This window comes from Ciconia boyciana, chromosome 23, assembly GCF_034638445.1.
Source record: "Ciconia boyciana chromosome 23, ASM3463844v1, whole genome shotgun sequence".
Lineage (NCBI taxonomy): Eukaryota > Metazoa > Chordata > Aves > Ciconiiformes > Ciconiidae > Ciconia > Ciconia boyciana.
The window spans coordinates 7656640-7795547 of record NC_132956.1 but is presented as its reverse complement, the minus strand read 5'-3'; the positions used below and the strand labels follow the sequence as shown (position 1 = coordinate 7795547).

General features: G+C 55.3%; 4 protein-coding genes and 1 pseudogene across 6 annotated transcripts in view; all 5 read left to right on the top strand.

The window, feature by feature from the left end:
- Positions 1 to 19734: 19734 nt before the first annotated feature.
- LOC140643383 (olfactory receptor 9G4-like) lies at positions 19735 to 20699 on the top strand (annotated as a pseudogene).
- Positions 20700 to 31395: 10696 nt separating this feature from the next.
- On the top strand, positions 31396 to 32824 carry LOC140643346 (lysozyme C-like). The gene is given in 6 exon segments (XM_072844991.1): positions 31396 to 31549; positions 31893 to 31921; positions 31923 to 31997; positions 31999 to 32059; positions 32300 to 32366; positions 32764 to 32824. Coding segments are annotated over 6 exon segments (447 nt in total).
- Positions 32825 to 37782: 4958 nt separating this feature from the next.
- CACNA1S (calcium voltage-gated channel subunit alpha1 S) lies at positions 37783 to 86760 on the top strand. Of its 3 annotated transcripts, none has more exons than XM_072844543.1 (44): positions 37783 to 37943; positions 42992 to 43097; positions 52416 to 52555; positions 53131 to 53264; positions 53861 to 54013; positions 54299 to 54504; positions 55106 to 55209; positions 56954 to 57102; positions 58114 to 58195; positions 58727 to 58887; positions 59633 to 59858; positions 60426 to 60633; positions 60963 to 61083; positions 61574 to 61688; positions 61814 to 61907; positions 62687 to 62756; positions 62990 to 63122; positions 63417 to 63546; positions 64321 to 64380; positions 65245 to 65351; positions 65772 to 65859; positions 66124 to 66231; positions 67091 to 67143; positions 67415 to 67561; positions 67851 to 68052; positions 69478 to 69636; positions 69977 to 70087; positions 70603 to 70686; positions 74217 to 74273; positions 75665 to 75793; positions 76434 to 76499; positions 77018 to 77109; positions 77612 to 77771; positions 78313 to 78440; positions 78892 to 78988; positions 80408 to 80510; positions 81636 to 81737; positions 81859 to 81983; positions 83047 to 83175; positions 83917 to 84116; positions 84895 to 84959; positions 85463 to 85572; positions 86161 to 86265; positions 86500 to 86760. In XM_072844543.1, the coding sequence occupies exons 1-44, from the start codon at positions 37783 to 37785 to the stop codon at positions 86758 to 86760; spliced, it is 5541 nt and encodes a 1846-aa protein (XP_072700644.1). The 3 variants fall into 3 exon arrangements, with proteins under 3 accessions (XP_072700644.1, XP_072700643.1, XP_072700645.1); XM_072844542.1 differs by having other exon boundaries at positions 86149 to 86265; XM_072844544.1 differs by lacking the exon at positions 74217 to 74273.
- Positions 86761 to 91481: 4721 nt separating this feature from the next.
- Positions 91482 to 129109, top strand: KIF21B (kinesin family member 21B). Its single transcript, XM_072845049.1, has 35 exons — positions 91482 to 91519; positions 105281 to 105503; positions 105871 to 106053; positions 109166 to 109315; positions 109553 to 109687; positions 110064 to 110231; positions 110743 to 110858; positions 111474 to 111669; positions 112071 to 112260; positions 112375 to 112438; positions 112931 to 113155; positions 113460 to 113541; positions 114034 to 114151; positions 114461 to 114652; positions 115322 to 115521; positions 115697 to 115804; positions 116254 to 116322; positions 116711 to 116940; positions 117342 to 117489; positions 117587 to 117781; positions 118528 to 118629; positions 118768 to 118933; positions 119234 to 119294; positions 119606 to 119663; positions 120183 to 120388; positions 120879 to 120953; positions 121124 to 121237; positions 121924 to 121962; positions 123801 to 123937; positions 124240 to 124420; positions 125300 to 125464; positions 126012 to 126129; positions 126865 to 127035; positions 127532 to 127731; positions 129010 to 129109. The coding sequence occupies exons 1-35, from the start codon at positions 91482 to 91484 to the stop codon at positions 129062 to 129064; spliced, it is 4878 nt and encodes a 1625-aa protein (XP_072701150.1). The 3' UTR covers positions 129065 to 129109.
- A 9138-nt stretch (positions 129110 to 138247) lies between these two features.
- Positions 138248 to 138908, top strand: part of ELF3 (E74 like ETS transcription factor 3) — a 4185-nt gene continuing 3524 nt past the window's right edge. The window contains exon 1 of the mRNA XM_072844745.1: positions 138248 to 138308. The gene's annotated coding sequence lies outside the window, so the exon portion shown is untranslated. The remainder of the gene's footprint in view (positions 138309 to 138908) is intronic.

Below are 138908 nucleotides of genomic sequence, written 5' to 3'. Positions count from 1 at the left end.
ATGGAGAATAGCTCTGGGGCACCGAGCACACCTGAAGCTCACGGCTGCGCGGTCCCCTCAAGCCTGGGGTGACGGCTCCTGGTCAGAGGCGCGTCCCCTCTCCACACCCCACGTTCCCCACCTCCTCAGCTAACCTGCTGCCCCTCCCGCAAGGCAACAGGGAGTAGACAGCGTGACTGCAGGGAGTTATTTGAGTAGCAACCCTACTCCAATAACTGTCTCTTGCTGACGTGAATTGCAGCTGGCGTTTACTGCGGGACCTCACTGCCAGTGTGGACAATGCGGGCAAAGGGACTGATACAGGTCGGCGACTCTTGTGGCACAGGCACCTCCTGCAAGGGAGCGTTGCCGACAGTGGCTGCATAAATCACGGGCTTTTCTGCTGCCACGCAGGGTGACCCAAAGAAGCAGCAGCTTTTGCCGTGTCTTCCTAGGGAAGCCTCTCCTGGGAAGCCCCGGCGGCTCTGGCACTGCATGCTCTAACAGAGCATTTTTCCCTTTCAGGAGCTGACATGCGTGTCTGCAGCAGACCTGAAGACCCTGAGGTAAGAGACTTTTCCTGAGCTGGAATTGGGTCCGTGCAGAAGCATCAGGCGACCTCGTGCTACCTGCACTCATTTTCCCAACAGCCAGGGCTCCCGTCCTTCCCTCCTGCCTTTGCCTTCTGCTCAACCTGGTGCGGAAGGCAAGCACTCACAAAGCAGGGAAAGCACATGTGTCTCTGCTCCTTGCCGAGCTTAGACGCTCCCCAGAGGGGATGGGCCGCTCTCTGACAAGATCTACTTTCCGGTCGTGCAGGAACTTGCCCGTTTTGTTGGCCGAGCAAACCCAAAAGATGCAGCTTCCGCTGGACGAGGTGGCTCAACTGAGGGCGGAGATCAGCAGCGCGAAGAAGGTGACCCTGCATTTTGGGGAAGGAGGCTTGGCTGGGCAGAACCCCTGAGAAAGCACCCCTTGGGGTTGTTGGTGGGGTCGGACTGCTGACTGCAGCAATCCAGCCTTTGCCCCAGGGGCTTGCTGGGCGAGCTTCTGCGCTGCACAGGCCCTTCTCTGGGCCCGGTTTAACCGGGCCGCTGCAGGCAGCGGAAGACTCCCGACAGCCTTCCCTTGGCACGCCAGCACCTCTGGCTGCTCTGGCCGGGCCCCTGCGGCAGTGGTGAGACCCAGGCACGCTCACGGGGCCAGCCATCGTTTGCAGGGCCTGAGCCCGTCTCCCAGATGACCTGGAGAGCGTGGAGGGTGGGGACGAGGGTGTGGGGACCCTCGTCAACCCACCTCGGGGCCACGGCCGTGGTCATGGACACAGATACTGTTCCTCGGTCCTCGCGGCTCATGTCAGCAGCAGAGAGTCTTGCAGCTCCGTGGACAAGGCTTGCCTTGTGTTTCTGACACTGACCCTTTGCCTCTCTGGGCGCTAGTAGCCACACTGAACTGCCCGCTGATGTGGACCTTTTCTGTGTTCGTTTATGGTGTTCCAAGGAAGCGAACCAGGCAGCGTGGGAGACGGCTTCGGAAGTCTACGTTGAGATGTCTGACTGGGCCCTGAAAAGCTCTGGTATGGACACAAGCAGCCCAGTCTCCTTGCCATGCGCTTGTCTGTAGCACTCCCCAAAGGAGCCTGTGCTCCAGGCGCTGCTCTCCAAAAGTCAAGGCTGGGGCAGAGTGGCTCTCCCAGACTCCCTCCCAGTCCCGCCCTCGGCCTCTGCACGGGTGCCTCTGGCGCTGCCCCCGCACACGCTCCTGTGCCGATGGAGGGGCTCTCTTCCCCTCCACTGCGTTTGAAAAGGGGATGGCTGGGACGTCCTTTGCTGCCCACAGGCAGCAAGCCCTCAGCTTTGCCCTGCTGTTGCTCACATGGGCGCCTGCTGTCTCCCAGAACCCTCAGACCTTCTCCTCGTGGCGCTGTGAGAGAAGCAGTCACCAGGCACATGGCTGCCGTCATTGCCCTGCGCCGCTGGGCACCCCCACCAGCGTGGGGATGAGGACAGGACTGACAGACGTGGAGCTGGCCGGCGGCGTCAGAAAGAGTGTCTGAGCACCAAGGCCTCCTAGTCTGTGGCCCCTTGCAGTCATCTGCTCTCCCTTCCTTACAGGTGCCACCATCGACACACGGAGAACTTCCAAGACCTACGACTGCAAAGAGAATTGGGGCTGCAGGATTTTATGGCTCTTTTGCACTGCCAAGCCTCCTGATACCATTTTGCAGGTATCGTAGCAGAAATCATCGGTGCTGGTTTCCTTCCTTCCTGTGAAGTCAGGAACCGACCTCAGGGGCTCTCCCCTCAGTCCCGTGGTACTGCTCAAGCCCACAGTGTTGCTCAGGTTCCTGAAACCAAAGCACGAACACAGGGCTGAGCTTGCTAGAAATCAGTGGTTCCCTTTGGGAGGGGAAGGGAGCTGAGCTGAGCTGTACGGCTGCATCTTGCCCACAGTCCTCTGCCACAGCTGGGTGAAAGACTTTCTCCTTGGTGACCCCGTTTCCACACTCATCCCTAACGGCGCCTTTTCGGGGCTGGGCAGTGGGAGGTGAGGGGGGCCCCTGCAGAGCCACTGGGCAGAGATGTGTTTCTGCTAGGCCCTGACTAGGATGGTTTCATAACCGGTATTCTCCTCTTTTCCATAATACTGAGAGCCCCCTTTGTCAGGCAGCGAAGGCGGCGTCCTGCTTCTGCCCGTTTCTTCACACGCGCCTCATTTTCGAGCTGAAATAGACCCACAGACACGCCGGCACCTACTCTTCAGGCGACACGGGCAGTTGTGTTGGCCCCAACACTCTCTCACACTTCATTGCTCTTGCTTTCTGGTTGCAGCCAGATGTTTCCCCAGGAAACTGCTGGCCTTTGCAAGGGCATCAGGGCCAGGTGGTCATCAGGTTACCAGCACGAGTCCATCTGACTGCCATCACTGTGCAGCACATCTTCAAAGAAGTCTCTCCATCGGGGACCGTCATCAGCGCCCCCAGAGACATCGCTGTCTTTGTAAGTCTGTGCTGGGCACTTCTGCTGGGGATCTGGCCCCGGGGGAAAGCCATGACAGGGTCTTGCTTGCTTTTGTGCATCCTCTGAGGTTTCTGTCCTGCTCTCTCCTGAGCACTGCAGTGCCCTAGCGGGACACTCCAAGGGCTCGAGAGGTTTCATCCCTCTTAAGGCTTCTTCTGGCCAAGCACCTGAGGGTTCTTGACCAAAACTCAAGGCGGAGACTGAGCTCCACCATAACCAGTGCTAGACTACTGCTAGAGCCCCAGGGGAGGCTGGGTAGATAACAGGGCTGACCCAGCACGTACGTTCCCTCTATGTCGGGACACGAGTCTGAGCTGCTCTCCTTGTGCTTTGCCCCTGAGGGAGTGGATGCGGACGGAGAAGAGGAAACTCTCCTTGGGACGTTCATGTACAACGTGGCAAAAGAGGCCATTCAGACCTTCCCTCTGAAGGTACGGTCCACGCACGGGGGCAAGATGCCAGGGAGCAAAACTGGTTTGCCTGCAAGTCCGTGGCAGGAAGAGCATGAACGCTTTCTCCCTGGGCAGAGGGCCCCGGACCACCGGCGGGAGAGACCTGGCGGGGTTGGGAGGGCTGAGTAGCACGCGGTGGTGCTAGCAAAAGGATAGCAAGGGCAGGGTCAGGCCCGTGGGAGCACGAGTCCCGAGAGATCCCTGGCTGCACCCACTGCCTTCAGCAGAGCCAGCTGCACACGTGGCCACTCCACCCAAGCAACTTCTTTGTGCCGTGGAGGAACAGGGATGCCGGGTGGTGAAAGCTGTCGGGCAGCACCATCGTGCCATCCTGTGGCCTGCTGGCAGGCTGGACAGTGTCCTCTCCTCCCGGCATAGCATGCCCCGTCTCTTCCGGTGCTCTCCTGCCTGCCAGGAGGAAAGCAGGCAGAGCAGACAGCGGGAGCTCGGTGGGGTTGCACACCAGCTGCCCCACGCATAGGAGCACCTCCCCGGCCTCTCTGTCAGCCCAGAGCAAGCGGCAGAGGGACGGGGCAGAGGGAAGGGAGACTGAGCCCCAGCCAGGCCGGCATGCAGAGGGTGCCGGGTGCCTTCCCCTTCCCGCGTCCCCAGCCTCCCCAGCAGCCCCGGTACCAGCAGGGAGCCTCAGATTTCCACAGCCGCTCCCACCCAATTTCAGGAGCTTGTTCCTGAGCAGGAGCAGGGCTGGCAGGGGGAGATACGTCGACTGCATTGTCGCTCTTAACACTCCCGTTTCCTTTTCCATCTTTTCTTCACAGAACGTGCCGCTCCCCAGAGCCTTTTCCTATATCAAACTTCTTGTGAAGAGCAACTGGGGAAACCCAGCGTACACCTGCATTTATCGAGTGCAGGTTCACGGGAAGATGGCAAAACCAGAAAGCCTCAGCTGAAACCAGAGAAAAAAAAAAAGGCGGCCAAACTTAAAAAGGAAGCTAAAGGGGGGGAAGACAAATGTGGCAACTCATGTCAGTGTAGAAGATTTGTGTCCAAAGTGGGGTGCGCAAGAAGGTCCATTGGGCGGAGGGCGGGAGGGTGTGGAAAACGTTAGAATTTCTACTTAATTTTTTCTTAAAAATGAGGGCCATATTAAGCATTCCTAGGATTTAATCGAGACAGGAGAGGCCCAGCCCGGCACGGCTCTTTCTCCCGCCGCCCCGGGAGGCTCCACGAGTGGCTCCGGCCTAGGGCACGCAGGAAGGCCCTGCTTCAGGTCACAGCAGGGAGACTGCCACCCGCCCCAGGGCAGGCTCTGCAAGAGCTCTGCCAGGAGCCCGCCCACCCTCTTCCTGGCTTCTCAGCCAATGGCGCCTGCCAGGCGGTGACAGGCAGGGCCCCCTGCCAGCCACTGCAGCGCCCTTCTCTGGCCCCGCCCCACCCCGGCCCCGCTGCCATGGCAACGGGGCAGACTGCAGGCAGGGGTTGTGGGGTGACCCACAGGCCTTGGGACAGCTCTTTGGGGCCCCCGGGGGCGGGGGCTGGCAGCTCCTCCCTTACTTTCATGCTAGTGGGGCCGGAAGAGCAGATGGAACAATCTGGCCGAGCACCTTCCCAGCACCCAGGCTGTCAGTTTGTCGATTTGCCCAGAGTTTCTGTAAAACGGGTGTGGGGAGCCCGTCTGACTGGCCTGTCGGAAGCCCCGTGCCTCAGCCCATGAACGCCCCCGTTCTAGATCTCGCTACTCTCTGTCGGGGGTCCTTCTGTGTCACCTGGATTAGCGTCGACGGGGAATTTTTGAGCATTTTGCCCCTTGTTATTCTGACCTCCTCGTGGCATTTGGACGACCCTGACCCGTCTTTCCTTTTTATGGACCACTGTCTCTGGGGTTCCCAGAAGGGCTGTGCAGTTGTACAGCCCTTGGGGTGTTCCCATCATGGGCTCCACCATCTAACACTAAGGCTAGGCTCTTTGGTCCCCCAGGCGCTGCATTTTGCAACACTTTGCTTTTCCCTCCTGCTGTTGCTGTCATGGACATCATGTCCGGGGGCACAGCGCCTTCTCCACTGAGGACATCCCAGGCAGCCAGTCTCGCTGTCCACTTGGAAAGCTCATCCAAAGGATTCCAGGGATGGGCAGGGTTAGAGCCCCGTGTTCCTGGCAGCTGTCTAACAGCACGTAGTATTGGGAGGGGGTCAGGGTAGCCGGAGCATTCCCTGGGGGTTGTTGGAGGATCCCAAGGGGTTCCTGAGAGATGGGGCTGGTGAGTGGGTGTCCCAGGATGCTCCCACAGGCCACACTGTGGGAGAGGGAGCCCCCCCCGCCATGTCGATGTGGAGCCTGAGGGGCCCAGCCCCAGGCAGGATGCTGCTGTCGCTGCCCACTCCCACAGGAACCCCTTTCCAGACTTGCACAAGGGAAGCCCGTTCCTACCCAAGAGGATCACGCCCAAATACCGCCCTGCCCCACCAGTGCGAGAGCCGCCCAGCCTGCCGCAAGCCCCCCAGGCGCCCTTTGCTGCCAGGGCCTCCCTGCTGTCAACGGCACTGGCAGCTCTGCGGCCTGGCCGGCCCACTGCACTGGGAGGGGCCCAGGGGTCCGGGCAGATGGGGGCTGCCCATGGGGAAACAGGCACCTTGTGCTCCCCTGCAAAAGCGGGTGGCCTGGCTGGGTAGCTGGAGGCCTGCACCGCCCCAGCACAGCTTGGCCCTGCACCGGCGTGGGGCTCCCACCGGCCAGTGAGGTGGGACATGTGGGGGCTGTGCTTCATACTCCCTGTGTCCCCGTGCTGCCATGCTGGGACCCTGGTACGGGCCATGCTGCCCAGTGCCCTCAGCGCAGCCTGTGCCCCTGTACAGCGACCCTCCTTGGCCCTGCAGGCCACTGCAAGAGAAGGAAGGAGCACACTTGTATTTCAAACTAGGGAAGTCAAGGCAGAATCAGCAAGGGCGAGGAAAAAAACGCTCCTTGTTAACCAGACGTACCGCTAGGCCCCTGAGAGCACATCTGGGCTGCTGGGTTCTTCTTCTTGGCATACAAAAGGGTTCCGAGAGGAGAAACCCTGCCGGAAGCAGCTGTCCCGTAAGGCGAGAACGAAGCAAAATTCGTGGAGACTACCCTTTCAAATCCGAATCTGCCAGCAGGGGAATCGGAGTTTCAGAGTGTTCCCGAAATAAAACGCAATAGCAACGGAGTTACTATTAAGCAGGCATCCTTTATTACAGCGCTGGGCAGCACTGGGGGTCGCTCCACCATAAGTGCTCCGACAAACAAGCAAGGTCGCAGAGATTATATGTTGCAAAATCATACATATTCATGAGATTAATTTATATAAACATGAGATTTCTTGGAACTCATTAGTATACGTAAATGTCTCTGACGCATGTGTACTTAAGTCCTTAGGTGGTCGTTAGGGGTCCTCCGGTGGTCGCTGGAGGAAGTCGGTAGTCTTCATCACTCCGACCGCTAACTGAACTTTGTCTTTACGCATGCTCGGTCCATCTTTGTCTTGCTCATACCTTCCCTGCCTACCCAAAACCAGGTGGTTGTTGTGTAGCTTCTCCTTATCAGCCCTTTCCAGGGACACAGGGCCTGAAGAATTCCTTTTTATCTATCTACATTGCAACTATCTCAGCTAACCAAGGATTTAACGCAGGCAAAGCATCCTTACTCTAATGCTTATTCCTTCAAATACAGAATGCTCGTTAGCAATTCTACTCTCTAAGCTTCCTTACTTAAGGCCAACAATACTGACAGGCTAGGCTAAATTATCTGCGAAAGGGAAACTAAAAGGAAACATACATTAGAGTCAGTACAACATTTCTTTTTGTCTTTGGGGATTTTAGCTCTTTTCAAGAGCAAAGGCCCCTTTCCAGCACCCTTTTTGTTCTGCCAGGGATGCCCAGGAGAGCTGGAATCCTGCCTGGCAGGACAGGCCAGGCAGCCGCCTGGCACAGGAGCGTGGCAGGGTTTGGGGGGCCCACAAGTCATGGGCTCCCACTGCCTGAGAGGGCAGCAGCTGTGTTGCCCCAGGGGAGCCCACAGGGTCTCCCCGCCCTGCTCAGCCCTGGGGAGCCCCAGTGTGACGTCAGAGCCGCCATTGTGAGGTCAGAGATGGCCACCCACATAGCCCTGTGGCGCGCAGGGAAGGAGCCCATAGCTCGTGTGGCTGTTGCCCTGGGCAGGTGCGCTCCTGTTGTGGCACGGCGTGGGACTACTGCCAGAGCTGGTTTTGCCTGGGCAGGACACACTGCTGGGGCTGAGGAGGAAAAGCTGAGCAGGGAGCCTGCCTTTCCCCAGAGATGGCAAGGAGAAAGGCCCCCCAGAGAAGATGCCAAGGGGCCTCCAAAGGCTCCCTGGGGAATGAGGCCCACCAACCACCGGCAGGGGAGGCAGCGGGGCCGAGCCGCTGCCAGACGAGTAGGTAAGAAGCGGGCTGCTCCTGCCCGGGGCGTCAGGTTGGGGTGGTGGCAGGGACACGGCCTAAGACGGTCAGTGGGGTGCGGAGCAGCACGGGGAAGCCGACAGAGGCTTTCTGAAGAAGAGCCCCGTGGCTTGCGAAGCCTCCCTTCTGTGGGGATGGGTCTCGGCTGAAAGCCTGGCTCGCTCTCCCGGCCACAAGCCAGCGTGCAGCTTGGGCTTTTGGGGAGGTGGTAGCCACGTGCTGCAGGGGTCGGAGCCCAGCCCTGCTGCACGGGGAGATTTTGCTGCACGAGGAGGCCAAGCCCCTGGGGCCTGAGACCGGCCCCCTTGGGATGTTGAGGCACGGTCCTGCCTGGCTCAGGGGGGCAGCTGTGCGGGGAGGAGAGGGGTTGGGAGACCGCCAGCGCCCAGGGAAGAGGCGGGAGGGCCACGGTAGGGGACAGCTGTGCGGGGAGGAGAGGGGTTGGGAGACCGCCAGCGCCCAGGGAAGAGGCGGGAGGGCCACGGTAGGGGACAGCAGCCTGTGCCCCCTCCCCAAACGGCCAGTGAGATGTACCTGCCGAGGGGTAGGTTGGTGCCAGGGGCCAGGGAGCAGGGAGAGACGGGGTGAGAATCGGGCTGTGCTGCCGGGTGGGCTTCCCAAGGTGGGGGACTGCTGCTGCCAGCTTGCTTCCTCTTCTGCCGCTGCAGGCCTGTAAAGGAAAGGATGGGGAAAGGAGAGGGGGGTAATCCCGGAAGCGGCGCAGCTGTGCTGCCCTCTCTCGCTGCTGCTGGGACGGCCCACCCTCTGGCAAGGACCTCCGCTCAGGCTACTCCTGCCTGCCTCGGCTCCTGCGACGTGGGGACAGTGGGCAACCGGCATTTGTCTTTTTCCTCCCAAAGGAACCTCCGCGTGGAGGTGGAGCTGGTGAAACTCTCTTCCACGTCAACTCCCGGCTCAGCCACTCAAGGGCCTGACAGGTGGCGCAAGAAGGCCACAGAAATTGCAATTAAGCTCAGCACTGCTGCTTGCTGTTGAAGTCCTCTGGGGTGAACTCGGAGAGCTGCGCTGTGCCAGAGCTCTGGCCAAACGTCCCAAGTGGCAGGAGAAGTGCAGGCTGCCCTGCTCTTTGCCCCAGGGAGGGAGTGTGTAGGGCTCGGTGCCCGCCTGCCCACAGGGACCTGAAACACGCGTGGCTGGGCATCCTAGAGAAGAGACCTCGAGAGACAGGCCTAACTTTTCTCTGGTTTCTTTGCCCAGGGACGGTCTTCAGCCTTGCTTGCCAGGCAGCAGGTGCCCTTGTCTCCCTGCAGAGACATCTGCTGAGCACGCGCGTCTTTGCCGTGTACGTACTACAGGTTTCTATTGTAGACAGGGGGGACAAAGGGGATGTCTGAGGGCCAGTACAAGCAAAGGGGCAAGCAGCGGTTGTTCCCCAGCCAGCAGCCCAGGGCTCCCACTCGGGTGCCCAAGCTCGGGCGCTGCTCGTGCTGTGGCCATTCTCAGGGAGAGCCAAGAGCAAAGGCCCTCAGCACTCTCGCTCCCACGCATTTGCCGGAGGCCCAAACTTGGGCTGCGGTAGGACAAACTGCCACGTAGCCAGATGCTCGGGTGTAGAGCCAAGCCTCCGCAGGGGAAGGGGTTTCCCCGGCTCTGCAAGAGACTGTGCAGGTCTGTGAGGGCTCTGGGAGGAAAGGCAGACAAGGCTCCTGCGCTTCCCAGCTGTGCGGAAAAACACCCCTAAGAGAGATCTGTGTGCTTACAAGTGAGAACAGGCCTGCTTTCTCAGCCAAAGAGAGAGAGCAAGGTCCACACGAGAGAGAGCAAGGTCCACACCAGAAAGACTGCTGAAAAGCAGTCTTCATTTGCTCGACCTCTTTACTTCCGGGGATTATTTTCGTTCCCTTTGGGAAGGTGCTCCTGGAGCTCTTCCTTTGGGGAAGATCTGCTGGCAGTGTTGAACGGTGCGGACAGAAGTGGTGTTCCTCCTGGGCGCTGCTCTGTCAGCTCTCTGTCAACAGCAGGCTTCCGAAATGGTGGCTTTTTGGCCTGAAAAGGGAAATCCACCTGTGAAGGGGTTTGCCCAAGACTTGGATCATCGACAGCCATAGTGGAAGAGGGAGCCCCCCCGCCATGTCGATGTGGAGCCTGAGGGGCCCAGCCCCATGCAGGATGCTGCTGTCGCTCCCCACTGCTACGAGAATGGGGGTAGAACTCAATTTTTCCATACCTTTTGAACCCCGGCATTGAGAGCCAGTGCTTGAGCAGGCTCTGGCAGGACCTGTGACTCCATGGAGAGGAGCCCACACTGGAGCAGGTTTGCTGGCAGGACTTGTCACCCCGTTGGACACGCACACTGGAGCAGTCTGTTCTTGAAGGATTGCATCCCATGGAAAGGACACATGGAAAGGACCCATGCTGGAGCGGTTCATGAAGAACTGCAGCCCATGGGAGGGACCCATGCTGGAGATGTTCATGGAGGACTGTCTCCCATGGGAGGGATCCCACGCTGGAGTAGGGGATGAGTGTGAGGAGGAAGGAGTGGCAGAGACAATGTGTGAGGAACTGACCGCAAGCCTTATTCCCCATCCCTCTGCGCCGCTTGGTGGGGAGGAGGTATAGAAATCAGCAGTGACAGTGAGCCCAGCAAGAAAGGGCGGGGGGGGGAGGTGTTTTAAGATTTGGTTTTATTTGTCATTATCTTACTCTGATTTCGATTGGCAATAAATTAAATTAATTTCCCCAAGTTCAGTCTGTTTTGCCCATGGTGGTAATTGGTGAATGATCTCCCTTTCCTCATCTTGACCATGAGACTCATAATATTTTTTCTCCCCCTGTCCAGTTGAGGAGGGGGAGTGATAGAGCAGCTTGGTGGGCACCTGGTGTCCAGCCAAGGTAAAATTCACCACATAAGGTTAAAAAGAATGTATAGAAGCCCTGATTTTTAATTTGATTTTAGAAAAAAAGACATTGTCAGAGGGTCTCACAGATGCCATTTGTTACATGAGATGCAGCGCAGAGTCTTTGTTAAGTGTGGAGAAGATCCCAGAAATAACTTAGAGGACTTTACCCTTATATCTGAAATATAAAGAATTATGAAAGAAAAATGATTGTTGTTCAGGCTCAGGTTTAAACCCAGCGGCTACATCTGTAATAGGCCTGGGACCATACCAAGCGCTATTAGTTGGAGAGCGTGAGGCCTGACAAAGTCCAGGGATGCTACTATAAGACAAAATCAAAATTACTGTGACTGTGTCACACTGAGGACACAGTCCTGGAACAGCATTAAGGGAGGAGACCAAAGACCTGCTCAGGCCAGAGCAGCTGCCACTGAGCTGCCCATGTGAAACCACCCCGGTATGCCTCTTCAGATATATAACTTCTGCAGTCCTCATATCTCATGCCTGCATCCTCTCTTATATCCTGAGGATTCTATCAGCTCACCGAGGACACACAGTCCCTTCCACCTGGTGGCTGTCACCATGTGGTACACAACAGCCAGTTAAATTTATGCCCTTCTGATGTTGAAATACTCCCTGAAATACAGTGAAATGGTGTCAGTACTTAGTGCTCTGGTTTAGACATGCACACTCAAAAATACACACACCTCTTCCTTCTGGGGTGTGGTAAAGCTTTGCAAGGCTCAAATGAATAAGTGTGTGGAGAGCTCAGAGTCCAGCAATAGTCACCCCCTGAATGTGTTTTGAACAGCACACCTTGTTTCTTCAAGAAAATTTTTTTTTAATATCGACACTAGCCCCTCCATTGGTTCAATATTGCCAATGACAAATACTCTTGCCACCAAGACAACAACAGCTGGGTCTACCTGAATGCTTCCCACAGCATCAGAATCAGTAGAAGACCTGGGTAGCTCTGCAGTTGTTTTTCTCCTGAGTAGCTTAAGATGCCAGCTCCAGACATTCACAACCTTCCCCCTCTCTCAGTCCATTTACTATGGTCCAGGAAATCGGTTTGAAGGATTGCAGGTAGATCAGCACCAGAAACAACCAACAGAGCGTACCAGTCCTGTCTCTTTCAGGAATATCCCAAGGGGTAGGAAGAAGATGTGAGAAGTTTGCTGAATCTTTATTACTACTTCTGGCTAAGCTGCTGACCCTATGGAGATCCTCAGGCCTCCTCCCCCCCCTCCTAATACAAGTACACTTCTTGATCAACAGGACATGCCATCAAGTTACTTGGTGATACAGAGGGGTATTAATTTGGTAGCATGCCCAACCGTCAGAGCATTCAAGCCATGGCATCAGTAACCATGACCTTTTGGAGATCCCTCCCCCATTGCTTATAAACACAGTCCAGCAGCCCGAGCAACTGTAGATGATTGACCCCCCTTGTCCCAGTCCCTCCAGGAGTGTATATCTCATTCACTAGGTTGCAGGATCAGGTCATTGCTCCACACACCGCTCTATGAAGCACTTCCCAAAGTCCACTCCTGTCAAGCAGGGCAGCATTTATGAAGTACCTGGCCCCAGAGAGCACTGCCCTCCAAAGCCACCAGTCATATACTGCCTGCTCTGCTTTCCTAGCACCACCATAGCCACTGCAATTGGGTTTTCTGAGGGCAGAGGCTGTAAGTTTTCCACAAATTCTTAATTTCATCCTCTGTCAATTACTGTGAGTAGTCACATGCTGGGGAATGATGCTCACATTCCCACAAATCTGCTTAACTGTGATGGGAGAGTCTTCCTGACTGTTTTTTCATTTTCCTTCATCACCACAGTTCCAAATAGCACCAATCCCAGGTTTCAGGATCCCAGTGTGAAGCAGCCCAAATATTTTGTCTTTGCTGACTGCTCCCAGAGCAGCCCAGGTGGCGATCCAAGCCCCAAGCCACAGGATCGCAATACCATCCCATCTTGTCCTGGTCATCTTCCCACCCAGGTCCAATATTCTCAGGTTCTTTCGGTCCCTTCCTTTTCCACCACCATGCCGTACTGCTCACACAGTGTTCACATTCACTCCCAAGCACACAGGCAGTGGCGGCCCACCACTCTTGGCAGTCCTGGCTCACTAGCAGATCCACAGGGTACACTTAACACTGGCAGATACATAAAGACAAAGCACCCACGCAAAGAACTAAAAAACAAAAATTCTAAAACAAGAATCAAAGGCTCTTTCCAGAAATTCACAGCTAAGCCAATTATTCCAATTATAAGCTATGATAAATTAAGGTTGTCCTGCCTTCTCCACCATCTACTGTCATAGACAGAACCATCTGATGCAGGGAATTTAATTTAAAATTAACTTACTGATTAGTTGGTATTGATATATGATCTTTAATTAAGTTATTTATGTAAAAGAGAAAAAGGAATCAATAGAATCACTAACTACTACCTCTCAGCTATCTATTTACATTAAAATCACAACTTTCCTCGTTTCTTCGTGTGGCACACTCACTGCATCCCAGCTAACACATGGCAATTCATTAATTCCTTCTACAGTGGTTTAAACATGTATTGCTCCAACTGGGAGACTACTGTATATCAAGGAGTAAGTGATCCAGGTTAACTCTGAGCTGTGCTCTGCTGTGCTGTGCTACATGCTCAGCATGTCTTTCAGGCTGTGTTGGGCTGCACAAACCCCTTGGCTGCAGGACAACCTCGGCAGGTCATTGTAACAGAGGAGCCTGTGGGCAGCTCCCACTCAGTGCCAGTTGTCATGCCACCTGCACAGCCTTGCCTTTATCTAACAGTGCAGCAAGATGTTCTCATGTGAACATCTTTTAGGAATAGAGTTCTTTTCTTGTAAGTAAATTATAGAATAGCTTGAATGACCAAAAAGGAGGAGCTTCCCTTCATGAATGGGATCTGCACAGCGCTGTGGGAAAATCCATCCAGGATCCCTCTGATGCTGCACAGCGTCAGACATGGGGTATCCAGCATCTGAAGTAAGATTTACTCACTATTGATATTCCTCTTCTTATCCTGTGTTATTAAAAGACCTATTTTATTAAGCCGTTGGTTGTCAGGCATTTCTTATGGAGATCCAGAAGGAAACCTGCACCGTTCCCCTCTCTCGCTCTGATCTGCTCCCACCACAACTTCCCCTTCCCAGCACAGAACACTATGACAGTCTCTTCCTTTGTAACCAATACACAGCCACACTGTCGACAGGAGCAAAGGACTTTTAGCTAGGTATCCCACCACTAACAGTGGCCATGAGCTGATAGAAATATATTGGTTTAATCCTGTGCTTCAGTGGAAGCTCTCACAGTTCCCAAGAGGAAGGCTGCATTGTTTTCATTTGATAACCATTTGTGGGTTCTTCTTCACAAATATCACTGAGCCTTTTTTTTTTTAAAGTAAGTTGTGCAATTTTCTGGAATACACAACACCAGTGAATTCCACAGTTCATTTATATGAAAAGAAAATTACATGAAAAATAACTTCAATTAATATCTTCCAGTTTGGGGTAGTGGAGACTATGGTAAAAGGAAAGTTTAGTCATCAGGTCAACCTCTTATACCTGTGAGAAAGAACAGTAGCTCCTTGCTGCACCTCCCTGCCTTTTCCACTGGCAGCACCAGTGAGAAGGTGAGGAGTGCCATGGAAGGAAGGCGGCCTCCCATCAGCCAAGGCCCTTCTGACTGAGTGACAAAATTTTGCAGCAAGTCCTGACTTCCAGTGGATTGCAGAGAGGGAGCTGCTTACTGTGTACAAAACCCTGACCCAGAATCAGACTCTCTGCAAATGACTTTGCATGAGGTTCCCTGTGAACATGGGGTCTGCAGAAGGGGAAAGACAGCCTGGCTTGGCGTGCACCCTGACCACCCCGATGTGTGCAGCTGTCTGTATCAGGCTCAGTCCCCTCTGGGGTGGGGGAAGGCAAGGAGACCAGTTATCCAATCTAGGCACTGTGATGTTGCAGTATGGTTGGGTTTAGGGGTGATTCTGATTTAAAGGCATTCAGTCTTTGCCCCACTGGTTCCTTGATCAAGCACATACACCAAGGCTCTGAACCCGGATTACTGTTTTGCTGAGCACAATCACCATTGCAACAATACCTCATTGGAAGGGTAAAAAGAACTTGTCTAACCATAGTCTAAATGCAGTTCACATTCCCTGATAGTGGATGAATTACCCAGCACTTGGTAAAGTCTTCTTCAATATGAAAGGAGGGTTACATATGAAAGAGCCACCATCTCTGAATAAAAAAAGCATCGTGCCTAAAACACGTAACCACCTCAGATCAGTTATCCCTGTCGTAACTATTTTGAGACTTTCTGCTTAAAATCTGAAAAGTCAGAAGGATCGTGAGGCCTCACTTTTCACTGTCTGTATTTGCATGGAAAATCAAGATCAAGCAAGTTTTTGCTCTTCTGTTCCACAGTTTTCTGAACTCACCTTAGCATGCTGTTGTTACATAAGAAAAAGCTCCAATGTAAAGATGGCTTTGAAGACATGTGCAATAGAACTTGATCAACAATGACTTCGGCTGTACAAGAGGGTCTGCTGTTAGAAGAAACCAGACCAAACCAACTGAAAGCAGCAAAGTTGCGACAAAATAGTGCAAACTCAGCTAATAAATATGCATTAAGCCTGCTTGCACAGGAGGGTTGTGTGAACAAATACTCGAAAGTGAATGGTAACAAGTGATGTCATGGCCAAAGCCCATAGGTTATATAAATTGTAAAAGCAAATATGTGAGTAGTCTTAAAATTGTATATAAAGAATCAAGAGTGTAACACGGGGTAATTCTCAGGCTCCCAGCCGACAGGCACCTTTATTGCTGGCAATAAAAGCGGTTTTAGTTAGTGTGTACTTCTGCTGTGTTCTTTCCGGTACCCACACACAAACTAGAAGAAAAGAAGAAAAATGCGAGCAAGTCCTTTCAGCTAACAATTTGGTGACTGTGATGGATGTGCTCAACTCCTAATCAAGTTGGCTGTAATTTGGTTCAGGCTGATAAAGGCTGATAGTAACTTAAGCAATAACTTTTGTATCCCATATCAACTTTGTGGAGTAAATAATACAGTATTGACCACCAATGCATCTGTACTTATTAAATACTTCACATACCTGAATTTACTGATTAGCAAAGTACCTTCCACCACTTCTCTGAACAACATATTCCAATGTTTATTTGTTCTTGGAGAACTTTTTCTTATATCCATTGCCTCTTGTCCTACCACCACGCATTTTTTGTGAAGTACTGTAATCTCCTCTAGAGCTAACCTTGCTGGTTTGAAAACTGTAATTAGATTCCCCCTGCACTTTCTTCTCTCTAGACTGAACAAACCTAATTTCTTCATCCTTTTATCACAAGTGCTACAGTGCTCTAATTATCTTAGTGGCCCTTTGCTGGACTTTACTATTGGTGGTTTGTCTTTTGCTTCATTGCTGTTTCTTGGCACAGAGACTTGGGCACTGACCTTACCTTGGTGAAGTCCAAGACAAAGAAGGCTTTGAGTACTTCAGCCTTTTCTATGTGATTTGTAACTAACATCTCAGGTAAATGTTGCTACTCTTGGCAGCTCTAAGATTACAAAGAGCAACCACTAATTAATCGGTCAGTATAATTAGAAGGAAAATTACTACCCTGTGATTGTGAACCCGGTTGTGAAGTATTACCTGGTTGTGAATTATTTTATTAATCTGTCCTAATATTATTAAGTCACCTAATGTGAGCTGCTGAGAATACAAATTTAAATTTTATACCTGGTCTGGAACAGAATCAACAGGTTCAAGGCAGTGCAGGGAGGTATGCAGCATCCAAGTGTATGCCCAGTGTTTATTGTGTGCATGTGGATCACTCACTCTTCCTGCCTACCTGTCAGTCTCTGCCTTGTTGGGGAGATTTGACACATGGAGATTTTGATCTTTCAAAAGTGATCTGACTTTGAAAGTGAGAAGAGAGAAAGAGGGAAAGGCAGATCACACACATTTGGGAGACGCAATGTTGTTAGCAGTTATGCCCAAGGAGACAGGCCATGTGTTCTAGTAATCCTAATACCATCTGCCTTGATGATGTTGATACACAAGTGTCCTCCAGGGAGATGATCAACACATGACATCTGTGGAAATAAATACTTCTGTAAGTCTCCAACTGGAATAGATGGCTGCTGTGAAGAAAGTAGTGGTGGTGTTCTGGCTCTGAGGTGTAAAAGGGTGTTCACTTTTCTTCCCAGTAAATGGCAGTCATTTCTTCTTTTGGGGAGCAGAGACATTATTTACTGCAGACAGAATCCTAATCACGCTGAATATCACTTTGGCATCTTTTCTTTATTTATTTATTGCAGATTAGTGTGTTGATGAAGAAATGCAATTTGATGTCCTCAACATACTGAAACAGTCTACTTAGCCATTGCTGCTTGGGTGAGAACAACATATCAGATATTTTCCAGCTAAGAATATGAAGGCAATTACCTATTTTGGTACAGATTTTTTTTTCCCTCTGGGTGCATGACCATCACCAATGTATCTTGCTCTTGGCAGGCTGCTTTTACAGTCTACTGCTATCCCTAAATTTATTTTCACATCTAAGAAGACAGAAATTAAGAGAAAGACAAACTTTGAAAAAGAAACTGTGTTTAAAAAAAAAAAGGGGGGGAAAGAAAAGAAACAAGATATGTCTGGCTTGCTCCTTTTAAAAGTTACCTCCTCTGGAAAGTGTTTTTCAGGATAATTGGTAGTGTTAGGTTTATGGTTGGACTTGATGATCCTAAAGGTCTTTTCCAACCTATATGGTTCTGTGATTCTGTGACCTTGGTCAGTGAGCATGCTGGTGATGGACCTCAGGGTGGGTAGGCAAAGGAGGGAGAATCCCTCTGATGGACAGTGAAGTCCATTATACAGTCCATTAATGTCCACTATACAGTCCATATAATGGACAGTGAAGTCCATTATACCTTATACAGTCAATGGAATTGAGAGAACTATTATCTGACCAAATGTAAGAGTCCTGGTAAGAATGAGAGTAATCAGACCCTGAGCTCCCTTACAGCCCTGATTAGATGTCTGTTGATCACGATAGGACTTTAAACACTTCAGTACAGGTGCAGACACCCACAAGTAAGTGAAATGAAGCTTACATTCTGCATCTCTTTCAGGTGAGTGTCCTCTTCAGTGGTATAAAAATTATTTACTATTTTTACATATATAGTTTAAACTATTTCTCTGAGGCTCATTCTGTAATAGCAAGAGAGAGAAAGAAAGAGAGAAGCACCTCTGAAAAACTAGTGATTGGCATAAACGTACAGAAGGAAAGGTGTTGTTTAAAATCAGAATGATCAATGGTCCCTTTTGACTGTAATTGTCACAGAGGCTGCACCCTTCTCAGGAACTCCTCAGGTGACTTCCTCTGTGAAGTCTTTCACATGAATAGTGAAGAGATAATTATGAAGCTAGTGCTTTTGGTATTACTGTAAAAATGTAATGGCTATTTAGCCAGCAGGAAAGTACGTGCATGCACATTTGAAAAGTCCAGGAAATGTTTTGACTCCAAATCTCTGTGAATTACATATTTTTGTTGTTCTTTTTGGTTTCAGAAACTAGAGTGGGAAGAGCCCAAACTCTGAAAAAATAGAAGTCCAGGGTTCAAAGAATGTGAATGTAGCTTTCTGAAAAACAGGGATTACTGTGGTAAACAGGCCTTCAAGGATGTGAGTCCAGGAGTGGGTTCATCCCAGCAGACCATCACATCCAAGGCTGAGCTTATTCTCTGAACTGGAGTTGAACTGGAAAATGAAGAGCAATAGTAAAGCCAACAGTGGGGTTCATCTTACCCACTTGAAGCTTTGTACACCTCTTAGGTTAAGGCAGTTGTCTAGGAGCACTTTAAAACCAATCAAAAATAAAAAGTATTGTGGTGTTTTAATTCACACTCACTGTTTTAAAACTTTCTTTAAGATGAAATTACTCATAACCTGTAAGTTATTATTTCTCTTCATTGACTAGTTGTGGATGCCTGTGGAGATGTTGTCAGTGCCTGGAGTGCACCAAGAATTTATCCAGCCTCTTGCCAGCAATGGAAGAAAGTGCTTCCATCTCCCATGGCACATCTGAAGCATTGGCATTCGTGTGGGGTTTGAACAAGACCCTACCAGATGCCTGTTGCCTTCAGAAATGTAACAGGAATTCAAATCTGCTGTCGTTGGAACAGAAAATAAAAAAATCTTAATTAATCTTCCAGTTCTAAGATGGACTTTTGGAGTGTCTTATCTAGAATCTCTAATCGTATTTCATAATCAATGCAGAAATATGTACCTCCACAGAGTAACTCATCATTCTTTGGAAAAGTGCAAGGATTATATTTGGGATGAATTATTATCTGGTGGTATCTCTTTCCCTTTTAACAATAGAGGAAGCCTAGAATACTGATTTAGACAAATCCTGTCCTGGGTAGTTTGAAAACAATCTGGTAAAATGACATACATAAAATTATGAGAAAGATGAACCCTGCCCATAACATTAGTTGTACTAAGGTCAGTAAAAGTATAATCTTAATGATGGAAATAAATTCCTAACTGCTATTTTTTAAATCAGCCTGATTTAGTGATATAGCTGGCTCTGAGCTAATACAGAATTAGGCATTCCTTATCCAAGCATGCAGCAGCATTTTAACTGGTGTACTTGGAAGCTTGAACAAATGTCTGTGTCCTATTTTGTTTTAAGGCACTTAAGGGATAAAGTGCTGCTGAAGTTTTATGGGCTGATGTGATAACACAGAGTCAAGAGCAAAAGAAACAGATGACTAAACACTCTCAAGTATGTATAGATATACTGGAGAAAGCTTCTGATCCACAAGGTCATGAAGGAAGACTGTGGTAATAAAGGTGACCTGGAGTTTAGACTGCCTTCAAGAGGTGGCCAAACTTATACCAAAGTACTGATAGTCACATTTTTTTCTGACTCGTCTTCCAGTGTGACATGATCTTTCTCATCTGGAGAGGAGAGTGCATCTGAGCTCCATGGCAGATGGAAATCAAACCATGATGGCTGAACTTATCCTGTTGGGATTCACAACTAGTCCTAACCTGCAGGCCATCCTCTTTGTGCTGTTTCTGTGGCTCTTCCTGATGACCCTGGTGGGGAACATAGGGATGATCCTGTTAATCCAGACTGACCACCATCTACACACTCCCATGTATTTTTTCATTAGCAACCTGGCCTTTTTAGATGTGATTTACTCAACCATCATCACATCAACAGCACTGATGACTTCAACAGCAGAGACCAAAGCAATCACATTAATTGGCTGTGCCATGCAGTTTTTCTTGTTTTGCATTGCTGTTTCCTGTGAATGTTAGCTGCTGGTAGGGATGGCATATGATAGGTTCATGGCCATCTGCAACCCACTGCTTTACACAAACATCATGTGCATGCAATTCTGTGTGCTCCTGGTGCTTGGCTTATACACTGTGAGCTGCATAAATGCCATCATTCAGACTTAGTTGTATTCTGCCTGTCCTTTTGCTACTCCAACATCATCAATCATTTCTTCTGTGATGCTCCTCCAGTTCTGAAGCTGTCCTGCTCCAGCACCCTTGTCATTGACATTATTCATTTCACCTGCAGTACAGTGGTGGCAATGTCTACCATCTTGATCATTCTCGTGTGCTACACTTGTATTATAATTATAATTCTAATTCTGTATTATATTTCTTCCATCCTAAAGATCCAGTCTTCCAAGGGCAGGCATAAAGCTTTTTCCACCTGTGCCTCCCTCTTGATAGCTGTCATGGTCTTCTATGGAACAGCTTCTTTCATGTATCTGCAGCCTAGTTCAAAATATTCTGTCAATCAGGACAAGATCATCTCTGTGTCCTATGCCTTGGCAAACCCTGTTCTGAATCCCTTGATCTACAGCCTGAGGAACAAGGAGGTGAAAGAGGCCTTCAGGATGACTGTACGAAGGAATTTTTCTTCTCTCTGAATTGAAATGTTGGGTCAGGCTTTTCAGCAGCATACAGGTTTAATTGCATCAAATTTGATGCATTATAATTCTAACATCTTGGAATTAATTATTTGTGTGAATTGTTTCCAGAAAAGGGCCTAAAGAAGCCTCTTCCTTTCCAACAGTTTAATTGTGCTAAACCTAACTTCTAGACAATTCTGGGTTTAAGACCTATCTACCTGTGCCTAGCCCTCTTTAATTGGAGACCTGCACATCTCTCTAAGGGTTTGGTATACTTTACCCTTTCAGATTGAGGGAGGTATCTGAAGGATACAGACAAAACTTAAAGAGTTGTACAGTTCTCTAGGAACTAGTCTTATCCAGCTGATTTATTGTATTGCCCTTCTTCCTGGCACTCCTTTGATCTCTCCCTAAAATCCTTCTCCTTCCTATGGTGGCTCTCATTGCATGACTGCCTCTCCTGCTTTTCTCCAGGATCTTTGTGAGAAACTCCAGTTGGTCAAGTTCATCCAGTTGTGTCCAGCTTCAGGGTGGAGAAATTCTATGGTTGGCACAATTCCCTGCAGTTCTGAAGAACCAGCGGCTTTTCCCCATTCCTAGACTTCCAGTGTTTGCAGTTTAGTTTATGCTCTTGAAAATCTGTTAACAGGACCATCTCCTTACCTTACGTACCTGGCCAAAATCTGGAGTGGTGATTTAAGCTTTCCTTTAGAAAGCTTTTTCCAAGGCAAGTTACCAGGATTCCTCTCAGTCCCACTGTCTTTTCATGTACCCATGCCCAGTCCCAAGGGACAGGAGGGAGTAGAGAGTAGAAAGTTCATCATCTAGTGTGTGACATTGTTGTGTAGTGAGACATATGCAAGTGCAGAAAAGTAAAGTATATGTGGGCAGACTGAGCAATGGTGGCATAAAAGAAATGTTGGAAGTTTCTGGATCACTACTGGAGCTGCATTGAGAGCTCTTCTACACAATGGGTGGAAAGGGACAGTGTCTCAAGAGCAGAGGAGGAACAGTTCATCTGATGAGTTCCCAATTGGGGCAAGAACTGCCAGGAGAACACAGGAGGTGCTTGGGATGCCAGGAAAAATTGAAAAGAGCTGAATATGCCTCTGAATATGGTCAATTATCCAGTCTTTGTAACCAACAGGTAACCAGTGTTACCCAGTGGTGTTCCTTCTCATTCCAACACACAGCAAGATGTTAACAAAAACAACAGGAAGGAAAAGGGAAGGAACACAGAATCTCAAACTATTTTCTGGTTTCTTTGAGGGAGACACTCAAAAGAGTAGGAAATACGAATCACTCATGGCCTTCAGTCTGTTGTGAAGATCAGTGTTGTAGCTGTCAGTGTTTCTGGCAAGAAGATATCTTTATAAATCCTTAAATGCTTCTCCAATTAAATAAGTATTAGGCTGTTCCCTGAGAAAAATATATCTTGTGGTCCATATTGAGCAACATCTTCATAAGCCACCTCTGGCTGATCTCCTCACTTTGAAATACATGCTTTTCTATCCAGTAAAAACAGTTAAAGCAATGTGAAAATGAATGCTCGAAATTTCATATACAAAAAATAACCTAAAGAACTGGCCAGGTCCTTTTTCAGAATTTTGGAGGCTATTCAATGAAGAGGGAACAGCAGAAGTAAACAGCTCATGCTATTGGGTTTAGGTAGAACTCTGCTCTTTTAATCTCCATCAGTGGCTGAAGGCTGAACCTCAGTCTTCAAGTAGAGCAGTAAGGCTGAAAGCACCAAGGGAAGGATTAACTATGTGCCAGACAAATTTTAATTTAATTTAATTTTCTTTAATTTAACCTAATATTGCAGTTAAAATATGGAGGTCTGTCTAAGGGCCCCTATGAGACTGCATCTGGAGCATTGTATCTGGCTTTTGGTCTCCCCAGTATAAGACAGGGACATGCTGGAGCAAGTCCAAAATGATTAGGCTGGGAGTGCATGATGTACTAGGAGAAACTGAGAGAAACGGCTTCATTCAAGCCTAGAGAAGAGTCTAGAGATTTTATTGCTACCTACAGCTGCTCACTAGAAGGGTATAGACAAGATCAAGTCACATTCTTAGAGGTGTATAGTGATAGGACAAGAAGCAACAGGCACAAGCTGGAGGAGGAGAAATTCACATCAGGTATAAGCAAAATGTTTTTAACACAAGGGTGTTCCAACAGTGGAACAGGCCCAGAGTGGTTGTGAAATCTCTATTGCTGGAGCTAGTCAAATCTTGGCTAGACCACAGCTCTGAGCAACCTGGTCTAAATTAATCCTATTTTGGGTGAGAGGTTGAACCAATGACCTCCAGCAGTCTAGTAATTTCTCATGTTCTTTTTAGTCAGCTAAACTTCAAGCCAGGCCCTAGTTATCTGTCTGCATTATCTGAACTGATATCTCTAGTAGGAGAAAACTTCTGGCTGTGTCACCCTCCCTCCACTGACTGACTCCAGTTTGTACATGCAGTCTTTTCCCATCACACAGGGTGGGTGTTTCACAAAACTTGATTGCCCTTTTCCTCTCTTCAAGCTGCACATTTGCTATTAAAAGTGCAAGACAATGTCTGGGATGTTGATTATGAAGTCAATTCATTTGTAGCACCCTGGCCAGGTAGATTTTCGAGGTCATCACGTGTGAATCACAAAGACCCTGTAGCAGAGATGACAGTTCAGGGGGAGGGCAGAGGCACCGGCAAGTAAAGACAGACAAAGCTGAGGTATTGTGATGTCACTCTTGTTGCAGCAACCTGATTGGCCAGCAGAGGGCAGTCACCATGAGATCAACTATGATGGATATGTGTTTCACTCAGTACCGGAGTGTGCAGTTAATTCCTTTATGCTGTCTCTTCTGCAGATAAAACAGTCCCAGCTCTCTCAGCCTTTCCTCACAGGAGAGATGCTCCAGTCCTGCCATCATCTTTGTGGCCCTTCACTGGCTCCTCTCCAGTACATCCATATCTCTCTTGTACTGGAGAGCCCAGAAGTGGGCACAACACTCTAGGTGTGGCCTCACCAGTGCTGAGCAGAGGGGAAGGATCACCTCCCTCAACCTGCTGGCAACAGTCCTCCTTATGCAGCCCAGGATGCCATTAGCCTTCTTTGCAGCCAGGGCACATTGCTGGCTCATGTTCAACTTGGTGTATGCCAGGTCATTTTCTGCAAAAGACACTTTCCAGCCCCCAGCATATACTGGTAGAGGGGGTTGTTCCTGTCCAGGTGCAGGACTTTGCACTTTCCCTTGTTGAACTTCATGAGGTTCCTCTCAGCCCATTTCCCCAGCCTGTCGAGGTCCCTCTGGATGCTAGCACAACCCTCTGGCATATCAGCCATTCCTCACAGTTTTGTGTCATCAGCAAACGTGCTGAGGGTAGAATCATAGAATGGTTTGGGTTGGAAGGGACCTTTAAAGACCATCTAGTCCAACCCCCCCTCCACTGTGGGCAAGGACAGCTTTCACTAGATCAGGTTGCTCCAAGCTCCATCCAACCTGACCTTGAACACTTCCAGGGATGGGGCATCCACAACTTCTCTGGACAACCTGTTCCAGTGTCTCACCACCCTCATCATACAACATTCCTTCCTTATGTCCAATCTAAACCCACCTTCTGTCAGTTTAAAACCCTTGCCCCTTGGCCTGTCACTACAGGCCTTGGTAAAAAGTCTCTCTTCGCCTTTCTTATAAGGTCCCTTTATGTATTGAAAAGCTGCAGTAAGGTGTCCTCAGAGCCTTCTCTTCTCCAGGCTGAACAACCTCAGCTCTCTCAGCCTTTCTTCACAGTAGAGGTGTTCCAGCCCTCGGATAATTTCTGTGGCCTCCTCTGGACCCGCTCTAACAGGCCCATGTCTTTCTTGCATTGGGGACTCTAGAGCTGGATGCAGTGCTCCAGGTGGGGTCTCACCAGAGCAGACTAGAATGGGAGAATCACCTCCCTCGACCTGCTGGCCACGCTTCTTTTGATGCAGCCCTGGTTTTCTGGTTTTCTGGGCTGCAAGCGCACACTGCTGGCTCATGTCCAATTTTTAACTCACCAGTACCCCCAAGTCCTCCTCTGCAGGGCTGCTCTCAATCCATCCATCCCACAGTCTGTTCTGATACTGGGGATTGCCCCAGCCCAGGTCCAGGACCTTGCACTTGGCCTTGTTGAACTTCATGAGCTTTGCACGGGCCCACTCCTCCAGCCTGTCCAGGTCTCTCTGGATGGCATCCCTTCCCTCAAGTGTATGTACTGCACCACTCAGCTTGCTATCATCCACAAACTTGCTGAGGGTGCACTCGATCCCACTATCCATGTCATTGATTAAGATATTTAACAGTATTGGTCCCTGTACGGACCCTTGAGGGACCCTGCGCATTACTGGTTTCCACTTGGACATTGAGCCATTGACTGTAACTCTTTGGATGTGGCCATCCATCCAGTTCTTTATCCATCTAACAGTCCATCCATCAAACCCATTTCTCTCCAATTTAGCGGCAATAATGTAGTGGGGGACTGTAAACACAGGGTACACTATACCCCATTGTCCAGATTATTAATGGAGATGCTGAACAGGACTGGACACAGTATTGACCCCTCGGGTACACCACTAGTTACTGGCCTCCAACTGGGCTTTGTGTCACTGATCACCACCCCCTGGGATTAGCCATTCAGCCAGTTTTCAATGCACCTCAGTGTCTGCTCATCCGGTCCATCATTCATCAGCTTCTCTTTGAGGATCTTTCAGGAGACAATGTTGAAAGCCTTCCTGAAGCCAAGGCAGACAATATCCACTGCTCTTCCATCATCTACCAAGCCAGTCTTTTCATTGTAGAAGGTTATCAAGTTGGTCAAGAATTACTTCCCCTTTGTGAATCCATGCTGACTCTATTGTGTCTTTACATTCCTCCCAGGTTACCTGTCCCTGGTCCCACCTTCTGTATACTCCCTTTTTATGTTTGAGTTTTGCCAGGAGCTCTCTGTTCTTTCATGCAGCCTCCTGGCATTTTTGTCTGACTTTCTACTTGTTGGGATGGACCACTCTTGAGCTTGGAGGAGATGATCCTTGAATATTAACCAGATTTCTTGGGCTCCTCTTCCCTCCAGGGCCTTATCCCATGGGAGTCTTCCAAGCAGATCCCTGAAGAGGTCAAAGACTCCTCTCCCAAGTCCAGGTTTGTGATATTGCTATTTCCCCTGCTCCTCCCTCTGAGGATCCTGACCTCCTTTATCTCATAGTTACTGCAGCCAAGGCTGCATCCCCAAAGAGCCCTTCCTTGTTTGTGAGTATGAGGTCCAGCAGAGCACTTCTCCTCATTGGCATCTCAATCATTTGTGCCAGGAAGTTATTATTGATGCCCTCCAGGAACCTCCTGAATTGCTTATGCCCTGCTGTGTTGTCCCTCCAACAGATACAGGAGTGGTGAAGTCCTCTGTGAGGACAAGGCCCTGCAAATTTGAGGCTGCTCCTATCTGTCATCCACTTGTTCTTCCTGGTCAGGTGGCCTATAGCAGATACCCACTACAATGTTGTCCATACCTGTCCTCTCTTTAATCCTAACCCATAAGCTCTCAGTTGGCTCATCACCCATCCCCAGGCAGAGCTCCATGCACTCCAGCTGCTCCCTCACATCAAGAGCAACTCACCCTCCTTGCCTTTCCATCCTGTCCTTCCTAAAGAGCCTGTAGAGGATCATGAGTTCAGTCCTCCTGGAAGCCACTGCCAGGTACATGAAGGACAAGAAGGGGACTGGAAACAGTCAGCATGGATTGACCAAGGGCAAATTGTGGCTGAGCAACCTGATTGTCCTCTAAGATTAAATCCTCTATGGCTGAAGGGAAAGCAATGCTTATGTACCTTCCCCCTTCATAAGGCTTCCAACACAATATCCTGGATGAGAAATTCAGGTTATAAGGGCTGGATGGGTGAACTGCAAAGTGGGTGAAAACAAGATGAACTCCAGTGTAGTGGTTGGTGATTCTAAGTTTTAGCGATGGTCACTTTAGAGTCATTTTCCTCAGGGGCTGATACTGGAGTTAATACTACTTGCATGTTCATGAGCAGAATGGAGACTGGACAGAGGGCATCTTCAGTTAGTCTGTAAAGAAAAACAAATTGAGGGGTGAATGGTTAAAATACTGGAGGCATGGTGGCCATTTAGAGGGACCCCTACAAGCTGCCAGCTACCTGGCAGAAACTGTCAGAAACCTCATGAAATTCAGCAAAAGCGAATGTAAAGTCCTGCCTTTTCCCTGGTACAGAATAGCCTCATGCAGCAAGGCAGGCTGAGGACTGAGCGCCCAAGGAGCAGCTCTGCAGAAAGGGAGCTGGAGATCCTGATGAACAAGAAGTTGAACATTAATTAGCATGTGCACTTGTAGTAATGAACCTCAGTGTGGGCTTCACTAATAAGAGGGTAGCCAGCTGATTGAGGCAAGTGATGGTTCCGCTCTACCTGCCACCTGTGTTGCTGCATCTGGATACTATAACCCATGCTGAGCTACCCAGGGAAAGCAAGATGCCAACAAACTCTAGAGAGTCCAACAGCATGTGTCCAGAATGGTCAGAGAAATGGAGCCCAAACATTTGTGAAGAGGCTGCAGGAACTGAGCTTATTTAGCGTAGAGATGTTGAAGAGAGAATCCAATAGCAGATTTTGAAATCCTGAAGTGTGGTGGCAGAGAAGATGGAGTCAGACTCTTCTCAGAGGGGCACAGTGAAAGGCCAAGAGAGAACAGGCACAAGCTGCAAATGGAGAAACCACAACAAAACATAATGAAAAAATCCTTCTCTTCAAGAATATTGCAGCCCTGAAACAGGCTCAGGAAGGACATGCAATCTTCATCCTCGGAGATTTTCAAGCCTTCACCAGACAAGTTGCTGAGCTACCTGGTCTCATTTTGAAGGTAGCAATACTTAGAACAGATTAGATGAGAAGATCTTCAGGGGTCCTTTCCAATGGCAATGATTCTGCTAATATTATTTTCAGAAATAATTAAATGTGACAGGAGGTTTCTGTTCCTCATAGCATGAGGGGAATGGAATATATTACAGAAGCAAGTGGGTATTATCACCCCTCGTGAGAGCACTTGAGTTTGCTGGATTAAGCAGTGTATTGGATTTACATGGCAAGGTGTTGGCAGGAGGGGCTGCAGGCAGTTGGCAGGGGCTGCCCCTGTGTTGGGTACAGCTGGTTCTAGCCAGCTCCAAAATGGACCCAAGGTAATGGGCTGGACAAAGCTGAGCCTGTCAGCAAAGCTGGTGGCACCTCTGCAATAACATATTTGAGAAAAGGCAGAAAATGCCACACAGGGAGAGGAGGAGAGAGAAAAAGAAGACTGAGAAAAAACAGAGGAAACACCAAGGTCAGAGAAGAAAGAGGAGGAGGAGGTGCCTCATGGTGGAGCAGATACTCTTGCAGCCCAAGTACAACCCATGCCAGAGCAGAGGAAAGGTGTGAGGAGGAAGGAGCGGCAGAGAGGAACTGCTATGTACCAAGTGTAATCCCTCCATCCCTCCTGTGTTGCTCAGGGGGAGTAGAGGTATTGGCAGTGAAGGAATTAAGTTGAGTCTGGGAAAGGGCAGAAGAAATAAATAAATAAAGCTAATTTTCCCCTAGTTGTCTGTTCTGCCTGCAACTATGACTGGTAAGCGACCTCCCTGTCTGTATCTCAACCCACAAGCTTTCTTGTTCCCACTCTTCCTATTGTCTCCCCCATTCCACTGAGAAGGTCAGTGAGTGAGCAGCTGGGTGAGAGTTTGGCCATTAGCCAAGGCTAACCCACCACAAGCAGGGAGAACTAAACATTGGATTTCCCAGGCCTGGAGCAGAAATGGGATCTTAGAGATTAGACTGACAGGGCGTTGGAAGCAGGACATCTAGGGAAGGTTCATTGCCTACATATTGACATCTAGTGCCATTTGAGACAGCTCAGGATATCTGAAACATCTGTGTGGATCTGTCAGATATGAAACAGTACTTACAGGAAACCTACGTATGTCTGAATCAGTGAGTGGAGGCTACTTTCAGATACCTGGGACATCTCAAAAGACACTTGACACATGCATTTTGCTAACTGAATTCTACCCTGGCTCTCTCCATATCTCCAGCCCAATGGAAAGTTTGCTTTTCAGTGCAAATGGCACGGGGTCCCACAGAAGTTACTGTAATGGAATCTTTGGATCCCTGCCTTGGTGATCAAAAGCTCAGGATGTGAAGACAGTTGGAACTGTACTTTCTCATCACCTTCTCACATGCAGAAATAAACAGAATTGTAACCTGCCAAACTCTCTAATGCATTATCCTTGCTTCTAAGCCTCTGCTGGGGACATAAACACAATCAGCATTTCGCACCTGCTCATATGAAGGAGATGTTCTGTCGCAATTATCCTAATAATCATGTTAATTCTTGTACACTCATTCCCCAGCACAATTGAATTCCCAGTACCTAAATAAATTCTTATCTGACACTGTCTTGGCACCTTCCTGTCTGCAAGGGAGGTGCTCTGGGATGCACAGTCTCATCTTTTGGTAGTTTCCTCCTCTCTGTGCTATCTTTAGACATCTTTAGGTTCAGATGAGCCACGGCCCAGTACAAGTCAGGCACTGACCTGGAAGGCCATCCCCAGTCAGCTAGAAGATTTGTCCTCTTCCCCTCCACATTTACCAGGAACATGTGTAGGACTAGGATTCTCTCCAAAAAGGAAGCAAATAGGCAATGCAATTATGCACAGGAGGAAGCTGCTTTATCATGATGAGAATGTGTTCTGCACCCTGTGACAGCTGCTTTTGACAGATGCATGTCTCTATGTTAAGCTTGGCCAGAGGTATTGGTTCCTTCATGAAGAAACTGAAAGGGGATTGATTTTCAGATCGACACATTTAGCCCTTTTCGGTAAGTAGTGCTGCATAAAAAAGTAGGAAAGAAGACACCTCCAGAATGAGGCATCCACAGTCACTAGCCACTTTGGAAATTGTCTCATGTATCATTTAGTAATAGACACCAGTGGCAGTATGACATTTCAGTAAAAATTACAGTTTCTTTTGAGGCATCTGCAAATAGAGGTGTTCTGGCACTTTGACATTTTGCTATGTCCACGTCTGCCACTGGAGATGCAAATGGTGTGTGAACCAAAGTGCTAATGTCTTAAAGAGCTGTATATGACTAATTGAGTAGGTATCTGAGAGCCAGAACCCCAGGCTGTAAACTGCTACTTCGCACAGTGGGAACAAACATGGGCCAGAATGGCTCCCAGTCCTGCCTTCTAAACTACTCATGTGCCCTTCCCTAAGCTCACTATGCAAACATAAACTCTTTTTTACCAGTCTCAATGCCACTGAGTATACCTTGAAGTGTGGCCCTTGAGAAGCCTCCATCCTAGCTTAGCCTCTAGGAAAACATCACTCCCAGCCCCAGGGTAACAGTAAGCCACTGTGCTGGTTTTGGCTGGGATAGAGTTAAATTTCTTGATAGTATGGAGCTGTGTTTTGGATTTGTGCTGAAAATAATGTTGATAATACAGGGATGGTTTTTTTATTGCTGAGCAGTGCTTACACAGAGTCAAGGCCTTTTCTGCTTCTCACACTGCCCCACCAGCAAGTAGGCTGGGGGTGCACAAGAAGTTGGAAGGGGACACAGCTGGGACAGCTTTGGACTTCTTTAGGTCCGTCCCTTCCTGACCAAAGGGACATTCCATACCATATGACGTCATGCTCAGCAATAAAAGCTGGGGGAAAAAGAAGGAAGGGGGGACATTTGGAGTTATGGCATCTGCCTTCCCAAGTAATCATTACATATGATGAAGCCCTGCTTTCCTGGAGGTAGCTAAATGTCTTCCTGCTGATGGGAAGTAGTGAATGAATTCTTTATTTTGCTTTGCTTGTGAGCACAGATTTTGCTTTACCTATTAAACTGTCTTTACCTCAACCCACAAGTTTTCTCACTTTTACCCTTCCAATTCTCTCCCTCATCCCACCAGGGGGGAGAGATCGAGCGACTTAGCAGCCTACTGGGGTTAAACCACAACACCCACAGAAGGTAACTACAGCCTTTGATCCATGAAGTGTCCATAACCCCAACCACCAAGCTGGTGATTGCCTCAAGATTTGGTAACTACGGTATCCTAAAATTAATGCATGTGTAGCCAAACCCTCATTTAGAGCAACCTGAGGTGACCTCAGTTCTTGCGATTACCCAAAAATGCAACCCTATAGCAACCCTACCCTCAAATCATAGGACAATTCTAAATTGCATCAATAGAATAAACCTAAGGCTAACCCATAGGTAACTATAATTTAATTGTAAACTCAGTCTTTTATGTTACTGTAAATGTGACTCTTGGTGTTTTCCCAGCCTTTACTCGTAGGTAAATCCCAGCTCAACTCCTATGGCAACCACAACCATGATCTCAATGCTATCACTAAATTTCTTTCTTGGAACAACTCTGTCCCTGACTTCTGGCCTTTGGAATATTGAACTGGGAATTGCTGGATTGTCTGTGGCATGCACATGCCCCAGCCTTGCAGGGCTGGTGAAATAGGTACTGGCATCCTCCAGGAATTGTCTTTGGCTTTTGGCCCACTTCCTTATTGGCTTGTTACTGTAAAGGCCTCCCACACTTCCCAGTCATGCTTGGCTAGCCAGTTGGTCCTCCCCCTGGGAGCAGGCTGGCATTGAAGGCAGTCCTGACAGACAGACAGCTCAAGTCGCTTTGGCACTTCCTTGCTGTGGATTGCATTATGAGAGAGTCAATGCTCTTCTTTGGCTTTCTTCTTGTCTACCTTGGCCTGGCTCTGCCCGGCACCCAGGGAAAAGTCATCCCCCAATGTGACTTGGTGAAGATCCTACGTCAGCATGGCTTTGAGGGCTTCATGGGGAAAACTGTAGCTGACTGTGAGTATAATGAGTTCCCATTGCACCTCTCTGCCTATACCACCCTTGTCCCTCTCAGCTTCTTTGTAATCTTCCAGCAGTACTATTCTATCCCTCCATTCCTTTGACTTCATCATCTCTTCCTCATCCCCTTCCTTGCCCCCTTCTATTGCTTACACAACAAATACCCATCCAGAGCTTTATCCTTCCAAGCATTTGTCCATCCATTTCTCAGACTTACGATATCACCAGTTTAATTACTTCTCCAGCTCTTCATTCATCCTTGATCTGTTCATCTCTTTCCTCTTATTTACCCTGAGCATACCTTGATATTCCTCCTCTGGGCTCTCTCTTCCTGCTGCAGGAATCTGCCTGGTGAAACATGACTGCAGTTTACAACACTAAAGTGTTTCATGGCAATGGTGTGAGCAGGGACTATGGGATCTTTCAGATCAACAGCCAGCTGATCTCACTCGTGTGAGGATGGCAAGACCCATGGATCCAAGAATGTCTGCCATATCAGTCGCTCAAGTAAGTGGTGGGACAGAACAAAGAGCCTTTCTTCGTCCACTCTATGAAAGTACCCTGATCTGTCCATGACATCTGCTTAGCAGCTGCTCTGGGCGTTTCTCTCCATGTGTCCTTCTATTCATCCATTTCCTCAGTATCCCACCCACCCTTCCTGATGAACACCTTTCCCTCTGCCCATCTATCCCTGCTCTCCCTCTACCCTTCTTTCCTCCATACTGACTTTTTCTCCCTTCTCTACAGAATTTCAAGATGATAATACTGAGGATGATATTCGGTGTGCCAAGAAGATTGCTTTCTTCAGTCCCTCGTAAGGATATTTGCAGTGGGCACTGGGGAAGAGTGGGCAGAGGAGACAAAAGAAAATCCTGCTATTGACTGGGGAGGGGGAGAAATGGGTGAGAAGCTGTATTTGGTAAAGTTTAGCACAGTCCTTCTCCTAGAGCTGAAGGGAGAACTGAGGAGTCCTGGCTCCCAGCATCTGCTCTAACTCCCTAAGTTTCCCTCCCCTCCCAGAACTCTCCCTTTTGTTTCCTTCCCCTTCCCCCAGCTCCCTAGATTGAGCTCATCAGAGTTTTCATTGATTCATATCTTTCATGCCCAGCTTTCTTCACCCAAGACTCTCAAAGACTAACCAAGGTTTTTTTTTTATAACCAATTCAATCATTATCTAACTTCTCAAATTAAATCATGTGTTTCTTTTCCAGGTATGTCTGGAGAGACAATTGCAAGGGCAAAAACCTGAGTTCCTATGTCAAGGGTTGCTAAATCACTCCATAAGCAGCAGCTATTTTCTCAGGATCACCAATGGTGAAGACTGAGGGTGTATGGAGCAGAGGCTAGGGAAAATGGATGGGTATGGGGAATTAAAAGCAGCATATTATTAAGGCAGAAAGGGTGCTGGCTATTGCTAACACTATGAGGACTTTGTGCTACTGCAATGCAAGTAGAGAACTTAAAGGCTGATGGCTTAGTAGAAACAAAGCTTAGCAGAAGTGCATTACAGGTGGAGTTTCAGCCATTTACTTGCATAATTCTGTCTCTAGATTTTAACTAACAGGGCTTACCAACGTTTATGGTTTCTCTTTTTGTCTCTTTCTCTCTTCCCCTTCATGCCTCCCTTCCTCCCATCCTCCTTCCCTCCCTCCCTTACCTTCTTTCATTCTTTTGTTCTTTCTTATCTGAGCATAGAAAATACAAAAACTAATGAATGCTGTATTAGTTATAAGACCTGCATAACTGCAGTTGCCTTATAACTAGGACACAGTCGCTGACTGAGGTGGATAGTACAGCTGGCTAACAGAGAGAGACGACTGCTGAAACATGACCTTGCTCCTTACATTTATCCAAGCATATGCTCCTGGCTGGTGTGAGAGATAGGGTATGGACATCTGGCCTGGCTGAATATGGCTCTTCTTATCATCCTTTGAGGTATCAGATCAAACACAGTCTAGGAAAGATGCAGGCAGCATCTCTGTGAGGAAATAATGGGCTGGTAAGCCAGTTAGGAAAGGGAAATGTTTTGCCATTTAGGTCATGAGTCCTTTTTCCAAAGGCTGAATCCAGAAACAGTGCACAAATGGAAGGTGACAATACTGAAACCATGTTTGCTTCTTCATATGCTTATATGCTTTGTTCTGCTGCTTGGTGAGCAGTGACTGCTTTTATGTTTATACAATAAAGGGATGCTTTAACTCTTGTCTTATGTGAATGTATAAACCAACTATGAAAGGCATGTTTATTTAGATGGCTGAATAATTAAAAAAAATGCTCTAAGTAGCCTTGCCAGAAGACCCTCTTCCCAGCTATGGGGCAGACGGTGGCTCTTTCCCCTCCCATGACCCAGGAGACTTCATTCTCTCATTAAGTAACTCAAGGCAGAGCTATTTTACTGCTGGCATCCATGAGGTTTTTGAGAAAACTCAAAAAAACTTGAGTCAAAGCCTCATCATTGTCTTCAATGCAGGTACTTTCCATCTATTTGGGGATTTGAACAAACCTTCTTATCTGGGGTTTTGGCTTGTGGGTTCAACCCTGGTAAAGGGATGCTTTCTGCCTGCCTAAAAATCAAGACCATGTGTGCATCTCTAAGGGACATACTCAACAAGAAAAGATGGGGGTTGTGGAAGTAAACTCTCTGCAAATGAAACATGTCCCTGCTAGGGATTGCTGAATCCTGCCGCAGCTCCATAATGCCAGGTCCAACCAGGAGCGAGGCTCAGCATGGGTTCCCAGTAGGCACACACACTCCCACACACAGAGACACCAACACATCTATATACACGTATACACATGTATATGTGTATATATACACACATAAATACACATATATATATGACTGGCCACACAGATTAAGACATACACACTCAGCACTCAGAAAAACACAAACAGTGCCAGTGGCCCCCTCCTGTTCCCTCTCTGACTGATCAGAATATATGTCCCTTAGTCCTTGAGTGGGAAAATATATTTACACACACGTATGTATATATATATGTACACACACACACAGAGGTGTGCAATGCAGCTCCCTCCAAGCAGCTGGGTCAGACCCTCTGGCCGGTAGCTGCCCCCGGATCCCACCCAGTCTCCCCCGTTGCTGGCACCTGGACACACCAGCCCCCGAGGCCGCATCCCACTCTATGCTGGCAGAGACCCTCACTCACACACACTCACACACACACGCGCGCGTGTGCCCGTGCGGGTCTCGGCTGCCCCCACGCCAGCTTGCGAATTCCCGTGGTCCCTCCAGCAGCCACCTGCGCCCGTGGCGTCGGGGGAGCGCTGACAGCCCATCTCAATGGTGGCCCGGAGCGCTGCTCCCGCTCCCGGGGCGGGCCGGGGGCTCCCCAGGGATGCGTCCACCCGGCGCCGTAGCAGCTCCCGCCACGGCCGCCATGCCGAGAGCGATGCCGAGAGCGAGGCCGGGAGCGGGGCGGGAGCGGGGCCGGCCGAGGGGCGGGAGCGGGGCCGGCCGAGCTCGGGACGGCCTCCCCTTCCCGCTGCTGCCCGGCTGCGGGCAGCGCCGCTCGGTTGGGCTGGGCTGGGCTGGGCTGGGCTGGGCTCGGCTCGGCTCGGCTCAGCTCGGCGGGTCCGCTGAGGGGAGAGCCCAGGCCAGGGGCAGCTGCGGTCCGGCCGCCTCGGGGCGAGTGTTTGCTCCGGCTCCTGCCTACCCCCGCAGCCCCGGCCGGCGGCCCCAGGCTGGTTCTCCCTGTCCCGGGCACCGACAGCACGGGAGGAGCCGCTGCCAGGACTCCAGCTGAAGGTTCCTGGCGGTAGTCGCGGCCTTTGGCTGGCCCGTGTGGGAGGGAGAGACTATGGTGGGCCCGGAGCGGGACAGGCTGCCTGCTGCCGTCTGTGTGTCCGGTTCAGGCAGTCCCGAGGGACAGGCAGGGCAAGGTCCTCCGGGAGCTGGGTGGCGAAGCAGGGAGGTGCCTGGGCTAGGGAAAGGGGAAACTTTCAGGAGGTGCATGGAACACACGTCTGTGCGTGCCAGGAGGTGTGAGGTGTTCGTTGGCATGATCACTGCTGGAGAACAGGCAGCACAGGCAGCGTTTCCATCCCTGCTCTTCACAGCAGCAGGAGAAGCCCACCTGGTGTGGCAGGCCTCCAGCAGGGGCTCAGTGCATTTGGGGCCCTTCCTAAGCCCATGTCTTTGTGTGATGATAGAGCAGGAGATGATAAAGGCCCACATAGTGTGTGAGGAAGACGAGGATGGATGTGAAGAGGTTTCACAAGGAAGGATTCTTTCCCTGCTGGGCAGGTAGGAACATCTCCATCGAGCAGAGCGCTGCAGCATGTTTTGTTAAAGCCATGTCAGGTTGGTGGTTGCCAGCACAGCCCTGTGCAAAATACAGAGCACAGCAAGGTGGTGAGCGGTTGCCAGCAGGGGCATAGAGGAGATCAGAGGGGCCTTGAGTGTCCTCTCCACAGGCCCCTGCCTGCACCAGGCTGCGCAGCCCTAGCTCGCACGCCCTGTCCTCTTCCTCTGAGACTTCTCCAGGGTGAGTCAAAGGCCAGATGTTTCTTCTCAGGCTCACCACTAGATGGACCCCACATCCTTGCTGTCCCTGGGACAGGTTCTCCTGCACAGAGGCAGCAGCAGAAATACGGCTCCTGGCTTTCACCACAGTTTAGGGGGAACGAGGACTAAATGAGAAATGGGAACGCGCTTGGGCCTGCCTCACATGGAGACAGGGCTGGAGCCCTCAGCAGGAATGATTTGACTCTGATTTGCACAAAATGCGCCAGAGCGGTGTAGGAGGGGGCAGGTTACTAATTTTTTACAATTACAATTGAGGGCCCCCTCCTCCAAAGTGCATCAAAAGTGGCTGGAGCAGCTGCAGGAGTTGCTCTCACATGCTATCTCCCTGTCTTGGGCAGGGAGTGGTCAGTTCCCTCAGCACTGTGGCCCTCCTGGCCCTTGACACAGCCTGGTACACAGCTGCAGAGGTATTTCCCTCCACAGTGGAATGAGCCTGCAAAGCAAAGGAGTGGAAGCTTTGAGCAAGGCAGTGTGGTGCAGTGAGTAGAGCAGCTCCCTGGGATGCGTGGAGTTGACTGGGGCGCAGCTGGTCAGTCACATTAGACTGTAACATCCCTGTAGGACAGGGGTACCATTTGCCGTGGGACATAACTGTAAGTAATAAGATCGCTACAATTATTTTGCTGACTCAGTCCAGGAAACCCCAGGAGAACCCCAAGATCAACCCTTCCTGGTGCCTCTGTTTTCCTTGCTGTGAAGAGGTGCTGATAACCTCCCCCTCTGCCTGCCTTCCAGCTCAGGAGTTACCAAACTGTTCACACCATTCATCCAGCTGGGCTTTCCCAAGCCCAGCTGGACTAGTAGGACACAATCCAGCCTAGGCTTGTTGGGTTCCTGCATCCCCAGGCATCCTCCATACCCTGCAAGCAGGACTGGGGAGGTGAGGCTGAGCAAGGGGTTGTTTGGGTGACCAGTGCCAGCCAAGGGTTTCCTCTGCCCATCCAGAAAAGCAAGCCAGAGCACTTTTTGGACTTGCCATGATTCCCTGGAGCTCTGAGGTTGGGGTCAAAGTCCCTGTTGTGAGATGGGCCCAGCCCCAGAGGCCCCTACAGCCCCCGGATCACAGGGTCCAGGGCTTTACTGAGCAGTTTGCACAAAATGAAGGTGAAATCCTGCAGAGAGAGGGGACTGATCAGTTTGTGGGGTAATCTTCTTTGGGAACCGGCCAGAGTCGGGTTCTCCATCTCACCCTGAATAATGCGATCCAGCAAATGGGGCTGCATGCATTGCCCCAGGCAGCCCAGCTTGCCAGTTCGGGCAAGGAAGGCTGGGGGAGCTGGGGAAAGAGCTGACCTGGGACAAAGGCGCTTTTCTTTCAGAGGCGGTGTGCCCAGCTCTGGGCAGCCTGTTCCCACCCCCAGCCCGGGTCAGTGGCATGCGAAGCACCCGCCTGCCTCCTGATGCGTCGGGTAAAGAAGCAACAGCTGCAGGGGCCCTTTTGCTGCCTCAGGAGCTGTGACAGGACCCGGGAGCCAGGCCGGGATCTAAATTTAAACTCATGCTTTGTGTGTTTGTACATGCGAGTGCAGGCTCCAGCCCCCACTCCCCCACTGCCTCCCCTGGTGCACCGAGGAGACAGACTCTGCAAGGAGTCTGTCCAGAGGAGAGCCAGCTGGCTGGGACCTGGGGAAGGGAGGCTTGGCCGTGGGGCAGGAGGGGAAGAAACGACTAGGGGAGAAACACCATGGAGCCTGCTTCTCCCCAGGATGACGTGAAGAAGAGGCAACAGAAGGAGAAGTCCAAGAAGCCGGTGCCACCACCAGCCCCCCGGCCAGCCAGGGCTCTGTTCTGCTTAACCCTGCAAAACCCGCTGCGGAAGGCATGCATCAGCATTGTGGAGTGGAAGTATCCTTCTGTCTGCGTGGGCTTGGGAGCACCTGTGTGTGTGCCAGTGAGCAGGGGTGCTGGGGAGGGGTGCTGGGGAGCAGGACCCCATGGGCTGCAGGCAGGAGAGCTGTCAGCCCACTTCAAGCCTGTGCTGGCTGTCTCATCGGGTCTGTAAAAGGCAATGAGGCGCTCGGGGAGCTCTGGTAGGATGAATTGGCAAAGGCAATGGCTATGCAAACTGAATGGGCTTCCCCCATGAATAGGCTTGTGGGGGAAGCTGGGGCTGAGAAGCGGGTCAGGCCATGGGGCATTCAGTAGGGTGGTGCAGGGGCAGGCAGGGACAGCCTGGGTGGCCAGGGACTTGTGGGAGTGAACATGTTTTGTGCTGGCAGGAGCTGTGCTGGGGAGAAACAGGGGACAGCCCGCTGGGAGGGGAGAGAATTTGGCATGTAAGGAGGGGGCACAGTGCCCATCCCGGGGTGGGGATGGGGCCAGGCAGAGGAGGAGGTCCAGGCTGGGGGAGTGGGAGCTGAGGATGGAGCTGGGGACAACAGGCTGCACCAGGGGAGAGGTTTGGGGGTGGGTAGCAAGATCATGGCGAGCTGCTTCGGATGGCTCTTTGTGTGTGTCACCGCTTGCCTGATCCTGCAGCTGCTCCCTGTCCTGGCGGTAGGGGCTGGCCAGTATCCCCCAAATCCTTGCCGACACCATTGTCCTCTCAGCCCCCCTTTCCCATCCCTCTCTGGCACTTTTGTCACAGGTGAAGGCTTTTGTGAGTGATACTGTTCAGAGGGACTCTTCAGTATTTCTCTATGCCTCTGGCTTAATTTATGGGTGGGTTTTGGGCTATTGCTCTTTGATTGGTCATCTTTTCACTGGGGCATTATAGCTTGGAAATACCAAAATGTCATGTTTCTGCCACCCATCCAGGAACTATTTTAGGCCATTAGATATTGCCTTGTTCACCTGTATTTTATGGAAGGGAAGAGGATGGGAGATGAAACATTTCACTTTGGCTTCAGCAAAACATTTGGGCTCAAGCAAAGGCGATGGAATTTGAGGATGTTTCCAGCCAATCCAGTTCTTCCACCCCAACTTTTCTCATTTCAGTGGCTGAACCTATCTGCATGTTCCTGGCCTTGGCAGGATCATCCCAGCCCTGGCCAGGCTTTGTTCCTCTTTGAGGTGGCTTGGTCGCCTAAGGACTGCAGGGCCAGGCCCTGCCCTTAGGAAAGGCTGGTTGTGTTGCTGGACACGTAGTGCTGTGGGGACACCAAAACCATGCCCCCGCACTGCCGGAGATGCCATCTTGTTCAAAGCCCAGGGTGCCTGTTTGCAGGCACTCAGGGCATGCTCACACCTCTGGTGGTGCTGTGCTGGCCATGGATTTTGAGCCCTTCTTCCTTCCCTGCAAAGGGGCTCTCTGTCCTTCGAGGAGAAGGAGCAGAGCCAAAATTGGGGAATTCTTCTTTTCTGCTTCTCTGGCACAAGGACTGGGTTGTTCTACAAGCACATGGAAGGGAACTGGGTCTGTGTCTTAAATAGGCACTGAGGATGGAAGAAACTTGTGCATACACCCTAGTGGCAGGGGAAGAGCTGGAAATAGGACTTACATCTTCCAAAATGCTCAAACACATTCCTCCTCCTGGGCCAATGCATGCCAGAGAGAGTGTGTAGCACAGTGGGAGTCTTTCCCACATTGGTGTCCTGGAAGGGGAGTGTGGAGGGGAGAGGTGGGTGTCCCACTAGGAAGGGTGCAGGTGGTTCTGAGCTGTGTGGGACAAATGATCCAGGGCATCAGGTTTCTCCAGCGCCTCTCTTGCGCCTGGCTGTATTTATACCCAAATGCACCTGGCTGCCCTTGTTCAGGGATCAGGGTTTGCAAGGCATGACAGGGTCATTCCAGTTCCTGCGGGTTGTTATGGGCTTCAGGGCCAGACAAGCTGCCAAAGGGAGATTAGCTGTGACCATTTTCTGTGGGGATACCTGGCATCTGGGTTCAGTATGGCAGTACACATTCCTGTTCCTTGGGCCCATCTCTGTTGTATAGCTTCTGCTGTCGGAGCACAAAGCTGAGCCACAGGAGTGGGACAGGGTCTTTTCCAGGCAGTTGGAGAGTGGGGAGTATCACTGCATTCAGCCTAGGGTAGGTGAAAGTCAGGCTGGCTTGAGGCAGAGGGATTTTTATGCTGAAGTTTTCTCACATCTCAAAAACCACATTTGTTAGCACAAGGAAATCTGGGTACTCTGCAAATTGCTGGGTATTGCATGTTCAACAGCTAGCCCAGCAAGCTGATGGTTGTTGGGACACGTCTAGCTTTGTGGTGCCACCCTGGTATTCCAGGTTCATTTGCAGCCAGGGGGACTTCAAGGCAGATGGGTGAGGAGTCTGGGGACCCAGGAGGACCACAGAGCTGCAAGGCACTAAGGGCCTAATTCCTGCTGCAAGGCAGATGTTGGGATCCTTGGGTGCTGTGTGACAGGAGGCTGCTGGAGAGAAAGAAGTGAGATTGCCGGACAAGGAGATGAGGAGGATGTTGAGGCTCTGGCTCAGTGGCAAGAGGCAGAGACACCATGTCCAGTGACATGACATGCCTCTTTTTTGGTTCAATCTGTTCCACTGCATTTCTACCTAATTACAGTGCCAGACTCACAGACTTGCAAGCAGCAAGCTGATTCCAGCTCCAGTTACAAAATAGGTCACCCTTCAAGGAGGAGGAAATAAGTATGTGGCTGTTCTCCCAGAGCAGGGGGATGGGCAAAGGCTCTTTCCCTTCTGCACGTCAGTGGCTAATGTGGCAGAACCTGAGCCATGATTCCTGTTCCTCTTTCCACAGTGCTCTCCAACTTGCTCCATGATGCCGAATGGTCCCTGCACCCCTCCACCATTGCAGGCACGTGGAGGCTGGGATGAGTGTTGGCAGCGTTCATCTCGCCCTGTCAGAGCAGGCAGGGAAGCCTCTAACCTCAGGGCTCTGCCCCATTACCTGGAACACAGAGCGGAACAGCTTTTCCAGCTGACTTTAGTTTTTAAAGTGTCATCAAGTTGATAGACAGAAGGGTCCAGAAAAGGCAAAATAACCTGTGATGAGAATAGGACACAACTGACAGCAATGGGCTGTCTCAGCAGGCCAATATGGAGAGAATGCTCCCTAGGTGCCCCTTGCCCCATGATGATGGATTGGACAGTGGTATGGCCACCGCAGCCCAAGGCAGGCCTGAGCATAATTATCTGGAAAGCTGAGCTAATCAGTTGATTAACCATGATGTAGGGAAGTGCCAGTATGGCTGCAGGGCCTCTCTGCTGGGGTACTGAGTCTCGAAGGCTGTGCTGGACTCTGTAGTGGCATCAGTCTGCACGGCTGAGCTGTAGGTGTTCCCACAGAGCGTGTTCCTGGGAGCTATTCTCCTTTGGAAGGTCTACCCTAAGTGAGATGGGGATGCTGGGGAATCCTGTCTTGTACTGGAACCTCTGTACCCACTGGATGAGATTTACCAGTTTGCCCGTGATGGCAGGTTGGTACTTAGAGGTGGGGATGGGTATGAGAGCTCTCAAAACAGTTTATGGGGGTAGACGCTGGCTGTGGTCGTAAGTGTGGATGTTGGCTGGTAGGACAATGGAGAGAAGAGGGGGCTGGAGGGGAGTGTAGTGATTTATGTCACTGTTGATTTACACTGTAGGTGGGTCTGGCCCAGTGGGCAGCTGGACCAACATTTTCATTTCCTGCATCCGCTTTTACTTTCAGTGGCTTCCAGGGGTACAGGTAAGGCAAGTGGATCAGGGACAACCGAGATGTACTTGTCAAGAAACATTATCAGACAGGAAACTTTGAGATTAGCATTATGACCAAAAACATTTGTTGTAGGTTTTTGCGTCATGCTGTACCCAGCTGTCTTCTGGCAGCACAAGGCCAGTAGATGAGTAGAAAAGATCCCTTTGCTTTTAGGTATGTGCATAGCTGTATGGTGTGGTGGCTAGGCACAAGCACTTCAGAGCTGCAACAGGGCCTGGATGTGACTAGCATAGGGGCAGCAAAAGATGATGGCTGTCTTCTTCTGACCAGATGTCTACTGCACTCCCAGGGTACCACAGGGTGGCAGGTTTGGACCATGCTGGGAGGAACAGAGAGTGGGGCGAGAGCCTGGCTGTGGGCAAGGTCCTGGAGCCAGAGTTTGGGCTCTTTTGGAGCTTCAGGAACATGATAGCTGAAGCTTGACCATGAGGTTTCAGTGGCCCAGCAGAGCAGTGACAGCAGCAGGAGCCTGGGGGTGATCAAGTGCCTGTCCTGGGGCCTTCAGGGAGAAATAGCAAGTCACCCCATTTGTTCAGAGATGTCATAGGGCCCAAATAGCACAATTCCACCTTCTAGGGAGTGAGACGGAGCTCAGGCTGAGCACTCTGGTTACTCCCAGCCCGTGGCACTCCTGGGGACAGTCACAGGAGCACTGCCTGCACTAAGGCACTGAGGCTGTAGGACACCTGGGGATGTTAGCAGCTGGATATTCTGCTAGAGGAGACCTTGGCTGAGCTGTCTTCCCCCTAGATACCTTCTAGTCAGGGAGACATGGCCCACCTGAGATCTGCTGCTCAGCAGCATCTCCCTCATGAACGCTGAGTACAGAGGGAGCCAGGGCCAGCATACTGCGAAGGGTGATGCTTTGCTTAAGTGCCTACATATGCAAGAGGGTCCTGACCCTTCAGGATGATTCACTAAAGGATAATGAGGGGGAAACTACAAGCTCTCCCATCCTGTCGTTATTCCTCCACTGCAGCCTCTTAATTTGTGCCCCCTCCCCATATGTCCTGTGCCAAAGCTGCCCCTCTCCGGCAGCCATGCCCTGAGTGTCCAGGCCCTGCGTCTCATCCTGGCCCATTCCCTCCCTCCCCGGGGACCCAGGAAATGGGCAGCAACTGAGGGTGTGCAGAGGGTGAAGTCTGACTACTCTCTCTGGTTCTCTGCCCTAGTGGGAGATTGTTTCCTCACACATACCCAGACAGAACAGGACAGGGCAGGGCTGTACCTGCTTTTTCGTTCCTGTCTCCATTCCTTAATGCTTCTTCTCAGACCCTTTGAGATCATCATCCTCCTGACCATCTTTGCCAACTGTGTTGCACTGGCCATCTACCTGCCGATGCCTGAGGATGACACCAATGTTGCCAACTCCAGCCTGGTAAGGAGCAGCCTTTTCTGCTGTCCTGCTGACCCTCCTCGCTGGACAGCCAGGTTCTCGGCTTTGAGGGCTCTGTGGAGCTGGTCCCTCAGTGTGGCATGAGTGCAAGATGGTAATACCTGTAGTGGGGGCATCTGCTGCTGCCCTCTGGGGTGCAGTCAGGCGTCGTTGGTCCAGTGAGAGATGCTGCAAAGTCAGAGGGAGGCAGAGTGGTGCAGAAACTGCTGCAAAATGAGTTTTCAGAGAGGCTGAAACCACGCCTAGGTTGAGATCAAAGGCAGCAGATTGGTGTGTGAAGTACACAGGAAGGAAGAATTGATGCCAAAAAAAGAACAAATTCCCTCAATTTTTTATCATGACACTTTCCAAAGGAAACATCCTGTTCCAGAAGGGCTGAAATGTTTTGTTTCAGCAGTTTTGGAACAAAATTTTCTGACCTTTCATTTCAAAACTGTATTTTAATTTTGGTACTTTTTATTTAAGAGGGGAAAAAAAACTCATCTCTGTTAAGCAGAGAAGTTGCTCCTTTCCAATCAGTCATTCCTTTTTTTTTTTCCCCCAGTCACTCCATTTTGCCTAGAATAAGATGTTTTGATGTGATCCAAATCGATAGTTTGCACTATTTTTAGTTTGCCACCCCTTTCTCCTCTTCAGATCCTCATTATGGTTCAATCCACATTGATTTCCATTGAGAGTCTGAGTTTGGTGACCGAACGAAAGCATCTAAATATGCCCTTTTTTAATGAAATGTTCTCTTCTGCTAATTTCAGGACCCCTCAGTGTTGGGGTAGGGTGTGTTGTGTGCAGGTATAGCTGGCAACTTGTGACTTAAAAAAGCACCTCTCAGGTTTTTGCCTGTTCCTTAGAGACTCTGCAGGGAAAAATATTAAGGCAGTCAAAGAATCTGAGATACAAAATATGGTGGGTTTCTCCCCTGGCCAAGAGGGCATAACAGGATTTGAAAGGTGCAGTTATCTCAGCTGAGCAATTAAAGAGGCAAAGCAAAACTGGAGCAGGTTGAGCATGGAAAGCAGGAGGTGGGGACAGCGGGCATGGGGGCTTCCCACTGGGAGGGGTTTTGGGATTTGGCTGAGACAAGGACGCCCGCAAGGGCAGAACTGGAGAAAGCCCAGCAGCACGTGGCAGTGTGGCATGACGGGGTTGACAACCAGGCAGCAACCCGCCTCACAGGGCTCCTGGGTAGGGACTGATGCTACCCAAGAAGGACCAACAGCCTTTTCCATTAATGGGAGGCAGGCAGGCACATAGTGAGTCATGCAATCTATAAGTGAAATTTTGTCTATTTATATTTGTTGTATATTAGATTACTTATGCTATATCCTATTGGGGGATTTTTCAGCCTGTTGCCATGCCAACAGCCCTCTGCATCAGGATCCTGGCAGCCCCAGGCCTCTGTTCTTTCATCGCTGCTCTGCATGTCCCTTTGTCATCGTGTTCTGGTGGCTTTGTAGGAACAATCCCAGCTAAGAGCTGAGCCAGACCCCATTCACCTCTGGTATTGGGCTGTGCTCTGCACGGGGCCCGCAGGTAGTGCAACAAAGGCTTGTTGGAGGCATTTCTTCCTGCAGCAGAGAGGTGCTGCAATGCATTTAATCTCTCCCTGTCACTTTTTAAATTGTCTCTCCAGAGAGGATTGCGTATATCTAAAGACCTTGAAATTGTTGAAGAGGCAACAATTTCAAGTATGAGGGGAAACTGAGTCAGAGAAGTGAGAACATTGCCCCACATTGTTTGTGGAAGCGGGATTGAGGCTCACTCTCATCAGAGCTCACTCCTAATGAGAGTCCAGCCCGAGCTTCCTTCAGAGAAGCCTCCTGCATCCCAGGCACTTAATGCAGTGAAAGCCACTCTACTCTAAAGCTGGGGGTCTGCAGCAAGGAGAGTCTTGGGAAGGGAGGATCTCCTGGGAGACCTCTGCTGCCACTTTCTTCCAGCAAGGTTGGAAAACCTGTAGAGCAGCCACGCTTGTGACTCTGTCTTTCCAGGACCACCCGGGGAAGATTTGTACACAGAGTTTACACTAGATTTAGAATTAGTCTCATGAAAGCTTTGTTAACCAGAACTCATTTTGGGGGATGAAAAAAGTATATTTAATAACCTGTAAATCTTCTGTGAATCCATTTTGCTTTATCCTGGAAGAAATACAGTTGTTTAATTTCAACATATTTCATTATTATTCTTTTTAGATTAGATTTCTTCTAATCCACAAGATTTTTTTTTGTAATGCTGTTTTTGTCTAATTTTGTCTAATTATAATGAAATTAAAATATTTTCTTCGACCCTGATGAAATTATTTTGACTTTTCAACCTGATCAAAAATTCACAGCATTTATTTTCACTTTGACTTGAGTTTCCAAAATTGTCAGTGAGCTCAAATCGCACTGTTTCACTAGAAGCCTTGCTCCAGGAGCAAGCAAGTTCAGAAATGTGTTTAGCAAGGCAGGTTGCTCAAGGGGATTCATCCAAGAAAGTACAGATGTCTGCATGTGAGCTGGCTGCCTGGACTCCGTTTATGGTCAATGGAGAAATAAAGGCAAACTTAGAGTAGGGTGTGTCTCCTAGGGTAGTTGGTTTCCTCCTGCAGTTCTGATGAGTGGTGGTTGACATGCTGCACACACTAAAGTACCTATTTTTCCCCACTAATGGGACCCAAGGGTGTCTGCTCAGAGGGAGGCCACCCTTTCAGAGCATCCAAAAGCAGCTGAGCTGAGTCCCATGTGCTTTGTAAACGTATCAGGTAGAGCATGGGGCCTGGTGAGTGGGGGATGGAGCTCAAGCTGTACAGAAGGTACTCTTAATAACACAGGTTATGGCCTATGTGTAGGCACTCTGTTAGTATCACAGATAATGGCTTTATGTTTAGGTAGAACGGATGTTTAATATAAAGGAATATGCTTCCAAATATCCCACCATTTTGGGTTGTATCTCAAACACAGGGGTCAGGGGACCCCTGTGTTTTAAAGCCTGAACACAGCCCCAGGCACAATTCAGTTACAGGAATATGGGCATCTGATGCTGTTGCAGGTGTCCCAGACCTCCATCTGCTGCTCTGGAGGGGTGTGACTTGCTTGTGGGTCCTGTGTTAACATCTGGCACCCCTAGGACTGTCTCATGTAGCCCAGGGCATCTCCAGTAGCACTGAAAACAGCTGTGTTTGGGCAGCTGACTTGTGTCTAGCAGTCCCTGAGCAGAGACTGCTGGTCCAGTGCTGGTTTTGAAGAGTGAGTACCTGCTGTCGGGTGTCTGTCCCTCAAGGATGGCATGGGTCACTCACTGCAGGGAAGTACATGTGGCTTTCCTAGAGCCTGGGGTCACCCTTATCTCCTGGAGTCCTCTAATAGCTGTGAAAATAGACTACATGCCCACCCATCTCCATGCACAGACTTGGTGCATGGGACTTCAGAAACTCCTGTTGTTCTTTTACCCAGAATCTTGAGGGATGCACATAAAGATGCAGCTGTATGATCTTCCCCTGCCTCAGTCCTCCCCTTCGCTCTGGGCTGGGGCTGCTGTCAAGGGCAAGCACCCTGCCCAGCTTGTGGCTTGGCAAGCCTGGCAGCCTCCATGGCTCAACCTGGGGTTTTGGATAGGCAGCTGAGCCAGGCCGCTCTGATCTCCCTATTGCTGTCCCTTCCTGGCCCTACTCATGGGTGCTCAGCCACCCCAGGAGCATTTTCATATACAGCCCTGCCATCACAAGGCTGCCTTCTTTCAAGCTCCTTCCCCTGTGGACAGAGCTGGTGAGAGGATTTCATCTCCCCTTTGCACAGATCCCAGCTGTGACTTTTGCTGCCCATTGCTGGTGCACAGCTCTCACCCTCCAGTTTGGCCAGCAGAGCTGACCACTTGTCCTAAATGCCAGTAAAAATACAGCAGCTTCCAAAGCCTGCTCCATCAAGCAGGATGTCCCATGGTCCCCAGCTCCGCAGCAGGGCTTCCTCTGAAGTGACCTTGCTGACCATCTGCTCCCAGTGCTGGAGAAGGGCAGATTAGCTGCAGCTCCCCTGGATTTCTCTTCCTCTAGTTGGACTCTCCACACCCTGGGTCTGACAGGCATCAGCTGAGCCCTTGTCCATACTGTGTCCAAATCATTCTCCTGTCCATGGTTTTGCTGGCCGAGGTGGTAGCACCCAGCAAAGCCTTTTCAAACCAAACAGACCTAGGGCACCTAGGCCGGAGACAACCCTCAGGAATGCCACCAAGGTGTCCCACAGACACCTGACCAGATGTGGAGCACCTGGTATGACAATATGCAATGGGGAACAACTCATTGTAGGGCCTCGTCCCTCCATGCTTGCATAGCTGCTGGAGAGGTTTATTGCTTTTTTGGTTCCTGTCTCTGCAGCCCTGGGGTTTGTCAAGCCCAGGTCTGTCACTTGTTTATGGGAAAGGGGGAGCTGTGGCTGGGGGATATGGCAGGAAAATCACAGCGTCACAGAGCAGCTGAGGCTGGAGGAACCTCTGGAGATCATCTAGTCCAACCCCCTGCTCTAAAAAATTTCTGCAAACGATTCAAAAACTCTCCCAAATTCTTTCCTGCACATCTCCCCATCCCAAGCACTCTCCATGCTCTGACAGAGGCCACTGTGAGAAGCAGAAATGTTTCTCTCAATGTCTCTTCCTGGACATGGTTTGCAGCAGCCCCAAGGGGCCTGCCTGCCCTCCACTGTGCCCTTCCCATGCTGTGTACCAGGGTTTCCTACCACATACTCAAAGGAGCCTTCCTCTGCTCCAGCCCTCATTTTTATCTTGATTTCCAAAGGAAGGGGAGCCTATGAGATTGCTGTGACTGTGTTCCCATACATTCAGTAGCTGTCCTGTCCCCTTCTCCCTCTCACATCTGTAGGGCTTGTCTCATCTACATTCAGGGGAAGGGGAGAAAGACACAGAGGTACTCCATTTTGCAAAGCATGGTTGCTGCAAGCCCCTGGAGAACACCCTTATGGGTGTTGTATGTTTAAAAAGCCCTTACGAAAGACGTCGGCAGCACAGCTACCTGCCCTGCGTGTCCTGGCACAGGCAGTCCACGCATGCATACTAGTCAACCCATTGGTGCACATACAAAAAACTTGTTTATTGGGGAGGGTGGTCAAACACTGGCATAGGTTGCCCAGGGGGGTTGTGGAGTCTTTGGAAACATTCAAAACCTGCATGGACAAATTTCTGAGCCACCCACTATAAGCTGGCTTTGAGCAGCAAGGGATTGGACTAAGTAACCTCCAGAGATCGCTGCCAGCCTCAAACCTGCTGTAATCTGTGACAACTGCCTCAGCCATGTCAAGGGCCATCCCTCAGCCTAGCAGTGAAGGGCAGTGTGAGACAGCAGAGGTGATGGGGGCTGGAGCTGCAGGGGGAAAGGGGAGCAGGGCCTGACTGGGACGGAGAGACTCTAGGGGAGGTGCACGGGCTGATGGTGCAGGAGCAGAACCAGGAACAGAGGGCACAGAGGAGGGCAGGAGGCGCGGGACAGTTTGCAGAGGTCAGGGAGGAACGTGAGTGCTCTGAGTCCCACTGCGTGCAGATGTCTTCTGCTGGGAAGCAGGGGCAGCTACCTGGCTGTGTTAGTCACAGTGTCCCCTCACCATCTATCCCCTTGTTGTGGTTTAGCACCAGTCGGCAATTAAGTACCACACAGCCGCTCACTCACCCTCCCCTTGCCCCAGTAGGATGGGGGAGAGAATAGGCAGAGCAAAAGTAAGAAAACTCGTGGGTTGAGATAAGAACAGTTTAATAATTGGAACAAAAATAATAATAATAATAAATTGTGATGAGAAGGAAAACAACAAGAGAGCGAGAGAGGAACAAAACCCAAGGGAAAAAAAAACAGTGATACAACTGCTCACCACCCGCTGGCCGATGCCCAGCCAGTCCCCGAGCAGCAACCGCTACCCCCCGGCCAACTCCCCCCAGTTTCTATACTGAGCATGATGCCATGTGGTATGGAATAGCCCTTTGGCCAGTTTGGGTCAGCTGTCCTGGCTGTGCCCCCTCCCAGTTTCTTGTGCGCCTGGCAGAGCAGGGGAAGCTGAAAAGTCCTTGACCAGTGTAAACACCACTTAGCAACAGCTAAAACATCAGCGTGTTATCAATATTATTCTCATACTAAAATCCGAAACACAGCAACACAGCCCTATACTAGCTACTAGGAAGAAAATTAACTCTATCCCGGCCAAAACCAGGACACCCCCACTTTGGCCAGCCAGGAGGCTTTATCCAAGCCCTGTTCCTGCTATTCCCTGGGAGGAGACACCAGGGACATGGAGCTGGGGCTCATTCTGGAGAGCCCTGTGTGGCTGTAGGGGCTGGGAGCCGACATTGCCGAGCAGGCTGGAGCTGTGTCATGTTGCATTTTATCGGCATGGTGCACGGTGTTATTCCTGCTGCTCCATGGCTCATTCAGCAGCCACAGGTCAGGTTACTCTGTGTCCCCTAACATGGTTGAAGCATGTGTGTGTGTAGCAGCCTGGTGTGTTATAAAGACCTGCATCTTTTTATAGTGGCTTTTTGAAGGCTGGGCTCTTCATACACCCAATCCCAGCTCTGCCAGGCAGCCCTGCTGCCCTTCCCTAAGCAGTCTCCCACCATGGGTAGCCAGCTCTGAAGTCTGGGGGTGATGAGGGGAAAGTGGGTGGTGGCAGAACAGTGAGGGTCCTCAGCTGCTAGAAACTGGCCAGGGCTTCAATGAAGTGGGCAGAGTTGTGCCTGTATGCGGTGTGTGCCTGGCTTGCAGGGTCTGCCGTGTCTCCCTCATGGCACAGGCACAGGGTGGCCGCTTGGGTCGTGAGTGCACAGTCTCTGTGCTGACCTGCAACATGGGCAGCACCAGAGCTGGGGGAAGTGCATGACTGATTTCTTCTCAAATCAGCCTGGGCACATGAGGTGGGGCCTGCACCAGGTGCAGGACATGCGGTGCTTGACCTGGTATAAAGTCTGCCAGGACAAAATATCCCTTAGCTTCTTTCTGCTGGTATCCGAAGGTGTCAGTAAGTTTGCCCTGGCTCAGGACATTGCTTTGTGGCCACATGAATTTCATTGCCAGTATGTGTCCTGCAGCCTTGGAGAATCCAGAGGGAGTTTGCCATAATGTGCCCCACTGAAAGGCTACCCCACCTCAGCCCACTGACAAAGATGCTTGTGAGATGTCTTCATAGTCAGGGGCCTGGCTGCTCTTGCTCTGCTAACATCAGCACTTGCCCACAGTTTGCAGCCAGATAAGCTGGGGGAACTGGACCCACAGCTGTAGGACAGGTGATGGGGCATCTCTCCAGTCAGCACTGATTGATCACTGCATAGAACCTTCATACTGGCCATGCCAAGACTTTTCATTGTACTAGACAGGTTACACCAGCAGGACAGATTAGGATGATCCAGCTCCGTGTATGTGGCTGGGTCTGTGAAGCACAACAGTGAACTGGTACTGCAAGGAAATGTGCAGTTACTGCCTCTCCCAGGATGGAGGGAATTTAGCCAGGTTGCAGCAGGTTGCCTGCTGGCTCTCCCTTGGCCAAGGTTTGAAACTTGCTGCTCACTGACTGTACGTGGTGGGCAAATACTGTTGGAGCTGGCCAAAGCACCATTCATCTGGTTTGGGCTTCTCAAAGGGACCTCCAAGGAATAGCGAGTCACCTTTTGATTCTGGGCAAGGGTTTTTTAGAGGGAGATCCCTGCTAGTCAGAGACCCTGGAGCCTGATTCTGTCCTGCTGGATGAAGCAGGGCAAGGAATTAGCTTTTGCAATGCTGAGGCTCCAGGTTGGATCCTGACACTTACCAGCCTCGGCCTTGGCAGCTGCAGGGCTGCTGTAGCTTGCAGTGGGCTCCCCCATTTCTCCTCCATTTGCAGCAGGGGAGATACCCCACCACACCACTGGCTGCTGGTGTGGCTCTGCAGTCCCTCCGTACCTGAGATAATTGTGTTTACATGTCTGGGATTGCAAGGACAGGCTTTTGGGGACAGACTAGGGGGCATCTGTCATTGATAATGGGGGGAGGCGAGTGGCGTTGAGTTGCCTTAGCTAAAACCTTGAAGACAGAGCCCTGATAACACCAGTAATCACAGTGCTTAGGTCTCTGCTCTTACCGTTGCTGCCCTCAGATCCAACAAGGAACTGGCACTTGTATGGGTGACAGTCATACAGGGACACTTGGCATGGCCTCTGCTTTTGGATATGGTAATTGAGCAAGCAATGCTTCTGTCTGAGCCCTGGCCCTGGTTTCTTAAATGGACAGCATTTTCCATTTGGCAAGCCAGAGGGACCCTGGGAGGAAGGTGTGCTCGCAGCACTGCAGCCTTCCCCAGTGGAGACCTGCTCCCAGTTTGGTCTGAGAGACGTTTCTGCCTTTCTGGGTGTAATTCCCTGCAGAGCCCAAGCAGGGATGCTCTTTGTCCTTCATGGGGTGCAGATGGAGGAGAGGGGCCATGGAAAACCAGAAATATAAATATCCCCATCCATCTGGCTGCTTTGAAGGGATTTTAATCCCAGTCTGGAAATGGCCATCAGCAGCAAGCGCAGTGATAGCGGTGACAGGCAGAGCCAGGTGGGCACAGGCAGCTCTTGGCCATGCTCTGGGGAAAGATGAGCTATTCTGGGCCCTGCGGCTGCCAAGCCCCTTGCAGTGGGATGCCAGGTTCCGCCTGGGAGTGGGAGCAACACCTCTGCCCAGCAGAGACCCCAGGCCAGTTTCTAGCAGCTCACTCTGCCAAGCAGGTGCCTGGCATTAGGCAGGAGGTCTTGAGCCCAAGGCCTTACTTCCCTGGGAGCTCACAGCACAAGGGAAGCCACAATGCAGCTGGCTTGTCCCATGGTGACTGTGTGATCTCCAGGACAGATCCAGCAAGCCCTCAGCTGGAGAGGATGATGAGAAGGTGTCAGTGCTGCCTGCAGGAGGAAGGCTATGGGAAAATGTGAGGGTGAGGCAGCAGGGAGGAGAACTAGAGATGTGCAGTGCCCTGGGCCAGGCACCTTTGGGTGCTGGGTTGGGAAGTGGTGGCTTTGCTGGCATAGTTTGTAAGAACAGGTACGCATAGCCCAGGGACATGGTCCTGGCAGCGTGCCAATGAAAGGATGCAGGGGATTATGCTTCAGGCCAGAGACTGGCATGTGGTGGCTCAGCATGCCACCCGTTCCTGCCCAGGGTAGCCACAGTGCTGCCTGGTGTGCGTGGGAGATCACAGATGGGTTGGCAGCAGGGGCTGATCCAGAGACATTTGGGGGCAGCTGTGCATGGTGGTGATGCCAAGGGAGGTGACAGTCTGCTCTAATGGAGCATCCTCTCCTGCTTGCCTTTCCAATCCCCAGGAGAAGATCGAATACGCCTTCCTGATCTTCTTTGCCATTGAGGCGATGCTCAAGATAATTGCCTACGGGTTTCTTTTCCATACGGATGCCTATCTCCGAAACGGCTGGAACGTGCTCGACTTCTCCATCGTGTCCCTAGGGTAACGCAAGGAGGGGAAGCTGCTGGTGCTCAGCTTGTGCCAGGCCTGGTCCATAGCCCATCAGCTACATCGATTTTTCTAGTGACTGTGGTGGGTTTGGGGGCAACTTGCAGACCCAGTTCATGGCCTTCTCCCATGAGCCCCTTTCATGCTCTGACATCCCCTGGGATCCTCTTTAACTCCTATTTCTTCCTGTCTGACTCTGTAATACCTCTCAGGTCTCCTTACCCTGGAGAATGGGAGTGGCATGGGGTCCTCTGGGGTTTGGCACACAGGGAGAGGGTCCACTGGGCGCTAGGGGGTGGGAGGGCCCCCAGCTGCTCAACAGTGAAGGTGGCACCCAGCAGAGGGGTGCCCAACCACGAGTGAGCCCAGGAGTTGGACTTAGCCAAGAGCTGTTCCCTGGGTCAGGCTGAGCGCAGTTGGTAGAGTCCTGTCCCTCGCTTTGCTCCCTGCAGAGCTCTGAATCCTTAGCACAGATTTCTTGGTCTCCATCCTCATGCCCTTCTCTTTCTCCCTGTCCTTTCTACTGCTTCTCCCCCTTTCTTCCCTGCTCTGTGCCCCGGCTCTTTCAGGCTTATCACCATGACCCTGGAGCAGGTCAATGCAAAGCAGGGAGGTACTTCAGGGGGAAAAGGCGGCTTCGACGTGAAGGCCCTGCGAGCGTTTCGTGTGCTGAGACCACTGCGTCTGGTGTCCGGAGTGCCGAGTGGGTGCTGGGTGCCCTGCCAGCGTGAAGGGCTGGCGGGTGGATTGAATCCCTGTGCCTGGCCAGGGTGGGGGGCCATGGGGCAGGTTTCTTGTTGCTGCTGGGTCAAGCCCAGCCACAAGGTGGGTGTGGAGGAGCCACAGGTTCTTGTTCATCCCTACAGCTTGCAGTTGTCAGCAGTGGGGATCTGCAGGTTTGCACACATGTAGCTCCCTCCATGGTTCAGTGTCAGCATCTTTGGGTGGCCAGTGTGAAAGGGGCCAGGACCCCACCTTAGTTTTTCAGGGCAGGGATCTCCCTCTCCCATAACTCATGTGAATACACCCAGGATGAGAGTGACAGAACAAATGGAGGGGCATGAAGCAGCCTCCAGCACTGCCTGGTGCCTGCCTCTGCTGGGGTCTTCCGCATGCTCGCATGGTGGATTGAGAAAGGATTTCTTGCTTCAGAGATTTCAGTCCCAACCCACCTGTGCCCCTCTTCCCTTGGCATGGGGCATTTCAGAGGCTGCTTGTCAGAGGGGCTGACAGGAATGCAAGGTGCACCCAAAGCTGTTTAGGAAGTGGTTGACCTCCTCTCCCTTCTCCTTGGTGCAGGCCTTCAGGTCGTCCTGAACTCCATCATCAAGGCCATGGTGCCCCTGCTCCACATCGCCCTGCTGGTCCTCTTCATGATCATCATCTATGCCATTGTCGGGCAAGAGCTCTTCAAGGGCAAGATGCACAAGACCTGCTACTATCTCGGGACAGGTGGGGCTGTGTCAGGGGGGCAATATGGCAGAGATATCTGTGTGGCTGCTGTGGGGACCACAGAGGTTCTGTGGGTAGCAAAAAGTCTGGTCTTGGCAGCGTTGGGCCTGGGAGCATGGCAGGACCGAAGGATGTTTGGTACAGCACATAGCTTGGTGATGGTACGTGGTGTGAGGAAGTGGTGAAAGGGGCCCGTTTTGGAAAGCTTCTGCAGGAGGCTGGGAGGTGCTGGGACCTGCTCTACTTGGCCTGACCTGCTGCTCACACCACGACTTTCCTCCTCAGATGTGATTGCTACAGTGGCGTCGGAGAAGCCAGCCCCATGCACCAGCTCTGGCCACGGGCGACACTGCACCATCAATGGCACTGAGTGCCGAAGTGGCTGGCCAGGGCCCAACAACGGCATCACTCACTTTGATAACTTTGGCTTTGCTATGCTGACTGTCTATCAGTGCATCACCATGGAGGGCTGGACTGAAGTCCTCTACTGGGTAGGGTCCAGCAGCTTGGGCTTGGTGTGCAGCTCAGCAGAGGTCACTGCTGGTCCTGCCTCAGAGCAGGGAATTCCTTCCAGGACACAGGACCCCATAGCAGGGCTAGGTCTCTCCACCAGTGAAAGACATCCTGTTCCCACCAAGCTTCACACTGTGATGCACATCCCATAGTGCACCAGGCATGTCTTCTGCATCTCTGCAGGCACTGCCCAAGCTGTTCTTGCTCTCCAGATAGACAGGAGGGTGCTCCAGCTCCCACCTTTGTGAAGGGGTACAGGTCAAGCACAGCAATGGCTGGCTGGTGGATGCTTCAGCAAAACCCCATGTTTTGCAGTCCTTGGGAGACTGTCTTGCTGAGGCTTAGTTATGGGGCTGATGTTTATATCTGCTCACAGAATGCTTGGGTCTGGCTTTACCTCCTCTAAAACCAGATGCAGAGTCATAAGGAGGCAGGGCTGAGAGTCAGGTTTATCTGCTACCATCCCAAGCACTCATTTTAGAGGGGGCAAAGCTCCCAGAGGCTGTTGAGGGGGCCATAAGGGGAGACAGACAGCAGACAGTGTGTTCAGAATGCTTCATCTGCCTCTCTCCTTGCCAGGTAAATGATGCCATTGGGAATGAATGGCCCTGGATCTACTTCGTCAGCCTTATCTTGCTTGGCTCTTTCTTTGTTCTCAACCTGGTGCTGGGGGTGCTCAGTGGGTAAGTGCTGAGCTGTCCTTTCTCTTTGTCAGCAGATCAGTGAGCATTATCAGAGTGTGGACATTGGCTGGTGTTAACTATATAAGAAGAAAGCCTAGAAAAGTTTCTGTTCCTTTTCCTCTCCTATTCCTCTCGCCTTTTTTTGCATGCTTAGAAACCCTGAGCCTTGCGTTACTTTTTGTGTTAGTGTCCATGACTGTCTGAGGTTTTAGCTCAACACCTAACACAGAAATCTTTTCCCTGTAGCACAAGCAGTTGTCAGCAAACACAGCCATGGAGCACATTATTAGGTGTTTGTAGTGTGGTCTGCTAGCAGTCACAGCAAAAGAAGCTGAGCAGGGAGCTCAAAGCGGCAGTCCTTACCCCATGGCTGTGGGTCAAGACACTCATTCTCACTGGTACCCACAGCACTGCCATCCTCTTGTGAGCACACACGATTTCCTTATGGCCAACTTAGGGAAAACACCTTTGATATGAGTGCAGGGGATCCAAGAGAATTACTCTTAGTCTAATTAATGCTTCAGCAGTCTCATCCAAATACAACAATGAGCTATCATCAGTATGGTTACAGTGATGGTAACACTTCTATGCCAAATGACTCAATTAGTGCTAATTCCCATAGTAGTACAGTTAAAGCTGCTATGCGCAAAATGTCTCTGGTGCAACACTCAACCTACTATGCATTGCTGTGGTGAGGTGCCAGCATCCTGATTTCCTTTCTGGGAAGTGTGTGTTGTCCTGGGGAGTAAGGAGGGCTTTTGTCCTCAGTTCTGTGTAGGCTGCATTGTCTCGGTTAGTTAGTTGGATTTGTTAGTCCTAATGACTTGGATTTGTTAGTCCTCTTCTATGGCAAGAACCATACAACTGCACAAGGTTAAAACAAATTGGGTATTAATACAACTAAAACAAGCTCAAAACCACAAGACAGACCACAGGCACCTGCCCCTTGCATGAAGTTGGCTGTAACAGCAGCATGAGCTGGACAATAGTCATCTGATCCTAGAGTAAGTTGCAGGCACAGCAAAAGTTTCTGAATTTTTTTTGCAAATATAGCTAAAATATGCTTGAGATCAGGAAAATCCAGACAAGGCCTGACAAGTCCTGAGGCTTAGTATGTCTAATTATTGTTATAATGTGTGAGACCTATTATTAACACATGGCAATACCAGATCGGCTGGGCAGCAGATCTACAGTCCTGCCAGATACCAGGAGAGGAAAGAAATTAATTAAAAAATAATGAGAAGAGTGGGACCCCTGCATTGGCAGACCTGTCTTTTCCATGTTACCATGAAAAGAGTGTCCTGTTTACTTGCCATGTGATGAGCTCACCTTCCCCACATGGAGAGCTTGGGGCAGCTTTCTGCCCTGCAGATGGGTGAGACCCCACTTGCTCTAATCCTCAGCAGGGCTAAAGAAATCCCACAGCCTCCAACTTCTAGTGTTAGTTGGCTTGTCCAACCACAGCATCCTGCAGCAAGGAGCTCCCAAAAAGCAGCCAGTGGTGGGGAAGAAACCCTGCCTGCCATCAGGCATCAGGTGATTATCCCCCATGGTCTTGTGTCATGGAACAGGGCCAAGAAAGAGGAAATCTCTCCAGGCCTAGAGCAATCTAGTGGCAGCACTAGGTGGTAAGGTATTTTAGGCTTTTATCTTTCTACAAGGACTGGCCTGGCACAGGGCTGTGGTACCTGACCTCCACGCTGTCCCCCTCCTGAGTCTCGCTCTGCTGCTTGCCTTGTCCCAGTGAGTTCACCAAAGAGCGTGAGAAGGCCAAGTCGCGGGGCACATTTCAGAAGCTGCGGGAGAAGCAGCAGCTGGAGGAGGATCTGAAGGGCTACATGGACTGGATCACCCACGCGGAGGTCATGGACAGTGACCGGGCCAGGGGAGAAGGTACCATCTCTGCTTGGTCAAAGACTCTTAGCATGAGGGTTGGGTTCCTAACACTGAGCATCCTAGAGAGGCAGGGTAGAGACCTTTGGAGAAGTCACAAAGACTTGTTTTGCTTGAAAACCTATGAAACAAAATGCTTTGACTTCTGCAGAACAGTTTCCTTCCTCTTTTTTTTTTTCCTTTCCTGAATCATTTTATTGAATCTGACCCAAACTAGCAATAACTTGGCCCTCATGCTAAATCTCCACCTCAGCCACTGTATTTAATATTTGCAGACTGCTAGCAAGGCCTAGGTCTCCTTTGGCAAAATGCATTTGAAATGGCTGGGAGAATCCATGAGAACATGTGCACTTTTTTGTGCAGGGGCAGAGTGCAGCGTTACTAGCTCGCACACTAACAGATGCATGAATTTCTTGCCATTGCTTGACAATTTTGAGGGACTAGAAGTGGCTCAGGGAAGGAGGTGAATATACAGGCATCTAGCCAAAAGCTCAGCAAGGCCTGGGGAGCTTTGCCACTAAGCCGCTGTATCTGCTATGCCACCCTGCCTAGTGAAATAACTTTAGATGCTTCAAGCTGAGCATCTTGTGTGCAAAGAGCCTTGTGAAACAGTGGGAAAGACAAAACACCTCTTCCACATCTGTGGCCAGTGCTCTTACAAATCTCCTGTTGTTCAGCATTTGCTCAGGTCACAACTGACCCCAGTTTTCTCCATGCTGGGAGTGTCTTGCACTGGGGGAGCCTACATACACACTGCTGTCTGTTCAGTCTGCATCTCTGGGTTGCTGCTGCTCTTGCTGCAGGGCGGGTGTTCCTGGTGCCTCTTACTTGGTTTGCACCTGACACTCAAAACCTTCTGCCCAAACTCTCACTGCTCTCTCCCTGGGATGGCATTTCTTGATTTCACTTCTGACGGGGAAGCTCTTCCTGATGTGCTCCTGGGAGAGGTTCCCTCCCACATGTTCTTCCCAAGGGCTCCAAGGAAAGCCTGGGATGTCATTCCCTCCATAGGTATGATGCCATCAGATGAAGGAGGGTCAGAGACAGAGAGCTTGTATGAAATTGAGGGCATGAACAAGTGGATTCTCTACTTGTAAGTATGTGCTAGTTGAACCATCTGCTGCTCTGCATGTGGGCTTGCACAGTCTCTTGCTTGCTGTCCTGGCTGGCCCAGGCTTTCTTCTCAGCCACCGGTTCCTAGGGGAGAGCCAGGGGCTGTGTGCTCAGGAGGAGATGCAAACATTGTGGACAGCAAACAGGGAATTTTGCTCTGCTACTGGCCAAAAGCCACTTCAAGGTGAACAAACTTTTCACTTTGGGACCAGGCTCCGAGCATCCTCTCATGGCCCAGGCAGCATGTCTTGTGATTTAGGAGCTGAGCCTGTAGCAGCCAACCAGAGGTGACTGTAGGTCAAAAAGGAGCCAGGAGGGGTTTCTGTGAATGAACTGCACTGCCTGAGTGAATGCACCCAGTGCCAGGGCAGGGTTATGTTCCTCAGCCCTTTTCAGGGAATGCCCCTGGAGAAGGGAGCAGGGGTGGCTTTGCTCTGCAGTCTGCAGGCGCAGCCCTGGGCTGGGCAGGACCCGCTGGCCAGCCCTGCTGACCCTTTGGCCATCTCTCCAGCCGTCAGTGGAGGCGTTGGAACCGAATGTTTCGTAGGAAGTGCAGGGATGTGGTGAAGTCCAAGTTCTTCTACTGGCTTGTCATCCTGCTGGTGGCACTGAACACCCTCTCCATTGCCTCTGAGCACCACTTCCAGCCAGAATGGCTGACACAGGTGCAAGGTGAGCAAAGAGCCTGAGGGAGAGGGAGGGCCCGGGACACCCTGCTGCCCTGGAGACTTGTGTGAACTCTTACTGTGCATGCACAGCCCCACTGGCATGGCACAGGAGCTGTTAGACTTATGCAGACTTGCTCACACACACAAACACAGCCTGCACACAAGTGTGTGTACACCATCCCCACTGCACTGTCACACAACTGCACACTGAATATGTGTGGTGCATACAGTTATACATGCACAGCGTATATATTCTTGGGGACATGGGTTTGCATGGTGAACGCACATCGAATGTATACATTTGCACCTGTACATGCACGGTACACACAAACACACATTGCATGCACTCATGCAGTTCAGCCGCACACATTTATGCATGCAGTCACACTACCTGCACCCCCCCTCCACGCAAACACACACAGATGCACAGAGTACAGGTATGCACACGTGTACACAGCTCAACCACATATACACACACGCACAGCCCAGTACACATGCATGGACTGCATGGATTCATGTGCACAGTACACCCGCACTGTCACACATACAAGCACACAGTTGCACATCACCCTTCTCCTCATCTTCCTCTCCTGTGTGCTCCCTGAAAAACAGCATTTGCTGCAGCTGCAGCTCAGGGCTCAGTGGTGGGCAGAGAAGGGAGGTGAGCAGCACTGCCCTCCTTCCCTTCCTGCTGTGCCATGCTGAGATGAAGAGGTCTGTGCTCTGATGGGCTGGATCTCCCACGCCAGACAATGCCAGCTGGGTGCTGCTAGCACTCTTTGTGGCTGAGATGCTGCTGAAGATGTATGCACTGGGCCTGCGCCAGTACTTCATGTCACTCTTCAACCGCTTCGACTGCTTCGTGGTGTGTGCGGGGATCTTGGAGACCATCCTGGTGGAACTTGGCACCTTGTCACCCCTGGGCATCTCTGTGCTGCGTTGCATCCGGCTCCTCCGCATCTTCAAGATCACCAGGTTGGGGAAGGAGCTCTGTGGGTGTTGGGGGCTTGCGGTCCCCAGGAATCACTGGCCTTGTCCCTCGGGAGGGCTGCAGCATGAGCAGAGCTGGTAGCTCCTGGATGAACAAGGCCAAGCTGGGGATTTCTGTCTCCAGGACATGGTCTGGGAGTGGCAAGGAGGACGGAGCAGGGCTTTCTGGGAGTCTCCTGGGGTCCCTCTCTCACTCTGGGTTCTGGAGTGTTGTAAATGGGGGTGCTGTGGGCCAGGACTCCTGGCTTCTCTTTTGGGCACCAACCCGCTGTGTGTTCATCCCCCTTCCCCATCCTGCCTGCTGGTGCCCTGTGCAGGCAGCAGGGTGTCTTGCCTGTCACACTACACCTGGAGTGTCATTTCCACCTCTTGGGGCGTGGCTGGAGCAGTCCCAGTGCCCAGCCTGTGAGTGGTGCTGGTTCAGAGCCCCCCTTGCTGGGTTGCTGGCACATCTCCCTGGGCCAGGCAGTCTGTTCCCTGCACCTACCTGGTCCTGCCCATAGCCTTTCCACTCCTTCACCTCCCACACACTCCTGTCTCTCCTCTCCCCAGGTACTGGACATCCCTGAGCAACCTGGTGGCCTCCCTGCTCAACTCGGTCCGCTCCATTGCCTCTCTGCTCCTCCTCCTCTTCCTCTTCATCATTGTCTTTGCACTGCTGGGCATGCAGCTCTTTGGGGGCAAGTTTGACTTCGAGGACATGGAAGTGCGGCGCAGCACGTTTGACAACTTCCCCCAGGCCCTCATCAGTGTCTTCCAGGTATGGGGCTGTGGGAATTGCAGCAGGGGGCTGGAGGACAGCGGGCTGGGAGTCTTGCCTGGGCCGTGGGTCTCCTGGCAAGAGCTGGGGCTCAGAGAAATGTGGGTTTGTGGGAGGTGATGTGGGTTTGAGGCAGGAGCAGGGAAATGCAACTAGGGTCATGAGCAGTTGTGCAGGTTCAGGGCTGGAGCAGGGAGGTGAGATTTGGCTGTGGGGCTTTAGGGGCTGTGAAGGTTCGGGGCTGGAGCTGGGAGGGCAGTATTGAGCTGTGGGGTTCTGCCATGCTCTGCATAGGGGCTCTTGAGTCCCTGTTTCTGCTGTGCTCCCAGATCCTGACTGGAGAGGACTGGAATTCAATCATGTACAATGGGATCATGGCCTATGGGGGCCCGTCCTTTCCTGGCATGCTGGTCTGCATCTACTTCATCATCCTCTTCGTTTGTGGGAACTGTATCCTCTGCCTGCAAAGCCAGGCCCAGGCTCCCTGTACCCAGCTCCCTGTACATCAGCTACACAGGACTGTGAAGCAGAGGAAGGGGGGCTTCCTTAAGCTTTTCAGTGCTTGCCTTAAGCTTTTCAGTTCTGAACAGCAGGGGAACAAACCACAGGCTTCAGGGCTTGCACTGATGGTGGCTGGGGTCTGGAGTCTGGAGGAAAGCACACCATGGGGCAGGTTTGGATGACTGGCAGGCATAGATTCAGCCATCAGTCAATGCGTAACAGGACTGAGCTGGACGGACTGAGCTAAGGCAGACAGAGGGCGGCCAGCCCAGAGCTCAGTACTCACAAGGATGGGTGCAGGGTTAGGGATCACCAGCCAGGGTTGTCTCAAGGGCTGAACTCCAGGAAGGTTTCTCAGGGCACCCTGGAGACCATGGGCAGCTCTGACCGCATCCTCCAAACGTGAACCAAGTTAATATCCTTAGCACTGTCCCTTCAGATATCCTCCTCAATGTCTTCCTGGCCATCGCAGTTGATAACCTGGCTGAGGCAGAGAGCCTGACCTTAGCCCAGAAGGCCAAAGCAGAGGAACGCAAGCGGCGGAAGATGTCCAGGTGAGTGATGCAGTCCCTGGTAGTGGGAGCTCCCAAATCAGGTGCTTTGGTGTGAGGGGACAGAACAGCATCGCCCATGCCCCTGCCCAGAGTTCAGTTCCTGCTCTCCCCTCCTCTCCACTCAGAGGTTACCCAGAGAAGTCTGAAGATGAGAAGCAGATGCTGGCAAAGAAGCTTGAGCAGAAAGCGAAGGGAGAAGGGATTCCTACAACAGCCAAGGTCAGTGCTGGTGGGGCTGGGCCTTGGGGAGCTCCTGGTGAGGGACCAGGCTCCTCCTCCCATCAACCAGGACTGACAAAGGCTTGGAGCCAGCCTGGGTCTGGACTCTTCTGGGCTAGAATCGCTCCTTGCCTTAGCATCCTCTGGTGATGGGGGCTCTCTGGACCCAGGCAGGACACATTGCCTGGTGAAACAGGTCCATTGCTGGGGATCCTTTTCCTCTGATTCATTTCCTTGGCCACAACCAGTTGTCAGTGGTTGAGATGGGCTGGTGTGCACCAGCATGGAGGGGAGCAGAGGAGGTCAGCAGTATCCCAGACCTCCTTTATGTCCACACCAGCACCCCCTATATGCAAAACCCTCTATTCAGCTGTGCTGACTGTGTGCCAAGCTGCCTCTTATAGGCATCTGGCCAGCAGCTACTTCCCTATCCACTTTCCAGAGATGCCCCATGGGAACTCACCCAGGAGTCACCCCATGTCTTATTCCACCCCTGGTATAGGTGCATGGGCCCAGGCTCTTGCCCAGCACACATTCCCCTGCCCCATCCTCTTGGTATTGCTCTTTGCTCAGATTGCAGCATCTCTGAGGTGTTTCTCCTCACCTGCTCCATCCTGGGCCAGGACTCCATGTGCTTGGTGCTGAACGGGCCAAAAGCAGAGATACTGCTTGTCCCACATGGCTTCCAAGATGATAGGGTCTGGCCAACATGCAACATTTGACAGCAACACTGGCACACACAGCTGCATGTCCTTCTCTCTGTCTCTCCCTTGTTTCAGTTAAAAGTGGACGAATTTGAATCCAATGTCAATGAGATCAAAGACCCCTACCCTTCTGCAGACTTCCCAGGTAAGATTGTCCCTGGCAGGGCAGCAGGAAAGCTGGGGAGGCACTGCAGCAGGATGGTGCTAGAACCCTGGCCGTGTGAGAAGCAAAGGATGTGGTGACCCTCCGCCAGCCTCGGGGTACTGAGGTCCTTCTGGCACAGATGGCAAATCAGGATGAGGATTTTTCATAAGGTCATGTTCTCTCTCCCTGTCTGGGTGATTCTTCCCTTTTCCCTCCTCACGGCCACCCTGCAGGTGACGATGAGGAAGATGAGCCTGAAATCCCTCTGAGTCCTCGGCCGCGTCCTCTCGCAGAGCTACAGCTGAAAGAGAAGGCTGTGCCCATGCCTGAAGCCAGCTCCTTCTTCATCTTCAGCCCAACCAACAAGTAGGCACTGACCCTTCTCCCTGCCTTGTGGAGCCAGGCCTAGCCCGGGTACCTCTGGTACTGACCCTTCCCAATGAGGTCCTAGTTGTGCGTAACAGCCAGCTCTGAAGGGAGCCGTCTCACTGGGAAGAGTCTTCTCTGTGGAAGGGCTCACACAGACATCCCTTCATGCCTAGGGTCTTCCTGTCCTCAAAGTTTAGCCATAACCCTCTTCTAGGCTACCACGGCCCTATCTGATATCTCTCTGGCCCCTCGCAGCATCTCATGTCCTGGCATGGTTTCTGTCCCTGGCAGGTTTCGGATGCTGTGCCACAGAATTGTCAATGCCACCTGGTTCACCAACTTCATCCTGCTCTTCATTCTGCTCAGCAGCATCTCACTGGCAGCTGAGGATCCCATCCGGGCTGTGTCTTTCCGCAACCAGGTGCCCATGTAGCTGTGGGGGGTTGGGATGGGTGGGGGAGACCTCACGGAAACCCCCAGCTTCCCAGGAAGCAGAGACCTGCTTACCAGATGTCATGCCTGGGCAGGTAGCTGTGCAATCATCCCTGTGTCTGGGAGGGAAATACACTCTGGGAGGAGAGGCTGATTGTGTTTTCCATTCAGGGCTCAGCTGGGACAAGTTTTTACTGCTCCGTGTCTCAGTTTACTTCTGGGTGAAGAGATCCACCTGACAGGGTGTGCAAGATGGTTCAAGGTTCAAGGTTCATTGGTTCAAGGCTGTGGTGACTTACTGGGGACAGGGACATCCTGTGAGGTGGCAAACTGGACCACTGGCGTGTGCAGCACCCTGAAATGCTGCTGGCATGGAGCAGTGGTAGCCACAGGTCTAGTCACGCGAGGCACAAATGGTGCAGTGTCTGGCAGGGACTGGGGGGTCTCACATGAGACAGCTGCCCAGGGCATTCAGTGCTTTTGAGGACCAGATGCTTTCAGGTGAATCAGGTCAAGCCTCACTCACTTGGAAACTGAGAGCTTGGTCCCAGGCTGCATGTTGGATCATGCACTGGGGAAAATCAGCAAAGCTGAGTGAAGTTGAGGAGTCTTCTTGGCACTGGGTTTGCAGGCTCTGTTGAGCTAGATGGGCTCCCCAGTCCACAGAGTGGAGGGCAAAACCACAGTGCCAGGATGTTTGAACACGCTGGAGCATTTCCCATGTCACCCAAATCTCACCCAGTTCTGGTGCTTCTGTCCCCAGATTCTCGGATACTTTGACATTGGTTTCACCTCTGTCTTCACAGTCGAAATCGTCCTGAAGGTGAGTCCCTCTGCCCTGTGGTCCTGGCCATGTGCATGACCCAGCGCATGGGTCTAGACTGTCCTGGCCATGGGCACTCATGCTCTTCGGGTACAATCTAGAGGTCCCAGCAAGGAGAAGCTGCTGGCTGATCCTCATGTCCCCAGAGTTCATGCAGTCTAGGTGGCATGTGACCTGCCCCAGAGGCCACGTGTCCCCCTCAGTAAAGTCAGGCAGCCAAGTCAGCTGCACTGTGACACAGGGACAGATGGGCCACAGCACCAGCACTTTCATTCTGACACGCCCTTAAGAAAAACTTTGAGAAAGAGAAACCAATGCAAATCTGTGGAATGAAACAGTAATTCAAGCAGCTGCTGCATGTTGTTCCCACTCCAAGTCTCTTTACTCTTCTCCTCTTGCTAGGGGAGGTTTAGACTGGATATTAGGAAATATTACTTCACTGAAAGGGTTATCAAGCATTGGAACAGGCTGCCCAGGGTTGGGTTGCCATCCCTGGAAGTACTTAAAAGACATTTGGATGAGGTGCTTAGGGACATGGTATAGTGGCGGTCTTGGTAGTGTTAGGTTTACGGTTGGACTCGATGATCTTAAAGGTCTTTTCCAACCTATATGATTCTGTGATTCTGCAATTCTTTAATTTGCTGAATGACTGGGAAGTGTTTTGTCTCCAGTCAGTACAGTACAGAGGATTTCCAGCTGAAGTCATCTTCCTGCCTGGCTGCAGAGGTAGAGCTCTGAGCAGGATAGGGTCCCCAGGCTGTGGAGCTGTGAGAAGCCTCTCATGCCTTGTCTGCCCCAGGGCTGTGGAGGGACCATGCCCCCGAGCCCTGCCTGGCCTCTCTCCTAACTCCTTCTGCTCCCCAGATGACAGCCTACGGTGCTTTCCTGCACAAAGGCTCCTTCTGCAGGAACTCTTTCAATATACTCGACTTGCTGGTGGTTGCTGTCTCCCTCATCTCCATGGGAATCGAGTAAGCACCTCCACACTTTGCGGGGTGGGCACTGGTCTGTTTAGCCTGGCAGGGCAGCTGGGGTGTTGCAGCTCTCCATGTTGGATGGAGAAGGAGCAGTCAGCCCAAGGGCTAGGCATTAGCCCATGTGTTAGTGTCCATAAAGTCATGCTTAGGAGGACAGGGCATGGAGAACTGGGAGGCAGGGAGGCAAACTCCTTGAGTATCAAAGGTGAAGATCTGGGTAGGAATTCAGTCTGGAGCTGATTTCTCCAGCTGCCAGTGTCCCTTGGCCTTATGTGGGGTGATGGCTTAGTGACAACCGCATGTCTGCCATACGTTGCCCTTCACCCCTGGTACCGCCATGGCTGCTTGGTGGTGCTGTGCTGGGCTGGCCTGGGCAGGGGAATCGCCCCATCTCAGCTCTGCCTTCCTCCTCAGGTCCAGTGCCATCTCAGTGGTGAAGATCCTCCGGGTCCTGAGGGTGCTGAGGCCTCTGCGAGCCATTAACAGGGCAAAGGGGCTGAAGGTAAGAGGGAGGCTGGGGGTGGTGGTCCTCAGCCCATGGGAGTCCTCATGGGAGGTTATGTGGCAGGCATCATGCCCTGTGGGGCTTGCAGGACCAGGAACCCAGTTCCCACTCCCCATCTGTGGAAGGGGTCTGCCCCATCCTGGTGCTCTTGACAGGCTCCTGCTCTTCCTGGGGCCCATCCCTGCAGTGAGAGGGTGTGGGACACACAGCAGGGGCTTGCCCCAGGCATGCTCACATGTGCACTGTCCTCAACCTCCACAGCATGTGGTCCAGTGCGTGTTCGTGGCCATCAAGACTATCGGTAACATTGTGGTCGTCACGACATTGCTGCAGTTCATGTTTGCCTGCATCGGGGTCCAGCTCTTCAAGGTGAGAGGTGTCTCAGATGGGCAGGAGAGACGTTCTGCTCAGGCACATCCTGGACAGGCACTTCTAGTCATAGCCCTTGTGGATGGTGTCTCCCACTGTTGAGGTCAGCACAGGCCTACTTTCTGTGCTCTGCAAGAAGACCTGCCTGCAACAGACGTCCCGGCAGAAGAGCCTGCTGTGGGAGGAGGGCAGGAAACACCCAGGACACTGTCAGGTCCAGACAGCACATGTAAAGGGATCAGCTGCCTCGCCCCACTTAGTGCCTCAGTTTCCCCTTTCTAAGGCAGCAAGTGCTTCTAACTTCCTCTGCCCTTTGGATGCAAAGTGTTTCCTTTTTCACAGCACCACTCTTGCTCTAGGCCTTGGCTGCTCCAAGGCAGAGCTGGCCCTGGCTGAGCTCATCTTTCTTCTAGTAATTGAGCTTAAATTCCCAGCCAACATGGGGAGAGCTTTCAGGACACCCTTGCAGACTGAGCAGACCTGTCAGCATACCTTTAACTTTTAGTTAATTCTATGGTTACTGCTTTCTTCCCTATTTTCCAAATAGTTGGCTCCCAGATAGGATGAGCTAGATAGGTCTCAGCTCAGGGCCCTGCAAGATTTGTTCCCATCACTAGGGAACGTTTACTTGTCTCAGCCTGGGATTGACCCCGGGGTCTGCCATGGCTCCTGAAACACCCTGTGAACTGGGTTGCGCTGGCATGCAGAGTGGGGAAGCCAGCAGTGGTGTGAGGCAGGGGCCAGAGTCAGCACAGAGGCAGGGTGGGGACTGACTGTGGGCTGTGAAAAAGTCAAAACTCCCCAGGGCTTCTGAAGTCACAGCAAAATCATAGCCTCTTCTGATCTCTGTTAAATGCAGGGCAAGTTCTATAGATGCACAGATCCATCCAAGATGACGGAGAAGGAGTGCAGGTAAGAGCTCTCTGCAGCTCAGCCCCAGCAGGGCAGTGGCCAGGGATGGGAGGGGTGTGTGTAGTGGGGGCCACTTGTGTTCCTGCATGGGGATGTTGCATCCAAAAAGTGGGGCTGGGGTCTTGTGCTGTTCTGCCTCACCCTGGGGTAAATCAGAAACAAGCACAGGACTATGCTCCCCTCCCAGGGACCAAAGAGCCCTGGGCCAGCGCCGCAGCAGGTGGGCTGAAGAGGGCCCTGCCTGGTAAGCACTACATCCCTTCTGCTGCAGGGGTTATTTCATCAACTACGTGGACGGGGACCCCACACAGATTGAGCTACAGGAGCGTGTCTGGTTGCACAGCAGCTTCCACTTCGACAATGTCTTCTCAGCCATGATGTCACTTTTCACTGTCTCCACCTTCGAGGGCTGGCCAGAGTGAGTCTGGCTGTACGCAGGGCCTGCCAAGGGACTGAGGGATGGGTCTGTGCTGGGAGCAGGTCACTGCCGCAGGCCTTTACCATGGTAAAGAAAGAAGAGCTGCCCAGGCTGAGGAGCAGGGCTAGCCATCCTGGCAGTGGCTGTGGAGCTAACAAGGTCATCCCAGCAGCCCTGTCCCACCGTTGTTGGATTTGGGATGGCCCCAGAGCTCTCCGTAACATTCAAGAGGAGAGATGGTCTTTCCCACCTAATTAGGATCTCTGTTGCCTCGCTTTCCCTCCTGTAGGCTGCTATACATGGCCATTGACACTAACGCTGAGGATACAGGCCCTATCTACAACTACCGGGTGGAGATTGCAATGTTCTTCATCATCTACATCATCCTCATTGCCTTCTTCATGATGAATATCTTTGTGGGCTTTGTCATTGTCACCTTCCAGGAGCAGGGGGAGAGCGAGTACAAGAACTGTGAGCTGGACAAGAACCAGGTAATGGGACTGCTGGGACAGGGCAAGGTGGACCAGCCCTGAATCTAGCACTGCTGGGGCTGACTGATTTGGATCAGCCCTTAGTGGTGGCACTGCTGGCACGGATGTGTTGAACCTGCCCCAGGTCTGTTTGCTGCTGGACCCATGCCTGGCACAATGTAAGCCTTCCAAGGGAAGGGCAGAGTGGACCAGAACCAGGGAGTGGGCCTTCTGGTGCAGGTAGGGTGCCCAGACTGAGCTGGAGCAGAGGGTTGTGCCCAGTTTGGGCTCCCCAGTACAAAAGCGACATGGACGTACTGGAGTGAGTCCAGCAAAGGGCCAGTAAGATGATTGAGGGTCTGGAGCATCTGTCATATAAGGAGAGGCTGAGAGCTGAGTCTGGTGTTGAAAAAAGAAGGCTCATAGGGATCTTACGTATGTGTATAAATACCTAATGGGAGGGTGTAAAGAAGATGGAGCCAGGCTCTCTTCAGTTGTGTCCAGTGTCAGGACAAAAGGCAATGGGCACAAACTGAAGAAAACAAGAATTCCATTTGAACATTAAAAAACCCCTTTTTTATGGTGAGGGTGGTCAAGCACTGGAACAGGTTGCCCAGAGAGGTTGTGAAGTCTCCATCTTTGGAGGTATTCAAAACCCAACTGGACACAGTCCTGGGCAACATGCTGTAGCTGGCCCTACTTTGGGCAGGCAACTTTGACTAGACCATCTCCAGAGGCACCTTCCACTGTCAGCCCTTCTGTGATGCTGTCATGTTGTGATTCTGGCTGGGGACATCAAGGTTGAAAGCAGCAGAAGCGAGACCGGCATTGGCAGAGGATGTGGCACGCAGTGGGGAGGACAGCTAGACAGGGATGCCTGCTGGCCCAGAGGAGGTGCTGGCATGCTCATGTGCTGAGCAAGCTGCAGATGCAGCACAGGCAGCTTGAGCTGAGGGTGCCGGGGGTGATGTGAGCTGCATGTGAACCCAGCAGAGGTGGCCCTGGCCTGCTGGGGAGGGAAGAGCCTGCTCAGCACCTCCCAGGTGCAGAGAGAAAACTCAGTGCCCCCTTCACCCGTGGTTCATGTGATGTCTTCAGGCTGCTCTTGGCCAGTCCTGAGAGACCCTGGGAAAGTGCCGTGATAACAAGGCAGACTCAGGACTGGAGGGGTCGGTACAAGGGCAGCGTGGCAATCTTTGGAGGCAAGCGGTGGCTTTGGAAACTTGGTCCTGTGCGGGTGCTCTGGGGTTGTATTTGCAGAAAGCGCAGCAGATACGTGAACCATCGCTGTCCCTGGCCCATGTTGCTGGGCTGAGAGAGAAGGGGGGGGATCCAACGTGTGTCTGTGGGGATGTGCAGTGTTGCTGGTGGTGCTGACTCTGCGCCTGTGCCCCAGGCACTGCCCTGTGCCCCTCTGTGGGATCACACCTGCCCTCCCCTCCCCAGCGCCAGTGTGTGCAGTATGCACTGAAGGCTCGCCCGCTGCGGCGCTACATCCCCAAGAACCCCTACCAGTACCAGATCTGGTATGTGGTCACCTCCTCCTACTTTGAGTACCTCATGTTCTTCCTGATCCTGCTGAACACCATCTGCTTGGGCATGCAGGTAAGGGGCACAGTACCCACCACAGGTAGTAGAGGGGTGTCCACGGCAGCGGACGGGCTAGCTCAGCCCTGCCACCTCCCAGGGAGCTTCTGGGGAGGAGGTCTTTCCTACACAGCAAAGCTCGTGATGTGTGCTCAGCACCCCTGGGGATAGGGGCAAAGTGGGACTGGTTGGATGTGGGGAGCCCAGAGAAGGGGCTGCAGGGGGGAAATTTCCTTTTTGCTGACCATTGCTGAGCCATAGATCTGTGGGAGGTGCATCTGCATCCAGCACACACATCTGAGCTCACAACAGAGGCTGGACCTGCCGTGGGCTAACGTGGCTCCTTCTGCCTTCTCAGCATTACAACCAGTCTGCAGAAATGAACCACATCTCAGACATCCTCAACGTGGCCTTCACCATCCTCTTCACCCTGGAGATGGTCCTCAAGCTCATGGCCTTTAAAGCCAAGGTGAGAGGAGGGCATGATCCGGGAGAGCAGGAGAGGGCCTCAGGCCACACCAGGGGGGTCCATTTACCCTACATTTGGCATTTCTCCAGTACAAGCACCCCCAGGCCTGCAACTCCAGAGAACTTCTCCTTGTGAGACCCTTGGGGACCCCCATGCACAGGACCTGTGAGTTTCTGGAAGGACTACTGTTTGTCAGGGCTACCCTTGCTAGCCAAATCCAACCCAATCCAGCCGGCCATTGTTCCCATCTTCAGGGTGATCTGTCACTGGTGGGGCCACAGCTCTAACCACCTTGATCCACCCTCCCCATTTCATACCATTGCAAGACAGGATCAAACAACTGACCAGAGGGTGCTGACTACCACCTGACCACCATCTCTTCTTCTGGCTCTCCCTGAGGTGCCAGAGGTCACTGGTGATCCTTCTGGCACTCCTTCCTCTGGGTTCCAGCATCTGTCTCTTCCTTGACTTAACCCTTGAATGTTCATTCCTCTTCTCTGGCTCCTTCCTGGCAGGGCTACTTTGGGGACCCCTGGAACGTCTTCGACTTCCTCATAGTGATTGGCAGCATCATTGACGTTATCCTCAGTGAGATTGACGTAAGTGTCAGGCTGCTTGGGCACGAGGGTGTCCCTGCAGAACACCACTGCCGGCACCTGCCTGAGGCTGTGCCACAGGGCTGTGCCCTGGGGCAAGACAGGGATGCCAGTGTGGTGTCCAGCTCTGCAGAGTGTTGGTGTCCTCTCCTCTCTCCTCTCAGAACCCTGCTCTGCTTGGTTCTGAGGAGGGTCAAGCCAGGATCAGCCTGGGGCTTGAGTGTGTGGAGATCACAGCCGTGGCCCTGTGGATCTTAAAGCACTGTTTAAACATAGGGGACCATCCCCAGCCAGCCAACATGTCACACTGTCCCCTCCACTCCCTTCCCCTGAATCTGTAGGCACTGGGATCCTATGGAAAACAGTCTACTCACTCAGGACTGGATCATGAGCAGCAGGACACATGCCAGCCCCTGCCCTACTCACCCTGCCTGTCTTCCCTGTGCCTGGACAGGCAGTCACCCATGCATCCAGCCTCAGATCAGTGCAGGTGGGAAGAAAAAGGGTTCCGACATCTCCCTGTACCCACAGGACACTGCTGTCCCATGCCAGGGCAGGACCAGACACATCAAATTTCAAGGCATTTGCTTTGCGAGTGTCCCTTTGTACAGTGACTCATACATATACACATACTGACTCTAGATGTGTGCATGTGTATACTCTATACACTATTTCAGAAGCTCTGCACCATATAAACTGCGAGGCTGGGTGGCTGCAGGCAGTGGCTATATGGTAAGCGCTCTGCTGGGAGCATTTTCAGAGCAGTGCTAGGAAGCCAGCAAGCCACTGCCTTTCATAGCACTGGGACATCCACACCCCATGTCTAGCACTGAAAATGCCCCTCTGCACCAGGAGGTCGTGTGCTGCATTTAGCAGATCTGATGGTAACTCTAGAAGCAGCTGTAGGATTGTGTAGATTATAGATTAACCCTCTCTAGTGACTTTGCATGCCTTCTCCTCTAGGGAGCAGGGCTTGCCCACTCTGGTGCACTTCAGGGTTGTATCTGGCAGAGCTGCTGCCACTGCCACCCCTGCGCAGGGTGACCTTCAGCCGTTCTCTGTGCTGGGGAGGAGAGGGTGTTCAAGGGCCCTTGGTGCCCTTCTTCTCTGGAGTGTGGTCCAGGCCTCACAGAGCTGGGATGAGCAAAACCATCCACCTTCCTCCCCTGTGACAGCAACATGCTCCTCCCTGCACAGCCCTGCACATCGATACTGCTGTCCCCTGAGCCCCTGGGCTTCTCAGCCTTGACAAGCTCCCAGATTTCATGCCAGTGCCAGCAGCTTTCATCTATCACCACGTCCTCCAGGACCCCATCATTGGTCCCCCAGCTTTCTGCACCTGTGACCTGGTTTCCCATTGCCTGTAGGGTATCATTTCCTAGTGCACTACCTCCTTCCCCATCCTGTTGTCACTCAGACATGAAGTTCAAAGGGTGCTCAAGGCCCTGCACTGAGCAGAGATTTTCAGTACCTGTGGAGTGAGAGACTGGGTCAGTTGGCACAGATGTCAAGGTACTGCTGTGCTCGGCCATGGGTCTGTGGGGATGCCCAGAGACACAGGTCACAGGGACCTGGAGGAGTCTGGTGCCCTGGCTGGGCTGGCAGGGACTGACCCAGGTGCTGTGCTCTGGGTGCCACAACACCGTTGGCAGTGGCAGGGCTGTGCAGAAGGCCAGGCAGGATTTCAAGAATGGTCCTGTATGGTCTGAGCTTCCCTGGTCCTCTCCTCCAGGGCTGGGTGCTGGGGCACTAAGAGCGTGGGTCTCCCCTCGCGGTCCTCCAAACTCTTCAGGGACCTCTGGCACAGGCAGTCCTGCTCTGGCAGCTCTCATGGTCCTGTGACCATCTGTGTCCCCTCCTGAGAGCAGAGCCCCTCATGGCTACCCCACCCTTCCTCTATGTGCTTTCTTCATCCAGCCCACATCTCTCCAAGCATTGCCAAGCTTTTCCCAGCCATCTGGTGATGTGCAGGGGGATTAGGATTAGGAGGCAGAGGGGCAACCTCACCTCCCCTTCTGGTAAGTCTCCTCCCTGCTGAGAGATCAGTGCAAGGTGGGTCTGTTACCTCTGGTCCCCAGGAGCTGTTTGCAACCACTGCACCCACCATAGATCGTCTTGCCGGTGCAGGCAGACCTTGGGGGCTGCAGTGTTTTCAGGAGGGTGGCCTTCACAAAACAAGCCTGCACCACAGTGCAGGGGTGGTGGGTGATACCTCACAGCAGCCAGGCCATTCCTGGTGGCACCCAGGCACACGACTCTGGTTTGCAAAGTCTGTCCTCTCCTCCTCTTTCTTTCTGTTCTGCCTCTTTTCTCCTCCCTCATGTGTCTGTGTGTGGCTGCCAGGGTGAGGTGGTGGGGAGGGCTGTGCTGTCAGGAGCCCTCTGCTAGCCACCACAGCCAGATCCTCATGGCTGTTCAATCATTGAGTTCCCCTAGATCCCAGGGGGTATTGAGGGGTCTGGGGCAAGAAGGAAGTAGGGATGGGGGCCCCTCTGCCAGTGCTACCCCAGCCTCTGAAGTGTAGAGGGCTGTCAGTGTCCATGCTGCTGTGTCACTCCTGCCACTGCCTGCCCTGGAAGCTCAGCCCCTTTGCAAGGGCCGACCCTCCCAGCCTGCCCAAAGCCTGCAATTGCTGGCTGGGCCCCCAGGAGTGAACCTGGTCTGTGCAGAGGGCCCTGGGGCTGGGCCACCCCACTGAAGGTCAGGTGTTCGTGTCTGTGCTGGGAAGGAGGCCCCCTGCCTCAGAGTATCCCAGGCTCTCTGCAGAGAGGAGTGTGTCTCCGGCTAGCTTTGAGGAGCCTCAAGGGTTTGTGTGCATGTGTGTGTGTGTGTGCACGTGTGAGTGAGCACTCCTCTGCGTGTGAACACGTGTGCCCTGAGTGTGCTGATGTGCACGCAGAGCAGCAGTTCCTGCCTCTCGGTTAGTGGGTGAACGGTGCCGGGCAGTGATTTGCCTCCTACTGATACATGGGACTACCAGTCTTGGTGCTCGCTCCCAGCAAACCTGCACTGGTTTCACCTTGGTGTCCAAAGAGCCACGCTGAGAGCAGCCCAGCTTGCTGTGGAGGGGCTGTGGGTTGGCTTGAGCTGGTCAGCTTGCCTCCAGATCCCACCTGGCACAGCCCTGGGCCTGACCTGGGCGTGTCCATGGGAGGCAGCAAAATTACACAGTCCTGAGCTTTGGCTCAGATTTCCTGGCTCATACACCCCTGCCCTAGACATATATGTCACAGCAGGTGAGATGCAGTGGGGCACAGAAGTGGGTAAGTCCCTCATGATCAGTGTGTTTCCCTGGCCATCCATCTGCTGCCTCTGTCCCTCAAAAGTCACGTCACCTTGTCCGTGAGTCTGAGTGACAGTGGGTCTCTGCCTGTCCTTCCCCTATGCTCCTCTCTCAGCCACCTCCTCTTGTCCCCAATTTCCATCTTACTCTTTCTTCTGTGCCTGTGTCTTCTTCTTCTGCAGCCACCCATCGTTCCCTCCGTCTCATTCCTGCCTCACTTCTCCTGCTGACTCTCTTGTTCTCTTGACAGACTGTTCTTGCATCCAGTGGCGGATTGTACTGCCTCGGCGGAGGCTGTGATAGCATTGTAAATATCAGCTGCATGTGATTGCGGTGCCCCTCTCTCCCCTTCGCTGCCCATGGCTGTGCCAGCGTGCCTGTGGCCAGTGTTTGCACGTGTCCTGCATGTAATTTAGACACACCAGACCCAGCTGCTTTCTCTGGGGTGTAGCTCTCCCCTTGCTGAGAGGGATTTGAGGCAAGACACCCCACACACAGACACCCCTTTCCACCCTGAGATGTGCCAGGCTGTTCCCCAGCCCTCCTGGGTCCGTCTGCTGGTCCAGCCCTGTCCTCCACCATCCCACCCCCTGGCACTGCGATGTCTGACCTGAACGGAGCATCTAGCAAAGGTGTCCCTGGCTGTTGAGGGCAGGACACTTGGCCTTCGTTCATCTGACCATCACCCTGCCTGTGTAAGGCCTGAAGGGATTTGCTTGCACGAATGCAGCCTCTGACACTGTTAGCTGGAGAAATGGTTAGAGGGGGGACTCTCGTGCCGTGCCTTCCACCAGGGAGCTGGCTGTGTCCCATGGCTGCTGGCCTGATGTGCTGGGGGTCTGAGTGGGCCAAGTCCTGCACTGGTGGCTGAGACCACCATGGGGGTGCAGTGGGGTGGGGGTGTCCTGTGTTGGCCCATAGGAGCTCCCATAGGAGCTCTGAAGATGGGGAGAGGCTGGCTGCAGGGTCCCACGCACTGGAGCCTCTTCCCAGGGGTCCCAGGGCCCTGTGCTGGGAACTGCGGCCACCCCAGGAGAGCAGGCATCACTGCAGGTAGGGGTGGCACTGGGCAGCAACACACACACACATCCCTGCCCCCCAAGAGCCACCTGCCTTCAGTCCCTCCTTTGGTCCATGAAAGCCCTGCTGAGACATTCTCAAACCAACGTTTCTGTGCTTAAACAGCCATCATCAACCCTTCATGTGCCCACTGCCTCGCCTACAGCTCACCTTACAAATAGGCCCGGAGGTGGGAGCGTCCCATATGGTGTGTGCTGGGTGAGAGCCCGGAGGGGCCTGAGCCTGTCCTTGGGTGGCCCTTTCTGGCATGCGGTGAACAGCACAGCTCTCCCAGCCTGCATTACAGCATGCCTTTCTCCCTGCAGTGTCCCATCCCTCTAGCTAATGGGACTGCTCTCATACCCATAACTAGGCATCCCCGAGCAGACCGGGGTGGGGGTGCAGAGATGTGAGACAATGGGGCTGGGGAGATGAGCTCATTGGGAAGGCTGGAGGGTAAGTGCCAGCACATCCCCTTTGCAGTCTGGTCGTCTGTGCAGGCAAGGGCTTTGGGGACCATGACTGGTGCCTGGGGGGGAATCTTGTTACCCTTCCCCCCCAGGACCTGGACCCCTCCTTGCCTGCCTGGAGGCATCAGAACCTCCAAGCTGCCCTCCAAGTGTTGTGCTCTTCCTGCAGGACTCTGATGACAACTCCCGCGTCTCCATAACTTTCTTCCGACTGTTCCGAGTGATGCGGTTAGTGAAGCTGTTGAGCCGGGGGGAAGGTGTCAGGACCCTCCTGTGGACCTTCATCAAGTCCTTCCAGGTATGTGAGGAACAGTGCTCCCCTCCCAGACAAGCACATGCCCTGGGCTGGCAGCAAGATCTGATCCTCAGGCTAGCTGGGTGAGCAGTCTGTCCCCGTGAGGCAGAGGAGGAAAGCTCCAGTGCTGGCAGGCTGCTGGCCTCAGATTGGACCAGGGGCTTGTGCTGTGTAGGAGAAGTTGCCTGTATGGGTGGGAAGATGTAGGGGGGTCTCCCTGGCTGACACCACCATGTGTCAGAGCCACACCACTGGGCTGAGCAAGCAGGCAGGGCCTGCCTGGGCCCATCAGCCCTGGTCCCAGCTGGGCTGGGCTCTGCACCAAGCGGGTAGCTCAAGGGCATGCTGCAGCATCTCAGCACACAGCCACTGAGCCTGGGCAGCTCCCTCAGCCCTGGGCATCCCTGGGTGGTGCACAGCCTTCATCCCAGCTGCAGAGACCCAGTGCTCCCTTGGGGGTTGGCATAAGCCTCCCATGCATGAGAACTGGAGAGTGGGGCTAGTGGGAGGGTGGTTAGAGGAACAGGCTGAAAGTAAGCCTGGATGCTGGCCTTACGCAGTAGCTCCAGACCCAGCCTCCTGTCCCTGGGTTGCTTTGATGCTGGGCTGGTGTCTCACATGGGCCATGGTCCTTTTGTCACAGGCTCTTCCCTACGTAGCCCTGCTGATTGTGATGCTTTTTTTCATCTATGCTGTGATCGGGATGCAGGTGAGAGGCACAGGGGTGGGATTTGGTCTTCAACAGATGCCCTGAGCCTGATAGCATCTGGGAAGATGGGATGGAGAGGGACTAGGTCCTCTGCCAGGCACTCCCTGGGACTTTGCACATGATGGGACCATTTTACCCTTGTCTGCAAGGACGCTTACAGCCCCAGCAGCCTCCTCCCATCCCCAGGCTGCAGATAGGGAAACTGAGGCATGCAGCAAATAGCACTTTCACAGTCAGTGGCACAAACTAGACACACAGTCACCAGTGCTTGTGCCTGGTTCATAAGACCTTGTCTCCTTGGCCCAGATGAAGTGCAGCATAGATAGGGGCATTTTCAGCATAGGCAGGAATGTCAAGGAGCTCATGAGCCCCAGAGCACCCACACCCCGGTCTCAGTCTCTTTTGGGGACACCCAAAGCCAAGTAAACAAGAGGAAGAGGAGCTCAGGGACAGGGGTGCTCTGGAAGGTGGTTGGTGCCTGAGAAAGGGTGCTGGGGACCTGACAATGTGATTTACAGATGTTTGGGAAAATTGCCATGGTGGATGGGACCCAGATCAACCGAAACAACAACTTCCAAACCTTTCCACAAGCTGTGCTGCTGCTCTTCAGGTCAGTCTTGTCTTGGCGAGTGAGCAGCTCCAGAAGGGAGCTGGGCTCAGAGTCGTCATGGGAGCCCACCAGCTTGAAGTGAGGGAGACCAGCATTTCTGTAGTTGACTTATTTTTTGCCCTACAGAAAAATCTCTTGCAGCAGTGGAAGCATTTCAGGAGTGACCGTCCATTTGCCTGGTGTGGCTGAGCTGCAGGAGAGAGGGGCACTTTGGGGTTTCTATTCTGAATGTTTCCTTCCCAGACTGGATTTTAATTTGTGAATTGTGAGGAAACTCAAGGGGAAGCAAGAGCTCAGCCCAAGGCTTTCCTTGACTCCAAACACTTCACTTTGGAGCTTTCAATAGCAGACTCCCCACAGCAGCACAGCAAACCCAGGATCCTGACCGCTCCTTTCCCGGTGGCTCCCCATTCCCCTGTGTGCTGGGCTGGCCACAGCCCTCCCTGCATGCCCAGCTCATGTCCAGGACCCACAGGGACCAGCAGGCATCCCCTCTCCCCAGGTGTGCGACCGGCGAGGCCTGGCAGGAGATCCTGCTGGACTGCAGCTACGGCAAGCTGTGCGACCCTGAGTCAGACTTTGCTGAAGGCGAGGAGTACACCTGCGGCACGGGCTTCGCCTACTTCTATTTCATCAGCTTTTACATGCTCTGTGCCTTCCTGGTATGCTGGCTCCCACGGGGCTCCCTCTGGCACCCCTGTCCTGGCCCTGGGCAGCCCCTGGTGTTGAGTTAGCCTTGCATCTCATGGGGCTGAGCCCACAGTACCCTCTTCCTACAGGCATCATCCCCCAGCCCATCTACCCAGCCATGCTGTAAACCTGGCACCACACTCCTGTGGGGCCCAGGATCCCCCGTTAGTTCCTTCCCACAGCCCCCATGTGCTGCCATCCAGATGTGTCTGTGTTGGCTCTTGCAACACAGGGAGAGGGAAGAGATGCCCTGTGCCTGCTGCAGCCTTTCACATGATCTCCTTGGGTGGGAGGCCCATCCCTGTATGGGGTGACCCACAGCATCCCACAAGCCCCTTCCTCCCAAACACATCTGACTGTGTTTTCCCATGGCCCTGGCCAGGCCCATGGGCAGCACTGCCCTGCTCTATGCTGCCAGCTGCGAGCGCTGTCCCCATCCTTCTGCCTGGCGACCTGCTGAGTGCTTGGCCCTGCCCTAACTTGCATCCTTCTCACCCACTCCTCTGCCCTCAGATCATTAATCTTTTTGTGGCCGTCATCATGGACAACTTTGACTACCTCACGCGCGACTGGTCCATCCTTGGTCCCCATCACCTGGATGAGTTCAAACGGATCTGGGCTGAATATGACCCCGAGGCCAAGTGAGTGACAGGGGCTGAGTGGCACAGAGGGGATAGTCCACGGGGAGTCTAGTCTAGGGAAGTGGGCTTCCCTGAGACATGCATGGTAATGTGAGCTGTGGCACTGTCTAAGAGTTAGATCCCAGCATCTCAGAGGTGGATGTGGACTTGCCAGCTTATTCCAGGGCTGATACAAGCCATCAGGATGTTTGGGGACACGAGGCTTCCAGTCCCCTCTTCATCCAGCCCTGGTAATGCTGCCAACTCTTCCCATGCCACTGCGTGCCTTTATCTGCTATCCTGTGCCATGGGGAACAGCTGCTTTCCCCAAGAGGAGCATAGGGAAGTGTAGGGATTTGCCCACTGCAGGAGCATGGGGCAGGCCACAAGGATGAACCCACCCAGCCACTGCCCAAACCACTGTTCCCCATGTCTGCCACCACACTGCTGATGCAGTTTGTTGCCTCCACAGGGGCAGGATTAAACACTTGGATGTAGTGACTCTGCTGAGACGTATCCAGCCTCCCCTGGGCTTCGGGAAGTTTTGCCCACACCGTGTAGCTTGTAAGGTAAAAGCCAAGGGGGTGGCAGGGTGTGTGGGCACAGGGGCACCTTCCCCAAGCTGTCTCTGCATCCTCCTCGGGGAGGCTGAGGGTGACAATCCAGCCAGCTTCCTAGTGTCATGTTTTATATGCATGCTCTGACCTCTGGTTTAATGGAGGGGAGTATTCTGGGGGCAAGGAGAGATGCTGTTAACCTGTATGGAGCTGATGTGTTTCAGCGTCCTGAAGATAAGGACTTGCCAGTGCTCACCCACACACCGAGGGGTATGGCACTGGTGGGCTGGTCTCTACCCGACCTGGAGCCCTCAGTGCAGAGGGTCTCCCAGGCCACACTGGGGTGCCTTACATCTGCATCTGGTGTAGGAGGGCAATGCTCACCTGAGTACCTGGCCATGTCAGCTGGGCCATAGAATTTTTTTTCCAAGGGCTGATAGCACTGAGGGAGCTGGAAACACTAGCTCTGTAGGCATGAGTACACTTTTCCTGCCTTAGCTCATTCTGCACAAATCCAGGGCCTGTGTGAGGCTCACGTGTAAACCACATGGGCAGGGGCTCAGGCACTGGTGTAAACCCTCATGAGTCTTGGGCAAACTCATTATGAGGTTTGATCCCCAGATCCCTCACGGCAGCCTGGGGCACTTTTTGGAGGGTGGAGCACAGTGCAGAATGACTCCCATCTCCCTGAGAGCAATGCTGTGTCTCTTGCTGGCTGGTTGTTTAGTCTGAAGAAAAGGAGGCTCAGGGGAGACCTTATTGCTCTCTACAACTACCTGAAAGGAGGTTGTAGCGAGGTGGGTGTCCATCTCTTTTCCCAAGTAACAAGTGATAGGACGAGAGGAAACAGCCTCAAGTTGCACCAGGGGAGGTTTAGACTGGATATTAGGAAATATTTCTTCACTTAAAGGGTTATCAAGCATTGGAACAGGCTGCCCGGGGAAGTGGTTGAGTCACCATCCCTGGGGGTATTTAAAAGACGTGTAGATGTGGCACTTAGGGACATGGTTTAGTGGTGGGCTTGGCAGTGTTAGATTTATGGTTGGACTTGATGATCTTAAAGGTCTTTTCCAAACTAAATGATTCTATGATTCTATGATTTTCTCCCATGGCACTGGTGCCCCATAGGTTGGGTTATTTCCACAGATCTGACTTGGCTCTCCCCACAGCTTGGTCTGGTTTAGCTGGCTGGTTAGGATGAGTGATGTCACTGCCCCTGGCTCATGCACTGCCAAGCAGTGGTGCAGAGCCCCATGGACCTGGGCAGAGTGGGCAGAGCTGGGAGGGCTCCTTGGCCAGCAGCTCAGTGCCCCGAGCAGAGCCTCTCCCCAGCCAGCATGGCTGCCCTCTGGCCAGAACAGGCTGTGTGTTTGTGGGGAACTTCCAGCCTGCTCTGCCACCTGGGGTCATGGTTGTTGGTTTGCTGTGCAGCGTCTAGTCTGCATGAACATGCCCCTGAACAGCGATGGCACCGTCACCTTCAATGCAACCCTCTTTGCGCTGGTGAGGACAGCCCTCAAGATCAAGACAGAAGGTAAGTGATGCTGCTGTCTGCCTCTACGGCCTGATGGGGGGACCTTCTCTTTGTGCTGCAGGGTACTGGTTACACACCGTTCCCGGACTCTGTGCAGGGACCTTAGGGCACTTGCCTATGGGGCTAGACCCTCTGGTGCAACCCTCAGCTTCATGCCATGAATTATCTCATTGGACCAGAGACCATGGGCACACACGTGGGGCTGCTCAGGCCAAGCCTGGAGGACATTATTAGTTGCAGGCACTTGTTGCAGCCCTGAAGAGCGAACCAATGCCACCCCAGCTGCGTAACTTCACCCTGAACAGCTCAGGAGCAGTTCTGACCCAGTTGCCATCCCTGCCACAATGCACAGCCACTAGGCTCTCTTCCCGCACTGTTAAGTGTAGTCTGATCTCCCCCTGCCCCTGGCATAGCACCACCTGCTCCAGTTTTGCATTTCCCCATCTATTTATAATCTCAGACTGGAATGGTAGGGGATGGATCCTCTTTGAATTTAGCTGTGCTGGGGAGGAGTTGCTTTCACCCTCTTCCTTGCCAGCAGCATGGTTTGGAAAGCCCTGCTCTGGGAAGATGCCACACCAGTTTGTTTCCATGCCTGTGGGTCACACGAGCAGCTCTGTGGCTGGGCTGGGGCAGCCAGCTCTGGCAGGAGGTGAGGCTGGGCAGTGGTGGGCCACTGGGGCTGGCATCTTCCAGCAGCATGGCACGGGTGACTTCCCTCCAGCTGGGGAGGGGAACATGGCCTCCAGCACAGTGCAGGCAGCCCTGGGAGGAGCACAGGAGATCTCGGAGCACACACGGGGACAGACTGGGATTGCAGGCGAGCAGGAATGGTAAAGCCTGTGAGAGCACCAAAGGTAAGGTCAAAATCTGTTGTTGATCACCAGAGCAGAGACGGTGGCACTAATGCTCCACCCATTTGCTAGGCCTGACTCACTCTATAGTTAAAGTCTTTTTGCTAAAATCAAAGTCTCATTCTTACAAAGCTCATTTTTGCTGGGTGGGGAGGCTAGAGGGGAGATGTCACACCCTGGAGGAGCCTGGCCAGGTTTTCACATGCTTTGTCTTCACCCATGTTCACGTTCCCCTGGGAATGAACCACTCTCCTGCTTGCTTTTCTCACAGGTAACTTTGAGCAAGCCAACGAGGAGCTCAGAGCCATTATAAAAAAAATCTGGAAGCGAACGAGTATGAAGCTTTTGGACCAGGTCATCCCACCTATTGGAGGTATGTCACCTGGTGGTACTTCCCAGAGGGCCAGAGCAACACCTGGTTGAGGTCTCAGCTGCTCCGACAACTCAGGGCCTTGTGATAGGCAGTATCATCAGGTTGGTTTCCTCCCCTTCAGATGATGAGGTGACTGTGGGCAAATTCTATGCTACTTTCCTCATCCAAGAGCATTTCAGGAAGTTCATGAAGCGCCAGGAGGAGTATTACGGGTACCGGCCCAAGAAGAATCCTGTGGAGATCCAGGTTGGTAGCGTGTGGGTGGTGTTGGAGGGGTGATCCTTCCTGGGGGCAGGCAGGGTGTGGTGGGGAGCTCTAGAGATCAGGGAAGAGGCTTCCCCAGCTCAGGAAAGTCCAGGGTGACTTAGAGAGACAGAGCTGCAATGACATATAGGGACCTCTGTGCCTCAGGCGCTGGAAATGAGGTGGCCCCAAGTGAACCAGCACTGAACTGGCCATGACCACTCCACCACTGAGGGTGACCTTAGTCTCCAGTGTGCAGGTGACTCCGGAAGCAAAGGAGATTTTTGGCTCTCTGTCCCACTGGCTTCGGCTGCAGAAAGAGCTCATCAAGGTCTGATGCCTCACCAAGCAGTTTTAAGACCTGGAAACCCCCACCACAGACCAATGTCTGTGCTGAATGCTGCTCGTCCAGGCCTTTATCCGCCAACTCTTCTCTGTTCCCAGGGCCTTCTCCCTTTCCTCACCTTAGCAGTGTTGCAGATAGTTCTGTGTGCCTGGTGCTCTCTGTATCATCTCTCATTGCCTAGTGCAACATCAAGTGGAGAGGGGATGATGTGGCTGATCTTGAGCAGGACCACTGCAGTCAGAGAAGCCTGCACAGCAGCCCTGAAGGATGCTGTCAGGGTGGGATGGGAGAGGATTTATGTGCCTGGCCAGAGCAGCTGGGATGTTCCCAGCCTCTCCTGACCTTATAGGGAGGAAATCACTTGTAGAGATAAAAGACCAGACCCCAAAGGTGCAAGGCAAGGAAAAGAGCCAGGCTCCAGGTCAGGTATCTCCAGATCAGGGACAAAGGCACAGCTACCCCTTGGGTATCACCAGCCCGACTCTTCGTCAGGCTGCCCTTAGCATACCCCGTTGTGGGACAGCATTATCCCAGAAGCTGTTTCACCAAGCACAGAGCCAGCCAGCTGCAGGGCGACTCATGGCCTGTCCCTCGTAGGAGACATGGCAGGGCAGCATGGCTTACCAGGAGAGTATGCTTCATGTTTCCCTTTCCAAAGCCCAGTGTGAGACGGGTGGTGGGGCCAGGCCACATCCAGCCATGCCTTCTTGTCCCCACCAGGCTGGGCTGAGGAGCATTGAAGAAGAAGCTGCTCCTGAAATCCATCGGGCCATCTCTGGGGACCTGACTGCTGAGGAGGAGCTGGAAAGAGCAATGGTGGAGGCTGCCATGGAGGAAGGGATATACAGGGTGAGTGCAGCCCTCAGGGCACCCCAGGTGGTTGTGGTCCCACCCAGTCCCCATTTCGATGTGTTGGTGGTGGGTCAGCATGGCTACCAGCAGCTGGAAGACAATCCACAGAGGTGAGCCTGACCATGAAAGACAGTATGGACCACAAGGATGGACCAGCACTTCTTTCCTCTCCCTGAGCATCAGGACATCCTGGTTGACCCATCCTGGGCAACCTGCTCTCTGCCTCAGTTTCCCCTCTGTAAGAGGACCCTGCTCATATGCCTGGCAGGGATGTGCTGAATGTTTACCCACAGGTTTGGAAGGCCCCATTCACACCTTCTGCCAGGCTAAGCCAGGACAGCTCAGGTGTCATCATCACCAGAGCAGGAACAGATTCACTTCCCGCTCCCTGGGAGTCTTTGAGACAGCCTGGGCAGCTGTGGTGTTGCAGGGTTGCACCTTGTACTGTGTCCGCAGGTGCCACGGGCTCAGGCTGTCCTACAGAGGTGGCAGGATTTGTCATGCACAGGGCTGGCTCTCATCCCAGTGCTGCTGCATGACCGTCACCCCTCAGTGCCTCAGTTTCCCCACCTGGGCAGTGAGGCTTTTGACACCATGCAGTCTGCGAGGCCTGAGCAGAGAGATGAGCAGAGAGACTGCTGTTCCCATGGGCACCCCCACATGTCTCCTCCCATGGGAATGGCCCCAGAGCAGCCCAGAGCTCCAGGCCTCCTCTGATGCCCTTCCTGTCGGTTGCAGAGGACAGGTGGCTTGTTTGGCCAGGTTGATAACTTCCTGGAGCCCAGCAGCCCCCTGCAGCCCCACGTGGCCAGCCAGAGGCCCCTGCAGTTCACAGAGGTGGGCAGCGAGGACCTCGACTCCCCCGTCTTCCTTGATGACTTCCCCCAGGAAGGCAACACCAATGTCAACAATGCCAACAGCAATGAATGGCTGGAGGGGTAAGGGCTGGTGAGCCTTGCGTGGGCAGGTGAGGAGGGGCAGAGCTGGGCCATGCCCGGCGGCTCCCAGCGAGGCTGTGCTGGCAGCTGACTGCACGTCAGTCTTGCCCAGGGGCTGTTCATGCATGGGTAAGGTCTGGAGAAGTGGCTGAGTTGCAGCACTGAGGTCCCTGCAGACTTGGGGAGGAATCGAGCGCTGGCCATGGAATTGGCTCCATGAACACAGGAGCTTTGTGCAGAAATTCAGCCCGTGGGGTGTGGGGCAGGGCCTAGGCAAGGGGACAGGGAGGGCAGAGCCCCCTCGCTGGTCCCCGGGGCCCCAGCCTGGCCCTCCCAGACATGGCCCTAGAACATGCAAAGTAGCTCCAGGGCTGGTGTGTGGTTCCACACATCAGCATGTGTGACCCTACATGTCCTTCTTGTCCTTCCCATCACTCCTTCATCTTGGTGCCATGAGGATCGAGGTGGACGGCAGGGCTCCAGGGATTGCAGGAATGACCCTTCCCCACCAATCTCTGAGTGCCAAGGCCCAGGTAGGGGCCATCAGCACTTGCCTGGGCACAGGTACAAGGGACAAGGGTTACCAATGTAAGAGGATGTACTTAATCCTACTTCTTGGGGTCTCCACCCTGTTCATCCATCCCACGTACCCCTCCTGGTCTGCCCCCCCAGCTGCATTCCCCAGGGTGAAGAAAGTGGGGAGGGCTGCACCCCTGGGTGGAGCTTGTCTCGGTGCATGGTCCCTGCTCAGGCTGACCCACCTGCCTGCCCTTGCCAGGATGGAGTACGAGGACGAGGTGCTGAGGAAGATGGTGCCAGCAGCACCCAGGCATCCAGCGCGGGGTGAGTCTCAGCATCCCAAGTCTTCTGGGGGATCTGGACCAGCCCAAGGGGGGCCAGGGTAGGGGGCCAGGGTAGGGGGAAGGGGCTGATGTTGGCAGGCAGGAGGAGGAGATGCAGACCTCAGCAACTTGGAGGTTAGCTGAGAGCCCCAAGCACAGTGGGACCTGTCTGGGGAGCTCCAGGAGATCCTTCTCCCACCTTCCCACCCTCTGGGGTGATGGAGCATGGAGCCAGTGCCTTGGGCTGGGGGAGAACTGGCCACCCCCGGGCAGCAGGGCCACAAGACCGTGTTCGTTTCCACAAACAGGGACTTCTTCTTCCCAACTGTGAGTGAGGAGCCAGCACGGTGCAGTGGGCAGGCACTGGGACTTCAGCTGGTCCTGAATCTCTATACCCTTTGGTTCCTCCAGTCTAGTTAACCTGTTCCCAGCTGATCTCCTCTGGGTGGCAGTGGTGTCCTTACTCTTGTGCCCATCTGATGTCCCCACCTTTCCTTCTCCCAGAGCGCAACCACCCCTTACCCATGGAGAGGCTGCAACGGAGGCTGAGCAGGAGGCGAGGGGCCACCTCTGGGGGTCACCCATCATCAGGGCTGCACCTTCTCCCCCAGGAGGTAAAGAGGGCAATGTATGTCCAGAGGCAGCAATGCAGGGGACATGGATGCACCTCCCTCCCCTCCTGGGAAAGGCTGTCACAGCCATGCTGTGGAGGAGCTGGTCTCTAGGGCTCCCTGCCATGAACTCAGCTTTGCTGGAGCTTTCCTTTCTGATCAGCTCAGGGAAGGAGCTGGGTCCCCACACCACTGCTGCAGTGGGCACAGGGTGCTCATCCAAGCTGTGACAGCTTGAAGCAGCATCTCTCTGGTTCCCCAGCTACCTCCAGAGCCAGGGCAGAAACAAGGGGTGCATCAGGTTTGTTCCCACACTCCCCTGGCTGCCCTTGGCTGGCCACAGTGCCTCATCGCCTGGCAAGTGCCAGGGCAGGACATAAGGGATGGTTCCCAGCTCGCTCTGCCCACATGGCCCTGCTAGTCCCATTGTGTGTGGTGCCTTGGACCCAGGAGCTCCAGCAGGATGGGAGTGCGTGTCCAGGCTGGGGACAGTACCTGCAGCCCCCACATTAACATGGGAGAGATCTTCCATGGGCATTGCCCAAGCCCAGGCTGCAGCTCTTTGCTCCTCTTGCCCAGCTGCCTCGAGAGGATGGCACTGTGATGGGAACGGCGTCCAGCTCAGGGTACCAGTGGGGTGAAAGCAGAGACCCAAGCACATCCTCCACGCCAGCCATCACCTTTCTCATTCAGGAGGTAAGGCAGGGGCACAGCCTGGCAGAGGGAAAGGCAGGGCTGCCAGGGAGTGAAAGGGGCCGGCAGGGGTGCCATGCTTATGCCAAGTTGGGAGGTTGGAGGGCAAAGCTTAGCTACGAGGGTGAGCAGCAGGTATGTGCCAGTGCAGAGGGCAGCAGGGAAAAGGAGGTGAGGGTGGGCTGCCTGTGGCCAGGGACACTTCACATTGGTTTGTGACCCCATCCTCCGCTGCAGGCTCTGATCTCCGGGGGCCTTGCGGCTCTGGCCTGTGACCCATCGTTTGTAGCAGTGACCAGGGACGAGATGGCAGCCAGCAGCCAACTGGAGATGGATGAAGTGGAGAAAGCAGCTGTGGAGCTGCTAAAGGGAAGAGAAACATTGCAGGGCACAAAAACTGGCTCTGCCCCCCAGGACACCTTGGCGGCATCACCAGCCAGCTCCCCAGGGCTCAGCACAGCCCCTTCCCAAAAGACCATTGCTGCCACTTGGCTGTGAGCTGCCTGCTGATGCAGCCCAGCTGGGCCCTTCAGGAGCTTGCAGGGGGTTACTGGAGCAATGCCGCACTGCTCCCCCTCGCTGCCTGAGGTCCTGGTGGGATCTGTCCAGCTGCAGGAGGATTTTTGGGCCGGGTCTCCAGGATGCTGGTGGACAGGACAATGCTGTGCCAGCAGGGTCTTGCAAGAGCTGGACAGGTCATTAAAGTGTTCCTGCTGTGTGACTCCGTGGATCCCCCGTCCCCTCCTTCCTCTGCCACCCTGCCTGCACAGCCTGTGCCAACAGCTGCTTGGCTGCTCACTGCCTAGCCCAGCCTGGGGAGGGGCCTGCAAATGTGAGACCACATTTAACCATAGCTGGCAGTGATTCCTGTGGCAGCCTCCAGTCCCCATGCTGAGGGAGGTCTGTCCCTGCTCCCAAGTGCTCATGCCTCAATCAGCCATTTTGAGGGTGCCAAGCTCTGGGGGTCTCCTGGTATCCCAGCAGCTGGACCCAGCGTCCTTACATCTCTGCTGGGGCCTATTCCTCCTGCTTGCAGCCAAGCCTGTCCTGTGGGGAAGAGGACAACTGGCTTGGGCAGATCTACCTTGGGCTAGGGCAGCAGGCAGGCACAGGCTTTGTGCCAGAGTGAGGCCTAGGGGCTTCTTGGCTCACTCTCCCAGCTGGGTAAGAAACTGGGGATGGGGCAGAGGCATGAGAGCATGTCCCCGTCAGTGCAGCAGCCCTGGGTCTAACCAAGACATGCTGCCACTGTGGCGTGATTTCTGTCACTTCAGGTATCTCCAAACACCACTCTTGGGCTCGGGCACCCACCACTCAGCCTGGCCCTCAGGAGGGTTTCATCCAGCCCACAGACATCCCCCCTGGCCCCACATCCCCACAGACATCCCCACAGGCCAGAGATGCCACAGCCAGGAGAGCATGGGGAGCACAGTGCCTGCTGCATGCCTGTGCCAGCGTGGCCCAGCACTGCCTGCGCACGGTCCACTGCTGCCTGGTATCAAGTAGTAGCTGAGGTTATTCCTCTCCAGGAATGGGTCTGCCCAGGGGTTTTGCTTTACAGACCTCAGTGCCCCAGGCGGGGTCTGGGTGCCGAGCACTGGGGCAGCCTGGTCTCTCCAGGCCACCTCTTTGCTGCGATCTTGCTCCAGAGGGCCGCCAGTCCAGCCGAACTGGGCAACTCAGGGCTCTTCCTTGCCTAATATATATTAAAATGCAGCAAACTGATGGGTCCCAGGGGAGGTGCTGAATCAATAGCGCTTGCCTGCTCTCCAGCAGGGCATTTATTTGTTAACTTAATAAAAGGGAAATGGCTGTTGCTGAGCTCCAGCTGCAGCCTGAGTGCCAGAGAGCCCATCTTGTACAGGGGACATGGCAGCGCAGACAGCTTCCCCCAAGGGGGATGCAGGCAATCAGCAGGGATGGCGTAGGGGCAGCCGCTGCATCCCTTGCTCCTGCTTCACTGCCCTGGGGCAGGACGTATACTCCCTTACACGCTCACAAACACATCCACCTGCTCCTGGGGAAGGGGTATGGGGTGGTGGCCAATGAGGCTCTGGCATCTGCTCTGCCAGGGGAATGTCAAGGATGTGCTTCATTAGTTACAAGGTGAATGGTGATGGTTTCCTGGTCCCTTTAGTGAGGTGCGGGACTGTGTGTGCCACTTTCCAAGGCAGGTGGGTGCTCACTGGGGACTCCAAACATGAAGGGTGACACTATGGTATCACATAGTGTGGTGATGGGGCAGTGCCTCTGCACCCTCTCCTGGGGTCTGGGGCTGCACAGGGGCTGATTTGCTCCAAGCTAGCATCTGGGGGGGTCTTTCTTGAGTCGATTTCTAGCTGAACTGGGGGACAGATCTGGCTTGTGACACGGCTGGCACAAGGGTGGGAGTAGGAAGCAACACCATGGCATGGTCACTGCCTGAAGCTCTGCCTGGAGCTTCGGTGGGGAAGGGTTCAGCCTCAGAAAAAACGGCAGCTCAGGGTGGGAAGTCCCCAGTCCCCATGCAAACATGGCCCCCAGGGAGAAAAGAAAAGAGATGCCAGCTCCTCACATCCTTGCAGGACAACAGACAGGCTGTATCTTACCCATCCCCATGATGCTGTACCAGCATGAGGTGCCCTGGAACTTAACCATCCCAGCAGATGCCAAGTCAGCTCCGCCAGGGAGCAGAGCCCTGTGCACACACGGCACGTGGCCGTGGTACCTTGGGAACCTCAGGAGAAGCACAGGCAGATGGGGTGAAGGGACGGTGCTGTTGAGGTGAAGGCATCCAGACCCCAGAGCAGAGGGCAGGTGCTGGGCTCTGTGCTGGGCACAGCTCTGACTTTATTAGCTGTCAGCCACCAGTGCTGGCATGTCTCGGCTGTCCCAGAGCAGATGGGCAGCCTCTCCCAGGACACAGCCTGGGCTCCTCAAAGTAAACTCGGCATGCCTCAGTTTCCCCCCACACTCAATTGCTGTTCCCCCTGATATCAACACTGATCCGCAGAGCTGGGGTTCCCCTGTAGGTCCTACACCTGCTTCAGGCTGGGAGATGCTTTTTCCTGCCGAGCCAGAGGCTCCCTGTGTCCCTGGGCAGGGGACAGAGCACAGAGCGGCACATCCATCTGGCATCAGCCCCAGCAATGTGAAGGCAACTGACAGGGAAGCCAGGACAGGACTCCTTCAGCTCCTCGGCACCTGCCTGTCCCCAGTCCTGCTCCCTGATGGGCCCTTGGACATGCCCTCCTTGCTAGCCTCCCAAGAGCAGCTCATAGGATGGAGCCGATCACCCTTTGCGCAGCGTCCTCTGCTACATGGGTGCCCAGCTTGCTGCTTGGCCACCACAGCCACACGGTACGGACTGGGCATGCTGGAGAGCTGTGTCAGCACCTGGGCACTGTCCTGTCATGCCCATGCCATCAGCCTCACCTCCTGTCCTCTTGGGATGGGCTCTTGCCATGGCCTTGGGCATCCCACAGGGTCACCAGGCCCCCAGTCCCAGTGGCTCTGACAGGAGCACCCAGCTCACCACTGCCCTGTGCTGGCTGCTGCTGCTCAGTAGTGTCATGCCCCCACACCACAGAGCTCTGGGATGGGACCAGGTGAAACCATGGAGGTGTTTGAGTGATGTCAGCCATGTGGGAAGAAAAGCCCTGGAGGTGGTCGTGCACCTCCATCCTCCTCCAGGGACTGCTGCTCGCAGGGGCAGGGACCTGCAGGGTCCCGGTCTCTGTCCCCTGTCCCAAACCAAGTCACCACACCCCAGAGCAGGCTGGAAACATCCTTTATTGGCACCATTGGGCTGGAGGGTTTGGTCTGGGGACCACACAGGGCTGTCATTAATGCCTTTGCAGGGAGGTGTTTCCCTTCTCAGTGTGAAGCGTAACGTGGCCTCATCAGTGGTGGATGGCTACGGACAGTGTGTGGGGTGATGGCTGTGCTCAGCACCCCTGCCTCCACCTGTGTGCGCACCCAGCAGCACCTGCACCCTCATCTACATGCACTGGTCTCTCACAGGCTGCCCAGCACCTGCCGCTGCCGACGAGCTGCCTTTGCCAGTCCCTTGCTGTGATGCCCCTGTGTTTGTCTGCTAGCGGGGAGCTGGGGGCCACTGGGGCAGCTGGGTGATAGGCAGAGCTTTGGGGACAGGACAGGGCAGGAGGGCAGGCAGGAGAGCCCAGGCAGGAGGCCAGGGGGAACGAGATCCTCTGTGGGACCTGGGTGCTCCCGAGGCTGGTAAGGGAGTCAGGTCTGGACCAGAGCTACACCGGGATGCACTGGGATGGACCGGGCTGGACCAGGCTACACTAGGCTGATCCAGGCTGCGCTGGACTGGCACTGGGCTGCACCGGACTGCACTGCGCTGGCAAGGAGCTGACGGCCTTCCAGGGCTCCCCCAGCCCCCCGGGGGTCCTGCCACACCCGGATCTGCCGGGGCCCCGCTCCTTCCCGTGGACGGGCAGCACTCACCCCGCAGGACCCCGGACTGCTCTCCTGCCGTCCGCGGGGGAGGACGCCATGTACAGCCCCGGTACGCCCCGATACGTCCCTGCACAGCCGGTACACGCTAGTACAGCCCCGCACAGCCCCGCACAGCCTCGCACAGCCCCGCACAGCCCGGAATAGCCCCGCACAGCCCGGCACAGCACAGCCGTGCGCAGGCGGGAGCGGGGCCGCTGGCCCGGCAGGGGGCAGCAGGGACGGACGGGTGAGAGTGAGAGAGAGAGAGGTAGAGTGTGTGTGAGTGTGTGAGAGAGTGAGCGGGTGTGAGTGAGAATGTGTCTGTGTGTGCGGGGTGGGGGCTGGATGCGTTTGTGCGGTGTGTAAGGCTGACTCGGGGGGTCTGAGTGCGTGTGCGTGTGAGCGTGAGGCTGTGCGTGTCTGTGTGAGAGTGCGAGTGCGTGTGAGGTGGGGGGAGCGTCTGTGTGGAACGTGTGAGGGTGACGGGGGGCTGTGGGCGTGACTCTGTGCGTGCAGGGGGGCTGTGCGAGGCGCGCACATGACGGCTCTGTGTGCGTGTCTCTGTGTGCGCGTGTGCGCGCCCTCTCCCCCGCGTGTCCGCGTGCCCGCGTGTCGGCAGTGCCGCTGCGGGGGCGTGTCCCCGCCGCCCCGCCCCGCCCGGCACCTGGGGCCGCCCGCCCCCGCCCCGCCCCCGCCCCTCCCCCACCCGCCGCCTCCTGCCGCCCGCGGATGCTCTCGGGCAGCGGCGGCCGCGGTGCCCGGGCGGCGGGGGCATGGCGGCCCCGGACAGCTGTGTCAAGGTGGCCGTGAGGTGAGTGCCGGGGGTGGGCTGGGGGGGCTCGGTGCTTCCGGGCGTGCATCCCCGGGGGGCGCAGGGAGCTCGGTGCACCCCCGGGGCACAGAGAGCTCGGTGCACCCGGGGGCCCGATGCCCACCGGTGGCTTGGGGGCTGCAGCTGCGTGTGCGCGGCGGGGTGCTTGCGGATGCTCGGCTCGGCGCTGCCCATCCCCGGGGCAGTGAGTCCCCTCCGAGTCGCGTTTTGCTGCCTCCCCCCCTAGACCCGCTGCCGCCGCTGTCCTCCCCGCCCCCACTCCGCATCGTTTCGGGGCTGCTCCCCTCTCCCCCACCCGCTCCCCCGCCCCGCCGTGCCCACCTCCCCTCCCATCCGCTGTGGCCGCGGGGGGGGGGAGGGGGGGCGAGGCTGGGGACCTCCGGCCCCTTCACCTGGAGAGCTGGCTATCGCCCAGCCTTTGCAGCTCGGCAGCTCCTGGCTGCGTCGCGGGTGGGTTTGGCCCCCAGTGGTATCAGGCAAGATATCGGGGGGGTGGGGGGGTCCGTGCCTGCCCCCCCCCGCCCCCGCGCTAGGTGGTAGGGAACGATGCGGCATCTCGGTGTCCTTTGTGCTGACTCCGGGCTGGGAACAATGCGCCTTCCAGATCGTGCACCTCAATAAAGGAGCTGCCGGCGGCGTCTAATTCATGCGGGGGCTCGGGGGGGGCTGCGGGAGCTCGAGGGGCGCTGGGCTGGGCGGCAGCCGGCGGGGCAGACCACGCATCGTCTGCAGAGCCCCACGGGGGTGGGTGAAACCGGGGGGCTCTTTGTTAGCGCCGTGCCAGGCTGGGTGTATTCCGTGCACAGCCGCTGGGGTCCCGCAGACCGGCGTCGTTTGGCTTCTCTCTGCCCCAAGAGGAGGAAGGAGCCCCCGGAGGAAGAGGGGGTACGAGCCCCGCCGAAGCCAGCGGGAGAGGCAGGGAGGGACCCTGCCTGGCTGTCACGGCCGGAGCTGCCGTCCCGCGTGGCAGCCAGCGTGGGGAAGGGACCGGGCATGCGGCTTCCCCCTGCTCGCCCCGTGCCAGCGCCGGGTCAGCCTGCGTCTTCCGGAGAAGCGTGAGCCCGGTCTGGCCCTCGGCGCCCCGAGCTCCCGTGCAGGGTGCCGGAGGGGAGGATCGGGTCCCCGTGGGGACACGGCTCGGCAGGCCCAATCCCACGCGGTTACACCAATCTCCCCGTCTGGCTGTGCCTGCCTTGTCTCCCACCGTAGGGCTGCAGGGTCACCCTGGAGAGAGCAGGACATGCCGTGTCCCCCTGTCCGCACCCCTAATGGCAGGAGGCAGATTGGGGTGCTGATGGCAGTCTGCAGGGGGGCTGCGTTAGTCCTCGGAGGAGGATTTGCAGAGGGCACTGCCCCGGCCGGTCCCTGCCTGCCTGGGCAGAGAGAGAGCACAAAAGATGCTGGGTGCAGCGTCAATGATGGAGGGAGAGAGGATGGGTGTGGGGCTCTGCGCACTGCTGCGTGTGTGCATGTCTGTGTGCGTGTGCATGCGTGTGTGTGCACCAGGACACCTCCCAGCACTGCCTGTCCGTCCAGTCTTCCTGTCTGGGAAGCAGGTGGTGGTGATTTTCTGCCTTGCTCTGTTCAAGAGGCTGAGAATTGGGGCCAGGCTGTGGTTTTAAAGGATGGGGGAGCTGCAAGGGAGGTGACACCATCCACCTCGTGCGGGTGCTGCTGGGGTGCCTGCACAGGGGCAGGGCTGGGCTGTGCCAAGGTGGGGGTGTCCATGCCAGGACACTGACCCGGGAACTGAGTGATGCCGGCGGCTGGGGGTGGAGATTTCCTGCTGGCCGGACTCTTCCCGTCCTCCATCCTGCATTTCTCTCGGGATGAAGCCTTTTAACAAAGGCCTGGCTCAAGGCTGGGGTCCCTTTTGCCCGGGAGATGGAGTGGGTGCCTCTGGGGATGGTGACTGTGGAGTCATTTCTGCTGGGCTTTTCCCATCTCATCCCTTTGGCCCCTGCCAGCAATGGGGTTGAGGACTGTCCAGTGCATGGGGAGGGGATCACGACTGGAAGGTGACTTGAATATGCAGCATTGCAGTGGGGCTGGGGTGTCCATGGTGAGGATCCGGGGAGGGGGACAGGTCCAATTCTCTCCCACCCCCTCCTTGAGGGAGCAAGCCAGCATCCCACTTGGTGCGGCTGGGGTGATGCGGTGGGGAAGGTGAGCTGGCAGGACAAAGGAGGAGGGCTGGGAGCAAGGAAGCTGTGAGACAAAGCAGGCAGGTCGTAGCGCCATGTGGGAAGGTGGCTCCTGAGGCTGGGCTGAGTGCGCAAGGGCTGAGCGGCTCTCCCTGTGGACCACCCAGCTTTTCTGCCAAAGCAGCCCCGGGGGGCTGGTGATGGGTCCCCTCCTGCCCTGGGCGGGGAGCAGAGTGAGGTTTTCCTTTGTGAGTGCTCATGACACCCTGCCGGGGGAGCAGCCAGGCTGCAGGAGTCTCAAGAATCCCCACCCTCTGAGCAAACCTGTCCACAGATCGCACCTCCTTCTGCCATCAAAGCATGGAGGAGGTTGAATGCCTCTGCGGCATGGCAGGACACAGACCAAAGCTCCCCTTTTGTCTCTTTATAATAACATGAATGTGCCAGCTGAGCCATTTCTTCGGGGTCTCTATGTCTGTGCTGCTGGTGGGAGTGAGGTGGGACCTGGGGAAGGGCTGTGGACACTGGGAAGTGATGGGGGCTTTGGAGGAAGGCACTGTGTGCTGCTGGGGTTAAATGGCTGGGTGATGGGGATGCTCCAGCCAATGTCAAGAGGTGCTGCAGCCACCAGGACCCCTCTCTGGGGCCTCACAGCGCCCTGAGGGTGGGAGGAGTGGGGACAGGAGCAGGGGTGGTGGGGCTGTGCTGTCCTTGGGGGGACCCCACTTCTTGCTGTTTCTCCTGGCCTGGCAGGAGGAGGCAGGGGAGATGCTGAGGTGTTTCACTGTGAACTTCACAGGTTCCCATCTTCCCCTCAGGAGACCCCCGGCTACCCTGTTGGCACTGGGGGTCCAAAGGACCCGGATGCTGAGCCACTGATTGGGGCATGGGGGCGTTATTTCGGCTTCCTGCATGCCAGGAGTGAAATGGCCGGTACCTGCTGCAGCACTGCTGTCAGCAGAGGGAAATGCAAGCCCAGCGGCTGCTCCTGGCCCAGGGGCTTTTTTGTACCTGCACCTTGTACCTGCAACTCAGACCTGCACTGTCTGCAAGGGCAAGGCTGGATCCTGCCCTGACTCCTACCCTCCCTGCAGGCAGGGTCTGCCTTCACTTGCCCATCAGCGTTAAGCCTGGCGTGTCACTTCATGGGCGCGTCTGAGCTTGCAGGCTCTGGCGGACACTGCTGGGGAGGAAGCGATGGGGCTGAGCTGCCGGCAGCAGTCGGGTTGGGCACCCATGTGCCCCGTGCCGGTGTAACGGTTTCATCTGGGAAGCTGCCGCCTGCCACAATGGTGCTGAGCAGGGCAGCCCAGGAGCCCTCACTCCTTGCCGCTGGGAGGGGTTTTCTTCAGAGACTGGGGAAGGACACAACTGCCGTTTCCTTCTGTAGGTGACCTTCAAATGGGTGGCTGCAACCCAGCCAGCTCAGCAGCTCCCCGCTCGTGCCCTCCATCTGGGAGCACAGCCGTTGATTTGAGGCTCGTGCCTCCCCTTGAGCCTCAGCAGCACCCATCCCTGCCGCACCCCTCCCTGCAGCACGCAAGCTCGCAGTCAGGTGCTGTCGGCTCTTGCAGCCGCAGTGAGCCAGGGGTGCAGCGGGGGGAGCGGGACTCGCCATGCTGGTTGCAGGAGGTGGAGCCGAGCCCCGTTGCGCGCGGGTGGTTTTGCTGTGTCAGGAAGGGCTGATGGCGCGTATTGACCCAGAGGCCATTAAACTCCTTGGCCGGAGGAGGTTTGAGAAGCTGGGCTGGCTGCAGAAATGCTCCCTGCAGGCACTTTCAAACCACCCAGCCCACTTTCAAACTGCCCGCCAGAAAGTGGCACCCCCTGTGCCAGAGCTGCCCGTGGCACCCAAGCGCGCCTGGCTGGCTGCGGAGACTCAGGAAATGGAGCTTGTGAAATTGGGGAAGGAAGTTGAGTCGGATTTCAAGTTTATTTAAACCCTGCAACCTCCAGTGCTCTGCTGCTCTCATAAACACTCCTGCCGTGATGCTCTGTGCTCCATGCAGGCAGCCCGGTGGTGGCTGTCTCCTGCCCCGGGGAGCTGCTCCTACCTCCTCCTCGAGAAGAAGGACAGGATGCGCCGCTCAGGACGGGACAGACTCACGCACCCATCACCACGTGCCCTGGAGGGCCTCAGCTCAGTGGGAGCATGGTGGCAAAGGCCAGGTGCTGGGATCAGCTGAGCTCCCAGCCCTGCCAGGGTCCTGGCATCTCGGCTGCCACGTGGCCGGGGTTCCTCTGCCTTCTGGGGTGGTTTCTGCGAGCCTGAAGCCTCTGGGACCAGCTGGGGTCAGTCCCCGAGGAGACGGAATTGTTGTAGCCCTTCCAAACCAGCTCCTCCCGGGACAGTTTTGGGTCCAGATGGAGCGGTGGTGCGAGCCCAACTCATGCCACGCCGGTGTGCATGCTGCCCAAGGGCTCCAGCATGGAGAGGGGTGGTACAGCCTGGTACCCGCTGCCCACCATCACCACAGTGCTGCAGCTCTGAGCCCCTTCGGTGTGGTCCCAGGGGGACACCGTGGAGCAGCTCATGGAACACTTGTCTCCTGCCAGGTCTGGCTGGTATTGGGCTGGTTTTGCTCCGATGTCGGAGGGCCATGCAGAGGACAGATGAGGCAAACCCACCCCACTGCATGGGATATGCCCAGCTCCTGTGGTGATGGGGGGACAACCCATCCTGGTGTGGTGGCACAGCCCAGCCCTGGGGTGCCCCATCTCCCATCTGCGGGGACTGGGAGGCTCCCTGGTGAGCAGCCCTGGTCCCAGGAAGGAAATATCTCAGGAGGCTGCTATAGCCTGCGGGTGCTGCGCAGACAGAGCACTGGCATGGGCACCCCGAGTCACTTTCCCCATCCTTTGCCTCCACTGAGGGAAGCTCAGCCCTGGCAGCGGGGCCCCCCCATGTCCTGTGTCTGTTTTGCTGCTGTGCTGAACCCATCTGGGCAAGCTGCTGCTCTTTGGTTTCGCTTTGGGGCTTCCCAGGCCCGGTGCAACGCAGGGGTGTGTGTGCTCTCGGCTCCCAGCGAGCAGGGTTAAATTGGCCTCCCCGGTCTGGAGAGAGATGTCGGGGGCTGTGGCAGGTGGGGGGCCCCACGGGGTCTCGGAGGGAAATGCTGAGCCCAGGTGTGTGGGCGCAAGGGGTTTTTCCGCGCCTGGCTTCAATCAGGCGCGCACTCGCTGGCTTTTATAGCGGAAATGTTAGAAAGGGGATGGAGACAGCACCAGTGCGAGGGGGGAGCAGGGCTGCACCCTGCGGTCCCACGCAGACACACCATCGCCTGCGGCATCGCTCGGAGCAAAGCAGCTTTAACACGCTTTTGGTGCCTGCATCCTTCACCCATCAGCAAGGGATTTAAATATGTAATGCCATGAAGTCTCAGCAACTTGGGAGGCTGGGGCCGTCTCTAAGCCAGAGGACAGAGCCAGCTGCGGCTTTCCTGCACCAGCAGTGAAACTGGGGGCAGGAGAAAATTGCAGGAGATGAAGCCCTAAACAAAGCTGTCGGGAACACGGCTCCTGGCCCCTGGAGAGGGAAGGTGATACCCCTGCTGAGCCCAATGCTAATTGAGGAGCCAGCCCTGGCTGGGCGGCTGTTGTGCTCTTCCTGCTGGGAGGGGGGCTGGTGGTCCCACGGGGCTGTTTCCTGCTGGAAGCTGTCAAAACAGTCCCTGTCGGTGGTTAAACAGCCGGCAGCTTTGGGATGTGGTGGATTGTGAGGGCAGCTGCCGCCAGGCTCTGCTGCAGGAGATCAGCATGCTGTGGGGTGACTCCCTGCCCTGGTCGGATGCTGATGGGTTTCTGCTTTGGCTTGGTGGGAGGGAAGATGACTGCCACCCCTTCCCCTCCAGGCAGACCAGGAGCTGGTCCAGTGCTGCCCTGGCGTGTCCCTGTGTCCCTGCTGGCTCTGCACTGCTGTGAGGCCAGGGGCAGCTGGCAGGCTCATCCTGTTTGGTATCTGCCCCTCTGCCCTGCTCCATGCAGACACAACACAGTCATCGTCCCTATTTCCCAGTGAGGGTTCGAGGCTGAGCCTGAGGTCCCAGGGTTCCCAGCAAAATCCCTTCCCCTCCTCTGCAGCTCCCTGGGGCCAGGACATGGTGGGGGAGGTTTCTTGTCACAGCTTGCTGTAGCCGAGCCTGGCCCCAAGATCCCCTGTCCCGTGGTCCCCCCACCCCATGTAACCCCACGGGGCTGTGAACACCTCCCTGCCCGTCTGCCCATGCCTGGCTGTTGTTCTTGGTGGGTGCCTCTGTGGTGTCCTGGGGTGGTGGCTCAGCAGCCCCCCTCCAAGCTTTCGGTCTTCTCCCAGTGTCGCCAGGCCCACGTCTGGGCCAGCACTGAGGGCAAAGCTCTGGAGACTGGCATTGGGGCAGCCCAAGGGGCATTCCTGCACTGGTCTGGCCTGTCCCGGGGCGGAAAGATTTAATGAAGGTCCTTCTGCCCCCCCTGTCCCTGGGCTTTGCTGCAGCCAGGGCCCCGCAGGCTCTCAGGCCCCTCCCCAGAGAGCACTGCAGCCTGACCTTTAGCACCACGCACAAAACTGCCTCCGACTTCTTCCCCGGGCTCTTCCTTCCTCCTCGGCCACAGCCTGGGGCACGTCTGAGTGCTGCAGCCCAAGGACCCAGGTATGGGTGCTCAGAGGAGAAGGATGGAGGTGCCGGGGGCAGGAGGCTCAGTGGGGGCAGGATGGGATGTGCTGGGTCTGTTTGGCAAACTCTTCCCCAGAAGTCGCAAGTGTCCAGTGAGCTTCATGTGAGCTTCTGCACTGCTGGATATAATAACCTGAATAACCCCTTGGCAGAGTGGGTGTGCTGGGGGCATGCTGCTTGGGTGGCAGGAGTGGGATGTCTCCATCCCTGCACTGGTCTGGGAGGAGATGACCAATGCTGGCAAAGGAGGAAAGGCGTCATGCTGGGGGAGAAAGGCTGGAGCTGGGCTCCTGGTCCTTGCCTTCCTCTCTGCCCTCCAAGCACTGAGCAAGGGTGCTTCCTTGGCCCAGTGTTGCAGGGCTGGGAGGCACAACCCGGCCCCTGCCTGTGTGAGGAGTGGGGTCTCTTGGGCCATGTCGCTGTGGTCTCTGCTTATCTATTATTTCATGCTGCACCTGCCCGAGGAGGATGTTAGGGCAGGTCTCTGCCCGCTGGTCTCTGCCTGCTGCCTTGGGCTGGGTGTCCCCGGGTGCTGGGCCCCTGTGCAGGCAGCATGTCCCTCGTCCCCGAGCTGCGGTGGGTCTCGGTGCAGAGCAGATGGCACGGCTCAGCACCGGTGTGCTCCTGCCAGAGCTAATGAGCAGCACATGGCAGCTGCCAAGGCCTGATTTAAAGGTTTTCCTAAGCCTGGGAAAGCCTGGAGCAGGAGGATTAGCAGGGGCCCGGGGGGCTCTGGGGTTCAGTGGGGTTTGCCCTGTGGGGGGAGCAGGCTGGGCAGCTGAGGACTGAGCACAGCCAGCACATCCATGTGAAGGATCTGTATTGGGGTTGCTTCCTCGGGGGATGGATGTGGGGTGGAGGCATGTCTCCATGCACACCCCAGCTCTGTGGGGACCTGCCTGTCCCCAGGCTGCCCGGCACTGCGGGGGGGCAGGGACCCAGCAGCCAGAAAGCTCCATCTTGCCCCTGGTGCTGGTGCAGCCGTGCTGGCCATGGCACCCTCTGCCATGTTTGGCTGGAGCACAGGCAGAGATTGCGTGGTGTGGGTGGCCCTGCAGGCAGACTGAGCCCGGCGCTTTCCCGTGTTGCGCTTGCTCCTGCTAGGAGGTGGCTTGCTATATCTCTTAATTGGAGCATTTGCTGACCAGACCTGGCAGTCCCTGGGGAGCCTGATTCAATTTTTTCTGATTGCTGAGCTGCTTCCCTGCTGTGGTAATTAAATGCTTAACTTTGTCTTGATTTGGGTCCAAAGCAACCTGTGTGCAAACAGCCAGCCCATGGCAGCCAGCCCTCTCCTGGGACCCCGCGCTCAGGGGGGAATGGGGCCAGGAGCATCCCTTCTTGCCTGTTGGGTTTGTAATGCCCAGGGTGTCCTCGACCCATAGGATGTCCTAGGGGGGCACAGGATGTTAGAGCTGCTCTCCTCCTGGCTGCCCTGTGCTGCCGGGAGGAATCGCAGGGCAGCAGCAAAGCATGGAGGGCAGGTGTGGGGCAGAGGAGAGCAAAGCATGGGGGGGAGCAGAGAGGGTAGCGAGGCCGGCAAATGGGCTATGCGCGCATCTGGGCTGTCTGGCAGATGCTTCTGCAGCTCCGATGCTGGGGAGACTGTAGGGAGTGTGAGCAGGGTGAATGCGGGTGATGCAGGGAGCAGGGATGGGGTGATGGGGGGAGTAGGGGTGGGAGCAGGGCGAACGCAGGTGATGTGGGAACGGGAGTGGGACGAACACGGGCGATGCAGGGATGGGAGTGGGGTGAATGCAAGGTGATGTGGGGAGGGGAAATGGGGCAAATGCAGGCAATGTGGGGAGCGGGGTGATGCAGGGATGGGAGCAGGGGTGAACGCAGGTGATGCAGGGATGGGAGCAGGATGAACGTGGGCAATGTAGGGAGCAGAGCCAGGCACTGCCTGGGCTTGCCCAGCCCGCCTGTCTTGGCAGGCACACATCCACAGCAGCCAGGCTGTGCGGCTGGTTGGGGTCTGCCAGCTCCAACCTCTGCCAATCCACACCAGCAGAGGTGCCCCAGCCCCTCACCTGGTGCCGGAGCCACCAGCATCGCAGCGGGCAGCCTTGCTCCTCTGGAGATGGCGTGGACAAGAGCAAGTGGCTCTGAGCCTCTGGGGCCTGGCACAGAGAGGGAAAATGCTGTGGAGCTCCTCCACCCGCCGCTCCCCAGCTCTCTGGCTCAGCTCTCTGGGAAACCAGCCCTACCTGGCTGGGCAGACTCCTTGGCTCTGGCCTTGGGAGGGGAGAGGAACGGCTCCTTGCAGGGGGTCTGCAGGCAGCCACCCTCCCTTCCCAGAGCAGTCTTGGAGGGACGGGAACTCCCTGCTGTAGCCGGGGCAGGCTCTGCCCGTCTGCAGTTGCAAGGTTATAAAAGGCAGCTGCAGCTGGGGGGTCACCCACACCCCCAGTCTGGAGCAGCTGCCCTGCCAGTGCTGAGAAATGGTGGTGACTGGGTGTGTGCTCAGCCTCCCTGGGGAGCTGGGACAGCCCCTGTTTGAGGTAGATGATGATGGGTCTGGGGGAGGCTGGATCCCCTCTGCCCTCATGCCCATCCCCTCCTGCTGGGCTGTGCCCTGCGGGATGGCCAGCCTGCCCCAGGGGTGGCTGTGTCTCAGCAGGGTGGTGCGGCCTGGGGAGAGCTCAGCGTGTGCCTGGCTGTGGGTGCAGGCAGTTTGGTGTGTGGGGGTGTCATGGCTCTCACCGTGGGCCAGAGGGCTATGGGAGTGTGCTGCCACAGCTTTGGCAAAGTGCTAGGGGCCAAAGGATGCTCTGGAGCCCCTTGGGATTGCCATAGCGGTGGGCTGGAAGGGGAGAAACTGAGGCAGTCGGGTGAGGAGGCAGGAGGACACGAGGACAGGAACCCAGCAGCCCATGTCAGCCAAATCGTGCCTTCCTGTGCAAGGAAACAGCCTCCCTTCTGTGCACAGGGGGAGCTGGGTGGTGTCTGCTGGTGGGTGCAGCCCTGACTAGGGGTGCCTAGTGTGGTGAACTGCATCTCCTCCACTGGTTGCAGGGCTTGAGACGCTGGGATGGGCAGGTCTCTCCCCAGGGTCTGCTCCTGCCAGAGTGGAGGAACCCCCAGGCTGACCCTACAAGGGCTGCCTGTGGGAGCTGGCTGCCCCACGGTGCCCATCCAGCACTTGGCTCCCAGCCTTGCTCAGCTCCCACCTGACCAAACGCTGGCATAGGACAGCAGCGCTGAACAACTTGGCCTTTGTGCTTGCCGCTGAGCATGCCCATGTGTGTGCTGAAGCTCCCTGCCCCTCGGGGTGCGGGACCCACTCCCCCCTTCCTCCTAGATGCTCGGTTGCCCTGGCAGCCCAGCCGTGGAGACGGCGCTTTCACAGCCTGCCAGCCCGGCAGGGAAGGGAAGGAGAGCGATGGAGAGGCTCCCAGCTGAGGTCCCTTTGTGTCCCTGTGCGGCTGCAGGCTCTCCCTGGCACACACGCCGCTCATGCTGCTGGGTTTGGATGCTGATGCTGGAGCAGGCAGGCTCCTGCCGTGCTGCCCATCATCGCCCCAGCAAGAGCTGCCGGTTTGGGAAGGAGTGGTCTCCACCCCTGCCTGCGGCTCTGTCTCTGTCTGTGCATCCATCTGCCTCCCAACCCTGTGTGTCGGGTGCCCAGGGCTGGGAAGCATCCAGGTTTGCTTGGCAGGAGCGCTCAGCCAGGACCATGCAACTCTGTCCTGGGTGTTTGGTCCCTTGTCACTGTCCCTTCGCAGAGAGCTGAGTGTGGGAGGGCCGGATGTGGTGGCCGGGCTTGTGCTGCTGCTGTGGTCCTGCGGGCTTTCTCCTCCCTGGGTGCATTGCCTGTGCCGAGGCTGATTTATCAGCATGGGCAGGGGGGGAGATGGGGTTGGCGCTGATCATGTTGCTGGCTCCAGGACAACCTGTGTCCTCCCTGAGCTGGCTTTGAGCAGAAGAAGCAGTCACCTGTGCCAGCGTGGGGAAGGCCGGGTGGAGGCTGCCCAGTGGAGCTGGGGCTCTGCCCTGCCTGGGCTGGGGAGGTGGCGAGGCAGCACCCCACTGGTTAAGTGCTGGTGTATTTTGGTTGCTGCTTAGCAGGTAAGTCAGGTAAGTCCCTAAGTGCCAAATAACCATAGGAGCCTGTGCCATGGGCTCCCAGGGGATCAGCCAGGCTCTCTGTGTGTGTGCGCCAGCCCTTTAGGACAGGGCACCCTGGCATGTTTGGCTCTGCAATGGGTCCTGGTGCTGGGCACAAGCTGTCCTTCTGGCTGGTGGCCCATGACCAGGCGCAGAGCAGGTTGGCTGGCTGCGTCCAGACGCAGATGAGGGAGCAGATCCGTGGTCCCGCAGGTTGGGCCCTGACAGCATGACACCCAGGTCTTGCAGATGCATGGACAGACAGGACATGGCCAGCATCTTTTTTGGTAGAGGCTGAGACAAGGAGTGCCAGAACGCACACAGACGTTGACTTTATGACCACCAAAGTTGCTGATCTCTGTTTCAGAGCAGGGAAAATGAGGCAGAGCATGGCAAGCACTGCCACCTCCCCCAGCGTCACTTGGTGGGGCTGAGGACAGGGCCAAGGAGAGGGCCTGTGCTGGCTCTGCAGATGCTTATGTCATGTTTGGAGGAGGTATTGTGGTGCCTAGGCATGACTTGAACTACGCATGAACACCTACCTGGCCTGACCAGGGTCTCATGTTGCCCAGTGTTTGGCATGGTGATGTTCCTCCTGAGAGGGCAGGGATGGGACCCCCCGTGTTGAAGAGCTGGGACAGTTGGACACTGGGGAGCAGGGGAGCAGCTGCACTGGCCTAGAGAAACCCTCTGCCATGTCTCTTGGTGGCCATGTAAATCTCCTGTGATGCTGGGTGGCATCTCTGTGGCGTTCCATGTGGGGCTGTGGCTGCTGGTGCTCGTCCCTGCCCTCTTGCTCCGCTTGTCCTGCTCTTGTAGTGGGAGTCCGTAGTATTCGCACACCAGCTGGCAGCAGCTCCCAAGGACATATGTGGGTGATGCTTGGCCAATTGCCTCGAAAGCAGGACCCTCCTGGGGGGTTCCCGCATCTCCAGTCACCCTGGGGAGACTGAACGGCATGGGGGAGTACATTGAGGACTGGCACCTGGGTCCCCTCCAGCCCCCGCAGGTCCCCTGGCTGTGAGAGCCGGAGTGAGTGATGGGGTCCCTTGGGTGCTTGGAGCTGGCTGGGCAGCGAGGTTTGGGGAGAGGGAGTGGGGGAGATATCAGTGTTGGCATGTGGATGGCTGGAACAGCCCAGCATGGCCAGGCTTGAGGTGGGTCCCCAAATGCCCTATGGAAAATTCACGTGCGCGCATCCCTCCAACACTGCTGCTCATCTTCCCTTCCAAACCCACGTGCACATATTTAATCACCTGGGGTGGGGAGAAAGTAAGTCTTTCACTGAAAACGCTGCTCTCATTTTTCTTGAGAGGAAAAATTTTCCCAAAATACCCTGGTTCCAGTTTGTTCCTCTGCCTGTTCCCCAGGGACACTGTCGCTGTGCATGTCTGGGGTGAGGAGGCAGGGGAGTGCATCATGTTGGTCAAAAAGTAATTAAAGCTGGGGTTAATTTTCCTGGAGGAGGGTGGGACCCTGGGAAGGCGACTGGAGCAAGTCTAGAGCTGAGCACATCAGAAGCTGCTTTCTATTGTGGCTGCTGAGCTAAATATACCCACGGATGCACATAGCTGTTCCCACACGTCTGCTGCACAGGCTCCTGGCGGGGTGAGCAGGGTGCTTGTGCTGCCTCCCAGGGACACCCTGTCCCCCCAAACACAGTGGGTTTTGGCCCTCCCGGGCTTTGCTTGCCGCCGGCCAGGCTGGCGAGGAGCGGTGGCTCGTGCAGAGCCCCAGTCTGCAAAGCGTCTGCTGCGGTCGCTGCGCTGGCTTGCCAGCGATGTGGCTTCGGAGGAATTAATAGCTGTGTTTATGAAGCACCCAGGGAGCGGAGATGTGCAGTCATTAGCTCTAATGAGAGCTGTTTGCCATGGCGCTTGGCTCTGCACTCCCTCTTTCTCCATGAGTCCCCTGGGACCAGCCAGCTTCCCACAGCCGGAACATCCACCGAAAGCCAGAGCTGCTGCAGCCCTAACACGCGCCAGTGTCTGCGCCAAAGCAGAACCGTGCCTGCACAGGTCCAGCCGTTCCGTACCAAGATTTCTCGGGGAGGGATAGAGTGCAGTGGGTAGGGATGCGGCGGGCCGGTCGTGCATGCCACCAGAGCCAGAAGCCCAGCACAGCCTCGCCCGTCCCTTTCCCATCTGCTGAGTCCATGGCTGGGGACAGCCATCGGGCTGGGTGGTGGTTTGGTTTAGGTGGTTGTTTTGGCGCTGGGACTGTCTCATTGTGTTTTTGCATTTTGCATTTCAAGCCTTTGTAACTGCAGTTTGATCTCGCTGACTCTGAAGTGAGCGCTGCTGGCTGTAACGCATCCCGGCTGCCTGCCCGTACCCTGGCAGTCCCTGTCAGGGCTGCTTTGATGTATTGATCAGTGTCTACGTGCAGCCCAGCGCTTGCTGCCTGGCCAGGGCATCACGGTGAATGAGCCAGCATAGGCATGAGGAGGCTGGCTGACCCTGTATGGGCTGTGCTGCGCTGTATTCAGCTGTTGGTGCAAGGGCAGTTTTAAGTGCAGGCTGCATGTCGTTACTGGGTCTGCCTGTGCCATGGTACCCAGCCCTGCCTGTCACCTCAGCTGTGGAGGTGGCTGGTGGCATCGCTGGGATGCACCAACCTCTTTTCTCAGCCACAAACGGATCAAGGTTGTCGCTGGGTGCAGGAGTTGAAGCATCTCCTGCACTGTTTGCTCCACGCTGCAGGCAGAGGTGCTGCTGGTCCCCTGCCCACAGCAGCCACAGTTCCAGCACAGGCCACGCTTCAGGACCAGGCTCGTGTCCCCCAGGACCAGGGAGAGCCCTGAGGCTGCTCTCAGCCCGCTTCTCTTCCTGCAGGATCCGTCCCCAACTGTCCAAAGAGAAAATAGAGGGATGTCACATTTGCACCTCGGTGACACCCGGCGAGCCCCAGGTGCTGCTGGGGAAGGACAAGGCCTTCACCTACGACTTTGTCTTTGACCTGGACACATGGCAGGAGCAGATCTACACGACGTGCGTGGGCAAGCTCATCGAAGGCTGCTTTGAGGGCTACAATGCCACTGTGCTGGCGTATGGCCAGGTACATGATCTGCCCGCTCCTTGAGCTCTGGCATGGGCATTGGGCTCTCCTGCAGCTCTGGGTGCTGGTGATGCTAAGATGGCACCTGCAGAGGTTAGGGAAGGTGGGGGATGTAAAAGCTCCTGGGTGTGGAGGGGACAGAGAGTTGTCCCTGGGCTGGGTGAGAGCTGGGACAGAGGGTGGCCTTTGGTGGGAGGAGAGGAAGGCAGGGCTGGGGTGGGAGCATGGGAGCCAGTGTCATGGGGGGGATAAGAGGGGCTCAGCAGAGGCGTTTGGGGAGCCTCTGGCAGGGGAAGGTGAGGGGCACAGTGGGCAGAGCTGAGCCTAGGACGGCCCAGCCAGCTCCCCCTTCACTGCCTCTTCGCAGACTGGTGCGGGGAAAACATACACCATGGGCACCGGCTTCGACATGAACATCTCCGAGGATGAGCAGGGCATCATCCCGCGGGCCATCGGCCACCTCTTCAGCGGCATCGAGGAGCGCAAGCGGGCGGCGCAGAGTCAGGGTGTGGCGGCACCCGAGTTCAAAGTCAGCGCTCAGTTCCTGGAGGTGGGTGACAGCAGGTCTGGGTGACATTGTGTCCCTGCCCTGTCCTTTGCTCAGCTCCCATGTCCTGGGCTCCTTGAGTCCTCCGTGTCCTGGCTGCTCCCCAGCTGAGATGGACCCCACAGCAGGCGTGTGGCCAGGCATGTGTGCCAGGCCAGAGGAGACTCAAAGCACCTGAATGTTGTTGACCTCATGATGGCCACTTCCTTGGCTGCAGGGAGCCCCCACCCATAGGGAAGGGGCTTATGCCTTTGTCCCCTGGAGATTCAGGGGGCTCTGGGCTCACTCCTGTTTGAGGTTGAGGATAGCGGCATACCTGCTCCCCTGGGTCTGGACCAGCGTTCCCAGTGAAACAAGGAGAGGAAAAAAGTGCCATTCTTGTGGGTATTTGAGGAAGGGCTGTGTTATTTCCCATGTCCTTTGCTGCATCTTTGACCTTGAGAATGCTTCATTGCATCCTCTCCCGCCTCTGCTTTGGCCTCTCCATTTCAAAAGCCTCTTCTATTAACTGCTTCTTTCCCTGGAGAAGTTTGTCCCAGAAAGCCTGTGGACCTTGTGTGTCTGCAGCGGTTTCCCTGGGGGCTGGTCCTGGGGTGAAAGTGCAAAGAAGTTCAAGATGGGAACTGGTTTAAGGCCCTGGTGAGAAAACATAGGGTGGTGTTGAGCAAAGCTGAGCTCCTGAACAAACTTCATCTGTTTGGTGTCCTGGTCCAGGGTACAGCCCAGAGGAGACAGGCAGAGAGGCCCCATGCTGTGATCTTGCCTCCATGTGGCTTTGGTGGCCATCACATGTGGGTTCCTCCAGATGTCGATAGTCTGGAGAGGGGAAGCAGTGTCCAAAGTCACCTCCTAGCCTGGAGGGCTGACCTCCTTGCCAGAGAAATCCTTCCCAATCAGCTTTCCATCTGCAGAGCCCTTGTTAGCTCCCATGGTGCTGTTGTGTCTGGCCACGTCCTTCCCTCCCCACCACTCGGCCTGTCCAAGCTCCTGGCTGCCTTCCCATGCGTCCTTGGCCTCGTGGGGCTCTGCTCTGGGGAACCTGTGGGCTGGGATGGAAATGGGGATAGTTTCCTGCCTGTTCTGAAGTCCTTCTGGGGATTGAACCTTGTCAGGCTTTCTCCCTGCTGGAGAGCCCCCTGACCCTGTTGGGGCTGGGACATAGTCCTGCCTTTTCTGGGCTATAGGAGTGGATATTGGCCTTCAGCCCAATGTGTGTCTCCTCACCCTATATGACACACTTTCTCTTCCCTGTCAGCCCCCTGTATCTGCCCTCTAGGAGATCATCTGCTGTCCAGCTATAGTTTCCCTTGCCTCAGTTTCTTCCACTCAGTGTGGGATGACCCGACACTGCCCCAAGGAGCTGGGTGACCTGTTAGCTGGGGTTGGGACACGTGAAGGATGAACACTGGGGAGGGGATGTCTGTGCTGCCTCTGTCCCAGGCCATCCTAGGAGGCATCTCTGCAGACCAAGAGGTCCAGCACAACCCCAGGGGCACCTGGGGGTGACGGAGCAGTGGCCCTGCATGGGGTCACACCAGCTGCCATGGGGATTTCCTGTAGCCTTTCTCTCTTTTCATGATCTCTGACCCCTGGTGGTTTTGGTTCTCAAAATAGCCTCAGAGATGTTTCATAGAATCATAGAATCATTAAGGTTGGAAAAGACCTCTAGGATCATCTAGTCCAACCGTCGACCGTTTGTCCGGTGGCTGCGGTGGAGGATGGGAACAAGGCTTCCTCTCCTGTGTTTCAAAGCCGCTCATGGTTGTGCTCTCCAGGCCAGCTGCACCCAGTGGGACACTGGCAGCCCCAAGGTGGGGGGGCCATCTGCCAGCTGGGGGGGCTTGAAGGCTTTCCAAGGACCCTATTACATGTGGGGAGAGTAAAAACCTGTTGCCTGATGGCCCGGTGACCAAGGCCATTGGAGCCTGTTGAGGGCTTTGCCCACTGGTCCACCCTGCAGGCATGGACATCACACCAGGAGCTCTTGTGCTGCTGCGCTGAGACCTTCCTACAGCCACCCTTATCCAGGCAACCCAGGGAGGGTTTTGTGGCAATAACAGCTCTTCTGTGCCAGCGTGGGCACGTGGCCGCATCAGACGCTGGTTGCCAACCCTGCTGTCCCGGCAGTGGTACAGGATTTGGCCCTGCTGATCCCTATCCTATGACTCTCCTCCTGGGAGCAGGCTGTCAGAGCCGGGTTTAAACCCTCGGGGAGCCCGTTTGCACCTGGGGCAGCCAGGGACGGATTAGCCTGATCTGCTCTGCTGGCCAGGAGCCTGTGGTCCTCAGGCGACCCTGCTCTCTGCACTGGGATGTGGGTGCAAGAGGGTGACATGTGGTGTTGAGTGGTAGTGGCGCAGGGACAGATGGGCAGTGGAGTCCCTCTGCCCCAGGGTGAGAGAGGATGCTGCAGGGTCAAGATATGGATGGGAGCATCCTCTGTCAGCTCTGGATCCTCAGTGTTTTCCATGCTTGTCCAGCACTCCCTGGTCCCCCTTGTGCCCTTTCCACCTGGCAGAGGTGACCTCAGGGAGCTGTGGTGGGAGAGGGGCTCTGCTGGCTCGTGTGGCCAGGGGCTCCCCGGGTGAGCAGGGAAGGCCAGGGGGATGCGTAGCTCCCGGGTGTCTGCTCAGGCTCTGGGGACAGGGCTCTGAAAGTGTCCTGGTTCCCGCACAGCTGCTTGTGTGGGCCAGGGACAGGACAGGGTCAGGCAGCTGGAACCAACCCAGACTGCAGCTCAGAGCTTCACAGGGCAAACAGGCACATGTATGCATGCCTGCGCACACACGTCCACACACGCACCGTTCCTTTTGGGTATCCTGTCCTAGCTGGGTACCCGTGCATGCAGGTCAGAGCTTGCCTGTGCATCATCTCCTATCTGCATGCACATGCTTGTGCATCCTCTCCTACACTTGTACACACACCAGCTCTCCTGGTCAGCCTTGCCTAAGCGTGTGAACACACACGCACCCCCAGCTATGCAGCCTGTCGTCCGGGCTCTCAGGACTACAGCAGCGGGATGGCAGAGGGCAGCTCCTGTTGGTCCCGCTGTGCCGGGCTCTAGCAGCCTCCTGCTTACTACTACTCACCTCACATTCACTTCCATCCCGCTCAGCTCTACAACGAGGAGATCCTGGACCTGTTCGACAGTGCCCGCGACCCTGATGCACGCCACCGCAAATCCAACATCAAAATCCATGAGGATGCCAGTGGGAGCATCTACACCACGGGGGTCACGTCACGCCTCATCAGCTCGCAGGACGAGGTGGGTGCAGGATGGGGCAGACATGGAGGAGGAATGGCAGCTGGGTGCCCACCAGCCAGGGACATGCTATGTGGGGAGAGCCAGGCGAGGAGAGGATCTTACCTGGGATGGGACAGAGCAACCCCAGGGTGATGCAGGGAGAGGTCGATATGCCCGTGGGGCTGCGGCAGGGTGCTCTCCTGACTCCCTAGCAGGGTGCTTCAAGGTTTCATTCTTCCCTGCCCCATATTGTTGCAGCTGATCCAGTGCCTAAAGCAGGGGGCTCTTTCCCGCACCACTGCCAGCACCCAGATGAACGTGCAGAGCTCCCGATCCCATGCCATCTTCACCATTCACCTGTGCCAGATGAGAGTGTGCACCCGCCCGGAGCTGGTGAGATGTGCTCCTGCCTCCTGGGTGGGCCTTTCCTGAATCTGATACCCAGGCAATGTGTGGGGGTCCCTTGGAAAAGGGAGAGGGTTTGAAGTCTTGCAAAGAGAGGCAGGGCTTTGTCTTGCCAGTCATAGCCAGTGTTAACATTTAATGGGAGCTGAGGTCTGTCCTGGAGTAGCCCCATCCAAGGCAGGGATGGTCTGGCCTAAGGGATGGCCCAGAGCAAGCTGCTGTTGGGATCCTCTCCCCCATCCTTGAGGGGCTGGGTGCGGAGGGTGAATGCTCAGGCTTTTGCTGATGTCTGAGTGTTGCCAAGGGAGCTCCTGCCTGCTCCAGGTCCGTGGTAGTGACCCTCTCCATGCGTGCCTGGCCGCAGGTGAACGGGGAGGTGACCAGCCTCCTGGACGGAGCCCAGCCCACCACTGAGTATGAGACCCTCACGGCCAAGTTTCACTTCGTAGACCTGGCTGGCTCAGAGAGGCTGAAGCGAACAGGTGCTACTGGCGAGAGAGCGAAGGAAGGCATCTCCATCAACTGTGGGCTGGTACGGCCCCGGGCACCGGCATGCAAGGGGAGAGGGGAGGCAGGGCCTGCCTGGGGGAGCCTGGGATACCTTTGGGTCCTGCTTAGAGCTGCTCTGGGCTGTTGGGGTTTCTGCTGTGTCTGCTGGGGTTTATGCTACCTGGCCCTGTAGGCAGGAATATGCACAGTCCAAAATGCCAGTGCTGAGGGCACAGCTCTGCTGCTGAGGGCAGGACACTGGGGAGGGGAACAGCTGGGCACAAGGGTGCAAGTCCCCAAAAGGTCAAGGTATGCTAACTTGAGCTCAAAAAAAGTCCAGGGCTTGATGCTGCTCCTCAGTGCACGTGGGAGAGAGGCACAGCCCAGGGAAGGGGGGTGAATGCTAAGACTAGCAAGGGAAGCCCCATGCCTCCACCTCTTGCATCCCAAACCTGTGCTGCAGCACATGGCTCAGGCATGATGTGCTGGCTACGTGACAGCTGTATTCTCAGCAGGGGCTGAATCTGGGGGGGGGCTTTCCTTTGCGTTGGTAGCTGGCCTTGGGGAACGTCATTAGTGCCCTCGGAGACCAGAGCAAGAAAGTTGTGCATGTGCCCTACCGCGACTCCAAGCTCACCCGCCTGCTGCAGGATTCCCTTGGAGGCAACAGGTAAGGGGGTCCCAAGCCAGGGCTGAGCCCTGGGAGAGGACTGCAGGGGCTGTCCCCCTGCAAATAGGGCCGAGGGTCTGTGGAGCCATATAGGAGCTATTTCAGGACTCAAATGCCTCGTGGGTTGCCTGCTGGGGAGGGGGTACCTCCTGGCAGGCAGTGCATGACTTTGCAGATGTAAAGTCCTTGACTCCTCATGAGTCCTAGCCCTAATTAGCCAGCTTTGGCAGAATTAGCTGGTGCAAAATGCTCCGGAGCCCTTGCAGATCTGGAACTTGGCAGGTGGTGTTGCCCAGCATGGGATGGATTGAAATCCCTGCCTGCTTTGGGGGTACTTCTCTGAAGAGCCCATTCTTCCCCAGCAATCCTGGCATGTGTGGGCTGACTGGTAGAGGCTGGCTTTGCTCAGTGCTGTTATGTGTTGCTCGTGGGGTCCTGCTGGTGCTCTGGCTCTGGGAGGGACTGAACGCAGTTTGTACCTTGGTTATAAAACACAGAAGAGCCTAGAATGGTGTCTGGGGGCATGTGGCCTGTGCTGGGTCCCAGGTTTCCAGGTGCCGAGTTGGTGCAGGGTGGGGGAAACTGTCCTTTCACCCTGAACTTCACCTCCCCAAGCCAAACCATCATGATCGCCTGCGTGAGCCCATCTGACCGGGACTTCATGGAGACCCTGAACACGCTCAAATATGCCAACCGGGCTCGCAACATCAAGAACAAGGTGGTGGTGAACCAGGACAAGACAAGTCAGCAGATCAGTGCCCTGCGGGCCGAGATCGCCCGCCTGCAGATGGAGCTGATGGAGTACAAGGCGGTGAGTGGCTGAGCGAGCCTGCAGAGGTGAGATGGAGGCAGGAGCAGAAAGCTTCCTCCTTGTGTTTGAATTGGGGCGGTTTTAGCAGGAAAGACCCTCCTGCCTACCATGCTCTGCCCTTATTGATAGGGGTAATTGCTAGGAGAGGTCAGGAGGCTTAAGAGATGGGGCCTCAGCTCCTGGCCTGCCACAGGCAGGACCCTGGGCAAGTCTTTTGGGGATGGAGAGAGAAGGCAGGGAGAAGCCTTGAAGCATCTCTCACCCTCTGCCTGTTGAGCTCAGGCCTTCCTGGTCCTTAGATTTGGCCCTGTGCCTGCTTTGGTGGCTGGGGCTGCACCCAGGGATGGGCCCCCATGTCCCAGCTCGCCCTACACTCAGGGACTCCCCTCCTGTCCCCACAGGGCAAGCGGGTCATCGGGGAGGATGGCTCAGAGGGTTACAGCGACCTTTTCCGCGAGAACGCCATGCTGCAGAAGGAGAACAGCGCCCTGCGTATGCGGGTGAAGGCCATGCAGGAGGCCATTGATGCTATCAACAGCAGGGTTACCCACCTCATGAGCCAGGAGGCCAATCTGATGCTGGCCAAGGCAGGTGAGGCTGGGCTAGTGCATGGCGTGGTGGGTCAGCCCAGCCAGCATAGCTGGGATGGGTGCTGCGGTACAGCCCATGTCTTGCCTTGATCTACCCGTGCCTCTGCTCCTCCAGGTGACGGTAATGAAGCCATTGGCGCCCTCATCCAGAACTACATCCGGGAGATTGAAGAGTTGAGGTGAGCTGGGCACGGGGGCTGGTGAGTCACCTGGGTCCCTGGGCTGGCAGGTGCTGTGGTGGCGTCTGAGCCCAGATGTGGCTCAGAGCTCCATGCCTCCAGCATCACTGGGGTGAGTCGTAAGCCCTGATGGAGTAGCAGCTGACTACACTGCTACTCCACTGGGGCTGTAGGATTCCCAGTCTTGCTGCCAGGCAGTGCTTTGGCCATTGTCGTCTTTTGAGTGGCCATTGAGGGAGGGGGAGATCCTGGCGGGAGCGCCTGGTGTTTCCTAGGGACTGCTGGCCCCCCAAAGCTGGGTCCATCCCAGTCTCTTGCGTGATCCTGGGACCCTCTCTTGCAGCATCCTGACCTTCTGACCCAACATGAATGGGAATGGCTTTATGGTGACTCTGTCCGTTGCTCACACTCATCCTAAAACCAGGCAAGATGCCCTCCTCTGGGGACAGAGAGATGTCCCTTCTTTGACCACATCCTGTCTCCACTCCCTAGGACGAAGCTCCTGGAGAGCGAGTCCATGAATGAGTCTCTGCGTCGCAGCCTCTCGCGTGTCTCTGCCCGGCCACCCTACTCCATGGGGTCGTCCCCAGCATCTGGCTTGGCTGGCCTGTGCAGCCCCGCTGCTCCAGTGGAGACAGAGGCCTCCGATGTCCTCCGACGGGCCAAGCAGGACCTGGAGCGCCTAAAAAAGAAAGAGAGGAGGCAGCGGAGGAAAAGGTGAAGGCAGCTGCTGTGCCATGTTGGGAAGGGGAGGCTGTGTGTTGGTCCCTGTCTGTCCTCGTGGGGTCGGGTATCCTGCTTCCCCCATCTGTGCTAAAGCCAGAGCACCAAGACAGAGCCCAGATGCCTGGGTTCCCTTCCCAGCGCTGCCTTGCCCTTGGTCTCCTTTTCACCCACCACACGATTCCGGAGGCTGTTTTCCCCAAAGGGTCCAAAAGCAGGAGGCAAGGGGGCCCTGGCAGGACACATCCCCAGACTCCCGCATGCTGGGACTCACCAGCACCCCTCTGCTCTCCCTCAGCCCGGAGAAGGAAGCATTTAAGAAGCGGCAGAAACTGCAGCAGGACAATGGGGAGGAGACAGATGAGAACGAGGTGGAAGAGGTGAGTGGGCATCGTGCTCATACTGAGGGGGGTGTTTGGGTGTGGAGCATTGTCATCCCCCCACATGGGAGAGGGACCAAGCCCAGCCTGGCCCTGCAAGCAGGCTGGAGGGGTCGTGGAACAGAGGATTCCATGCTGGAGTAGGGGGAGCTGGATGCTCCCCAGCCAGCCCTGCTGTGGAGCGAGGAGCCCACATCTTTTTGGGCTAGATTTCGATAAGCGTGGGTGAAGCGGGGCTGGGCAATGCAGTGCTACTCAGCTGGGAGGGGATGGATGCAAGGATGGATGAGACACAGAGCTGCTCCTCTCAACAGTGTACGCTGGGGGTCCAGAAATGGTGCTGCAGCCCCTGGGCATCCTGTGTGGGAGGCTGAGTCCCGTTGTGGGGGCTGCAGCCCATTGCTGTGGTGTGAGCTCAGGTTTGGAGGAGGGAAGAGCTGCAGAGAGAAGGCCAAGGCCATGCTGCAAGCTGATGTTAGGCACTCGTCTTAGGAGGAGGAAGAACAGGATGAGAGTGGCTGTGAGGAAGAGGATGGACCTGAGGATGAAGATGAGGACTCTGGCAGTGAAGAGAGCCTGGTGGACTCAGACTCGGATGCAGAGGAGAAGGGTAAAGTGCAGAGCCACGCATGCAGACCAGGGTATGGGGGTGCATTTGTTGGTGTCTCCTGGTGCTGAGCTCTGGTCCTGGGAAAGGAGAGTCCACTGGGATGCCTCGGCCATGTCTCCTCTGGGAGGCTTAGAAAAGCACCAGGGTTGCTGCAGGGAGTCTCCAACGCTCTTTGGGGTGCTGCTGCTCCCCAGCGATGTGGGTTCCCATCGGCTCCCTCAGACCCCTCCTTGTGCTGTGGCTCAGTGGGGCTGTGGGAGCGATGCTCCCACATGCCTCCCCGCCTGACTGTCCCCCACTGGCCTCCAGCCGTGAATTTCCAGGCCGACCTGGCAGATCTGACTTGCGAGATAGAGATCAAGCAGAAGCTGATTGATGAGCTGGAGAACAGCCAGAGGCGCCTGCAGACCCTCAAGCACCAGTATGAGGAGAAGCTGATCCTGCTGCAGAACAAGATTCGGGACACACAGCTGGAGCGGGACCGGGTCCTGCAGAACCTCAGTGAGAACTGCCTAGCCCGTGGGATCCCATCCCCGCAGCATCGGGCCCCATTCCCCACTCCTGCCCAGCTGACTCAGAGCCAAAGCATCCACCCCCTGCACACAACGCTGGCTCTGGTAGAGTTTTGCCATCCCCCTGCCTCTGCTTGAGTCCCTGGGACCCCCAAGACCCTGCTTGTCTTGCCGTGGGAGCGGGACTAGTCAGCTGTAGAGCTCCTGACCCCACTGGTGCTGGAGACGTGGCTGGAAAGGATGGCAAGGCAAAGCCTCTTCTAGCCTTGAATAGCGCTTCATGAGAAGTGGCAACACTTGGGGAAACTGAGGTGCTGAGGGGCACGTGAAGACCGCAAAGACCTAGTGGTGTAGCTGATCTCTAGGCTCAGCAGGGCAGGATCACCGATGCACATGGCTGTAGGTCTAGGTCTGCAGCTCCTCTCAGCCCAGTGACTGTGCTGTAACCCACTGTCCCCACCCTGCGCTGAGCCCTAACCCATCTCTTCCAGCGGGTGCCCCCAGATAGACTCCAGCCTGTGATGAGGCCAGAGCAGAGGGGTGAGAGAGGGGTCTGGCAGCATGGGGAGGGAGCAGTGCCCGGTGCCTCCAGGCAGGGTGTGTCAGTGCAGGAGGAGCCCAGGGTACGTGGCCATCACAATCCTTCTTGTTCCCCCAGGCACCATGGAGTGCTACACGGAGGAGAAAGCCAACAAGATCAAAGCAGACTATGAGAAGAGGCTGAAGGAGATGAACCGGGACCTGCAGAAGCTCCAGGCAGCCCAGAAGGAGCATGCTCGCCTGCTCAAGAACCAGTCCCGCTATGAGCGGGAGCTGAGGAAGCTGCAGGCAGAGGTGGCTGAGATGAAGAAGGCAAAGGTACTGGGACATGCCAGGGCAGGGAGGGCATCCCCGGTCAAGTCTGGCTCTCTGCTCAGAAGCGATGTTTTCCACTCCTGGTGGCAAGTGCAGGACATCTGTCTGTCTGTCTGGTGGGCAGGTGCCCTGGGACAGTCAGGTGCCTGCACCGACAGGCGGTACCTTCCCTTTCCAGGTTGCGCTGATGAAGCAGATGCGGGAGGAGCAGCAGCGGAGGCGACTGGCAGAGACAAAGAGGAATCGGGAGATCGCGCAGCTCAAGAAGGAGCAGCGCCGGCAGGAGGTGAGAGCCCAGCCTGCCTGCATGCCACTGGGCGTCCCCGTGCAGGGGGCAGAACTGAGCTGGCTGGGGGTGGATGTTTGTTCTGCTCTGACACTCCGAGGTGCTCATAAATATCAGCTGGTGAAGCTCGGGGCCCTGCTGCACCCATGGCCTCACCAGGGGCCGTGCAGCCCCAGCAGAGCACACCTGGCTGAATGGCTCCCAAGGGCTTCCTGCAGCTGCCAGTGTGATTGTGGGAGATGCTGTGAGCTCCCTGCCATGCTCGGGGGGCAGTGTGCCATCAGGGCCAGCCGCAAGGCTGGAAACCTGCTCGCTGTTAAAATCAGAAGTGAGACTGTTCGTGCCAAAGTAACTGCTCCAGGCTTTGGTGGTGGGAGCCCTGGGACTGCAACCATTGGTGGGTTGTCTGGGCAGGACCCCAGGGGTCTGTCTGTCTGTCTCTTGTGCAGTTTCAGATCCGGGCTCTGGAGTCTCAGAAGCGGCAGCAGGAAATAGTGCTGCGGAGGAAAACCCAGGAGGTGAGGGGGGGGGTTGCCTCCACATAGTCCCCAGCCTCCATGGGGGTCCTGGCCCCAGTGCTTGGCTCGGAGACACCCTGTCCTCCAGAAAGTGCCAGCTCTGGGAACAGGTTTCCCAAAAGAGTGGGAGGATTTTTATGGCTCAGTAATGAGGTGGGAGATGGTTGCAGGCAGCAGAGGAATTGCCCATCTCCCACGGCAGCTGAGCCTGGCAGCAGGGGATGGGCTACAAGGGAGAAAGGGGAAACCCATGGGGCACAAATGGCCCTGGGGCTTCAGGTCTCCAGAGCTGCCACTCTTGGTCCTGTGGGGACGTGGAGGTGATGGTGACAGGTTTGGGCTGGGGACACCTGTTTGACACCCTCTCCTCCGCCCCTCCTCTGGGCAGGTCTCGGCACTGCGCCGTCTCGCCAAGCCCATGTCAGACCGGGTCGCGGGCAGAACGAGTCAGAAGCCAGCCATGCTGGACTCGGGTGCAGAGGTCTCGGCCAGCACCACCTCCTCTGAGCCCGAGTCCGGTGCTCGCTCCGTCTCCAGCATCGTGCGCCAGTGGAACAGGAAAATCAACAACTTCCTGGGAGACCCCTCATCGTCTGTGAATGGGGCTCGGCCCGCCAGGTCAGGGCAGGGGCTGCGTGGACGGGTGATGAGGCATCTCAGGACTCCCATGTCTGGCTTTTGGCTGGTGGCGGAGGTTGAATGCCAGCTTCTTATTGTGCATTTGGCCCGTATTAAACCACTGACCCAGTGACAGGCTGTGCTGGCAGCGTGTGACTGACTGGCACCTGGGCTTGAGCCCAGTGCTGGCCTTCCATGAGCATTAAACGTCGCGGCACAAACCCTGCTGGGCTCATCTCTTGTCCCTGTCTTTGCTAAGTGGCAATGGAAAAGTTGGGCAATCCAGAAATGATGCAGGTGCCTCCTCTGCTCCTGGCCAGCCAGAGCCCAGGCATCCTTTTGGGGTAAGCACAGCTGTCCAGGCCGGTCACCCATGTGCCTTTTCTCCCCTCTGGCTGTAGGAAGAAGTTCCCCAAGAAGGGGGCGAGCCAGACCTTCAGCAAAGCTGCCCGCCTCAAGTGGCAGTCGCTGGAGCGGCGCATCTTCGACATCGTCATGCAGAGGATGACCATTGTCAACCTGGAGGCTGACATGGAGCGGCTCATCAAGGTGACAGTGGCACTGGGGACAGAGAGGGCTGGATGGTGGGTGCAGGGCAGGGGCACAGCCATGTCGACAGTGCCAATGCCCCTCCCTTTTCCCCCAGAAACGCGAGGAGCTGGCACTGCTGCAGGAAGCATTGCTGGGTAAGAGGGCAAAACTGCAGGCAGAGAGCCCCAAGGAGCAGAAGGGACTGCAGGAGCTGAATGAGGAGATCGAGGTGCTGGGGGCCAACATTGACTACATCAACGATAGCATTTCCGACTGCCAGGCCACCATCATGCAGATCGAGGAGACCAAGGTGGGCAGCTGGACTGGGCCCGGCTGGCATGGAGAGAGCAGGAGCATCCCTGGGAGGCAAGGGTGTCCTTGGGTGCGGCCAAGCTGGGTGTCCCAGAGTCCTCCTCTGAGCCATGTCACACAGTCGGTGGGGCTGCACCCACACAGTCACTTCTCATTAGGTGGTTAATTGTAGAGGGGAGTGCCGCCAGGTCCTTGCACATCCATGGACAGGCTGCTGGTGCCCGTTCCCCAGTGCCCCGGGATGTAGGGAAGCTGCAGCCCCAATCCTGCCCATGGGGCTGGCGGTCACTTGTCCCCATGGGAGTTTCATGTGCTGGAAACATCCCAGGGAGGACTGGCTTTTTTTCCAGCAGGAACCCTGCAGGTTTTGTGTCCTGTTTTGACACTGGGCACTCCACAGAGACTCTGTGCAGCTCCCGGCTCCCCTCTACTGGCTGCAGCCTGGGTTGGAGGCTGTGTGCTGTCCCTGGCTTGTCCCTAGCTGTCACCTAGGTTGCTGGAGAAGAAGGGGCTGTTTTTAATTCACGCTAGCATTTGGGCTGGTGACCTGAATTCCTGTAGCAACAAAGAAGCCCTTCAGGTTGCGTTGGCCATCTCCACGGCTGGATCTCCCCAGTAGCCACTTGAGCAGACTGAGGAGAGTGAGCATCGGGACTGGGCAGTGCTGGCCTGCCCTTCTGCCCGTCCCATGCCCAGCGGCAAAGCTCCCCCGCTGCATCCAACACCCATCCCTCCATGTTTCAGGAGGAGCTGGACTCCACGGACACCTCGGTGGTGATCAGCTCCTGCTCCCTGGCTGAAGCCCGGCTCCTGCTGGACAACTTCCTGAAGGCCTCCATCGACAAGGTGCGTGGCCAAGCTGGGACTTGGATGTGTGATGGGGTTTTCCTGCATCTGGGGAGGGGAGCAGAGTGCCAGGGTGGGGACCTGGTGATGGGGACCCTAGACACCCGCCTGAGGCCCAGTGTGGCTGTCCTTCCCCAGGGGCTGCAGGTGGCACAGAAGGAGGCCCAGATCCGCCTGCTGGAGGGGCGCCTGCGGCAGACAGACGTGACCGGCTCCTCGCAGAACCACGCCATCCTGGACGCCCTGCGGGAGAAGGCCGAGTCGCACCCTGAGCTGCAGGCCCTGATCCACAATGTCCAGCAAGGTGGGACCCAGGGCTGGCACATCCTTGGGCCAGGCATGCTGCCTTGTGGGGCAAGGTGTCTACCCCTGCCAGCTCCCCAAGAAACACCTGGAGGTGCCATGGCTGGGACCAGCGTGCCCAGGGCTGCCCCGAGGGTGATGCTGGGTGGGGACGTGTGTTCCGGCCACCACAGAACAGGGACAAGGACTGGGTCCCTGCCCCCAGCTGCCCAGGCCATCCCCTCTGCCGCACGGTTCAGACAGGGCTCGGCACAACGGGGTCCCCTCTGCGCTGCTGATGTGCTGTCTCCCTCCTGCACAGAGAACGGCTATGCCAGTACAGATGAAGAGGTCTCGGAGTTCAGCCTGGCTTCAGATGGGAGGTGAGCGCCCAGCCCAGCCCTGCCTGACCTGGTGGTGGCAGGGTAGGCCAGGGGTGGGGTAGGATGTCTGGTGCCACCCACGGGACCTCACAGATTGATGTGGATGAGCAAAGCCCCACCTAAGCTTTCCCTTGAGGAGGGGAGCAGAGATGTATCTTAGACACCAGCAGGGAGTGAAGACTAGGTCACCCCTTGGAGAAAGGGTTCTGGGGAGCAGGGGGTGACCAAGGAGTCTGGTGGGCCGGTGGCAGCCAGCTCTCTGAAAAGAGTTTGGCACTGAAGATCCATCTTTTGCTCTCTTCTCCTTGCAGCATCTCCCAGTCTTTCACCATGAAGGGCTCAGCAAGCCAGGATGACTTCAAGTTCAAGGTTAGTTGGCCTTTCTGTGTGGCCCCATCACAGGGAGTGGGAGGAGGGATGGAGAGGCATGTTGTTCAATGATGTTCCAGGTCTCTGCTCTGCAGTCTGACCCTTAGAGAGCCAGGCTTGGCATAAGGTAGTACAACTGGTGTCTGGGTGGGGTCAGCTCTAGGCAAGGGGAAACCAGGCCTCCTGGTCCTGTGGTCCTCTGAAGCACCAGAGACTTGGGAAACATCCACCACATCAGCCAATACCCTCCAGATTTGTGTGGGTACCAAGGAGGTCCCTGTGTAGTGCTGCATCCATTGTGGGCAAAGGTGGAGGAAAGCGCCTGTTGTTCTGCACAGGCTGTCACATTTGCTTAGAGTATGGAGAGCTGGCACTGTGACAGGCATCCCATCACGATGCAGGGGGAACTCAACCTCCTACGGCCAGAGAGCACGAGCTTCTCTGCCCCACAGCTCTCTGGCTGCTCCCACTGTCCTCCCCCCCATGCTGCCTGTGCCTGAGTCCTCTGCCCTGCTCTAGGGAGAGCCCAAGCTCTCAGGGCAGATGAAGGCAGTGTCAGCTGAGTGTCTAGGACCCACGCTGGACGTCTCCACCAAGAACATCACCAAGTCCCTGGCATCCCTCATGGAGATCAAAGAGGATGGGATCAGCTTCTCCATCCGAGACCCCTATTACAAGGAGAAGGTGTCGCGCACCATCAGCCTGCCCACACGAGGAAGCACCTTGTGAGCATAGGGTGATGGGTCTCTGGGCATTGGGAGGCTCATGGAGGCATGGGCCAGGAGATGGGAAGCTGTACCCTGACTGTGGAATTGCAGAGCGGTGAGGGTGAGCTCAATTCTGCATCTATGCAGGCCTGTCTGCAGCAAGCAGCGGTGGATTTCTCCAGTGGGACCTGGAGAGTGTCTAGGAGTACGCTGGTATCCTCTGCAGATGGAGAGAAGGGTACTCCAGGAGGAGGGAAAGAAGCAGGGGGTGTGCGAGAGTCCCTGACTTACTGCCCTGGGTTATCAGCCTTCTTGGAGGCTTCTTTGGTTGCCAAAAACCTTCCACCCTCATGGGATAACTCGAGGCATCCTCTGATCTTGTTATTGTGACTTCAGGGCAGCCCAACTTCTCCATTTGCTCTGCTGGGGAAGGACATGGGTGTTCAGCATGGAGTGATCCCAGCAGTGGGGGGCAGGCACCCACTGTGCTCTGTTTCACTTGCTTTAGTCCCAGACAATCTCGTGGCTCGGACACTTCACCTCTGACAAGGAGGAAATCCTATGACCGTGGACAACCTGCCAGGTGAGCTTGGGAGCTGGACAAATGGGAACATTGGCAGGGAGAGGCTGGGTGGCCCAGACAAGTGGGGAGAGATGCTGGCTGGGCCAGCTCTTGCTGGGCCCTGGTGTGCCAGGCAGCTGCCAGGTGAGCAATTCCAGAGTCATGTGTCCCTCTAATCCTTCCTGGCTCAGGCCTCCAGATGTTGGCTTCACGCCTCCCTCATCCCCACCTACCCGTCCACGCAACGACCGCAATGTCTTCTCTCGTCTCACGAGCAACCAGAGCCAGGGGTCTGCCTTGGATAAGTAAGTCCTGGTGGGGCGGGAGGGTCTGAGTGAGGGGCGCCCATACCATAACAGCAAATGGCACGTACCAGGTCTCACGGTGGGGTGAAGTTGCACAGGACCTGGGTTGGCTCCAGCCAGCCTCCTGCCACCATTTTTGTTCCCTGCTCCTCTCCATAAGGGAGAAGACACTCTGCAAGGGCCATGCTGGACCCTTGCCCTGTCCTGCCTGCTGTGTGTCTCCTCTGTGAGCTCCTGCAAGCAGCCAGCTCAGTCCTGGCCTCTGGCTGAGCCCTACTTGGAGACATGGCTTAGCCAGACTTGGACCACTGGAAAAGGCTACAGAGCAGGATGGGGTGAGGTGGGATGGGGGCTCACAGGAAGCTGAAGGACTGGCACCAACCCACAAATGCTGCTCCAGCCTCCCTCTTGCAGCAGGCTGGGCAGCTGCCCTCATCTCGGAGCTTTGCTAGCAGCGCTGACATTCCCTGATGGAGACCTGCTGTCTGATCCTCACATGCCCTTCTGCTCCTCTGCCCTCTCCCCTGGTTCTCCACATGTGCTTCTCTTTCTCCCTCTCTCCCCTCCTCCTTCTCTCTGTCCTACACTGGCTTGGATGCAATAACAATCCTCCATCTCTGATTCCTCTGCTGCCTCTTCTAGTCTGGGTTTTCTCTCCCATAATCCTGCTAATTTTCTGCCCCTAGGTCTGATGACAGCGATTCCTCTGTCTCGGAGGTGCTGAGGTATAGACAACTTTCTATTTATTATCCCTTCCTCCTCTCCTCCTCCTTCTCTGTCTCATGAGTCTGCTCTCCCTTGTCCCTGCATGCTCCACCTGTGCCTTGCTGCTCTCCCCCACCTCCCAGCTTGTGTGTGCTGTTCCCTCCTGGCATGCCACCTCCAGTATCTGACACTGTCCCCTCGTTGCGAGTTCGAACCATTCCTGCTCTGATCAGGCCTTGGAAACATAGCACTGGGCTCACCTGTGGACACTGGCTGGTTTGGGGTGGCAGCATGTTCTCCTCCATCTCTGATGGGCTCTCATCAGCATGACGCCACCATGTCCCATCCTGTCCCAGGACGGTGTGATGCTGGGGAAGGGCGCAAGCAACGCTGGGTGCTCCCAGTATGTCCTTCTTGCAAGCATCTTCCAGGCAAATGTCTCCAGGTGCTCCCCACACCTGGTTGTGCTTCCCTGGTACTGGGTTGTGGGTGGGTAGATCTCTTTCCCAAAGAAACCAAGTCAGATTGTGGCGCAGAGCTCAGCCTTGGGGCTAAGGTGCTCCTGGGTTTGTCCCACTGCACCCTCTTGCCTACAGAGGTTTCCCAACACAAGGGCCACCTTTCCCCTGTCCTTTAGGAACATCAGCCCTCCAGCACCCAGGTGTCCCCTCACATTGCCCATGCCCCGAGTTCCCACAGTCACTGGGGAGGTGGCACCAGACATGTCTGTGCTGCGTCACCTTGGGCAGTTTGCCATCAGGCAGCAATGCAACATCCGTCAATAACATCTCACTCTGGGGAGCCAGGATTTCCATTTAGATTCAGTGTCACCTCGAGACTGGTAGAAACACTAGGGGTCAGGGGAGGGCTGTTTAATTTGAGTTTGTAAGTGCAGCTGCTAATTGAGAAAGAAAGATCACATGCGTGTAATTTCCAAACCCAAATTAATGGGCCTGTGTTTGTCCTCATGACTAATGCAAACCTTATGTGGCCTCAGGCCTGCCCTTCTCCAGCCCCGTGCCTCAGTTTCCCTGCCTATAAGAAGAGATAGCACAACCCAAGGCACCACAGCTGTGGGGAGGCTGTGCTTTGGGATGCCAGCTGGGAAGAGCTGTTGGTGGCCATGCACACGTGGGTCTGGAAGGGTAGGGCTGTTGGTCCTCAGCACTCTGAGCACTGCTAAAGTGGAGGGGATTGGCAGATGCTGTGTCCAGAGGGACAGGAAGCAGGTGTCCCTTGGAGGAAGATTTGGCAGGGATAGGTCCTCTCCTGCCCAGACCCAGTGGTGGGTGCAGGGCTTCCACAGCCATTGTGACAGGCATGCTGGGTGCAAATGCCGGTGCTGTCCGTTTGTCACCCTTGTGGCCTTATGTAAAGGAGCAGGGCCCTGTCTCCAAATGTCACCAGCCACAGGCTGACAGCCTCCAAGGAACTGGGGTGCTGGATATTGGTACCTTGAAACATTTATCCCAGTAGAGCTTCAGGCTGGAGAAGGTGCAGTTTGTCCCAAACTGACCTGAGGAACAATGAGCTGGGTCTCCTGGCTCCTTGGGTCTGTGCTGGCCAGGCATGAGAGGTTCAGCAGGAGAGCAGAGGCCACTGGGCAGCCCCCCTTTCCCACTCCGTATCACTGGGGCAGAAGCAGTAGGCAGGGGCTGCTCCTGGGAAGATTTCCAGGGTTTCCACAAAGACCTTTGCTCAGACATGCCAGGTTCAGAGGGAGGGGCCCATCGCACTGCCATGTGGTGGAAGATGCTTGGGGTGAGGCAGCTCTTGCTCTCCCATGCCCCTGCGACTGTGTAGTGCAGTGCCTTTCCACACACACCCCACCATGTTTGTTCTTTCTTTCCCACACAAGGGGCATCATTAACCCGGTGGGTGGCACCAAGAATGCCCGGACAGCCCCACTGCAGTGTGTCTCCGTGGCAGAAGGACACACCAAACCTGTGCTCTGCCTGGATGCTACCGATGAGCTGCTTTTCACTGGGTCCAAAGGTGCGTGATGGACAGAGAGGACATGGGGGTTGCTGGCCTGCAGACACTATGGGATCAGGTGGGCATGGGGAATTACGTGAAGTGCCAGGCACCATGGGGATGGTTTCTCCTGAGCCTCTCTCCTGTCCTCAGCGTTGAGCCTTGCCCTGCATGGCCCTGGTGCTGGGGCTGACTGGCTCTTTTCCTCTGGCCCTGTGGGTGGGGGGAGGCAATGTTCAGAAGGGGTATTGCCCGCACGCCACCGTGACCTCGGAGGGACCCCTTCCAGCCTGACACTCTTGGGCATGTTCCTCCTCCCGCAGACCGGAGCTGCAAAATGTGGAACCTGGTGACGGGCCAAGAAATTGCTTCCCTCAAGGGTCACCCAAACAACGTGGTTTCCATCAAGTACTGCAGCCACACGGGGCTGGTGTTCACTGTGTCCACATCATACATCAAAGTGTGGGACATCCGGGACTCGGCCCGGTGCATCCGCACCCTCACGTACGTGGCAGGCGGGAGCATCTGTGGGGGACTCTGGGCTTTGCAGAAGCCAGTCCCAGGACCTACTGGGGCTGAGGACAGGGCCAAGTACCAGCTGCTTTAGTGCCAGTTTGCAGTGCTGCATCCTTACGGAACAGGGAGGTTGGGAGAGAGCTTGGGGTGAGGGGACCCATGGGGACCTCCTGCAGCAAAGGCTCAGGTTAAAGAGCTTTGAAGAGATTTGCAGCTACTTCTGGGGATGGCCAAGAGAGCCAGCAGCTCCATAGAGGAAGCACAGCCCCTAACAGCATCGTGGCTGAGTAAATTACAGGCTCGCCGGTGGGAAACTCAGATCTTTATGAGGAGTTTGAGGACCAGAAAGAAGCATGGGACCAGCTGTAGCTGTGGTCTGGAGCAGGGCTCAAATGTTAGGAGAGTATGGCAGTCCAGGGTTACCAGCTTGCTCCAGCATAGAGCTCCTTTCTCCATCCAGCCTCAGCTCATCTACCTGGGCCTGAAGGTGCTTCTCCCTTGGTGTAGAGACCAAATACCTCTGCTTCCCTGTGCTGACTGCCTGCACTAGCAAGCTCTTCCTGCAGGAAGCAAAGAGGAATGGGAGGAGAAAAGAGCAGCCCTCAAATGGAAACCAGGGCAGGATGTTCCATGTCATGCACACACCCAACATCCTTGGCTGCCTCTGCAAGCAGGGCACTGGCCTAGGGGACAGAGGTCTTGTTGATCCCATTGTGGCCAGAGAGATCGTGATACCTCTAGGGCCTTTCTCCGATGTGGGACCCACCTGTGCCAGCCTGGAGCCAACAGCCCTGTGCAGTTCCTCAGTGGGGCCTTGGTGGCTCTGATCTCTGCTCATCCTCCCTCCTTGACCTCTTTCTCCCTTAGATCTTCTGGACAGGTGATCTCTGGGGACGCGTGTGCTGGGACCACCACCCGCACTGTCACCAGTGTGCAGGGAGAGCACCAGATCAATCAGATTGCTCTCAACCCCACTGGCACCGTGCTCTATGCTGCCACTGGTAACTCTGTCCGCATCTGGGAGCTGAGCAGGTAAGGGGATAGTGCTGGGGTGGCCAGGACAGTTTACGGATGCTGAGTGGACACTGTCTGCTCAGAGGGGCCTGAAATTACTCCCCCCAGGGGAAGTGAAAGCCTTTTTAGCAATGGAAGTTGCCTGGAATAAGGACTTTCAGGGCCCTTTCCTATGGACCCAAGGGGTGATGATCAGCAATGGGGCTACTTGGAGTGGGGGTTTTGTCCATGAGCTGGGCAGAGCTTAGGAGAAGGGGAAAGACATCTGGGATGAGCAGCAGTACCCCCTGGTTTTGCACTTGCTCCCCCCCGCCCCCGCCACATGGGCACTGGGCTGCTAACCCCTTGCTGCAGCGTAGGCTCTGTAGCCAGATGTTGGCAGGCCCTGAGACTGCCTTTCTCCCCCAGCATCACTAGGAAGAAGGGTGTCCCTGCTTGCAATCCCCCAAATGGAACAACCCCTACTGCGGGGCTCCAGGGCTCTGGGGGTCTCTGCCTGGGAGAGCCCCTTGGAGGAGCTTTGGCACCTGGGAAGGGGCTGGCTGACCCATGTTATTGAACTCAGATTGCAGCCCATCGGGAAGCTGAGTGGCCACATCGGACCTGTGATGTGTCTCACGGTAAACCAGACGGCGAGCAACCATGACCTGGTGGTCACGGGCTCCAAAGATCACTACGTCAAGGTACTCTCCTCCTTGGAGACCAGAGCCCTGTCTCCCATAGGGAAGCCCAGATGTTGGCAACCCCTAAGGTCTCTTCTCTCCTCCTGAAATCTGAGCCCAGATTCTGTTTTCACGTCTGCATGTGAGGTTTTTGCATATCTCCTCAACCCAAATCTTGCCTTTTGCTTGGCCCACAATACAAATGCACCTTTGGAGATGGATTTGCATTTCTCTCATCCCTCACGCTCTGTGGCTAGTACTTGCATGTTATGGCTGACCCAGATTAGCACCTTGCCCTGTTCTGCTCAATTCTCCTCCCCAATACAGATGCTTTGCACCTGCTTGTTCACAGCTCCAGCACAGCAAGAGCTTTCCCCTCCCTTTTAGGTTTTTGCTGGTTTTTAGCAGGTTGAATTGGAGCTGGCACCAGGGGAGTGATGAGGAAGGCAGAATCCCACTCTCCTGACAGCTGCAAGCTGTTAGCTTGGCTCGTGGAGGTGTGTGAAAGCTCACCATGAGTAAAATGCAGCAGAATGGGGGTTGTCTCTGGGGCAGACCTCCCCTGATGGTGGCAGGACCCCTAGAGAGACCTCAGCCCCAAAAAAGCCTCCACTGGCCAATGCCTACTCCCCTTTGCAGCATCACTCTGGGTGCCCTGAGCCTAGAAAATAGATGGCGATGGCCAAGTTCTCCAAGACAGGGTCAACTCTGTTTCCAGTGCCATCTGGGGTCTTTCACCCACTGTTTTTCCCCCAGGTGTTTGAGATTGCTGAGGGCATGGTGGGCAATATTGGCCCCACTCACAACTTTGAGCCCCCTCACTACGACGGCATTGAGTGCCTGGCCATCCAGGGAGACATCCTCTTCAGTGGCTCCAGGGACAACGGCATAAAGAAGTGGGATCTGGAGCAGCAGGAACTTATCCAGGTCTGGAGGGGAGCATATAGCACAGGTCCTTGGGGTACCGTGGAGCAGAGGAGTATTGCTTCTGGGGATCTGGGAGGACCTTTGTTCAGGGACCTGGTGCCAGTGTCCTGCACTGAGCTAACCAGGGAGGGCACTCCTGTTCCTGGGAATCTGGCAGTGCATGTGTGAGGTGGCTCTGTACCCCCATAAGTTTGTGCTGTAGGACACTCAGGATTGCCAGCTCCCCCTGGCACACAGGCTGCAGCATCAATTGCAGTGCCGGGTGTTGTGTTCCTCTCTGAAGAAAGGATTGTTGTCTCCTGCCCAGGGACCAAACCAAGCCCTAACTTTTGAATCCATCCCCTTAGCCTCCTAACTTTGCATCACTAGCCCCACAATCCAGATCAGTGCCAGGGCAACAGTGAGAATCTGAACCTCCCAGGCTGGGTGCATGAGGCTGCTGGTGGTGCTGCAGATGAGGTTGGTCATAATCTCCGCTCTGTGCCCATACCTACAGCAAATCCCCAATGCCCACAAAGACTGGGTCTGTGCACTGGCCTTCATCCCTGGCCGCCCCATGGTGCTGAGTGCCTGCCGAGGAGGTGTGATCAAAGTCTGGAATGTGGACACCTTCACCCCAGTTGGGGAGATCAAAGGGCACGACAGCCCCATCAATGCCATCTGCACCAACTCAAAGCACATCTTCACTGCCTCCAGGTGAGCCCCGGGCTTTCTGCTCCCCAGAGCCCCTGGGAGGTGGGAGTCCCCTGGGTTGAACTGTCATCCCTGGGCGAGGGTGGGTTTGCGCTGAGTGGACAGGGAGCAGGGAGGGAGGGAAGGGGGGAGTCTCACAACTTTCTAGTCCCTCCACTCCTTCATCTGATCTTGCCCGCCTTAGCCTGCCCGATGATGCGGCCAGCCCGCTGCAGTGCCAAGAGCTATTCCCCTGGCTGTCCCCTGCCCACACTCCGGTGATGCCCCGGGTTATCGCCCGCACAGGGACCCCTCTGCCCTGGGGCTGGGCATCCTCTGCTGCTCTCGGGGACCTCTTTGGCAGCAAGACTCTGATATCCTCTTTTCGACCATGTCCCTTTTCTCCCTTCCTTTTTCTCTGTCTCTCTCTGTCTCTCCTCCTCCCCACCTCCCATCTGTGCCACAGTGACTGCCGGGTAAAGTTATGGAATTACGTGCCTGGGCTCACCCCTTGCCTTCCACGACGCGTCCTTGCCATAAAGGGCCGTGCTACTAGTCTGCCTTGACCCTCCTGCTCTTTCTGACTCTCTTGCTCATGCACTCTTCTGTCTTTTCTTTCCTTTTCTCTTTCTCTCCATCTCTTTCTCCCTCTGTCTTTCTCTCTGTTGCTTGCTTTTGCTCCTCTCACTCTCGTTTTCTTTCTTTCTCTCTGGTCTGAGCTGCTTCTTCACGGTATGAAACTATTTTGCGTTTTTCCCCACTTGATAAATCTTTGCTAGAAGTGACTTGCCCCTTTGTCCCAGCCATACCCTCGCGTTGTTTTGTTTGCCTTTTTATTTTTTCCTTGCCGAGTGCCCACATCTACTGTGGCAGCTCCGTGGAAGCCATGGCTTGCATGGATGGTGGGGCGGGAGTCAGCAGCCACCCTGAAGCAGCCCATGCCCTGGGGAGACCAAGCACAGCAGCTCCCTGCGGTGTCACTGCTTTGACCTAGTTAGAGCTCATTCAAGGGGTGCAGGAGTCCTGTTGTCAGGGTCAGCCCTGGAGGTCACCATTTCCTTTTGTCCCCAGTTGCTGCCAGTGGGTTGAGCTGGAGGCTGAGCCCCACTGGGCCTGCCTGCTCCCCAAACGGCTTGGGCAATCTCCTGCCAAGAGAAAAGAGCCTGGAAGTCTTGTGGGCTGCATGCTGCCATGGGCTGGGGGTGGGGAGTGTTTCTCCTCGCAGTGCCTCTCTGCAGCGTGTCTGCAGGGCTGCTGTGGGAACCCCTCGGTCACGCTGTCCCTCTCATCTTTGTTTCTCAGTGACTTGACAGTGAAGCTCTGGAGCGGGAGGAGGTTACCCGCGGGGTCGAACTAGGAACTGCAAAAAGACTGGAAGACATGACAGGAGGTCAGGGTACCTCTCCCTTGCTATCAAGACCCTGTCATCTACAGGAGCTCAGCCCAGGGATAGGGATTTCTTTGTGCCTGACCCAATGGGGTGGATGATGTCCCATCTGGTACTTTGAGCACTGCCAGCTCCTCTGAGGAGGCAGCTCCGTGGGGCACTGTCAGCTCCACTTTCCCTCCTGTTGGGGTTTCTTGATGGTTTTCCAGTGACCAGGAAATGTTTCTTCTCTCTTCTTGCCCACCCTGCAATGCCTGCCAGGACTTCTGGAGGTCAGAGCTCCTTGGCTCCTTCTCAGAGACACCCAATTCCCTCCTGCCACTGTGGGCTCATGTGGCCTCCACCGTGATGTGCTTCTTCTGTCCTTGTTGGCTCTGGGGCTGATTCCTGCAGGAGTCTTTCTCCACTCCACGGCCATGAGGACATTTGGTGTCTGCTGGCCAGGACCACAGCATAGAGGGGCTGCTTCTTTGGAGACATTACTCATGGGACAGCCTCTCTGCTGTGGGGGGTCTGCAGAAGGATTTCCAGGTAGTCCCATCATTCCCCATCCTCTGTCTACCTGTCCCCAGCAATTGGAGGTGTGCACCTCTGAGCTCCTTTGCCACGTCCCAGCCACGAAGGCACAGCAAGCCTGGGAAGGTCTCCGTCGGGCAACTTCCAGACAAACCCTCTGCAGTTCCTTTCAACGTTCTCCAAACGGTTGTAAACTCAGCTGACCCATGGCTCTTGGGCTCTTCCCCATGTGCCCACTCTGCTCTGCAGCGGGGAAGGGAAGGGCTGCCTTGCCCTGCTCTTGACACCTTGGCCCTCAGCAGGGGTTTTGTGGTGGGTTCCTGCAGTGCGTTAACCTCCTTGAGATGGAGAAACAAAGGAAGAACAGAGGTTACAGGGCAAAGAAGCCAAGGCTGGATTTGTCACCCCCACCCCTTTTGCCCATCTTGTTTTGCCATCACTGGGAGCTGGAAGCTGTAACTCCTTCCCCAGGCTCTGCTCTCAGCCTTCTACCAGGGAGGGAGCTAGCTCAGGTTTGGCCCATCGGCCCCCATGGATCCGGAAGCCGGAGCGGGCCCAGCGAGGCACAGAGCAGCCGGAGTTTGGGCCAGGATGGAGACAGCTGTGCCGGGACTGGGGGAAGAAGGGGTTGCACACACTGATCTCGCACAAATCCCCTGATTCACCCCATGCTTGAAGGACAATCCTGCAGTGGATGATCTTGCACAATCCAACCTCCATGAAAGGCTGGGGGCTCCATCCAGGAGTGCATCTGAAAGGACACAGCTTCTCCAGGCTCCTTCCCCCCTCTCTCCTGTGCAAGGGGCTTGCAAGGCCATGGTCTCACACTGAAGCTTTCCTCTGTCTCTCCCATGGCTCACTGGACCATCCCCTGCTCCGACCTGCCCTGGGCCAGGCAGGGCTTGTTGTGGGATGGCCAAGGATACCCCAGGAGCGGTGCTCTTGCCTCACATGCTCTCACTTCCCCTCTGTCACAGAAGAAGCAGCGTTTGAACTCAAATTTAGGGATTTCTCCATGTGATCCCACCAGCACTGAACTGGCATCTTGGAGGCCAGGGGCTCCAGGACCTGCCCCATAAAGCACAGACTATTTTTCCTCTGCTTTGTCCAACCATGGTGACTTGCGGACTAGCCCTAGGTCATTTGCCACCAGCCCTTGTTAAAACCATTCCAGGTGGAGCATGGGAACTCCTCTGCATCTTGAAAGGCAGGAGCATCTCTATTGATTTGATGGGGGTTTTTTGCCTTTTGAGGGGAAAAAAGCCATCCTGCTGCCTTGCCTTCATGGAGGTTGTGATGGCATGTGTGGGTGTGACCCTGCCCAGGACAGTGACCAGTCCCTCATGATCATGGCTGAGCCCTGCACAGCCCTGGACTGGCGGCTGCATCAAGGCGAGGAGCCCTCCTGCCACGGCTGGTGGAGAAGTGGTGCCAGTGCCGGCAGCTCTGGGCTGTGCGCCCTGTGGGACTGGAGGGGGCAAAAAAAATGCATGGGGCACTGCGGCCACCAGAGTAACGCACAGATGTGGGGGGCTGGAGGAGGTGTTACCCTCCAAGCCTGTCTTGGAGAAGGTTTCCCTGCTCATTCCTCTGCCACTTTAACCTTTGCTTGGCTGGAGGATGGGGGGGTGGGGGTGTGTGTGTGTCTGTCTGTAGCCAGGTGTACCATGTGCATTGGTGTCTGCACCAAGATCTGCCACTGCCTGACCTGAAACCTCTCGCTGCTCCCTGCTGAAGTCAGTGAAGGGACCTGCTCTTGGGGGGCTTGGGGTCAGACCTGCCTTGCCTTTTGCCACTAGTTTCTTCCTGTGTGTAGGCTGCAAGTGCCTGCTTAATTTCCCAGGGCTGAGTGGCCAATCCTGGATGATGCTGAGCATCCACCTCGCTGCTACGTCCAGCAGCACATTGAGCCGTCTTCAAGGCTTTCACAGCCTGCAGGTGGAGGGAGCCGGGTACTGCAGCACAGCAGCAAGTGTCTGGAGAGGGGGGGTCTTTAAAGCGAGGGGTGACTGTGATCTCATAGCTCTGTGTGTGTGTGTGTGTACATCTGAGTATCTGTGTGGGTTGGTACTTCCCATGCAGGAGACTGTTTCTCTGGTGTTGATCTGGTTTAGCTACCTCACGGTGCAAGCTGGGTGCTGTCGTCGTCAGGTTTCGTTTGGAGGATGGGGTGGGGAGTTTGTGTTTTTAGGTTTTTCTCTTAATTATTGTTATTGTTATGCTTTTGACACTTGAATTTGTCCTGGGGACATGTGGCCTCACCCCCACCCACTGCATGTCTGAGCCGCCCCTCGTGTCCCCCTCCCTGCCTCCTCCTGGGCAGCGCAGCAGGACCAGTGTCCTGCTCTCCCCTGTGCTCCCAGCTCTCACTTTTGCAGTGGGATGCCCCAGCTGAGTCGCAACACTGATGTTTTGCTCCCATTGCTGCTGGGATGCTTGGACTGAGGCTCAGTGTTGTTGCCATTAGTTATGGGGCTGATTTGCAGCCTGGAAGTAGTCCCTCTTGTCCCTTAGAAGGATGGAAAGGGACCTCTGAAGGGCTCAGCTCAGCCTGTATTCCTGCCTCTGCTCTCACAGATATTTGCTGTGGATGCAGTGAAGCCCTTCTTGTCTGGGAAATGTCCATGCAAAGCACATCGCCAGAATGGGCTGGTCCTAGTCCCCATTTTCCAGAGCCTGCTGTAATTCGATGGCAGCCTGGAGCACCAGGGAACTGGTGCCGTAAAAGCCTCTGTCCAGGGTGGGGATGGTCTGTGAGAGAAGCTGATTCGCATGTGTGATGTTTGATTTTTCACCCCCAAAACATAGCTGAATCTAGATCCTGTCCCAGGCACTGACCATAAACCAGGGTAACTGTGGAGCTCCCAGATTACCCCCTACTCGGGGCTGGGGAGCCGACACAGGGCCGTACCCCACTCCCGTGGTACAATGGGGTTTAGGAAGGGGCTTGCAGCTCTCAGCCACACTGTCAGTTTGGGGAGGCAGGTTCCCCCAAACACTAAAGCACAAGGTCCCAACATGCAGGTGGTCTAGCAAGGGTGGACCCTTGGACTCCTTCAGAGCTCAGACTGGGGCCATGGGCTTGGACAACCAAGGTAGAGGTGGGGCTAGGGATGACGGTGAGGGCTGTTGGCCTGCCAGAGGAAGCACTTTCATCCTTTTTGCACTGTGCTGGGGTGCTCCCCTGGGGCTCAGGACTTGCACTGCTGCATAGCTTAAGTCCCTTCTTGTGGTCTCTGAGCCCCTCTGCCAGTCCCTCCATTGCAGGGACAGTTTGGAGCTGCCTTCGTACCATGCACCTCGTTTTGCTTCACCCTTGGGTGCCTTGGTTTATGCCAAGGGTGTGATTGATACCTGCAGTCCAGGGAGGTCCTTCTCTTCTTCAGATTGCTGGGTGATGCTTTTGTCCCCAGGCCCTGACTCTTGCTCTGTGGGTCTCCTCCCTCCAGCACACAGGGGCCAGCTCCAGCCTCTGCTGAGGGTGTAGTGCTGGCCCAAAGCTGAGCTTTGCACACGAGGGGTGGAGATGACTCGGGAGCAAAAGCACTGGGCCCCCAAACCACTGTGAGCCCACCCAGGGAGCCTGGGCACTGCCCCCTCCCTGGCACCCACAACTCTTATGGCACAAAAGGACAGGCTGGTGGTGCGTCTCTCAGTCTGGCCAGCTGCGAGGAGCTGGAGCACTAGGCTCCTGTCCCCCCAGGTATGTTGTTCCTCCCCAGCACCTCTGAGCACAGCTGCTTTGGGGTCTTGGATGCTGCCTCCTGCCTTGGTGCTGCAGAACCAGTGCCTGCTCCCCAGGGTGCTCTCCCAGTGCCCCTATCCTAGTCTTTACCCTGTCCCATGCTGAACGGGGTCCAGGTATGAGCTCTGCAGAGCACAGGGCTCCCACTTGCTTTTCAGCAAGCTCACTGGAGCTTTGCTCCGTCCTGCAGGCTGCATGCCCTCCTTGAGCCGCCTTCACACTCCTGGGGAGGGAAGGGGACCCCTGGCCCTGGCCCCTCCATGTGCATGGTGCTCCAGCTGTAACTGGGAGGGAGCTGAGCACACCCCTGCCCCCCCAGGCCCTGTCCTGGCCTCCTGGGCCTCACCCCCAGAAAAGCACAGCCCTGCACCTTCCTCCTGCCCCCAGGGGCTTGTCCCCTCATCCATAACAGCTCTGCCCTGGTACCTGCTAGCTGTTCGCATCCTCCGTGTCCTGGGATCACCCGGTACCCTCATGTCCAGCCCTGCAGCAGGGCTCGGGCAACTGCAGCGTCGAGTCGCCTGCTCTGTCACCCCTTCCCGCTGCACAAGTGTCGCCAATAGCAGGTGCCTTTTCTTGCTCGGAGCTGTTTTCTAGAGGCCAACTCTTGTGAAGGCTTTTTTTGTCTCTGCTGGGTCATGCAGCCCAGCCCAGTGGTCTGGGTTTGTCAGAGGACAAGGCATGTACATATATTTTATACCTTGATGTGTTTCTGTAAATAGTGTAAGTTATTTCAGTCTCATGATGTACATGTTTTTTCAATGGTTGTGTTTGTTCCTTGCCTTTTTGTCTTCACAAATAAAATGTACTGAAATGAAGTGACAGAGCCGAGATAGCTTTGAAGAGAGGAAGAACACAGGCGGGAACCGCCTGTCCCATCCTGATGCACGTGGCGAAGGGGCTGGGGGAAAGGCTGGGCGAACTCATGCTGCTACAGCCCTTCTGGCCCTACCTGTGTTGTGAGACGGTGACCTGCATCCTTACAGGCACTGAGTCCTCAGGCAGACAGCAGCTGTGATTGCACTGGGGGAAACTCAAGGGGCTGAGGCGGAGAAAGCACAGACCCAGCCGGGCTGGCTCTGCGCCTCTCTCCTGGCGAAGAGGAGGAGGGGAGGAAGGGGTCCAACCAGGCAGTCCCAAGCCAGAGTGGCAGCCAACCCCTGCAGCATCGCATCACCCCACCCGCGGGGTCCCCAGGTCCCCAGGCTGGCAGGGCCCTGGGACTGCAGAAGGGTGCTGTAGGGCAGGGGCTCGGGTGCCTCCTGCCCGCGGTGGTTGCCCACACCCCTGGCCCGGTCGCACGCCCCTCAGGGCAGCCGGCTCTGCTGGGACTGGGGTCTTGGGGGACACGAGCTCCCTGGGGACACCGGGCGCCCGCCCATCCCATGCCGGGCAGCAGCCCAGCTGGCTGAGGGGAGCAGTGGCCTTGGGGACAGCCGGCAGGTGGCAGCCCCGGCTGCGGGACCGCGGCGCCCGGGGCTCGGCAAGCTGCTGGAGCTGGGGGCAGCAGGGTCCCTGCCAGGTGGGGATGCTGGGGTGGGGGATGCAGGTCGGGGGGGTGACCCCGGTGCCAGCGTGTGGTGCCCAGAGGTGACCGATGCTGGCACCAGCCTGTGCCCCCCAAGACATTGGGCAGCCAACCTGCCCCACCCCAGCTGCTGCAGGGTGGGGAGGGGGCGTGAGCTGTACCCCCAACTCCACAGGGCAGGGCCTCAGACCCAGCAACCTCCACTTTCTCTTTCCCAGCCAGCCAGCACTGGTTAAACTGGTTGGACGGAGCAGCTGAGCAGGGAGCCGCCAGCCATGGGCTGTGCCCACACCGACCACCCTGGATGCGGTTCCTCCTGACACACAACCCGCTCCCTGCGTGGGGCACCCCACGCCCTGCTGCCACCGCAGGGTGAGAGCTGGGGGTACCCCCGGCCCTGGGCTCAAAACACAACTTGCAGTGCTCGTCCTGAGAGCAGTGCCAGTCTGGCCCTAACGGTGTCTCTGGAGGGCTGGCGGTGCCCAGGGCCATACCAGTCCCCAGCACCATGTCCTGCATCACACTCAGCCTGTGTCATGGCTTATCTCGGTGTAAGCCTCTGTACCCACAACCACACCACAGTGATGCCAGGGCAAACAGGACCTGTGGGGCAACAAATGTGGGGGTATCATGGGCCCAATTACTCCTGGCAGGGCAGGTGACATCAGTAGCATCCCCCTCCCACCTGGTGTTCCAGCCACTCACTATACCACAGACACCTTTTCTTGCTGGCCCTCATGTCACCAACTCACTCCAAACTCATGACCACCTCTTTCTCGCTGCAGCAAGATGCCAAGCCTGGGCTGGCAGCACCCTGTGCCATGCTCCCCACATGCCTGAAGGTGCCCTGGGAGCTCAGACCAGCAGCAAGGGGACAGCAGGGACACATCCCTGGGAGCCACCAGCTCGGGCGATGATATTGTGGCAGCCCTCTGCCACCCGTCCCTAGGCTCAAGGAAGAGTTGCCCTGAGCCCATCAGTGCTGCAGCTGCTCCTCAGCAGTGGACGGTCCCATGGGCACCATCCAGCAGCTTGCTGTTGCCCTGCGGCTCTGGGGAGGGCATGGAGACACCCCAGAAGATGCTTATACTCTCCATGCTCCCGGCACAGTGTCTCAGCATCTCCAGGGAGTGTCCCCCACTGTGATCTCCCCACGGCCCATTACAGGGCCTGGGTTGTGGCACATCGGTCGGGCAGATGGGCAGGAAGGCCATTTCTCCAGGTCAGTAAAGCCAGAGGGTGCCTGCAGGGTGTTGGGGAGGATTGCTCAGGTTTTCTGGCCTCCTGGGTCCCAAACACAAGCGGAAGGAAGGGGGCAGGCTGGCCCCAGGAGGACCCAGAGGGCTCCCAGCATGTCAGGCACACATAAGGGCCTGGGGGGTATCACCCACTGAGGGCACCTCTCCCATCGGTGGCATAGCCTGGGTGCATGGACTGACTGTGCCACTTCCCTGGGGTCTGCTGTGAGTCTGCAGAGAAGGGAGACCTGGGAAAGGGGATGCTCAATGTGGTGCATGCCAGAGAGCCCCATCAGGCATCTGATCAGATCCCCTGGAGTGGGGGAGAGCCGTGGGTGGGCTGGGCAGGGCTTGGGCAAGAGACTCCTAAATGCTACATGTCCTCCCCATCATCCCTTGGCCTGTGGCCCAGGGCACAGCGCAGAGCTGTCATGTCCCACTCTGTTCCAGAGACACTTGTATTTCAGCAGTGGGCAGAAAAAGCTTCCCCAGGGGCAGGTTTCTAACCACAAGCACTGGAAGCCCAGCTGGGTGGACAAGTCCCTGGGCTCAGTGGAGCCCTGGGCTCAGCTCCCAGCTGAACACAGGCTTAAGGCTCTGGTGTCTGCCCAGCACCGGCGTTTTCCCCAGTGGTCTTGGCTTGCCCTGTGGCAGCAATGGCAGGGGCTGCTCCTGGGCGTGGGGATGTCCCTGTGTGCTGTGGGATGCTGTGCCCAGGAAACAAAAGGGCCTGGTAGCACCCAGGACTCGTGACTGTGCTGTGGAGGAATGAAGCTGGAGCAGGTGATCAGCTAGCGTGACCCGGTGCCTTCTGGCTGGCACGCTGGCCCTGCCTGCCCTGGGGCCACAGCACAGCACGACAGGCCAGGCTGACGTGACAAGGGGGATGGGGCACACAGCCACCCTGCCCTTGCTGGCCCATGGGCCAAGATAGAGCATCCATGTTTGCGACAGTCTGTCACCACCTTGTCATGTGAGATGGTTTGCAGCCAGGCACCAGTCTGAAGTGACAAGGACCTAGAGGTGGCTGTGTGATGCCAGGGTCTGCCCGGCTCACACAGTGCCCTGGGTTTGCACCAGCTCATGTGTGGCATGGATGTGGCTGGTTCAGCAACGTACCAGCACCAGGCAAATGGGTGCCGAGTTGTTGGCTTGGACTGGCCTGGGGCTCCTCTGCCAGCACAGGGCTAAAACCAGCACGAACATATCCAGACAGGGTCCCAAGTACCCCTGCCCAAGAGCCAGAGGGACAAGAGCCACCAGAAAGTAATTCCCCAAATGCATCCCACAACCCTGCCTTGCCCCTCAGCACATGTTCCTGGTGAGTGTACGTGTGCGCCTGTGCCAGGCACTTGTGAAATGGCAGGGAATGGGCCATCAGAGCTCCGCAGCCTGTCCGAGACCTCCCCCCTGGCAAAAATCGACCCATCCTAACAGAAAGAGCAGCAATATCACCTGTCTGGTCTCTGCTCCATCCCCACGCAGACCACCAGTCCCCACCTAATTCCTGCTCCCAGCATCCGCCCAGCTTGGTCACTGGGTCGCTGTGCCTGCACCAGACCAGGGAGCGACCGAGCCTGTGCTCCAAACATGGCCAATGCACCCATGCAAGCACCCACTCAGTACAAGGGCTGGGCTGCCCTCCCGAGTGGGCACCCAGAGCAATGTTCCCGGCCCCTTTGCCATGGGCAGAGCCCCAGGGAGGGATGCACAGCCCCCGGGGCCCGCTCCGGCCCTGCTGGGTGTGTTTGCTTGGCAGCATGAGGCGAGTGAACCTGCTGCTGCGAGCAAACAAACACAAGCAGAGCAAACGGCAGCAAAGAAAACACCCTGTGAAGCCGGTGTGGGTGAAACTCTGGGCACCGGCAGGGCAAGGGCTCTGACAATGATTAAACTGGCCAACCCAGATTTCCCGGCAAGGCAGCGCTGGGCTGGGACCCGGTGGTTCATATTATGCAAATCACCTGGATCTGGGAGCATGAACGTTTTGGGCTGGAATTCCCCTCGGGCTGCCAGATCGTGTTACGCCGCCCGTGCTATAAAAGAGGAGACGCGGGCAGGGCTTGCCCATCGGCACCAGCCTCCTTGGGCCCATGAGCAGTGGCTAGCGGCCGGGCAGGGCACGCTCCGTCTCCCCTTGCTGCTCTCTGGATTAGCTGCCGCTCCCGGGGATTGCCATCGCAGAAGGTACCAAAGCTTTTTCATCCGGGGCTCGTTGATGTCCCCCAGCCCGGGACGGCTGCTTTGCTCCCCTCCCTGTGCATCTTCGCTCTCGCCGGGGGATGCGCTTGGTCTTTTCTTCCTGCACGCCTGTTCTCCCACCGCAGCTGCCAGCCCTTTTGGGGGGCCACCCTCCAGCCCCCAGGTTTTGTCAAGTGAACAGCAAGACTTGGCTCTTCCACGAGGGCCGGGCAGGGGCTTGGTCCCCTCCTGGCTGCAGAGTTATGGGATGTGCTTCTTGCAACTGGTTGAGAGGACTGGAGATGCCACCACCAGAGTCCCTGCAGTGGGCAGCCGGGCAGGAGGCTGTGCCAGCCCAAGCACTGCTGTGCTGCGGGGCTAGGGGAACGCTCAACGGCCGAGTGCCCTGCAACGCCCATCCCCATGGAGGGGCTGTGCAACACCATTCTCTGAGCCACCTGCGTGCTGTCTCTTTGCTCTGGCTGCCAGCGGGGCTGGTGAGGCCAGGCTGCTGGGGATGGGGCTCTTCTGCAAGCATGGTGACGCCATGTCCCCGGTTTGCTCCGGCTCAGCCTCCCTCACTCCCGGCCCCCGGGGCGGTGGTGA

Bases quoted from the DNA above. Each gene is read 5' to 3' on its own strand.
- KIF21B (XM_072845049.1), top strand. From the start codon at position 91,482: ATGGCGGCCCCGGACAGCTGTGTCAAGGTGGCCGTGAG. The intron at 116,941-117,341 runs GTCAGGGCAGGG...CTCTGGCTGTAG, and splicing joins AATGGGGCTCGGCCCGCCAG to GAAGAAGTTCCCCAAGAAGG. The intron at 125,465-126,011 runs GTAAGGGGATAG...TATTGAACTCAG, and splicing joins CGCATCTGGGAGCTGAGCAG to ATTGCAGCCCATCGGGAAGC.
- CACNA1S (XM_072844542.1), top strand. From the start codon at position 37,783: ATGGAGCCTGCTTCTCCCCAGGATGACGTGAAGAAGAGGCAACAGAAG. The intron at 58,888-59,632 runs GTGAGCAAAGAG...CTCCCACGCCAG, and splicing joins ATGGCTGACACAGGTGCAAG to ACAATGCCAGCTGGGTGCTG. The intron at 61,084-61,573 runs GTATCCTCTGCC...CTGTCCCTTCAG, and splicing joins CCTCTTCGTTTGTGGGAACT to ATATCCTCCTCAATGTCTTC.